This window comes from Pinus tabuliformis, chromosome 9 (genome assembly GCF_031772625.1).
Source record: "Pinus tabuliformis cultivar Carrire ecotype Pingquan chromosome 9, CPIR1, whole genome shotgun sequence".
NCBI classification, from domain to species: domain Eukaryota; kingdom Viridiplantae; phylum Streptophyta; class Pinopsida; order Pinales; family Pinaceae; genus Pinus; species Pinus tabuliformis.
In genome coordinates, this window is record NC_142307.1 from 2,013,081,746 (window position 1) to 2,013,225,924 (window position 144,179).

Sequence of the window (144,179 nt, forward strand, 5' to 3'; positions counted from 1 at the left end):
CTTTAAGTTTATTTCCACAAGTAGATTGGCTTCCTTTGAGTTAGCTTTCATCCATCAGTTAAAAATCTTCTTCTAAGAGCTCATAGAAGTTGGCTTAAGCCCCTAGTGGACTTGTGCTAGCTGACCAAGTGACAGCTGCGGCAAGAGCTAGTACTTGTGCATACAGCACCGTCGCTTCCAAGTTTGTTACGAACTACCAGGTTGATAAAATTAAAGAAGGGAGTTCCAGGAGTTGTAGCATTATTGCTACAATACTGGAGCCCACCACTCTTGTGCCTTGTAACTCCCTTGTCTGACTAAGTGTTATAGATATTTTTGGGCCCTGCAACACCAGGCATAAATATCCATAAACTAAGGGCTCCTAAGTGTTATAGCTCCAAATCTCACTCTTATGGTTTGTGATACTGCACTCATGGCCTAGGGCAACCCCTCCTTCCAGACCTGGTCCTAAAATTTAAAAAACAGTGTTTTATCCCTTATACGCGACATTGCCCTGAGTTAAATGCGTGTACACGCGGGTCTGTGTATACCCAACCCGCGTGTATGTATTAAAACACTTAAAAAAATAAATAATTCCTTATTTTCAGGCGGAGATCGCGAGTTTTACCTGCTGATCACCTATTAGTGCCCGTGGCCCAACTGTTCCCAACCAACTCCTAACTAAAAACCTACTTTGGAGATGGTATAAAAAGACATCAAAGGGAAGGCCTAAGGGAGAGAGAAAAGAGAGCAAGATTATTATGCTGAGATTTTTCCCTTAGACCAGGTCTGAAGTCCTTGGTGCATTCTGCACTTCCCCCACTTTGCATAGGAAACCCTTGTTTCCATGTGTATTGGTGATCACTCATCCTTTATATCACCATTGAGTAAGACTTGGAAGGAGCTCTTATTGGAGGCTTGAGGCTGGAACGAATCCAGGAGGAAGCTTTGCTTGGAGCCTGCTGAAGGTGTTTCAGGTGAAATCTTTCCATTATATGTACTTTACTTGCCTTTATATAAAGAAACACGTCTTGGTTCCCAAAACAATCTTTCTTGGTGCTTATGAGATTCATGTTTTGAATTCTTATGCAAGTAGTTACTTAAAGATTTTTATAACTAACTTTATAGCATGAAGATGGTTTATGTATAAGTATTTGTCCATGTACTGCTGTGTTCTTTGATTTGTTTTTTTTACAGGTCAAAGAAGAAGAAGGGAACTCCAAGAAGGGTTTGGACCCTAAAGGCCTTCTCGAATGTAGGACCTTAGGTACGTACCCTCAACATTAGAATTTGCTTACAGTAAAGATATTGGCTGCGTGTGTGTTTCTTTGAATAAGCAATTTTCAGTCTGGTAGAGTCTTAACCCAAAGGACCCTAGGGGTACTTTCCCCTCAACCAGAATTGGCGACTTCGCTGGGGAACAACACTCTTGTCGTTCCTAGTTTGGGTAGTCTTCAAGCCAATCAAGGCTCAGCCCCTCTGTTTGCTGGCTCTGACTGTCTGATCTGTTCTTGAACTCTAAGCTTTTCCAGTTTTTTGAGTCTGTATTTTTATTTTTCTTGAAAATCTTCAGATATGTTGTTTTTCTGGATTACAGAAGCGTATATACGCAAGTTGAACTAATTGAACCCGCGTATACGCAGGTTTCCTCAGTTACAGTCGCGTGTACACGCATTCTGCACATCACTGCAGGCGCGTATATTATATAATTTTCAAGATTTATAAATTTTCTTTTTGCTGAATGTTTGTCTGGTGGTTTGGGTCAGTTTGAAGCAGTCATTTTCCAGTAATAGTCCTCTGTTTAACAGGGGGCATCTTGTTTTGAACTCTCTCTAGTTATAAGGAGTATTAGTCTTGTTTTCGTTGATTGCAAGTGTCATTGTTCTTTGACACACAAGAGTTCTGGTTAAGAATCTTGACCGCTCTGTTTTGGCAGAGTAGGAAGATTGGATTCAATCTTTGTGTTCATTTTGTTTTGATGACCCTTTTGTTTGCTTAACGAAACCATTTTTGTGACCATTTGCTCCTTCGTTTCGGAAAAGTTGTTTGTTACCATTTTCTTGAAACTTGTTTTTTGATCTTTTGGACTTTCATTGCTGCTTTTGATTGTCAAGAGCGATTTCAAACACATTTATTTTTGTTGGGTTTTCATCATTTGAAAGGTGTCAATTCACAAAAGTGTTTGGTTGCCTATTCATCAATCATTGGTGTCAGTATTTTTGAAAGCACTTTTTGAAAAAAGACTTCTTGGCTTCATTAAAAGAAAATCTTTTGAAAGTTTTGAGTTTCGCTTTCTTAAACTTGCTTTTCATTTGATTTCCTTTTTTGCGAAGTGAAAGTGCTTTGTGTTTATCTTAGAACTTGTTTTTATTGTTTGGACGAAATGATTGGTAACACATCATCTTCTATCTAAGCATTTTAGTGGCAAGACAAATTTGATAAGGCAACATCTTTCCTTCTTTGTTTTTAGAGTAGTCTTTAAATCGTGCATCCACATATAGTTCTTGCATTAGGATAGATTTGCATCTCTTTTTAGGCATATATAGTTTTGTTAGTTTTTGTGAGTGTGGAGTCTGAAAAGAAAAGGAAAATTTGTTTATATTAGAAGTACCTCTGAACCTCATAGAAATTGCTCTTCATCGAAAACAAAAAGTGCGTGTGCATGTAGCTAAGTTTTATTAATTTCTTTTGCGTCCATAAAAACACCACAAGTTTCATCTCCATTACCTTGTGACTTAAAGAACAACCTAATAAAATCAAGCGCTAATTAAAATCCATTAGAACTTTTTGTTTTAGTCAGTTACACCAACAAGTTTAGGATTTTAGGGCCTTGGATTAGGCGAGTGGAGAGTTAAATCTCCAAGGCCACATAAAACGTCAAACATAAGAGTCTGAATAACGAGAGAAAATCCAATAGCGTTAGGAAGACCAGGAAAGCTCCGGATCTGGGAGTTAAGCACGAGGGTCTGTGAAGACAGGGAAGAGAGATACCCCCTCTCCTACTTGTCCGAACTTACCTCACGACTGTTCCGCCTGGCTTCTGCGATGAGTTGGTACCCATAGTTGCCTCTCCTAGGGATCTACACAGGTGGTTGCGGAGGGGAATCCTGTGGCACCTGAGGTTGACGTTGTATCACTCTCGACAGTACTACTGGAGGGCACCCTTGCGAAGCTTGGGGGCTTGCACCGGCGCAGGCTGTTGTTAGGAGGTCAGCGTAACTTCCTTTGATACCTTCGCTGATAGGACTGGGCCCTCATCATCCCAGACTATCTTCGGAAGGCCCCTTGATTCACTTTCTCGTATTTTGGTGTCCGGTCCTAATCACCCGGAGTGAAAATACGTGGAAGTTGTTTGACTGGCTGTATCTTTAGGGACTTTATAGTGTGTGCTCTGTGCTCTTAGTTGGCCTAGCTTTTAATTTTTTGAGTCTTTAGTTAGATCATAACAAAAAATTCAAAGTGGCTGACCGATCTCCAAGACGGTCTCAAAGACTTCGTGGTCTCTCGCCACCAAGTTTAGAGCCTTCTCCTAGAAGGCGCAGAGGGAATACCACCGGCGGGCTTCGTCCTACGCCGGTTGATGCATCGGGGATTGATCCTCCTCTCGGGGACATTAGCGGCCAAGCAAGGCCTGGCACTTCTGAGCAAGAGAGGGACACTCCAGTCCTTTCTTGAGTTCGCTTTCAAGCGGAGAATAACGTAGAGGTAGAAGAATTCTCAGAGTCGTTAGGGGCTCCAAATTCTCCACTACCATCTAGTCATCCAGACGTATTGCAATACGTTGGGACTCCGTCACATAGACCAGCAAGTCCAGGTTACGCTACGCGCTTACCATTCATGACCACCACTGGAAGCATGGCTTCTACGAGTGCTACGACTATGTAAACCCCTACATCGGTGCAAGGGGGAGGAACCATTTCCATCCCCTCCGCTTCCTTGTTTGGATCTTTTGCTAGCACATCTTTAGTGGGGTCTACCTCCATTCCGTCCATGAGTGGAAATGCCCAAACCAATGCCTTTGGTACTGGACTCTTCCCTTTTGGAACCCAAGCACAGGGTATTCCATCGGTTCCGTTTAGTGCCGCTACGTCCATGATGGGCGGATCGGCTTCATTCCAGGGTTTTCCTTTCGGAAGTGGTCATATACCACATTCCAACCCGACGGTAGGATCCATGCCTTTTTCTTCTATAGGACAAAGCATCAATCCTTTCCAAGGTTGGAATAACCCCAGGGTTAGTAGCGTGGGAACTGGGAATTCGTTTATCGGCCAACAAGGGAATAAGTCGTACACCACGGTTAGCATGTTTCAAATTATTCCTCCCCTTGCTTCGGCTTGGAATCCGTATCAGGGGTTATCAACTCCCTACAATCCTTTAGGAGGAAACTTTGCTGGTTATGGAGGTTATACGGCAGGAGTTGGTCAAACTCCGAATTTTGCTGGACCACAAGGCTTGCCTTTTGGTTCAGCCGGTTCTACTGGTCACTTCGAGCAGCCTGGTGCCTTCCAAATCCCAGGACAATCTTTTCAGAACTTTGGGAGTTCTGCCCAGTCTGGGTGGAATCCCCAAGGTCCTCCTAGGCTTCCATTTCTGGCAACGTTAAACTTACCAGATCTCACTAAGTTAACAAATGACCCAATCAGGTATAATCTGGCCTGGCCTCCGGTCCCAACCAAACTCCCTTCGGACATTCCAAAATTCGAAGGGAAGAGTGGTGAGGACCCAGGCGACCACGTAACCACATTCCATCTGTGGTGCTCATCTAACTCCCTTATCGATGACTCGGTTAGGTTGAGACTCTTTCAGCGCACCTTGACTGGAAATGCGGCCAAGTGGTATATAGAGTTGCCAGGGGGCAGCTTCACATCCTTCGCCGACTTAGCCAACATCTTCTTAAATCACTTTCAGTTGCCTGTCCGCTATGATGCCGGAACTGAACTTCTGGCCACCTTTCGTCAGGATAAGGCTACTCACATTTCCGATCACATTCAGGAATGGAGACGGAGAAAGAGGCTCATTAAAGCCGAAATTCCTCCGGAATACCATCTCGAGTGGTTTTTGAAGTCTTTACAACTCGAGATCTCCAAGGATGTCTCCATGTCTGGGGTCTATTCTGAGGAGCAAGCCATTTTTAGGGTCCAACAATTAGAATTGATCTACTCTCAGTTTGGGATCCTACAAAAGTACTTGCCAGATGCTCCTAGATCTAAGGTTGATTTAGCTAAGCCGAAGCCAGGTCCGCACGCGGATGGTATCATCGGGTCAGTAGACACAACTACAGTGAACGTGTTGAATCAATTGCAGTAGTTGTCTTTGCAAACTGCTTCTAACAACCAAGTCACATTGTCTAATCCTCCCGCTTCCCAAACTTCTTCAATTAATGCCCTCCAATCTGATAACCCCAAAGGAAATCAAAGTTCCAATGGGAAAAGAAAGGACGTGGTAAGAATAAGAACTTGGATGGGAAGCCCGATGCAAATAAATCCGGTAACAACGCTGGTGGTGGTAAAGGTGAGTCGAGAAAGAAAGTTAAGTTTCCTTGCAAATTATGCAGTGGAGACCATCTAACTCATCTCTGCCCTAGGATTGAAGATGCTCAGCGCTTGTTAGGACAGCAAGGGACTTCTAGTTCGCAAGCTGTGTTAACTAACCCGTTTCCCCAAGGGCAGCAACTTCTTGCTGGCGCGAGTTCGAATCCTGGGACCACCTCAGGGGGAAACCAGGAAGGGGAAAAAGCATCAAATGTTTTTATGATGGGTTCAAATGTCCATGTGACTACTCAGTCACGTGATTATGGTGAAGCCGAAACATCTAAGGATAAAACTGTTCCCGGAGGTACTGACCTTCATATTGAGCGACCCCCTGTTGAGACTATACCTCGGATACCGAAAGGTTCCGCCAAACGCGCGATGATTAACCCTAACGCTAGGGCCACCCAGAATTACTCCATTGTGGAGGATTTGGCTCAGAGCCCGTGTGCTATGTCCGCTTTGGAGGTTCTCCAGTCATGTCCGGCTCAGAGAAGTGCTTTACTCTCCGCAATTGGAGCAGTTGATCCGGCTAATTCTTTAGTGCTCACTTTTGACATGTTAAATGTCAAAAAGCGACTCCCTCATCATATGGCTTTTCAGATAAAGTCTACATACCAGAAAATCAATATTTTTCGCACCGTTATAGATGAAGGAGCTTCAACATGTGTCATGTCGATGTCATGTTGGAAGGCTATTGGTTCACCTTCGGCTGTTCCTCCACCAACCGTCTTGACTGCATTTGATGGTCATTCTCACAAGCCGCATGGGATTATCCCGGCCTTTCCCATATGTGTTGGAGGGAAGGTCGTTAATATCGAAGTTGAAGTCGTAGATGCTAACCTAGACTATAATCTCCTATTAGGAAGGAACTGGGTATACGAAATGGAAGCTGTCGTATCGACTCTGTTTCGTGTCATTTGCTTTCCTCATGAGGGGAAAATCGTTAAGGTTGATCAATTGGACTATTCTCCAATCGATCCTAAAGCAAGCTCCGACTCTACTGTTCCTTTGGTGGATAACCCTCGCCCGCCGACTGAGAATTTAGGAGTAGGGATGTATTCCTCATTGATGGGTACGTTTGATCTTCCCTTTCCTTTTGCAAAAATCAATGCTATTTCATCATCCAAGGAGTCTCCTCGAGAAGAGTTCTTCCGAACTCATTATTTTTCCGACCCTTGGACCTTGCCTTCACCTACGACCACATTAGTTGAAGGACAAGCAAATGGAATGGCGTTTCCTATATCCGCAGCTGAGCTTAGATATCAGTCTATCGTAGACGCTGCAAACAACCACTCCACTCCTTATTCTGAAGAAGAGTTGGATGGTCATGTGGCCCCAGCCTGGAGCTTAGATTCTATCTCTACCTTGGATTGCTTAGATTCAATTTTACCTTCTGAAGAAGCAATCCTTGAAGTAATGATGGGTATAGATCAACCTTGGGAAGACTTACACCATCGTTCGTACTTTCTTCCTCCTTTGCAGGAAGTGGAATCTAGGCTTTCCGAGCTCTGTACTAGTGATGTTGATATGGTATCAAACCCTTTGGCTCCAACACACATTTGTGCCAAAGGTAATATGTCGGTAATTTCAAAAACGATACCCATCAACATCTCTAGGGACCCTAACATCATTGAGAATATCTTCATTGGAATCGAGTGTTCCCCTGAAGAAATTCAAATCTACACCGACCTCTTTAAGGAATATCGTGACGTATTTGCTTGGTATTATGAAGAAATGCCTGGCATTGATCCTTCTATAGTTCAACATGAGATCAAGACATATGAAAACGCGAAACCTGTTCGTCAAAGACTTCGTCCGGTTAACCCTAGGAAAGCAGCAGCTATCAAAGCTGAAGTCCAGAAGCTGCTAAAGGCAGGTTTTATATACCCTGTTCCTCTTACCGATTGGGTTTCTAATCCAGTCCCCGTAGATAAAAAGCAAGGAACAATCCGAGTATGCATCGATTTTAGGGATCTAAATAAGGCTTGTCCAAAAGACAATTACCCCACGCCATTTATTGATCAAATTATCGACGAGTGTGCGGGTAACGAGATTTTTTCCTTCATGGATGGTTTTTCAGGTTATAATCAAATTTCTATCCGTCCTGAAGATCAGCATAAGACAGCCTTCATATGTCCCTGGGGTACCTTTGCATATCGAAAGATGCCTTTTGGTCTTAAAAATGCTGGAGCCACGTTTCAGCGGGCCATGTCATACGCTTTCCACGACATCAAACATGTCATCGAGGCATACTTAGATGATCTCGCTGCTCGTTCTCGAAAGAGAACAGATCACCCTAGTCATCTTCGATTAGTCTTTGAGCGATGTCGTTTTTATAAAATCCGGTTGAATCCTAACAAGTGCGTTTTCGCGGTTACGTCCGGTCGGCTGTTAGGGTTTATTGTGTCCAATGAAGGGATTCGGGTTGATCCCTTCAAGGTTGAGGCAATAATTCAGTTGCCTCCCCCGTCTTCACTTCGGCAACTTCAAAGTCTTCAAGGGAAGGCTAACTTCTTAAGACGGTTTATAGCAAATTATGCCGAGATCACTAAAGGGTTCATGCGTCTACTGCGGAAAGGAGTTCCATTTATATGGGATGACTTTGCGCAGCGGTCGTTTGATGCTTTGAAAAAAGCATTAGTCTCTGCCCCGCTTTTGAGTCCACCGGATTATGGTAGAGACTTCCTTTTATATCTCACTGTAGCAGAATCAACCATTGGTATGGTTCTAGTTCAGGAGGACGATGCTCTTGCCGAGCACGTCATTTATTATTTGAGCCGAGGCTTAATAGGCCCTGAACTTCGCTATTCTCCGGTTGAGAAGTTGGCCTTGGCAGCTGTTCATGCTGTCCAACGGATCCGTCATTATATTTTGCTACGTAAAACTTTTGTCTTAGCGGCAGTCAATCCATTTCAATTTGTCCTCAGTAGGCGAGTGATTGGGGGCAAATATAATAGATGGATAGTCATTTTGCAAGAATTCGATCTCGAGTTCTTGTCTGCCAAATCTAAGAAATCCATGGTTTTTGCGGAACTTCTCTCGGAGCTACCTTGTGGAGATGATATTGTTTATGAGGAAAGTTTACCCGACGAACATATATTCCTCATCTCTGCACAAGACCCTTGGTATGGAGATATCATTGTTTATCTCCAGACTTCGAAGTGCCCCTCTACTTTCTCCAAGGATGAACGTCGCAAATTACGTCACCTGGCAAAAAAATATGTTATTGTTGGTGACACATTATATCGTCGAGGGGTTGAATCAATCCTCCGGCGTTGTTTAACCTTAGAGGAAGTAGAGTCCGTGCTTAATGATTGCCACAGCGGAGCTTGTGGTGGTCATTTATCAGGGCTTGCTACAGCCCAACGCATCTTACGTGCTGGCTATTTTTGGCCTTCACTTTTTAAGGACTGTGTGGAAGCGGTCAAACGCTGCCACCCATGTCAAATCTTTACTCGGAAGATGCGTGCGCATCCAACTCCTCTTTTTCCCGTTGTCACTGTCGGTCCCTTTACTAAGTGGGGCATTGACTTTACGACTTGTAATCTGCCTTCAGCGGTGAATCACAAGTACATTATCGTGGCTGTAGACTACTTCACGAAGTGGGCTGAGGCCATGCCTACTTATAAGAACGATAGTGACACGGCAGTTTTGTTTCTTTTCAATCAGATCATCTCAAGATTCGGTATCCCAAGGGAGATTGTCACTGACCATGGCAGTCATTTCCAGAATCAACTAATGTCCGAATTGGCTCATAAATTAGGCTTCCACCAGGAGCATTCATCCCCTTATTATCCTCAGGCCAATGGGCAGGTCGAGGCAGTTAACAAAACTCTTAAGACGATACTCCAATGGACAATTGATAAAAATCGGTCCAATTGGCACATTATGTTGTATCCGGCTCTATGGGCATATCGAACCTCCATCAAAATGGCTACTGGTTTTACACCTTTTCAGTTGGTTTATGGGATGGAATCCATCTTCCCGGTCGAATGTGAAATTCCATCTCTTAAGTTGGCTGTTGAACTCCTTCCAGAGACTTCCAGTCTCGAAGAGCGCCTAGTTCACTTGGAACATCTCGATGAGCAGCGTCGAGACGCCGCCACGATGAATGAGGCTCACAAGAAAAGGGTTAAAACGCAGTATGATAAGTCTGTCCATCCTCGAGTCTTTTCTGAAGGTGACCTTGTCTTGGTCTACGACCAAGATAAAGACACCTTGGGGGCAGGAAAATTTAGGCCTATGTGGTACGATCCTTTCATTGTTAAACGAGTTTTAGAAAAAGGGTTGTATGAGTTAATCGACTTTGAAGGGAACAAGCTAGCGGAGCCCCGAAATGGGCTCTACCTAAAGAAGTACTTTGCCTAGTTCAGGCTGGGCAATGACTTCTTTGTACTTTATGTATATATTTATACATATATCGTCGAGCGTTTTCTGATATCAGTGCTTTTTGGTCTGCTGTGGCAGGTGCTGATGGATGATTTGGTCTATTTTAGGTTTGCCGATGGTGCTAGTCGACACACTCGGAATCTTGCTTCCGCAGCTTGGGTACTTTATTATCCAACTGGTCAATTGATGGTATCGAGAGGCGTGTGTATCGGTCCTGCTTCAAACAATATGGCCGAGTATACAGCTGTTATCAATTTATTATCCGAGGCAATCTCTTATGGAATCGACTTGTTGGTAGTATATCTTGATTCTCAATTGATAGTGTCTCAATTAAATAACATTTATCGGGTTAGGGATCCATTATTATATCGCCAATATTTAAGGGTGAGGTTGTTGCAAAGATCATTTATTTACATTAATTATTTGCACATTCCAAGATCTCAAAATTGGTTAGCTGATTCTATCGCTAATCAAGCATTAGACTGGCATATCAATCATTCTTCATCATAAAATCATGCATCAAAAAGTCAAACTATATATATATATATATATATATATATATATATATATATATATATATATATATATATATATATATATATATATATATATATATATATATATATATATATATATATATATATATATATATATATCATAAAGCGCCTCGAGTGTACATATGTGTGTCCAAAAATATACAAAATTGGGACTCAAATGCCCATAATCATGTCAGGCATATCTAACGCCTCGGCTCAGGATGAGCGTCTAAGTATGTCACTATAGCATTGGCCACGTGCCAAAAGACGCGAACCCAGTCACGTGGCATGCCAACCACATGACGCTGCATATCTGGAGGAAGGTCCTCTATCTCGGCCATCGGTACTCGGCAGCTCAGTCTCGCCAAATGTCGTTGGACGTTGTTTAGGGTCCGTTCCGTATCCGCAGCCGCCTCTTCAACTCCTCGGCCACGTCGTCCATGCCGCGGGAATCCATCTTGTCGTACAGGCCCAATGTCTGGAACATGATCATCATATTAGTCATTTGAGTCTCACCAAAAAATATTTTTCAAAATTCATCATTATATTTGAAAAATCCAAAAAATCATAAAATCAATAAAAAATTCTCACCAATCTCGCCCCATGCTGCATCCGGTGGTAACACTAGATCAGGATCTCCTCGGAAATCTAGCCCAGCATAGGGGTAATCATCTATGGCAATGATTTGCTACTCCCACCAGGTAAAGAAGTCATCGTCAAATGCATTCCTTGGGACTTCCCCACCCCCCAGACGTTTCATCAGGTCAGCCCACTGGCCCATGCGTGGATCACATGGGGTACTGATGGCAACTGCTACCCTGGGGCGGAGTGCGGGAACCTTCTCGAAGAAGAAAGTGCACAAGATGGTTCCGAACCCAAAGTTCTTGGTATGTCCCCTCCTGATAGAAGTGAGTTGTTCCTTCATGTTGGCCAAAAGAGGAGTACACCAGTCAAACACAGTAGTGAGACAGTCCACTGCCACGCTCATGGTTACCCGTGATGCCTGATGTAGTGAGGATGATCCGTTCACTCGAGCTATGGTGAACAAGATTATCCTGAGTGACAAACTCGCCACATGTGGGATAGAGATCTGGCTCCCGACCTTCCGATGACCCGGGCAGTAAATCTGTACATAGTCATCTACACTGAGGCTATTCCGTGTCCTGCCCCGGGAATGTACTACCTCTCCCCTTCGGGAAAGGCCCGTGATAAAATATATGTCTTCCACTTCTATCCTGAGTGGCATCTGATCAATTACAAATGCTTCCTCATCGACATCCCAATAATCAATGAGCCTCTCGAGCAGACGCGTGTTCGCTTTCATATTTGGCAATTTGAAGAATTTTAGCAACCCGCATCCCCGTAGGGCATCTAATGCTTCATCATTTCCCATGACTTCATTATCCACGGCTGAATGCTCCCTTTCACGCCATGTGATAGTCATCCTGGAAGAAAAAATCATTTTCATCCGTTAGTTTTGTTTATAAAATTAGTTCGCTGCGCACACGCAGGTTCCTATATACACAGTCGCGTGTAGGGCCGTCGTATATGCGAGTTCAATATGGCCAACCCGCGTGTACGCCGCGAAGGAATTTTTTGCAAAAATCCAACGGTAAAACATCAACTAAAATTCCTAAAAACTATCACAATTAATTGCAAGACAAGTTTAAGGCTTACCTAGAAGTTTTCGGCAATTTTGAACAGTTGAATTGGTCACAGGGAAGTTTGCTCCTTTTGCTCCACAATTTTTGCTCTCCAAGTCAAATGGTGAAAATGGTGAGTCCAAAATGCCTTTTATAAGTTTTGAAAATGAAAAATTTTTTCAAAATTTTATTTTGTTTGGCCTCATGTGACTTTTAACTTGGGAGCTTGGAATGCCGAGTTTGGTTTGTTTTTCAGGACATTTTGGACATTTTTTTCGACAGTTCGAGACGGTTCCATGACCGCTGACCCGTCATGGCAGGTATCGTGTTTTAACTAGCATATAGGTTAGGGACACCATTTTTTTCGTTGCATTATGCATACTAGCCTCCATTTGACCAATACATCTGCCGTAGGGTCCATCTCATCGTGTTATGGTTCGTAAGCCATTTTCACTCGCCGATTCTTTAAATCATGACACGATGGTAGAGCCACCCCTTTACATGGGCATCGTAATTAGCACCTCACTGACATTTGTTGCCCATGCTGCTTCGTTTTGAGTAGGCTTGGGAGTCCTCTGTAGTCCCGCCATGACTTATGCGTTGAAGACTCATTCCTCTTTGCTTCTTCTCTTCGTTCTGGCCTTATACCCTACAGGCTCCTATGTGTGTCGAGTTGTACTTCTGCATTGCATGTTGACCATTTTCACCTTTTGGCCTAGAGCCGGCTTCACTTGGACTCGTGTTTAAGCCAACTTTTGACCATGACGTCTGAAAAATCAACCTTGCATACCTTTGACTTCTGCAGCTTGACATACCCTGATCCGTGGAAGGAACATACCTCTGAGTGTCACTGACCAGTTTTCACCTCCCTGCATTGAGCATAGGAATGTTCCTTTCCCAGGAACTAGATCATCTGTTTCACTGACACTCGTTCTTTCCACTGTACCATAGCATTCTTTTATTCTTTTTCCGGCTTAACAGAAAAAGACAAAAAAATTAAATATTCCAAAAAAGAGCGGGAACAGGGACATTATTTCCATTTATTGTTGGCAGCTAGAGTCAGTCGTGTCGCCCTTGAACAAAGCACTCAAAACAAAGTCTCCTCTGCATGGGTGGGATTTAGTTTGACTTAGGTATGCCATAACCTTGTTATTGAGTCAGTTCTCCCCCGATTGGTTATCTCTTCCAATCATATGGAGGGTTCGTTCGTGCCTCCTGCATGGCGAACTTATACAGAGTCATCATATGCTGCCACATAGTCACATTGAGTCGTGCTTTTGTTCAAGGGAAGTTAGCCTGAGTCGGCCTCTCTGCGGTGTCTCTTGACTCATTTTTCAGTCGGCCATCCCTGGTTGTCAGTATCATGTCTATCATCACATCAGCTATATTGGTCCTTTGCTCGTGCCGGTTTGAGAAGGTCCCCATTGACTTCTTGCTGGCGGGTCTTGTCCTTATCGACGACGACACCTTGCTCTGAGGACAGGCCTAGAGCCGCACCCTGGCCCTATTTTCATTATTGATAGGTCACCTTGTGCTCAGCATCGATCAGTATCATGGGTCTTTGACTGAGTGGTTTCCCTTGTGTTCGACATCAGCATACATTATCACACATTGGGATTCTTGTAGTACCTTGGTTTCCATTTGACCCTATTTGTGGATACCTCACCTCTGTGCCAGCTTTCATTATTGGTTGATTCAGAGGGTTTCTGCCATGCGCTAGCCACATCTTGTGTACGCCGGAAACGTACTTCGGTTGGGTTACTACATCTTTTTCGTCTGATTCCTTCCACATTATTGGCCTACGGGTTACACTCGCGCTAGATTGATGGAGGATGCCTTAATGCCTTCCTTCTAGCAGATCTTTCCCTATCGACTCCGACTCATTGCTCTGGGGCAAAGATCTAGAGTCCATTTGGCAGTACCTTGGGGTTTGCAGTCATTAGTGGCAGATCCTTCGCTATCGACAGTGGGAAACCATCATTGTCTCCTGATCGATAGATTCTTATAGGTGTTCGACTTCAGCTCATCTATTCACACTTGTTAGATTGTACTGGGTACCTTGACGCTCATTATCATTATCGGTGAGTAGTCTCGCGTTTGTTAACGGTATACATCAATGACTGGTAATCAAATGATTTCTCACATGGTTGAGTTCAGATCATTTATTCCCATGGTGTAGAAATGTACCACGGCGGTCGGTGAAGACCTCAGGTTGTATCAGCATTCATTGGTTCACTTGACAGTTGCTCCTGTTGCTGCTAGTTGACACCATTCCACCTTATATTTTACAGTCAGTCATGGCGACATTCTATATGCTGGCACCTGAGTTTGCAGTGTAGTACCATCCTATTCCATCATGTTCAGTTGGTACCTTTTGGGATCAGTCTTTGATATCAGTGATCCGTTGCACCTTTCAGCATCATTGACAGTCTTATATGTGATATTCAGACATGTACTTTCTCATTATGATCAGATGATCCATTATGTATCTTCCAGTCATTTATACTTGTATACTTAGTGGATCCGCTTGTACTTGATATGCGGACATGCTTTACTTTTTCTGAGCATGGGTATGCCCGCCTCAGACAGTGTTTCTTTCTGATCTCCTTTTGGTGGCTTGGCAGGCTAAATTCTGGTGAAGTCCTCCTCAGTTTCTCGACAAGACTTCCTTTCCGTGTAATTACATAATATATTTTGGCCATCATGTTCCCCTTCTGACCTCATATACTAGGGGGCATCTGTTATAACTCCAAATCTCACTCTTATGGTTTGTGATGCTGCACTCATGGCCTAGGGAAACCCCTCCTTCCAGACCTGGTCCTAAAATTTAAAAAACAGTGTTTTATCCCTTATACGCGACATTGCCCTGAGTTAAACGCGTGTACACGCGGGTCTGTGTATACCCAACCCACGTGTATGTATTAAAACACTTAAAAAAATAAATAATTCCTTATTTTTGGGCGAAGATCGCGGGTTTTACCTGCTGATCACCTGTTAGTGCCCGTGGCCCAACTGTTCCCAACCAACTCCTAACTAAAAAACTACTTTGGAGATGGTATAAAAAGACATCAAAGGGAAGGCCTAAGGGAGAGAGAAAAGAGAGCAAGATTATTATGCTGAGATTTTTCCCTTAGACCAGGTCTGAAGTCCTTGGTGCATTCTGCAGTTCCCCCACTTTGCATAGAAAACCCTTGTTTCCATGTGTATTGGTGATCACTCATCCTTTATATCACCATTGAGTAAGACTTGGAAGGAGCTCTTGTTGGAGGCTTGAGGCTGGAATGAATTCGGGAGGAAGCTTTGCTTGGAGCCTGCTGAAGGTGTTTCAGGTGAAATCTTTCCGTTATATGTACTTTACTTGCCTTTATATAAAGAAACACGTCTTGGTTCCCGAAACAATCTTTCTTGGTGCTTATGAGATTCATGTTTTGAATTCTTATGCAAGTAGTTACTTAAAGATTTTTATAACTAACTTTATAGCATGAAGATGGTTTATGTATAAGTATTTGTCCATGTACTACTGTGTTCTTTGATTTGTTTGTTTTACAGGTCAAAGAAGAAGAAGGGAACTCCAAGAAGGGTTTGGACCCTAAAGGCCTTCTCGAACGTAGGACCTTAGGTACGTACCCTCAACATTAGAATTTGCTTACAGTAAAGATATTGGCTGTGTGTGTTTCTTTGAATAAGCAATTTTCAGTCTGGTAGAGTCTTAACCCAAAGGACCCTAGGGGTACTTTCCCCTCAACCACTAAGTCCCTAAAAGTGTTGTTCCAACCCCTAAAGGAACAAGGTCAACTGATTACAGCTTCTCCCAGAAGTTCTCCATGAAAAACTGCTCAGAATGGGTCAAAACAGGATCAGTTCACTTGCTCCATGGCTAGGGTGCGTTGCATTGCAGGAATCCCTTCTATGGGGTGCGCTGAGTGGGAAGAGACAAATGGCAGTGTCATTCTGGAAGGTGGAAAAGCATGGAATCTTCCAGAACTTTCTCCTGTGACACTTGCCTCTCTGAATTCGACCAAGGATGAGTAAGAGATCATCAATCTCCAAGTGGAATCAAGGACTATCAGAGGGAGGACACTAATCAAAACACAAGCTGACTCATCCCCCTTACAAATATCTATATATCGATCCCTCATCCCAGAGATCCAGAGGCTGGAATTCTGCATCTTGTAAGGAATTGTTGTTGGTTTCTTGAGGTAACATCAGTGTATGTTGGGTGATCTAAGCTTTGTATGAGGTGAAAATAGGGATTTTCTTGTCAAGAGGATGATGCTGGGTCAGAACAGCTGGTTGTAACTCTCTCGACTCTATTTTGATTATCAATAAAGGTATTCTTGTTTTCTTCCATACTCTTGTGTAGTTTATCTTTCATGCATTTGTATGGTTAATCTACATCTGACCCTAGATTATTTATGATAATAGATCCATGTTCTTGTATAGTTTTGTGCTGCTGTGATCTCGCAGGTACTCTGTGAAGCTGGGTGTACGAGAAGGCGAGCAGTGACAGACTATCAGAAGAGAGAAAAACAGAACAAGGAGTCAAGCGAAGGACAGAGGTTGGTCTCCTTATTCTTCTTTCATCTATCTATCGTAAAAGAAACAAAAGTAGAATTTACTTTGTTTGTTTCTAAGGCAGCTACCACACCTTAGTGGGATAGAGCAGTTCTATATAGACACTTTTCCCTGTAACAAAATGGCGACTCCGCTGGGGAGCGAATAGATTGTTTGTTCATTTACATCTGTTTACTTTATAAACATACAGACGGAGCCTGAAGCTAAGCCAGCTAGCCTTCGAACTGCATTCGTTTTATGAATGCAAAGTAGATCAACGCTGCTTCAGTCAATCTCCGAGTTTGTTTATGACTTAAACACTTGATCTACAAGCTCTCTAATTGCCCCTTGTGGTGGCCTTAGTAACCTCATTTAGATCTACCCCTGATTGTTGAGTTACTGATTACCATTGTCACGGCCAAAAACCCTGAATTGAACTGCAAATTGTGACCCAGAGCCTGCTCAAAGTCTCGTCTCTGGACCAGCGCACTCTCTGTTCTGAGAAACTGCATTTCAGTGCACTTCCCGAGTGAGGAACCTGCGCTGCAATCCAATTTCCCTATGTTACATGTGCGCTGATCAGACTGAACTTTGTCACTGGATTTTGGTTCCTGTGTTCACTCCTTTCAGTTCTATTCTTGAATTTTGCAGCCTGTGATCAGTACACCTCTGTTTGAAACCATTTTCCTTGTTGTTATTCCGCCTCCAATGTGCAAAGAACTGTCAGTTTTTTAAGTGTATTTTTAGTCATTTTCAATTCTCTTTTTGCAAAAAAGTAACATAATCGAGCTATCGTTATTTGATTTGAAAGTGTCATAACTTTCATTTTCAGCCATAGACAGCAATCCTCCTATTTGGTAGTCGATTATATGATTTACTATTGCATATGATTTGAATTGGTGTAATTTTTAAAGTGTCGAAAAGCAATATTTCATTTCAAAATTGTTGAGTGTCTCTTTTTCCCTCACTTCTTTTTGAAAAGAAAGTTGTTAAATTACAGTCGCTTTAAAAGTAATTCAAATTTGCACATTAAACTTTCTTTTTATCATTTACATATTAAGAAAGTCGAAAAAAATACATGCATGTGCATTTGCATTTAGACAGTTTGATTGGTTTGATTTAGGAAAAGTGCATATAGTGTGTGCACTTTTCTCTTTGTTGAAAGAAATCTGTCTATCTTTCCTTAGTAGCTAGGATTTTCATGGCATAAAGAAGATAAAATGTTTGTTTATCATCTTAGATTGCATTTTAGGAATTATATCTATACATCACGCGGTGAACCCAAAAGGCAAATTTCATAAACAAGATCAACTCTAAAATAAATTGAATGAATCTAACAATGCTTTGGAACCTAACGCAACATCTAGAGGTCTAGATAGAGACGTGTTTTGGCGTCGTAAAATGTGGTAACTATCGCTTTCACTGTTGGTTGGGTGATTCCTCCACTTTGAGACGACAAGTGCCAATACGGACTTGTGCTCCCACGTACCATCAAGTATATTTTGGGAGACCACTATAGGCTTTATCCTTTATCCATAGGAAGCCGTGTCTGCCGCCCTATCGATCACAATGCACTGAACACAGCATTCGGGAAGATTGACTGCCGTACCGTAAAAAGTATTTTGTAGTTTTGCAATTGGTTTGGTAAACCCTCTACCTAGATCTCCAAAGCAGTCCCTTTCGTTCCTTTTCAGACTCTTTAACAGAAAAGGTCCATTTGAGCACTTGTCACTTCAGGCTCATTAAAAATCAAAGGAGACTAGAGTCATCTTTTGTTTTTTCTCGACTCTTTAAAATTGAAAAAACAAGTTGTGTCAAAGCGTCTTAAAATTTATTTAAACGGAATAATCATTACCTTTCCTACGTTGGTCTTGGGTTGAGAAAATGGGGTCCACCAACCAAGGAATTCCCCTTGGAGGGAATCCTAGTCCTTTCTCCTCTTGGGGAGATATTGGTGCACCCCACATGGCCACATTGTCACTTCCAGGATTGACAATAGGCTTGCCGGTATGGCTCTTCTCAACCTCTGTCGTTCAGAACACCGCAATTCCTGAGCAGTCAAGTCAGTAGCTAGACGATCCAAGAGTTACCCCCTAAACCTCCACTTCATCCAATTCTTCCTCTCTTCCTTCCTCTTCGCTTGATGGGGCTGGTAAAGCCAAGAATCAAGTACCTGAGAAGAAGAAAGAAAAGAAGAAGAGAGAGAAGAAGAAGAAGGAGCCAAAAATGACAGGGGGCAACAAATCGTTATCTAGCGAAAATCCACACATTGCACCAATCAGGCCTAAATCGCCATGTGTCATTTGCAAAGGAGACCATTATCACAGAGATTGTCCTTGCATCCCTCGGATCCTAAGGGACTGGTCTCCTCGTTTGTACAATCCGGTGTCGTCAACCTCTGATAATCATGTTGAAAACACACCATCGACTAGTGAAAGTGAAGCTCATGGACAAAAAGAAAAATATAGATTTCCTTGTAAACTGTGTGAAGGTGATCATGCCATCCACTATTGTCCCTTCTTAGACGAGGCTAAAAGAGTTCTGGAAGATCGTCCGGTTTCACTGTTACGACTTCCACCTGGATATAAAAAACTCTTGCTGAGTCCATCACTAGTTGAGAATCTGGCTGACCCGCTCAGATGGTCAGCCGAAGCATCTATCATTGAGGATGAACCATCTAAATCCACACCAAACGAAAGTCAAAAGGTCGAGACGACAGTTGACCCGGTCTTGCCTTCAGAGGTTCCATCTTCAGATGATACAGTCACCGAAGAGAACAAGGATGACATCGTCCAAATTCTTTTCGTGACCACAGACTCTGATGAACACAGGGGAAATCTACCCATTCCTTTACCGTACGAAGGAAGTTCGTCAGAGTTGTACCCGGCCATCTATTCGGTCCCACCTCCAAGCAACCTGGTTGTTTCCTTCGATTGGAATCAACTAGGTAGACCCTGCCTACCGGCTAGTGTACCATTTCAGATCATTGTTCAAATATATAAAATGGTTATGGCTGGTACCATCATAGATGAAGGGGCTTTTGTGAGTATCCTTTCCTCAACTGCTTGGAAAGTGCTTGGTTCACCATCGCTTTTGCCTGAAATGAGAAATCTGACAGGCTTTGACAAAGGAACCAGTCGACCTTTAGGGATCCTTCCCAATGTGCCAATAACATTGAAAAGGAAAACCGTTCAAATGAACGTGATGGTAGTCCAAGGTCCCCTGGATTATAATCTACATCTTGGGCGAGACTATATTTATTGCATGGGAGCGATTGTCTCCTCACTCTTTAGAGTAATGTGTTTTCTGCATGAAGGAAGAGTGGTCAAGCTCGTAGACCAACTTTCATTCCCCAGCTCACACATAGCAAATAGTCGTACACCATTCCTAAATGGTCTTTTCACACAAGGAATGTCTCAACACCCAGTCCGTCAACCCGATGAGCGCGAGTAATTCGGGGGCGTGACTGAAACCCAGGGGGCATGCACCCTGGTCTGCTTCGGCAGGAAAACTTTAGGTACAGGGTAGGTTTTCGCGAGAGATATATGACCTCTGTACTCCCGTCTGTGATTGGAAATGGGGGTTGGACTGGAATAAGATTCTCTTGTCAAAGTTATGTGAGTGAGTGAGCACCACCACTCACCTTTGTCTATTTCGATAGACATCGCCAAAGAAGTGATTTTTTTTGGGTAGCCTGTAAGAGGTAGGCCTCTCTCGGTAAAACAAATGCTTTGGCGCAAAGAAGAAGGGGTAACCTTGAAACTATATTTTATACCTGAGGGCATGCAAACCTCTCGCAAGCAAGTGAAAAGTGACCAGCGTAACGCTAACCTCATACATTCTCTAACTATAACCACTCGAGTCGGGTGAGTGGTCAGACCGACCATTTGTTTCGTGCAGAACCTTTTTATTTCTGAAAGGCTCGGCGGATTAAAGGAGAGATTTCCTACCTTACTTTAGTGGCTAGCTAACTCCATAAACAGTAGTTGGTCACTCCTAGCTTGCATGTAAGAGGCTCAAGGGCAAAGAGTTGAAAAATTGCCATTTTTATATGGGACATTTCTATTATACGACTGGATGTATCGAGCAGTTTTAATGTGGACTTCATGCTCGTTAAAAAATAAATATAAGCAATGAGCACATGTTCCTCCAGAGTTTAAGCTCAATAAAAAATAAACCAATTTCTGGTAAATAACCATCGTGAATGTAAGATTTCAGCCTTTAAAGCCTTGGGCGTGTTTGCACCATCACATCCACTTTTACATTGGCCGATTGTTCACCTCCATTTGATTGTTTACCCATTTTGAGGAGCAGCTGCGAAGAGTGATCATGTTAGCCATCCTTGTTACACTGTTGTGATTGGAAAATTCCAAGCCTTACCTGGAATCAGTTGCTACCCAATTTTATCACTCGTTCCTCAAAAGACGAGTCGTCTTTAATCTCTTTTCAAAATCGACTCATAAAATATGAAAAGATTGCCGAGCTATTGGCCTCTCCAGCTCATTAAAGCGACCGGAAGTGCTATCCCTCCTTTATATTTTAATCTTTTTGGACTTGAGGGATCATTACACAAAAAGATCGAGCGCTTGTTTTGTTCGGCTCGTTAAAAGAATTGAAAATTCATCCCTTCTGTATTGTTTTATACTTTTTCAGACCTAAGGGATTAGGTGACGAAAAAGGAATGTTGGAGTTTTCTTTACGTCCCTTTTTCAGACTCTCTAAAATTGAAAAGGACCGAGTTATCTTTGTCATTAAACTCATTAAAAGCATAATAGCGACAAACTTGTCCGTGGCAGACAAGAACGAGTTTCACTATCGCTAGGCTCAATAAAACATAGCGATGGGTTTGCCCAAAGGGAAAATTATAGAACAAGCATATGTTATCCTCCTCAAGCTTGATAAAAATAAAGAGGTACTGGTCAGCAATGACTGGGGAAAAATTGGGAAGAAAACTTGAAGAAACTTTGTTGGTAGCAATTTGCTCTTGAACATGACACTTTCACTCCGTATCCATGTCGAGTTGGGTTGTTTCATTCACCGGTCACATCACCATGGTCATATCACACCATCCACATTTGGGGTTAATGCTACCAATCCATCATGTCAGTGTCGTCGATATGTTCAAGAGAAGTCATTCAGAGAATTCACCCGGGTTTCACCCACCACAATACATCTATACTCCATTCTTTCATGACTGCCATCCTGAACCTTATATCATTAGGCAGTTTTCACCTCCATTAAAATCATTTGCTCCGTTCCACGTCATTGATGTGGGATTCATTAAGGCCCTCCTATGACGGATCGCTTCTTGTCGACATCAGCTCATTATCCAAGAAGTCGATCTAGGAACACCGCTTCAGTACTTTGAAGCTTGCATGCCTTAATGGCAAGTTTCTCACTTCTGGTGAAAGGTTTACATCAATGGTCTTCGACCGGAAGATTTTTGCGTGGTGTTCGACACCAAGTCCTTTATTCGCACCACGTAGATTGTACTGCCGTAACTTGAGGGTCATCATCATTATCGGTGATTCCTCTCGCGCCTGTTAACAACTTACATCATTGGCTGGTAATCAAGCAATGTCTTTCCATGTTCGACTCCAAAACATTTTTCACATGGATCGACTTGTACTTTGAGTGAAGATCGGACGAGATTGAAGACCCCAGATCTAGTTTCATCCATCCGGGCTGCGATATATATTCAGGAAAATAAAAACATCAAATGTACATCATTACGACACAGATAATCATCCAATCAAATGGATGATGGCTCTATCCGAATCATCAGTCTATACTCAGACAGTTGTCTGTCCTATGTACATAAAAATGAATTTATAAAGTTGAGCATGGGAATGCCCGCCTCAGCTAGATCATGAAAATGTTATGAAGATAATGTATTGTGTTGTATCTTATTACAGGTCTCCTCTCGGCTCGAAAGAACTCCGGATCCTCATTATAATGCATTTCACCCGACATCTAAAAAGAATTAACGACCTCATGCTTTAGGGGGCAACTGTTATAGATATTTTTGGGCCCTGCAACACCAAGCATAAATATCCATAAACTAAGGGCTCCTAAGTCCCTAAAAGTGTTGTTCCAACCCCTAAAGGAACAAGGTCAACTGATTACAGCTTCTCCCAGAAGTTCTCCATGAAAAACTGCTTAGAATGGGTCAAAACAGGATCAGTGCACTTGGTCCATGGCTAGGGTGCGTTGCAGCTCACCTAAGTACACTTGGGGGGTGCGTTGCATTGCAGGAATCCCTTCTATGGGGTGCGCTGAGCGGGAAGAGACAAATGGCAGTGTCATTCTGCAAGGTGGAAAAGCATGGAATCTTCTAGAACTTTCTCCTGTGACACTTGCCTCTCTGAATTCGACCAAGGATGAGTAAGAGATCATCAATCTCCAAGTGGAATCAAGGACTATCAGAGGGAGGACACTAATCAAAACACAAGCTAACTCATCCCCCTTACAGATATCTATATATGGATCCCTCATCCCAGAGATCCAGAGGCTGAAATTTTGCATCTTGTAAGGAATTGTTGTTGGTTTCTTGAGGTAACATCAGTGTATGTTGGGTGATCTAAGATTTGTATGAGGTAAAAAGAGGGCTTTTCTTGTCAAGAGGATGATGCTAGGTCGGAATAGCTGGTCGTAACTCTCTTGACTCTATTTTGATTATCAATAAAGCTATTCTTGTTTTCTTCCATACTCTTATGTAATTTATGTTTCATGCATTTGTATGGTTAATCTACATCTGACCCTAGATTATTTATGATAATAGACCCATGTTCTTGTATAGGTTTGTGTTGTTGTGATCTCGCAGGTACTCCGTGAAGCTGGGCGTACGAGAAGGCGAGCAGTGAAAGACTATCAGAAGAGAGAAGAACCGAACAAGGAGTCAAGCGAAAGACAGAGGTTGGTCTCCTTATTCTTCTTTCATCTATCTATCGTAAAAGAAACAAAAGTAGACTTTACTTTGTTTGTTTCAAAGGCAGCTACCACACCTTAGTGGGATAGAGAAGTTTTATATAGACACTTTTCCCTGTAACACTAAGTGCCTGTACTTCCTACGCTTTGCTCCATATTCCATTACCTGCGCTCTGCTCAATATTCCATTACCTGAACCTTGCTCCATAGAATACGCTGCCCATAAATTCTTTGGTGTCAGTTCCCTGACATTTTCTGTCGAGCCTACCTACACCATTGATTGCTTCTACGTTACTCTGTTGTGTTTGGCTCCCATATGCTCATACGCTGCTATGTCCACCTCGACCCTGCTGTAATAGACTTCCATGTGTCTTGTGTCTCCTTGACTGTTCAAAACTGTGTAGGGGTATTGCCTTTTAACCAGCGCTTGTACTATGGCTATTTTGAAATGCTATCACGTTGTTTTGAAAGCGTATACATTGGCTCTAGAAACGCTTCAATTGCATAATCCTTCTGGCATCGCCTGAGAGATGTTAATAAAGATTTCGAGGCTCTCCTCATTTGACGAACTATTATTCTGTTTTTACCTGTGTAAAGAACCACTGTATTTTTTGATTCCTGCGACCATCATTGTTCCCTTTCCATAATCCTTTTTCCTGGAGACTTGCGTTTGAACGCCATTTTTGTGTGGCTAAATGAGATAAGGCGCATCCAAAGAGTCTGAGCTCCCGATGGAAGAAGCCCTGCCACTACACAATCCTAAGAGACCACGCGCCGCTGCTCCTCACCCGTGGGAAATCATCACGCCTGCGTGTTTCATTGTATGGTAATGTAATATGTAATATTACCATTAGAGCATATAAAACGTTGAAGTGAAATATGTAATATTTTGTAACGGGCGTATATTACATTTAAAGCATTGAAGTGAAATTTAATATGTAATGGGCGTATATTACATTTAAAGAATTGAAGTGATATGTAATATGTAAATGTAATGGGCATATATTACATTTAAAGCATTGAAGTGATATGTAATATGTAAATGTAATGGGCGTATATTACATTTAAAACGTTGAAGTGATATGTAATACATAATATTTGAATGAAATGCTGGATGCTTTTATATCAAACATTGGAGGGATTTGAAGCAAATAAGTTTGGAGAAAATATGTTGCATAAAGTTGTAGCGTGAGGTATTGATGTGCACATTGGTATATGAGGAAGAGATTTGAAATCTTTTGAGAATGCTCTTTTGAGTACAATTTTACTGTATATTCGCAAAAGTATTTTTCTATCAGCAGAAGTATTTTTTTTACAGAATGCATTCGATCATATCCATGGTGGGAATAGTTCTCACTGGCAAGGAGAACTATCCTGAATGGTCCCGAATGATAAAACACACCCTCATTTTCAATGAGTTGTGGAAAAGAGTGTGTGTTGGAGAAGGAGAAAATGACCCAGTACAGCCTACCTCAGACAAAGAGCTCATCATTTGGGAAAACAAGAACAGCAAAGCCTATGCATTAATCGCAGCATCTATAAATGAAGAGGTGAGTCGCCATATTTCGTCATATTCAACTGCCTTTGAAGCCTTACAAAAGCTGAAAGAACTCTATGACTCACATTCTGCACTTGAAGTTGTTCAACTCATGATTAAACTCTTCACTCTTGAACTACAAAATAATAATCCTCTTGCTCTTGCATCTGAAGTAAAGTCTACAATGCATGATATCAATTCCACTAAGGTTGAGCTGGATATCCCTCTTATTGCTTTTCTCAAGGCACTTTATCCTACTTACTCCAATTATCTTGAGTCTTTGCAAGCAAATGGAAATCTCAAAGATATAACCTTTGACTCTCTTGTGAAAAAGTTTGCTGAAAGAGAGAAAGATTTTGGAAAGAAGACAGCCCCTGAATCTTTTGAAGACACTGTGTGCCTTGCTCATAAAGAAAAGCATCATGCTCAAGATTCTACAAGAGGAAGAGGTGGACAAAGAGGAAGAGGAAGATATTTCAGAGGTGGGGGGGCAGACATTCTCAAGGAGAAAAGGCAGATTTGCACTGCATTCGCTGCAAAAGAAATGGGTCACATGATGCCTCTACATGCAAGCTACCATGGGACAAAATTGAGTAGAAAAGAAATCAACAGAAAGGTAAAACTGATGATATAGACAAAGGTAAAGCACCTGAATCCGCTCACTATGTTGAGGCACAATGTAACATTGGAGTAAATGAAGATTGGTTTAATGCTTCACTTGCTTCCTGGAAAAATGATTGGTTGCTTGATTCAGGAGCAACTTGTCACATGACTCATAGAAAAGATTTTTTTGAAGATTTTACTGACAATGTTGATGGAAATTATTAAGGAATTTAGACTTCTGTGATCCATAACATTGTTTAGATAATCTTCGGCAAAATCACATAATCAATCTTTTGTCGACGCGTTTCGAACCAACCAGTGTGGTTCATCGTCAGGACAAGTTGAAGAACCAATCCGGCTAAGCTGAATAAATAGAGAGTGCAGAGACTCCAACGGCTATATTGCCAACTGCTAAATTTGACCTAAGGATCCTAGTCAAACCCCTAACAATACTATAAATAGCTACAACAGGTAAACTTGTTAATTTATATCTAAAATTAGAATCGATTTGATATTTTTAGTATATAATATAATATCATATTAACTATAATGGTCATATGTCTATAATTATTATTATTTAAATATTATGTCATTCTTAAATTTAGTTATATTAGGTAATTTATTCTTTAAGATATACTATTCTACATTATATAATGGTCCAATCTAATAAAATAAGTTTATTAATAAATCTATATTTACTAAAATTCTTAATTCAATATTAAAAAACAAACAAATAAAATCCCTATTGAATTAAGAATTTTAGTAAATATAGATTTATTAATAAACTTATTTTATTAGATTGGACCATTATATAATGTAGAATAGTATATCTTAAAGAATAAATTACCTAATATAACTAAATTTAAGAATGACATAATATTTAAATAATAATAATTATAGACATATGACCATTATAGTTAATATGATATTATATTATATACTAAAAATATCAAATCGATTCTAATTTTAGATATAAATTAACAAGTTTACCTGTTGTAGCTATTTATAGTATTGTTAGGGGTTTGACTAGGATCCTTAGGTCAAATTTAGCAGTTGGCAATATAGCCGTTGGAGTCTCTGCACTCTCTATTTATTCAGCTTAGCCGGATTGGTTCTTCAACTTGTCCTGACGATGAACCACACTGGTTGGTTCGAAACGCGTCGACAAAAGATTGATTATGTGATTTTGCCGAAGATTATCTAAACAATGTTGATGGAGCAGTATACTCTGCAGATCAATCAAAAATCAAGCCATCAGGGCTTGGCACAATCAGGCTTAAACTACCTGGTCTTCCAGACTTTCTTCTGGATCATGTTCTATATCTCCCTTAGCTCAAGAGAAACTTTCTGTCCTTGGTCCACATCCGCCAGCAAGGTCACTCCATTCATATGTTTGATGGCAAGCTTGAGGTAAGAAAAGCATCTGACCACTCACTTGTCATGAGGGGAATAGAAGAAGAAAGGCTTCTCAAACTGCAAGGAACCTCTGCTCATTCACAACATTTCTCATATATTTCTCATCATGAAGAAGGTACACTTCCATCAAGTTTATTATGGAATGCTAGATTTTGACATTTAAACTATGACAGTCTCCGCTTATTGAAGAAAAATGGTGTTGCTAGTTTGCCTACAATTCCTAGGAAACTTAAGCAATGTGATGCTTGCATTCTAAGAAAGCATAGCAAATAGTCTTTTCATGATTCACATTCAAGAGCACATAGGAAGCTTGAACTCATTCATTCAGATTTATGTGGTCCAATGCCTGTTCCTTCTGCAAATGGAGATAAATATATCATGACATTTATTGATGACTACACCAGAATGTGTTGGGTTTATTTATTGAAGAACAAATCTGAAGCTTTTCAAATATTCAAGAATTTTCATAAATGGATTGAAAATGATGCACAATCTCATATTGGGTCTATTCGCACTGATAATGGAAAAGAATACACATCAAATGAATTTGAAAAGTATCTTCGCCAACATGGGATCAAACATCAAGCAACTGTGCCTAATAATCCCCAACAGAATGGTGTAGCTGAAAAAATGAATAGAACAATCTTGAATATGGTATGATCCATGCTTTTTTTTTTTAAATGTAAAGATAATGTTTTGGGCTGATGCTGTTCTATGTGTTGCATATATAAAGAATAGATGTCCATCTAATGCTATAAGAAACAAGACTCCTTATGAATTGTGGTATGGGCATGTTTCTTCGGTAAAACATCTCAGGGTCTTTGGTTCCACTTGTTATGCTTTGATACCAAAGGTACATACAAACAAACTTGGTGCTAGAAGTCATAAATGTATCTTCTTGGGCTATTCAAACACCTCCAAAGCATACCGACTCTATGATGAAGTAAATAAAAAGTTTTTTGTATCTAGAGATGTAATTTTCCTTGAATCATCCAAAACTGACAATGTTGTTGAGCGACAACTTGATCGCTTGGATAAATTCGCAAAAACAAAATCATTTCAAGAATTTGATAATCAGATTCCACATATTGAAGGGGGGATTCCTATACTAGATCAACATGTGGAATCTTCTTCTGAATAACACTCTCCCCTGCATGAAACTCCAACAACAGATGATGCTTTATGTGATGTAATTGAAAGAATTGGGAGACTCAATCTTGATTCAATCCCAACTCAATCAGCATAGCAGCTTGGACCATCTCAGAAAGGTCCCCCAAAGTGGCTGACGAGGAAACTTGAAAGTGTTCATCCTGATGAAATTGGAAAAACAGGAACCAGAAATTCAAACCGACAAAAAGGAGGTGATGTAGATGACTCTAATTCACCTCTTGATATGGATTTTTCTTATGATCGCGAATTGAACTTGTCTACAGATTTTGAACCAACTTCCTTCAAAGAAGCTGCTTCTCATGATGAATGGAAAGAAGCAATGCAAAAGGAATATGATGCCCTTATAAAGAACGACACTTGGAAGCTGGTTGATCCTCCATTTGGAACCAAACCAATTAGCTGCAAGTGGGTCTACAAGAACAAGTATAAAGCTGATGGCTCACTTGACAAGCACAAAGCTAGGCTTGTGGCAAAAGGTTTTGCACAGAAGGAAGGGGTCGATTATGAGGAGACTTTTGCCCCCACAGCAAAATGGGCCACCATCCAGACACTCTTTGCACTAGTAGCTCAGAATGGTTGGAAAGTCCATCAAATGGATGTAAAAACTGCTTTCTTGAATGGAAATCTAAAAGAGAATGTTTTTATCTCCTAGCCTGAAGGACTTGCTGTGAAAGGACATGAACATAAAGTATGCAAACTTGTGAAGTCCTTGTATGGCCTCAAACAAGCACTGTGAGCCTAGTATGAAAAACTAACTGAGCATCTTCTGAAACTCAATTTCAATCATTTTGATCTTGATGATGCAACTTTATTTGTCAAGAAAGTTGGCAAAACAGTTGTATATCCTGTGGTATATGTAGATGATCTTTTAATGACAGGGAAAAATGAAAGCTACATTGCATCCATAAAGAAGGAATTGGGAAAAAGTTTTGAAATGACTGATTTGGGCTATGTTCATTACTATCTTGGCATTGAAGTAACCCAACATCCAAAGTCCATATTTGTTTCTCAAAAGAAATACATTGGAGATTTTTGTTGAACAGGTTTGGCATGACAAAGTGCAATCCTCTTACTACTCCAATAGAACAAATCTTGAAGCTCACATCTATTGAAGGAAAGGAATTTGAGGATGCAACAAAGTATAGATAGCTTTTAGGAAGTCTCAACTACCTAACTACCACCAGACCAAACATTTCATTTGCTGTTGGAATCCTCTCTAGGTTTATGCCAAAGCCTTGTGAGGGACATTGGTCTTCTGCAAAAAGAGTTCTAAAGTACTTGAAGGGAACTCAAGACTTTGGAATCAAGTACACACAGGTGGATGACTTCAGCTTGATCGGATACTCTGATTCAGACTTCGATGGAGACAAAGAAACTGGGGTATCTACTTTAGGATATTATATGAGTCTTGGATCAGGAGCTGTCTCCTGGAGATCACGCAAACAATCAGTTCCATTTTTTTCCACAACAGAAGCAGAATACGTGGCAGCAGCTGAAGCAGCAAAAGAAATTGTGTGGCTTAGGAAAATTCTTGAAGATTTGCAGGTAAAACAAGTACAATCAACTCCACTCATGATTGACAACACCTCTGTAATAAAGTTGGCCAAGAACCAAAAGTTCCATGATCGAACAAAGCACATCAATACTAAATATCATCTGATTCGACATCACGTTGAGGCCAAAACAATCCATCTCCGTCATTGTTCCACAAATGAGCAAATTGCATACATCTTCTTTTTTCTTTGTAAGCTACGGTGGTACTCTCTTTTTCTATTAATTTAGATCAAAACAAAACAGTGCATATTCGGTTGACTTCAACTCGCCCTCTTGGGGAAACCGAGTTTCTTAGCCACCTAAAGTTTTTAATAGTCGACCAAAAATAGAAGTTCTAGATTCTGTTTATCCATGCTAAATAAACTAAACAGTCTTGCATATTTCTATTTCTACTTATATGCATATAGCGATTTTCCTCATCTAATACATTAAGCAAACTATAATTATCTATACTATGCAATTTCATCAAAATTAATACATATCTATCCTCATGCAGCTTCTCCCGTTGGTCGCTGGTTTGTCTCCCTGTTGACACCCTGTTGTCCTTCCCTTATCATTTGATGAATTTCCTCGAGCTTCTTTTCTTGCATCTCCAATGTAATCTAAATAATCCTCAGCTCCCTCCTTAGGTTGGGGACTCCTTGCGCCAGTTCTGCCATCTCTGTTGCAGCTTGTTCCAAGGCTTTAGCCAATAATCTCTTCATCACCCAGTAGATATGCAATGACTGCTTGAATAGGGACATTCTGCCTCTAGTATTGCCTGGGTCATGGAGTAAAAACTCCCAATCTTCCATTTCTGAATCAGACTGAGCCTGAATCGATTCCTCCTCCATGTTCTAAATAATCCTCCTAATTCTTGGGTTAGTATTCTTACTGTAAGCCCTTTCTGCTTGTTGGATTTTCTTGTCTAGCGATCATCTTGTTCTTTTAACAGGTCTCCCTCTCTACCCTGTCTTCCTCCCCTTTCTCCTCTGTTTCTGAGCAGTCCTCTGCCTCTCCTGCTTCCCAATTTCGACATGCTACCCGCGCCTCTGCCTTCCATCTGTCCACCGTGTTGCCTTACCCTTTCCTCCCGCTGTTCTTTCTGTTCTTCACTGATTTGCTGAGTATCCCTACCTCCTACGATTCCACCTTGTTCTCTGCTTCGCCTGCCTTGTTCTTGCAGGTCTTCCTCATCCTCGTAATCATCATATATTTCGTATATCTCTTCCACTGTTTCCTCCTTCACTATCACCTTGCCCTTTTTGTCTCTGTCTTTGCACTCCATGGCTTCCAACTCCTCTACAGCCCTCGCTCTCTTCCTAGTTTCCATGGTGTCCTCATTTAAATCTCGGCACAATTTCCTTTGGTGGTTGGATTTCTCTCTGGTGCGAATCACCACCACCTTTCTTCTCTTCGCGCTCTGGTTAACAAACAAATTTCCTCGTCGTCATTCCTCTCGTTGCTGCCCGTTTATAATCCTTCTTACCTTGATCCGTCTACCTATCGACTTAAAATTCCGCTGCCACCTGTTATTATGCCTGCCGCCTTTCCTATCAATTATCTTTCGATCATCATTTCCATTTCTGGACTCTGACATGCCTTTCTTTCCTCCTCTCTGATCCCTTGATTTAATTATATTGCTATGGGGTGGTTGTTTCTTACCTGTCATCGCACACTTCTGTTGTAATGTACCTTGCCTACCCATTATACCACTCCCCCGCCTTGACTGACAATCATTTAATTTCTGGGATTTCCGATCCATCTTACCTGTCCGTCGCACGGATGATACGACTCTAGTTTGTTGCTTGCTCATGGTCATAATTAATGATACCGGCCAGGTCTTCCCACTCTCTGTTGGGTCGCAACATTATCCACTGATTGCCAATTCTGCTACTTCGATCCTTGCAACCCCAATTCGTGAGGAAATCTGCCGCTCGGTTTCCTTTCCTTTTCACATGGTTAAAGATTTTATAATCAATCCTTTTTAGCAGATCTGCCATTTCTTGAACAATCCCTGCAGTTCTCCAACTAGTGGTGATCTGCTCCCAATTCTTCCCGTTGTTGAGTTTCTTCAAAATTTCTATAGCTATCTGTGAGTCTCCTTCTATTTCCAGATTTCTATATCCATTTCTTATCGCTATTCTCAAACCTTGGTGGATCGCCCATAACTCAGCCTCATTGTTTTTCATCTCCCCTCCCCACTCTGCATAAATCTATCTAGTGGTTTTCTGACTATCTCTTACAAGGTAAGTTCCTCAGAAAGAACACCAAAAGGACATCGCTCACAACCAGATCTCAAATCAATACACCAGTATTTTTGACGTGGTTAAAACCCTCAAAGAGGGAAACAGTCCACGACCTGAGCCAACGCGGCCACTTCAGGCAATTTATTAATCAAAGAATGAAAATTTACACAAGCTTTCTCTCATGCACGGATTATCCGAACAATGACCCTCCATGCGCTTTAAATAGAACTCATGGACCAATCGGGTGTCAAGCCACGGATCAAGTGTCGGTAATACCGAGGAGAGAGTGAACCATCGGATCACTACATATCGTGACCGTCGGATTGTAAGTTACAAAATGTACAACGGTAAAGAAACACACTTTACCTAACTCTATACTAGACCAAGTTGAACTTAACTATTTCCTATGTGTCGGAATATCCTAACATCCCCCCTTAAGAACAACTTGGGATAGGATTGAAGGATTTACAAATATGACACAATAGGAGAAGGAAGGAGGCACTAGAGCCTATCCCCCCTTAGTGACAACTTCCTGAACTCCAAGCATATATCAAAGTTTAGTGAACTTCGCCTCTGTGAGAGCCTTTGTGAAGATGTCTGCAACCTGATCATCTGTTGAACAATATTGCACTTCAAGAACATGGTCATGAATGAGCTTTCTGATGAAGTGCATGTGTAGTTCAATGTGTTTGTTGCACTGATGCTGGACTGGATCTTTGCATAGCTGAATGGCACTTTGATTATCACACCAAAGTGTAGTTAGATGCTGCTGCTCAAAGCCAAACTCTGATAGGATCTGACGAAGCCACAAGGCTTCCTTACTAGCTTCCACGGAACCACGATACTCTGCTTCTGCTGATGAAAGAGAAATGGCAGCCTGTTTCTTACAAGCCCATGTAATAGGTCCTGAACCAATAGTGAAGACATAACCGGCAGTAGACTTCCGATCATCAGGGTCACCAGCCCAATCAGAATCAGTGAAACCAACTAATAGAGGAGCTGCTTTGGCACTATAATGAATCCCAAACTGTACTGTACCTCAAACATAACAAAGTATTCTTTTAGCTGCTTTCCAATGACTTTCACGGGGGTTTTGCATAAAACGAGCAACAAGGCCAACAGCAAAGGAAAGGTCAGGACGAGTATGGGTTAAATACAAGAGTTTTCCTACAAGTTGACGGTATAAGGTAGCATCAACTTTAGGAGAAGTACAAGAGACTGAAAGTTTGACTCCAGACTGAAAGGGAGAAGGGGCTGGCTTACAGTCTTCCATGTGAAAATGACGAAGAATATCACAAGCATACTTGGACTGGAAAAGGGAAATACCCTCCTTGGATTGCAAGACTTGAAGACCGAGAAAATAGTGTAAGTGTCCTAAGTCTGTCATCTCAAATTTGTTTTTAAGGCTGGACTTCACATGGTTTATAAGGTTGGGATCACTACCAGTAAGAATAAGATCATCAACATAAAGAACAAGGATGATAAGAGAGTTGCCCACTTTCTTGGTGTAGACAGTATTGTCAGAATGACACCTAGAAAAGCCAGATTCTAAAAGAAAGCTATCCATTTTGGCATACCAAGCCCGAGGAGCTTGCTTGAGACCATAAAGAGATTTCTTAAGTCGACATACAAGGCTGGAGTCTGTTTGGATGAAGCCAATGGGTTTTTCCATATAGAATTCTTCATGCAAGTCCCCATGCAAGAAGGCAGATTTAACATCCATCTGATGGACTTCCCATTTTAAAGAGGCAGCAAGGGAAAGAACAAGGCGGATAGAGTTCATTTTGGCAACAGGGGAGAAGGTTTCAGTGTAGTCAATGCCTTCAACCTATGAAAAGCCCTTAGCAACAAGACGAGCTTTATGTTTATCAACTTTCCCATCTGGTCCATACTTGGTTCTGTAAACCCATTTACATCTAACAAGTTTGCGTCCCTTTGGTAGAGGAACAAGATCCCATGTATCATTTGCCAATAATGAATGATATTATTCATTCATAGTTGCTTCCCAATGTGGATGGCCTGAAGCTTCTGTAAAAGTGTCAGGATCATAATTTACTGGAGCTTGAGCCAGTAAAGAAGAGGCTCTTTCAAACTGAGAACGTGTGCGTCGCTGATCTATAGGATCACCGGCAAGATCACCTGCTGCATCCCGAGTAGTACGGACCCATATTGGAAGCTAAGGAGCTGAAGGAGGATCCTGAGAAGGTGGGGGAGGATTGTCATCCTCACTTTCATCATCTGAAGAAGAAATGTTTTCAAAGGTAGAAGAGATAGGAAGAGGTGGCACATCCGCCAGACTAGGCTCGCAGGCCGATCTATTTTCATCAAATTTTACATCTCTTCTAATGATAACATTTTTGGACTTAAATGGAATAAGTCTATAGCCTTTTACATCTTCAGAATATCCAACAAAAGTACATTTCTCACTCTTAGGTTCTAAAGCTTTATGCTTTTCATCTGGAATATGGGCCCATGCTTCACTTCCAAAAACACGAAAGTGACTTACATCTGGTTTGATTGAGCTCCATGCTTCTTCTGGAGTGATGTTCTTTAAAGCCTTAGTAGGAGTGCGATTTATTATGTAATTTGCACAGTTAATTGCTTCTGCCCAAAAACTAAGACTGAGTCCTTTAGATTGTAGCATACAATTAGCCATTTCCTTTAAGGTGTGATTCTTCCTTTCAGCTACACCATTTTGTTGTGGAGTGTATGGAACAGTATGTTGCATTTGAATTCCATTCTCGGTGCAAAAGTTGATGAATGTATTTTTAACATATTCTCCACCATTATCAGTTCTTAACTTAAGAATTTGATGTCCAGATTGTTTTTCAACAAAGGCTTTGAAGGCCAAAAATGTGTTAAATACTTCGCTCTTGAGTTTTAAGAAGTATACCCAAGTGCGTCTGGAGAAATCATCAATGAAAGTTAAGAAATACTTGAAGCCAGAGAATGAAGCAACAGGAAGTGGACCACATAAATCACTATGCACAAGCTGTAAAGGGGCTGAGGCGTGCCAAGAGGCATGTTTTTCAAAACTGTCCCGATGATGTTTTCCGAGTACACATCCGAAACAAACACCATCTCTGCAAGATACCATAGGAAGACCTGTCACCATATTTTCTTTACATAGATGCTGAAGGGAGCGATAGTTTAATTGACCAAATCGCTCATGCCAAAGTTTGCTCACTTCATCATTGTGAGCAACAAATACTGAGGGAAGATTTGATGACCCAAAGTTGTGAAACTTATACAACCTTGTGGAATCATCAGCAATACCAGTAGCTAAAATCTATTTGGGATCTTATAGGTCCTTGATTACAACATCATGAGGTGAAAATTCAACGATTTTACCTTCACTTGAATGAGTTATCTGATATACAGATAGAAGGTTGCAGGATAAGGTTGGAACACATAATACATCATTAAACTGACCATTGTCTAGATGAACAGTTCCAGTCCCTACAACATTAAGAGATCTATCATCACCAACATATATATTTTTGGTGTTACAATCATTTAAAGAAGAAAACATGGCTTTGTTTTTGGCCATGTGATAAGAAGCTCCAGAATCAATGAGCCACTCATGAGAATGAGAAGAAGAAGATACATTTAATGCATAACCAGACTGAGATGATTGACAACGACATGTAGAAAGTGCCATTCCTGAAGATGAAGTTGAAGTTGAAGTTGAAGAATGCTCCACATGGATGTTATGTTTCTTCATTGCGGCTTCCAACACTTCCATCTTCTTAAAGCATTTAGATTCTAAGTGGCCATCTCGATTACAAAAGTTACAATGTCTATCAGTCTTCTTCCATTTGTTTTTATTGGTCTTATCATTTTGCTGAAATGATCTTTCATTTTGAGGCTGAGTTTGCTTAGGACCCTTGTTTGGTTTAGGACCATTCCTTTTAGGATATGACTTCTTAGGATTCTTTGAATTTGGTTGCTGCTGGGCAGCTAACGCTTTCTTGGAAGAGTTTCCAAGATTAAGAAGACCAAGGTGTAAGAGTTTTTCTTGTTCTCTTATTAAAGAATCACAAAAAGAGTCAAAGGAAGGGGGCTTGTAGTCTTTTCCTTGAGAAATGAAAGCTTCTCTTGTAGAATGGAAGGTGGAAACAAATACAGAGTAGGCTGGTGCCAACTTAGTAAGGATGCAATAAATAAGGTTACTATCTTCTTTCTTAACCTTAACACCTTCCAAGAGATATCTAAGGGTCTTAACTTAGACAAGAAATCTTCAATGCAAGAAAAATTGTTAGGGTCCAATGTAAGCAACTCATTTTAAAGTTGATGGGCTCTAATTTCATTTTTAATCCCAAAAACTTTAGTGATTTGTTCCATTGCTTCATGAGGAGTATCAAGTTCTGCAATATGGAATCTAAGATCTGGAGAAATAGACATCCCTATCAAACCACGTGCTTGATATTGTCTATTTTCCCATTTAGCAGCCTTGTCTTCATCTTTTGGTTTCGTTTCTTGACCTGTGGTTATTCGTTTGAGACCTTTACTTCTAAGTAAATCCTCCATGTAGGACAACCATTGGAAGTAGTTAATGCTGTCAAGAATGACTTGGTATTGACTTTCCATTTTAAAAAAAAAAACTGAAGCTAGATATGTTGAAACTAAGTGTTCCAATGGATAGATCTTGAAAAATTAGGCTGGTTTAAAAAAAACGGCTCTAAAAAAGGCTTTCGGATGAAGAAGTTATGGCTTTTTGAAAAAAATTTGTTGAAGTTGCCAGCAAAGTGCGCGAATGTGCGGGAATGAAAAATCCACCCAAAAAATGGAGATTTGAGAGAGAGAGAGAGAGAGAGAGAGAGAGAGAGAGGGGGGGGCGGCTTGGGTTGCGTGCTTGCCTTGAGAAAGCTCTTTTTTCCTACAAAACAAAAACACAAAACCTCTTTTTTCCTACAAAACAAAAACACAAAACCCAACACGAATATGCAAAGAAAAACGAACCTTACGGCTCGAAGTTAGCTTTAGCCGGAAACTAAATATTTTTCTCAATGTTTCTGATTTTCCAAGATCACACTAAGGCGCAGGGAAAAGAGCATACGCATGAGAAAAAAAACTTCCTTTCTATTTCTGATTTGCCCAGATCGCACAGAGTCGCAGGGAAAAGAGCATACGCAGAAATGAAAGGTATAGATCCCGTAAAAAAAAGCTAAATAAACAGAAACCGAAATAACCAGAGAGAAAATAACAGTAAACTGCAGATAAACACTGTATACCTCCAGATCTTAAAAATGACGCAGCTAGGGCTACCGGAAACCTTTTCGCGTGAAACGAAAGGGGTTCCTCACTAGAACAGATGCTCCTAACACAACAGAGCAGTCCTCTCGGCCCGAAAGCAGTCAGAAATAGTAGATCTAGGAAACCACAGTTGCATGCAGTTCTACCGGCTTCAGATTTGGATCACCAACGGACGCGGCCCTCAAATAGCTCTGATACCAAGTAGGAATTTACAGGGTAAGTTCCTCAGAAAGAACACCAAAAGGACACCGCTCACAACCATATCTCAAATCAATACACCAGTATTTTTGACGTGGTTAAAACCCTCAAAGAGGGAAACAGTCCACGGCCTGAGCCAACGCGGCCACTTCAGGCAATTTATTAATCAAAGAATGAAAATTTACATAAGCTTTCTCTCATGCACGGATTAACCGAACAATGACCCTCCATGCGCTTTAAATAGAACTCATGGACCAATCGGGTGTCAAGCCACGGATCAAGTGTCGGTAATACCGAGGAGAGAGTGAACCGTCGGATCACTACATATCGTTACCATCAGATTGTAAGTTACAAAATGTACAACGGTAAAGAAACACACTTTACCTAACTCTATACTAGACCAAGTTGAACTTAACTATTTCCTATGTGTCAGAATATCCTAACAGAAGATACCTCCGAATCCTGCATTGCCTAGGTTCCCCTTCGATGCCCCGTCAAAATTCAACTTCATAAAATTGTCTCTGGGATATGTAAATTTGTCGGAGCTTTGAGCTCTAGTGCTATTCCTTTTTATTTTTTTGCTATGCACCATTTCATAATTCAAATTTAACATTTTTATAATTTGCTCCTCATTCTGATCCACTTTCCAATCGTCCGCATCCCATTTTTCCACCAGAATTGTTTCTCTAGTTAAGCTCACTACTCTTTTCCATGTTGTTTCAGGATCCTTAGATTTGTCTTGGAATATTCTGCGGTTCCTTTCTTTCCATACCATCCAAATCACGAAACCTGTAATGAGAGCCCAGGCTCTTCGAACTGCTTTGCATTGGAATTTTTCCTTATGTCATTGAAAAATCATTTCACTTATGTCTCTAGGGTACCTCTTAGATTTTCGTAATAGTCTTCTCGTTTCGATCCATAACTTCCTGGTATATACACATTTGATTAAAAGGTGATCTTCTGTTTCAACTTCGGTATTACACAGGTAACATCTTGAAGGCCCGCTGAACCCTTTCTTTTGGATTTTGTCCCAAGTTATAATCTTACCCTTAGCTACTAGACATGTAAATAAGGTAATTTCCGGCCACCAATTACTACCCTAGATGATCTTCTAGTCTTGGTTTTCATCAGTTGTCGCCTGTTGGTCTGCCAAATAGTATGCCTCCTTAACAGAGAGGGATCCTTTCATTGAATTCCCCCATCTGATAATATCCCTTCCCGTTCTAGCTTTTATTTTCCTAGATTCCACCTCTTCCATGAATGCTTCTTATTGATCTTGGTCTATCTCAATATCCCATTCCTTTGGCCTTATCCATTTCTGCCAAATTCCATCCAATTCATCTTCCTTCCAGTAATCTTTAACATATTTTCGATTGTCCCCCATTTTTCCCTGCATATTTTGGATTTTATGAATTCTACTCATTTTCTCTCTTTGTTGCCATTTCTCATCCCAGAATTTGGCTTCTCCTCCTCCTCGTATTTCCCAGAAGGCATTCCTTTCTACTATATCTCGGTTTTGTCGAGCTAGGTCCCAGATTGCCGAGCCTTTCGGAGTTTCCTTCAGCCGGTAAATATCCTCCGTTATGTTTGGCATATTGTACTTGTGTCTCCATATTGCTTTCCACAGATCATTACCCCCTCTCAGCCATCACCACCAAAGTTTTGCTCCAAGCACCTTGTTGAGTTTTTCAGGATCGCGCAGACCCAATCCTCCTTCCTCCTTCCTTTTCATAAGGTGCTTCCATGATACTAAAGCTCATTTCTTCTGCTGATTCGCTCCTCCCCAAATGAATTTCCTCAGAATTTCTCTGATCTTGGTGCAGACTCCTTGTGGTGCAGCCATAATCGATAGTGGATATATGGGGATTGCTTGAAGCACTGATTTCACCAATACAACCCTTCCAACAATGTTTAAAGTTCTGAAAGCCCAGTTAGCCATTCTATTTTTTAATTTTTCTAAAACTCCTTGCCAATTTTTCTGTCTTTTGGAATTAAAATCCAGTAAGTTTCCCAAATATTTAGTTGGGAGCTCTCCTTGTTTGAATCCCAGCATCCCTGTCAAGTGGATTTTGATTGACTCAATGGTATTAAATATAAATGTGCATGACTTTTCCTTATTGATTTCCAACCCAGATGCTTCCGCAAATAAATCCAGAATCTTCTTCAGATTTCTCACTTCTTTTAAGGTTGGTTCTCCAAATAACATGATATCATCTACGAATTGCTAATGGGTTATATGCAATTCATTACCCCATAGTCTTAACCCTTTGATTTTATTTGCTGCTCGTTCTTGTTTAATATATCTTCCCAGGCCCTCTGCTGCCAATATAAATAAGAACGGAGATATAGGATCCCCTTGTCTTATTCCTCTGGATGCATTGAAGGTTTTCGAGGGGGTTCCATTAACTAATATTGAAAAGTTTGGAGTTGTTATGAGACTGTGAATCCACTTTATCCACCTACTACCGAAACCGAAACTTTCCAAGAATTTTTCCAAGTATTGCCAGTTAATTCTATCATAAGCTTTCGATAAGTCTAATTTAATCATCATTCCTTTCTGCTTCTTCATCTTTAACGAATGAATTACTTCTTGTGTAACCACTAAACCATCTAGAATTTATCTGCCCTCTACAAACCCAGTTTGTTCAGGGGATATTAAACTATCTAGCAGGGGTTTTAGTCTTTTAGCGATCAAGGTTGCAATTATTTTGTAAATAACATTACATAGGGCAATAGGTCTAAATCCCTTAGCATCCTCTGAATTTTCATTCTTTGGAATCAAAGTGAAGAAAGTAGAATTGATGGCTGGCCATACCTTTTGATTCATTCGGGATTCTTCTATCAGGTCCAAAATCTCTTTCCCCAAAAAATGCCATCCCGCTTGATAGAATTCAATCGTAAAGCCATCCGGTCCCGGTGCTGTACCCTTCTTCATGTTCATCACCACTTCCTCCACCTCTTCAAGATTAGCTGCTCTCATCAGGGCTCTATTTTGGTCATCTGTTACTATCCGGGGAATGGCCTTGCATACTTCCTTTATAGCTTCAGATCTATCCACCTAGGGTTCAGTCAGGATTTCTTTGTGGTATTCCATCAGCACTTTTTCAATTCCTTCCTGTTCAACAATTCTTTCTCCATTCTCATTTTTGATAGATAGTATCATGTTTCTTTGCCTGTGCTTTATCATTGCTTGGTGAAAAAATTTAGCATTCCTTTCCCCTTCCCTCAGCCATTTTATTCTAGATTTCTGTCTCCATAAAACTTCTTCCTGCTTTCTCCTCTCCTCCAATTTTCCTAGTATTATCCCTTCTTCTTTACTACTTTCCTCTGTCCTTCCTTCGATTATTATCCTTTGTTGCAATGTTTCCATTTCTCCTTCTAACTTCTGTTTTTCCTCCATGATGTTACCGAATTCTTCCTTGTTCCATTTCTTTATCCTCCCTTTTAACTCTTTGAGTTTTAGTTGGAAGGTATGCATTTTCCCTTTTCCCTGAACTATGCTTTGCAGCCACCATTCTTCCATTTTTTTGATAAATTTCGGGTCTCTTAGCCAGAAGGCTTCAAATCTGAAGGGCTTCTTACCAAGGTTATTTTTAATATCCACTTCCAGTCTAATTGGCCAATGATCTGAACCAAGAGATGGCATGATCTTTGCTTCTATGAATACATCCCTATTCATAATTGTTTCTGATACTAAGAAACGATCTAGTCTGGAAGCTATTTGATTCCTTCCCCCTCTCCTATTATTCCATGTATAAACTCCATTGATGGTTGGTATATCTACAAGTCTCAGACCACATATCATGTCATTGAACATTTCCATATACTAGTCTGGTTTTCTTATTCCTCCCTTTTTCTCCTCTAATGACCGGATTAAATTAAAATCTCTTCCTACAATCCATGCTGTCTCCAGATATAATCTTTGAACTGCTTGCATATTTTTAATGAAATTTTCTCTTTCTCCCGTTATGTGAGGACCATAAACCCCTGAGATAATAACCCTTTCCTTCTTCCCCGCTATTCTTCCTATACTTGTAAGAATTCTGGTCATACTGGTCCAGTTTTCAAAAATTATTTCGTTTGGATTCCACAAGATTGCAATGCCTCCCGCTGATCCGATTGCATCTTGTCCCATGACTTCGTATTGCAATTTACTATTTTTAATTATTCCTTCCATCTGTTGCATGGTAATCTTTGTCTCTTGTAAGATCATAATACTTGGTCTGTCTTTTTTAAGTTTCTCTTTCATATATCTATACTTTCCCTTACTATTCAGTCCCCTAATATTCCAACTGATAATGATCATTTTAAACTTTTGGAGGGATGGAAGAATACCTCTGACAGAGGTATCACTTTACCTGAATTTATCAATATTTCGCCAACGGTTTGGATAGTTTCACTCATCGTTTTCCTACCTCTTTTTCTGCTGCTTTTGCCAATACCGCCAATTCCCATCTGACTACTTTCCTGTTCTCCTGTTATAGTTACCTGTTTGTCCATATTCTCCCCTTTTTTTTCTTTGTATTTTTGAAATGCTTCTTTATAGAATTGTTTCTGGCTATCTGGTATGAATCTTTCATCCAAGTTTTTCCATTCCTGGATTAGTTGTCTCATGATTCTTTCTTCCTCTGCCTCATTGTCCTTCTGACTTACCATCTCCATTTGGGCTTGGTTAGTCAGTATTTCTATCTTTTCAGCAGCTTCTTCTTCATTCATTTCTCTTACTTCTGTGTCTTTCTCTTTTGTTTCCTTGACTATTTCCATTGGTTCATTCTCTAGTCCTTCTTCTTCTTCCAATTTGCCATAACACTCTTCACTATTTTCCTGAAGAATTTTGAATTTGTTCTGGCTTTCGATGTTCAGAGGTTTTACTTGTGTCTGTGTTTTTAATCCTTCTTTTCCCGCTTTCTTCTTTCTGATAACCTGTTGAAAACCCTTGTCTGTTTCCTCAGTTTTCTCTGCTTCCCTTTGTTGTTCTTCTTTTTTCCTTGCATATCCTTCCTCCTTGTTTAGCGGGCATTGCCTGTATAGGTGACCATACTCATGACACCTTCTGCGTCTGAATGGGATATGCTCATAGTCTATTGGTTGTTGCCATATTTCATCATGATATTCTAACTCTATGTATTCCGGCAGAGGTTCGGCTATATTCATGTATACACATAATCTTGCATATGATGTATACTTACCTCTTTTCGTTGCTTCCTCTACCTTGACAAAATCACCAATCGTGTTTCCTATCCCCCCCAGAATCTCAGGATCCCAAAATTCCACTGGTAATCCAAACAGTCTAACCCAGATTGGGGCTGCCAGCATTTTTTCATTTTCAGGGTTATATCTTTCTTCCCAATACTTCATGAACAGTCCCGCATTATTCATAAAATATGGCCCTTCCTCAAAAACCCTCTCTTTATCCTCCAAGTTTGCAAATATGACTGTAAAGAACCCTTTTGCTCCTAGTTTCAACTCAATGTGCCCTTTTGGTCTCCATATTTGATAAATCCACCTGTATAATTCTTTTTTAGTTGGCCAATACCCTACAAACTTGCAAATCATTGCATGATCTTTCATGTAGCAGCTGTATTCCTCTAGCTTATTGTTGGGTATTACGTACCTAGGTTTTTTCTGAGCCCTTGGTAAGCATTTTCCTCCTGTCTTCATTTGCCACAAATTTCCCATCACTGGTGCTTCTTTATTATTCTCCCTGGAGTTACTCTGGGTTCTGCTACCACTTGCCTCTCCTGCAAAAATATTTTTATAGGAGGGGATCTCTCCCCTCCCTTGCCGGCTTTCCATTGTTGACCTCAGCACAGTCTGTTTTGGTAGCTTCCACTCCTATGTAGAGGTTTCTGCTATCTCCTTCGCTCAGACTCTGGATTCTCCTGCTCGTTTCCCCTTCCGCGCGATTCTTCCTAACCCTCTCCGCGTTTTTCTCTTGCAAACCCTAGCCCGCAGTCCGCATTCGATTCCCCTGCTCCCTCATTTCCGCCCTTCTATTAAGATCAAGCAAATTGCAGACATCTTCACCAAAGCGCTTGGAAGGGAAAAGCTTGAGCGATTCAGAATGATGCTTGGACTCACCAACATCCCTTCAGATTAAGGGGGGGAATGTTAACACCTAATCTTCATGATTGGGTGAATTTATGTAAATAATTAAATTAGGAATGTGAGCAGTCATCGGGAGATGAATTGAAAAATCACTCCCTATTATATATAACAAAGACCTACCCAATGGAATAGAACGAATCATTTTTCTGCCTAATGGAGTTACTGCCTGGCCTGACAGAGAATAACTCGTAGGGCTTGTTCGAAGTAGGTAGAGGAGTGTACAACCCCATCTTTTTAATGGTTGGTTTAACAATGGCACAATCAGTGCATGATCGGATATACCAATGGACATTTTTCTGAAGCATTGGATAGTAGAAATATTGTTGAAGTACTACTATTTTATTCTCCACATCAAATTCCCCTACCACCTGACTGTAATGTACCTCCCAGTTCAGCTTGGCACACTCACTCGTTAACCTATATTTAACAAGTACCTCCCTTCACAGGAGAGGAACTTATTGTTGATCTAAAGATGATATGAGGTTGTCATTGATGTCAACCCAAGCAGCACTAGGGGCTACCCTGATCTTAAAAGGGAATTTTTACTTGACAACTTACTCTATTTTGAGTCAACGATATTCTAGATAGATTCTACTCATCGAGATGTTTCTGTTGATATATGACATGCCAAGTAATTCTTCATAGTTTGAGAGATATTCATGTTTGGAGTTAGTAACCCCAGTTAGTGGGCTAAAACCCTATGGGGTTGTGGCATGGCACTCATAATTGGTTTTGGTCGTTGAATATTCATTAATTAATATTTTTTTAAGCTCCTAAAATCCCTCCAACATTCTCTATAGAAGCCCCTCTCAACTCTATAAAACAAAATCTCATATATCCTCCAAAAGTAGCGTTCATGGAATTTTTTCAATAACTTCATTTCTGCGATGTCTTAGATTCTAAAATAAAAACCCATTTGATTCACAATTCTCATGAACATCGTGACCGAACTACATATCTTAGATTGCTATATTTTCAGAGATATGATCTGTGGAATTTAGGATTTTTGTAGGCTGCCGAATTTCATCTCAAAGAAGTGACCTTGGGAAAATTGTCATAACTCTCTCTCTAAGAAGGGGATTGGAATTCTGTAAAAAGTGGCAAACAGCACATGGACTATAGTTTTATGTGTATCAATTCCTTTTCCAAAGGAGGAAACAGTGACATGTGGCATGTCGTACAAGTTTGCTCTACTAAACTAGTTCATAATTAGGTCATTGTGAGAGATTGGGCATAACTTTGTCTTGAAGAGTCCAAATTGGGTGAGACCTGTGGCATTGGAAAGAAGACTTAGAGGGATTCTACAGGACCGTAGATCACATTTTGGGGATCTGAAATCGTAGAGATACATCGGATTAAATATTGTGCTCCTAGAAGGAAAGAAAAACTAGATCAAGTGTTGTCAAGGGGTGCAAAGGACCAGACTTTCTAGGGCAGAAAAGAGCAAGGTGCAGCAAAATGATGCAGCAGAGGTAAGCTACAAATAAGTATCTTCTTTATATGCATGTTCACCTCTTAATTGCATTAGTTTCTTTGTGTTATAATTTGTTGTTTTTGTTTAGCACTGACATAAGTTCTACAGGATGAGCTAAGTTTTGCTATTATCATGTCATGGATATTTCTTTGAAGAAATTTTGCAGGTATTATATATTCATCAAGAGAAGACTCAATGCATAATCTAATGTTCTGAAGAGTGAGAAAAGATATCATGACGAGAGCAGCAATCAAGGTGTAGAATAACAGCAAGAAGTTCACCATATGAAGTCTTCAAGTGGGAAGCACTACATATAGTCATTGTAAAAGTATCATTGTACAAAGTCATTGTAAAAGTTGTACAAGTGTCTATTTGCCAAGAGTTGAAGATGTAGTGTTGGGAGGTCTAGGATCATCACTAGGTGGTTGTGTCATCATTGGGTTATGGTCTAGTGTGTCTTCTTCTTCTACATCATTCTATATCATTGTAAAGTGGACCATTTTCCCTGGTATGGGAGTCCATTCTTCTTTTATTCTTCTATAGGGTGGTAGGGTGTCGCTAGGGTGAGTTGTATCTCATTGGGTGTTGGGGCATCCGTTCAGTTGAGTACTGAAGAATCTCGGGCATTGGAGTGTCCATCCAGTGGGAGTTGGAAAAGAATGATTTTCTAGAATTCTAGCAAGTTGTTTCTTTCATTTCAGTTGGGGCTGAAGATTAAAGAATTTATTAGAAAAGCGTTCGGTGGTTTTTGACGTGGAGGGGGTTTTGCACCTAAAATCTTTGTGCCTCCTGGGTTACTTTATTTACAGTTATTACTGCATAAACGTTAAATAATAATTGAAGATTAACTAATGCTCTGAAAATATTTAAAAGTGCTAATTGCTAAGGAAAACTGATTCACCCCCCCCCCCCCCCCCCAAGTGTTTTCCAACAATTGGTATCAGAGCTTGGTTCCTTCAGTAACAACTTAACCGCTGGAAGTCAATTTTCAGAGCATAGAGATGGGAAAGTCAAAGAAGCGGGTTACAAGGATTTCAAAGGAAGGTACATGTACAACAAAATCTCAAGAAAGTGAGTATTATGTACCAACCCCTGATTTTGATGCAAATAATTACTGGATATGGGAATCCAGGATGGAAGTATCTTTGCAAGCACATGGAGTATGGGAATCAATTGTTTCTGGAGACACATCTACTGACGAAGCTAAATGGTACAATTCAAAGGCCATGAATGTAATTTTGAATGTTTTGCCAAATTCTGTGAAAAGAAAAGTTGGTGAATGTTCAACAACTAAATCTCTTTGGGAAAAGCTTCATAACATCTATTCAACAAAGAAATTAGGTCAAGATGTTATTGAAAAATTGGATCCTTCTAAGTATGATGGAGAAGGGTTGACCATAGAATAATTTTCTAAGGAGGCAATCAAGCTTATAAAAGAGCTCAAGGCCGAGAAGATCCATTCCAATACTCTTGAAGAAAAAGTTCAAGGCATCAAAATTGAAGTTGAAGAACACAAATGTATTGAAGAGTCACTTCAAAAGAAGTTGGAAGAAATTGATAATATAGCAACATGAGACCTCAAGAGAGAAGTCCAACATAAGCAACAAGAACTCGACACAGCGTTTGCATAGATTAGCAGGATCACACAAAAGATGCAGGAAGCATAAATTGAAAGGAAGGAATATGATCAAAGATACATATCTGTCGTTGACCAAAAGCAAAAGGAATTAGAAACATCTTCAATAGAAATAACCAAGCTCAGGATTGAAAATGAGAAGCAGAAGGAACAAATACATTTTCTCAACAGAGAAGTAGAGAAGACCACTCTTCTCAAGCTACAGGTTGAGGAGGCAGAAAAAAGAAGGAATATCTTGAAAACATGGTTTCAAAAAGATCTTGCTCAAAAGCAAGAGGAACTTGATGCAACTCGTGATGAGATCAACAAACTCAAGGGATCACAAAAAGAATACTTACAAAATAAGACAAATGAAGAAGAGAAAATGAAGGCAATTAAAGATGGTAAAGCTCCAGTTGATGAAGGTACAAGCTCCATAGCTTTGCAAGATGATTCTAAGAAGGAATTTGATCAAAGTGAAAAACCAAAGAAGAATGTTGCAACTCCAAAGAACAAGACCAAAGCAATCAAGAACAAATGACCACAAGAAACTACAACACTGCTTCCAAAGAAGAATGAAAAATCTTCCAGGTATGTTTGTTTATTTAATGGTTATTGCTTTTTATGTGCTAACTATGGACATATGGCTAGGGATTGTGAAGTTTTTGACAGGTACAATCATTATCTGCAAAACCCTAGAAGCAAGTTTGCAGGATCATGATACAGGTTCCACGATGATTTTGTTAGAAGAGAATATGTGCTAGATGGGCCAAATATTGAATGTTTCAAATGCCATAACTATGGCCATAGCACTCATGGTTGCAGATATCAGATGGAATTACCTATGGACAATATTGAATGCTTCAAGTGTCATAACTGTGGGCACATGGCTTGAGATTGCAGGAATAAGAAGGTCTAGAAAAGGAAACAGGTACAGGAAGATAAAGCAGATAACAAGGTTTCAGTAGTTATGCTTTCAGGATTTGTAAAAGCAAAAGGTCATGAGGAATTAGCAGTTGCTTCATATAATGACTCAAGTCAAGATGTCCTGTTAGGTGACTCACTATTTTTAACAATCTAGCTTGTTGACTCCTTAATGTTTGTACAAGAGGAGTCTATGCAGCAGTATATGGTGCAAGTCTACGATTGACAGGAAGGTAGTTTGAACAAGATGGTAGTTTCATTAAAGGTTCAGGGGGAGCAAACAGTTGAAGGATTATAGGATATGCACAAGTGGAAGGAATTTATTTCGGCGAAACATTTGCACCAGTTGTCAGAATGGAAGCCATCCAGATGTTTCTCGCCTATGCATATTCAAGAAAAATAAAAGTCTATCAAATGGATGTTAAGTTAGCATTTCTAAATGGATAATTAGAAGAAGAAGTTTACATTGAACAACCTGAAGGTTTTCTACTATCAGAAAAAGAAGACTATGTTTGCAGGTTAAAGAAGGCTTTGTATGGTCTCAAGCAGGCTCCCAGAGCATGGTATGCTCGTCTTGACGGATACCTACGTCAACAAGGGTTCAAGAAATGTACTTCTGATAGCAGTCTTTACGTACAAATAGATAAGGATAATTTAACAATCATTGAGGTATATGTGGATGATATAATCTTTGGTAGCAATGATGGTCGACTAAGTAAGAAATTTTCTACAAAGATGCAAAGTGAGTTCCAGATGTCTTTACTTGGTGAGTTGACATACTTCTTAGGGATTTAAATATCTCAGCAAGAGAAAGGAATATTTATATGTCAAGCCAAGTACATCAAGGAAATGCTCAAGAAATTCAAAATGGAAGATTTCAAACCCATCCTTACTGCGATGGTAACATGTTGCAAATTGAGCATAGATGACTCATCTAAGGATGTGGATTAGAGGTTGTATAGATCTATGATTGGTAGTCTTCTATATGTAACATCATCTCGACTAGATGTTATGCAAGTAGTTGGACAAGTAGCAAGATTCCAAGTAGCAACTAAAGAATCACATATTATTGCCATCAAAAGAATTATTCGATATCTAAAGGGCACAATAGAATATGGCTTGTGGTATCTCAAGGGCAACAACCTCATTATTCAAGCCTCTATAGATGCAGATTGGGCAGGAAGCATTGATGATCATAAGAGTACTAGCGGAGTAGCATTCTATCTAGGTGGTTTTCTCGTATCATGGTTGAGCAAAAAGTAAACCTCAATCTCGTTATCTACAGTGGAAGAAGAATACATTGCAGTGGAAGCTTGTTGTACTCAAGTCCTTTGGATGAAGCAAAATTTTCAAGATCTTCAAGTACAATTCAGTGAGCCTATTCCATCTTCTGTGATAACACTAGTGCCATCAGCGTCTCCAAGAATCCTGTCATGCATTCAAAAACAAAACACATTCCAATAAAATATCATTTAGTTATAGAAAAAGTCGTTGAAAAGAATATCAAACTTGAATATGTTGGTACAAAAGAACAAATCGCTGATATCCTCACTAAACCTTTACCTCGTGAAGCATTTTAATATCTTCGCCATAAGCTTGGGATTCTCCCAAGTTCTCAATAGATTTTCCTTATTCAGAAAATAAAGGGGGAGTGGAAGTGTGCACAAGTCTGTAGGATGGTTGTGTGTCAGGGGGAGTTACCCTTTTCCATTGATGTCAAAGGGGGAGAGAAGGCAGAAGGAAGAGGTGCCCTAATTGTAGGGGGATTACTTGTGTTGCCATCAATGCCAAAGGAGGAGATTGTTGATCTAAAGATGACCTAAGATTGTCATTGATGTCAAACCAAGAAGCACCAAGGGCTACCCTGATATTTCAAGGGAACTTATACTTAAAAAATTACTCTATTTTGAGTCAAGGATCTTTTAGATAGATTCTACTCGTCAAGATGTTTCTGTCGATATATGGCATGCCAAGTAATTCTTCACGGTTTCAGAGATATTCAGGTTTGAAGTTAGTAACCCCAGTTAGTGGGCTAAAACCCTATGGGGTTGTGGCATGGCACTCATAATTGGTTTTGGTCATTGAATAGTCATTAATTAATAGTTTTTTAAGCTCTTAAAATTCCTCCAACATTCTCTATAGCAGCCCCTCTCAACACTATAAAAGAAATCTCATATATCTTCCAAACATAGTGATCGTGGAATGTTCGCTATAACTTCATTTCTGCGATGTCTTTGATTCTAAAATGAAAACCCATTGGATTCGCAATCCTGATGAACGTCATGACCAAATTTCAGATCTTGGTTCGCTATTTTCAGAGATATGATCTATGGAAGTTAGCATTTTTGCAGGCCGTTGAATTTCATCTTAAAGAAGTGACCTTGGGAAAATCGTCATAACTATCTCTCTGAGAAAAGGATTTGAATTCGGTAAAAAGTGGTGGATAGTGGATGGTAGTTTTCTGTGTATCAATTTAAGATCTGAAGGAGTAAACAATGATACGTGTCACATCATACAAGTTCGCTCTACTGAACTAGTCCATAATTAGGGCATTGTGAGATATTGGGCATAAATTTGCCTTGAAGAGTCCAAATCGGGTCAGAACTATGGCATTGGAAAAAAGACTCAGAGGGATTCTACAAGACCAAAGATCACATGTTGGGGATCTGAAATCACAGAGATACATCATATTAAATATCATGCTCCTAGAAGGAAAGAAAAACTAGATCAAGTGTTGTCAAGGGGTGCAAAGGACCAGACTTTCTAGGGCAGCAAAGAGCAAGGTGCAAAAAAATGATGCAGCAAAGGTAAGCTACATGTAAGTATCTTCTGTATATGCATGTTCATCTCTTAATTGCATTAGTTTCTTTGTATTATAATTTGTTGTTTATGTTTAGCACTAACATATGTTCTGCAGGATGAGGTAAGTTTTGCTTTTATCATGCCATGGGTATTTCTTTGAAGACTTTTTGCAGGTATTATATATTCATCAAGAGAAGAATCAATGCATAGTCTAATGTTCTAAAGAGTGAGAAAGGGTAGCATGACAAGAGCAGCAATCAAGGTGCAAAACAGAAGCAAGAAGTTCACCATATGAAGTCTTCAAGTGGGAAGCACTACGTACAATCATTGTAAAAGTATCATTGTATAGAGTCGTTGTAAAAGCATCATTGTAAAAGTTGTACAAGTGTCTATATGCCAAGAGTTGAAGAGGCAGTGTTGGGAGGTCTAGGATCATCATTAGGTGGTTTTGTCATAGTTGGGGTTATGGTCTAGTGTGTCTTCTTCTTCTACATCATTCTATATCATTGTAAAGTGGACCATTTTCCCTGGTACGAGAGTCCATTCTTCTTTTATTCTTCTATAGGGTGGTAGGGTGGTGTTAGGCTGGTGCATGAAGTCACCAATAGGTTCAAGCCTGTGAAAACTTCAGGGTGGTAGGGTGGTGCTAGGGTGAGTTGTAGCTCATTGGATGTTGGGGCATCTGTTTAGTTGACTACTGAAGAATCTCAGGCATTGGAGAGTCCATCCAGTGGGAGCTAGAAAAGAATGTGTTTCTAGAATTCTAGGAAGTTATTGCTTTCATTTCAGTTGGGGATGAAGATTAAAATATTTATTAGAAAATCGTTCGGTGGTTTTTGACCCGAAGGGGTGTTATAGATATTTTTGGGCCCTACAACCCCAAGCAACAAATATCCATAAATCAAGGGATCCTAAGTCCCTAAAAGTGTTGTTCCAACCCCTAAAGGAACAAGGTCAAATAATTACAGCTCCTCCCAGAAAGTCCTCCATGAAAAACCACTCAAAATGGGTCAATTCAAGATAAGAGCACTTGCTCCATGGTCCAACTGCGTTTAAGAGCAGGTGAATACACTATGGGCCTGCGTTTAAGAGCAGGTAGCCCTTCTACAGGGTGCGCTGAGCGGGAAAGTGACAAATGGCAGTGTCAGTTTGCAAGGTGGAAAGGCATGGAATCTTCCATAACTCTCTCCTGTGACACTTGTTTCTCAGAATTCGACCTTGGATGAGTCAGAGATGCTCAATCTCCAAGTGGAAGAAAGGACTATCAGTGGGAGGACACTAATCAAAAACAAAGAAGCTGACTCATTACCTTGTCAAAAGGCTATAAATGGATCCCTTACCAAGAGATCCAGAGGTTGGAATTTGGGCTTATTGCAAGGAATTGCTGATAGTTTCTTGAGGAGATCTTAGAGCTTGTTGGGTGATTGCTTTTGTATGAGGTTCTAAGGGAACTTTTTCTTGTCAAGAGGATGATGCTGGGTCGGAACAGCTGGTTGTAACTCTCTTGACTTATTTATCAATAAAAGTTATTCTTGCTTCCTTCCATTTATTTGTGTAATACATGTTTATGCATTTGAATGGCTAATCTATACTGACCCTAGATTACTTATATGGTAGATCTTTGTTCTTGCATAGTATCTGGTTGCTTTGATCTCGCAGGTATTCCTAGAAGCTGGGCATATAAGCGGGCAAGAACCGAACAGCTACAAGAAGGAGGAAGAATCAAGCAAGGAGTTCAAGCGAAAGACAAAGGTTGGCCCCTTCTTTCTTCTTCTATCTACTTCATATAAAAGGAAATCAAGATAGACTTTTATTGTTGTTGTTTCTAAGGCACTACCATACCTTAGTGGGATAGAGTAGATCTGAGTGGACACTAATCCCTGTAACAAAATGGCGACTCCACTGGGGACAATATAGTTTGTTTGTCTATTTGTAATTGTTTATCTTATAAACACATAGACGGAGTCTGAAGATCAGCCAGCTAGCCTTCGAACTGCATTCGTTTTACGAATGCAAAGTAGATCAAAGCTACTTCAGTCGATCTCCGGGTTGTTTATGATTTGAACATTCAATCTACAAACTCTCTATTTTGTTCTTTATGGTAGCCTTAGAACCCTCATATAAGATCTACCCTTAATTATCAAGCTTACTGATCTTTTACACGGCCTAAAATACTGAACTAAACTGAAAATAGTGACCCGGAGCCAGTTCAAAGTCTCGTCTCTGAACCAGCGCAGCTTCTGAACTGGGCACCTGCTCTTAAGCGCACTTCCCGTGAGGTGTACCTGCTCTTAAGCGTAGATTCCCTGTGTTACAGGTGCGTTGGACAGTTTGAGCCTTTGCCACTGAATTTTGGCCTCCAGATTCATTTCTTTCAGTTTTATTCTCTGTTTTTGCAGCCTAAGATCAGTGACCCTCTGTTCAGAAACCCTTTTCCTTACTGAAATTCCAACCCCAAATGTGCAAAGAACTGTTAATGTTTTAGGTGTATTTTTATCATTTTCAGTCTCTCTTTCGCAAAAAGTAGTATAATCGAGCTGTCGTCTTGTGTTTGAAAAGTGTCGTAACTGTCGTTTTCAGCCATAGGCAGCAAAACACCCTTTGAAAGTGTCGATTATCTGATTTACTTTTGCTTTTGATTCGAATTGGTGTAGTTTTAAAAGTGTCGAAAAGCTTTTTCTCCTTTCAAAAATCGTTGAGTGTCTTTCTACCCTCACTTGTCTTTGAAAAGGAAATTATTGAATTGCTATCACTTTTAAAATAATTCGAATTTTCACATTTAGCTTTCTTTTTCATATACTAAGAAAGTCGAAAAACAAATACATGCATTGTGCATTTGCATTTTAGACAGTCTGCTTGGCTTGATTTAGGAAAAGTGCATTTAAAGTGTGCTCTATGCTCTTTGATGAAAGGAATTTGATTCTCTTTCCCTAGTAGCTAGGATTTTCATGACTTGAAAAGAAGATAAAAGTTTGTTTATCATCTTTAGATTGCATTTTAGGAATTACATCCATCATCACGCGGTGAACCTCAAAAGGCAAACTTCATAAACAAGATCAACTTTAAAATAAACTGAATGAATCTAACAATGCTTTGGAACCTAACGCAACATCTAGAGGTCTAGGATAGAGACGTGTTCCGGCGTCGTTAAACGTGGTAACTGTCGTCCTCACTGTTGGTTGGGTGATTCCTCCACTTTGAGTCGATAAGTGCCAATACGGACTTGAGCTCCCACGTACCGTCGAGTATATTTTGGGAGACCACTATAGGATTAATCCTTTATCCATAGGAAGCCGTGTCTGCCGCCTTATCGATCACAATGCACCGAACACAGCATTCAAGAAGATTGACTACCGTACCGTAAAACGTATTCTGCAGTTTTGTGATTGGTCTGGTACACCCTCTACCTAGATCTCCAGAGCAGTTCCTTTCGTTCCTTTTCAGACTCTATAACAGAAAAGGTCCATCTGAGCATTTGTCACTTCGGGCTCATTAAAACATCGAAGGAGACTAGAGTCATCTTTTGTTTTTTCTCGACTCTTTAAAACTGAAAAAACAAGTTGTGTCAAAGCGTCTAAAATTTATTTAAATTGGAAACATACTTCCCCCTTTTATTTTTTAGTTGATCGAGTAATCCGCAATCATGGAAGAAAGTCAATTGAAACCCCGTCGTTCACGGAGGCTGGCGAGTTAACCGTCTTTGTCCCCAGAATCAAAACTACTGCGGACAAAACGAACTCGTTTAACTGGTTCCAAATCTCCTGGTAAAGTTAGAACTAGTGTTCCAACCACCTCAGAGATTCCGGTTACTCCAAACATTTCTGGTATCCCTGCCTCTACAGAAGAAGTTCTACAGTCACCGAGGGACAATATCACTGATCCTAGTTTGAGGGTAAACACTTGTGCTACTGAACCAGTTTCATCTGTAACCGATTCAACAAGTGTTGTTCCCCGGACATCTGTCGATGTAGATCCCATACCTTCTTCGGCACCAGAAATTTTTTACGGACCTGACGGTCTACCTCTTCCACCTGGTTTGATTGCTATAGAAGAGATAGTAGAGGATCTTCCATCTAGTACTCCATCGCAATTTGGAGTCGGGATCACTCTGTATCCATCTTCGTCAGAAATTAGCCTACCACTATCGGAAGCTCTTGTAGAATCGCTAGGTAATATTTTGGATAGACTTGAAATGTCTGAACAACCGTCGACATCTAAGACTGTATCATCCGATACAGCGACGCTTCCTGCTGTCACCCCAACGATGTTCGCTGGCGTACCATCTGTTCCCACTAGCTCTCAGTCGCTAGAGGAAGCTCTGCAAGGTGCTCTTTCGATAGTATGGTTTGTTCCTGTTTGTTCATCCGGTATAGCATCCGGAAACTCTTATGTTGGATCTCAACAGATTGATCTTTCAAGAGGTCAATTTGGGCAGTCCGCTCCTCAAGGACAGATTATTCCTTTGAGTACCGGACTACCACCGTATGGGGGGCAATATGTTTTTTCATTAACTCCTACAGGAGGACCACCATACGGGAGTTCACAACAAAATATAGGTTACGCTGGAATTACATCCAACGGTTGGGTACCGACACTACCTCAGCAACCAAGTGTTGTATATTCGATGCAACAATGTTTACCTATGTCAAATATTCCAACCACACCAGCTATTGTAACAGTATCGCAGGTACAAACACTACCTGTTGTATGTCAACCTCAGGTATCTTAGGTTGTGATGCAACAACCGTTCAACCTTGTGACTCAACCACAATCGCCAACTGGTGGAATGACACAGGCCCAAACAGGTACAATTACCCCTCACCTTGGTCAAACGGTTAGTATCGGGCAACAGCACATGGCGTCACAACCATGGCTGGTGCAATACCAACAACCGCAATTCCAACAAGTGTACCAAGGATCTGAGCAACATATTTTTGCAAACAGTGGGCAACTGTATATTCAAAACGGTCAAAACCAACCATTTTATGGTGGTTATGCTCATCAACCCTATCAGAGTTATCAACATCAAATGCATTATGTTGTTATGCAAAGACCGACTGCTCAGGCAATTCCATCCTATCCTGGGTATGCTTCGCCTAACCTAAATCAATAGTTACCATTCGTGGCAACTTTAGAGTTACCATATCTAAACCGGTTGACAAACGATTTGATCGCTTACGCCCCTTAGTGGCCCGCGATTCCGCATAAACTTCCATCGGATATTCCTAAATTTAATGGAAATCCAGGTGAAGATCCGTCGAATCATGTGATGACATTCCATCTATGGTGTTCATCGAACACCCTGAATGATGATTCGATTAGGCTTCGCCTTTTTCAGAGGACTCTAACTGGTCCAGCGGCAAAATGGTATATTGAATTGCCCAGAGCTTCTTTTGACAACTTCAGTACCCTAGCGACGACCTTCTTAACCCATTTTCAGTTACCTATCAGGTATGAAACAGGAACATAATTACTTACCAATTTCAAGCAAACGACAGCTACTCACATATCTAATCATATTCATGAGTGGCGACGTCGTCGCAGGATGGTAAAAACATACGTTCCTGATCAGCTTTTAGCTGAATGGTTTATTAAGTCTTTGTTACCTTCTATAACAGAAGATGTTGCAAAAGGGGGAGTTGTCACAGAAGAGCAAGTTATTGCTCGTGCACAATATCTAGACTTGATTTATACTCAGTCTGGCACGCTCTACGATAAAATACCTGACGCGCCTAGACCAGAATTTTCTGTTCCTCCGCCACCTAAATCGAACAATGACTCTCATGCCGGCGACGGTGTGATTGGCACCACAGACATGAAATCGACAAAGGCCCAATCAAAGAAGGCCCGTAAGAATTCAAGTCAAAATGCAGATGAACTTCTTGCCTCGGAAGTAAATGCCGTCTCATCAGACAAAGGCAAAGAAACCAAGCAGCCAGGGGGCAAGAAGAACAACAAAGGGAAGAACAAAAAACAGGGATCGTCATCCCCTGGAAAATCTTCCAAAAACCAACCTGGAAAAGGGAAACAAAAAATTCCATGCTTCATATGCGAGGAGGATCATTTGACGTGAGATTGTCCGCACAAAGCTGAAGTTAATAAATTCTTTAAGGGATCGAAAACTTCTAGAGTGCTAACTGATCCGTTTCCCAAGCCAGGAACGAATCTGGTTGCTAATGAAAATGCTTCCCCGTCCCAAGTACTAATGTTGTCGATTTCAAAACATCAAAACAATGCTTTGATATCCACAAGGAACAAAGACTATGGAAATCCACAGATGTCGAACAACAAGGATAAAGATCAACCTAGTAGTTCGACAACAACTTCAACAGAAGTTGCGCCACCCATAATTCCGGAACTGACAATAAAACCGCCTAAGGGAGTAGTACACAAATCAACATTTAATCCTCGTGCGAGAGCTACACAGCATTATAATGTAGTGGAAGATTTGGCCCAATCGCAATCTGCTATGTCGACTCTTGAAGTACTTCAAAATTGCCCATCCCAAAGGCAGGCCTTATTATCAGCCATCGGTGGGGTTGACCCAAAGGATTCCAATCTGGTATCTTTCAATCACGAAGGATACGATCCGCAGTTACCAGCTCAACTAGCTTTCCTTATTCAAGTGAAAGCCCTCAACAAAACGGTTCATCGAACAATAATTAATGAGGGAGCATCAACATGTATTATGTCGATGAGTTGCTGGAAAACTTTGGGATCTCCAACCTTGTCAAGATCATCGACAACACTAAAAGAATTTGATGGACGAACATATACCCCGTACGGTATTCTAAGTAACTTGCAAGTCGAACTAGGAGGAAAAACAGTAGAAATAGATGTTGAAGTTATCGACGGAAACCTCGATTACAACATCCTACTAGGGAGGCCGTGGATATACGCCATGGCCGCAGTTGTGTCGACCTATTTTAGGAAGATTGCATTTCCTTATCAAGGAAGTGTTACAATCATCGATCAACAAACTTTCCTTCCAAATGGTTCTCAAGTTACGGGAAGCATTCCGATGATCCATGGGAGTAGTCACTCGCTCCAAAATATCGGAGTAGGCCTACTAAAAGACCATGTGTTGATGGGTACTTTCGCACTCCCGCCTCCAATCAATTTGGCAGAAGTCGCGTCCATAGGAGCCTGCAATATGATTTCTTCTATCCCAAAGTCTTCAGAAAATGATAACAACATGGATCATACGATGGTTTTGCCTCCAAGCCCAATAGAAATATTATAGCAATCAATGTTTCTAGCTTGGAAGGCCAACCCAAATCAGCGCTCATCGAGCGTTTGGATAGATAGGTCTGGAGAATATGGTACCTCTTTAGATCCTTGGTCGAAAGTGTACTACATTGACGAAGGAATCCTTCAATCGATGGAGATTGAAGGGGGGCCATGGAAAGATTTCCACCATCATTCCCTTCTTCCAGAAGAAACTCTGAACGACCTACAAAATCCATCAGTTTTTTATTTTATATCGAATACTGTAAACATGGTGGATTCCGAGCGAAACTTATCCAACATTGAGGAAACAACAGCCATAAATATCTCGACCAAAACAAATGTGGTGGAGAATATTCATGTTGGCAAAGGTTGTTCATTTCAGAGCTGGAAATATACAATGCTCTTTTTCGCGAATTCAGAGATGTCTTTGCCTGGTCATATGATGAAACGCCAGGCATTGACTCAAGTATAGTTTAACATGAGATAAAGATGTATCCGGATGTTAAACCAGTACGACAACGGCCTCGGCAGGTGCACCCTAAGAAAGCCGCTGCCATTAAGTCTGAAGTTGAGAAACTCCTTCACGCTGGTTTCATCTATCCGGTTCCCCTCACCGATTGGGTTTCGAACATTGTTCCTGTTATGAAAAAACAAGGAACAATAAGAGTGTGCGTCGATTACAGGGATGTAAACCAAGCTTGTCCAAAGGACAACTACCCTACACCCTTCATCGACCAGATAATTGATGAATGCACCGGTTGTGAAATCTTTTCATTTATGGATGGATTCTCCGGGTATAATCAGATAAACATCCACCCACAGGACCAGTCAAAGACTACGTTCATTTGTCCGTGGGGCACATTCGCGTATCGAAAATTACCCTTTGGTTTAAAGAACGTGGGAGCAACTTTTCAAAGGGCAATGAATTACGCCTTCCACGACATCAAAAATATCGTTCAACCATATCTCGATGACCTTCCGACTCATTCGCGAAAGTGGACTCAACACCCGCATCATTTAAGAGCAATATTTCTACGCTGTCGACACTACAAAATACGACTCAATCCACACAAATGTGTGTTCTGCGTCAGTTCTAGTCGTTTACTCGGCTTTGTAGTCTCGAAGGATGGGATTCGTCTCAACCCATGTAAGGTTCAGGCAATTATAAATTTGCCTCCACCTAAAAACGTGCTTCAGATATAGAAACTACAAGGGAAAGCAAACTTTCTAAGGAGGTTCATACCAAATTACGCTGAACTTGCTAAAGGTTATACACGTCTTTTGAAAAAGGAGGTGCCCTTCGAATGGGATCAGGATGCGCAAGCTTCCTTTGATGCTTTGAAAGAAGCGCTGATCAAAGCATCATTAATGTACGCACCAGACTATCAAAAAGACTTTAACCTGTATCTAGTTGCAGCAGATACAACCATAGCCATGGTTTTAGTTCAAGAAGACGAAGGAATCGAACATCCTATATATTATTTGAGTAAAAACTTAAATGATACAGAAAGTAAATATTCTTATGTTGAAAAGCTTGCATTGGCAGCAGTTCAAGCGATACAGAGGTTTCGACATTACGTCCTCTTTCGAAAAACTACCATTTTGTCAGATTGCAACCCCATGACTTACATATTGTCGCGACAGTTACTGGGGGGCAAGTATTCAAAATGGATAGCGATTCTACAAGAGTTTGATCTGGAATTTGTAAAATCCAAATCAAAGAAAGCCCTCGTTTTCGCAGAATTATTATGCGATCTCCCATCGTCGTCCAACGATAATACATCAGAAGATAAAATCGTGGATGAATCTTTGTTTCTGATATCTTCAAGCAATCCCTGGTACGGAGATATAATAATCTATCTCCAAACCCAGAAATATAGGCCTAACACCTCGAAATCTGAACAAAAACGTATCCGATACCAATCCAAAGACTACATGATCGTCGGTGAAACACTTTACCGACGTGGTATCGATACAGTTCTAAGGAGGTGCCTCACTCATGAGGAAGCCGAAAAAGTCCTGAATGATTGCCATTCAGGCGCATGTGGTGGACATCAATCAGGTTACGCAACAGCACAGAAAATTTTACGATCAGGATACTTCTGGCCAACAATGTTTAAAGATTGCATAACAGCGGTCAAAAGTTGCCATAACTGTCAAATTTTCGATAGCAAAACCAGAAAACCACCCACATCTCTGCAGTCGATAGTTGTTGTGGGGCCGTTCTCCAAATGGGGCATCGATTTCATGACATGTAACCCCACCTCGACCGGGGGGCATGGGTATATAATAGTTGCAGTTGACTATTTTACCAAATGGGCCGAGGCGATGCCTACATTAAACAACACTGGTGAAACAGCTGCCCTTTTCTTTTTCAATCATGTAGTCGCCCGATTCGGCGTACCACAAGCCATAGTTACAGATCATGGATCGCATTTCCGCAATCACATGATGATTGAATTAGCTGCCAAATTAGGGTTGTCACACGACAGCTCTTCTCCATATTATCCGCAAGCCAACGGACAAGTTGAAGCAATCAACAAAGTCCTGAAATGCATGTTGCAAAGGATGATTGGAACTCACAAAAGGAGTTGGCACTTAATCCTGTATTCGGCCTTGTGGGCATACCGAACTTCGGTAAGAAACGCAACCGGGTTCACACCTTTCCAGCTGGTGTACGGCCTAGAAGCAGTTCTACCGATTCAATGTGAAATCTCGTCCCTCAAACTCGCAATCGATCTCCTCCTCGGAAATTCAGAGGAAGAGGATCATTTCTTGGAATTAATCCAATTGGATGAAACCCATTTTGACGCCGCATTAGTCAACGAAGCTCATAAGAAACAAGTCAAAGAACAGTTCGACAAAAATGTCAAACCCCGTGTCTTCTCAAAAGGAGACTTGGTCTTGCTATATGATCAAGCGTCCGATAAATTGGGAACAGGAAAGTTCGAATCTTTATGGATGGGCCCATATATTGTTAAACATGTGTTAGCAAAAGGCGCCTACGAGTTGATGGATTATGAAGGGATTCCACTGGCACAACCCCGCAACGGGTTGTACCTTAAGCGTTACTACGCATGATAGTAACCCGTCAGCTTTTGTTCTATTTTTGTTTTCGCTAAAAGTTTTGGTTTTGGTCAAGTAATCCACTTTTACGTTTGTCACAGATGTCAAATCCATTGGAATCATGGGTTGGATACGCCGACGGAGCAAGTCGTAGTTCGCAGAACCTATCGTCTGCAGCATGGGCCATTTTTGATCCAAGCGGCGAGTTGGTGAGTTTCAGAGGGGTATGCATTGGTCGATCAACAAATAACATCGCTGAATATAGCGCGTTGATGGAACTTCTCTCTGATGCCATCGCACATGGCATACGCCGACTAACTGTCAGGCTAGACTCACAACTCGTCATACTACAGCTCACTGGTATATACTCTGTTCGGAACCCAGCTATCTATCGCATGTTCCTAAGAGTTAAGATTTTGGAAAGGCATTTTGATTTTATTCAATATCAGCATATTTCCAGAAACTTAAATACATTAACAGACTCGTTGGCAAATTATGTATTAGACAGACATCTACAACATTTGTAAAAGAAGCATCTCATCACAATTTGCATATGGAATAATAACACTTAACCAAAATAAAACTTCGAAAATCAAAAATATATACATCTGTTTGTGGTTCATACATAATGTTCTGTAACCAAGACAAAATTGGTCAAATGACCCAAAATCCAAAATGCTAGGGGGCACCCTAGTCTAATGATGCTCATGATAACAAGTCACTGCCTGCGCAATCATGCGCAGAAGCCTAGTCCATCGACGAGGCATGCCCGTAGTATGTCGCTGCAGCATCAAAGGGAGTTCATCAGTCCTCACATCTGGGATACCAAGGGTGAGGCCCTCGATTTGATCCTGCAAAGCTGAAAGAGTCTCGGCCACGTTAAGGTCGCGGAGAATAGCTCTCCCACCGACCTCTCCCCCTGGGGCGGTAGCTGAAGCTCTCGGACGTTCTGCTGGCCGAACAGGACCAATATCTACAAAAGCACATGAGTTTTGGATAAGTCTTGATAGAATAAAGCACAAGAACATTATGAAAGCAACACATAAACAGGAAATGGTCAGAGAAGATTACCAATAGCACCCCACTGCTCACCAGCCGGCAATACTAAATCTGGGTCACCCCAGAAATCCATACCCGCATATGGATACTCAGAGAAGAACATCTCCTGACGATCAAACCACCCAAAGAAGGTATCAGAGAAAGATATCTGGGATTGGCCAGCATGCCTAGACATGTGATCAACCCATCTCTGCATCCATGGTTCGGTCGGCGGAGGTAAACTGAGAGCAATGTACTGCGGCTGCATCAAGGGTACCCTCTCCAAGGCAAAAGCGACCAAAATAGAACCGTATCCAAAGTTCTTCAACCGTCCGTTTTTTACCTTGGTCAGCTGTTCTTTAATCATGGAAAATACTGCATCACACCAGTTGAATACTTTCGGCTCAAGGCACTCCAGGGCATACTGCATATAGGAACGGTTGGCCGCATGAACTGACGCACTACCAGCCATCCTACCAATGGTGAACAAGATGGTCCTCAGAGACCTGTTAGTGACATCTCGGATAATGATCTTGCCGTCTTTACCCGGCTGAGATCCCTCTCTACAATACTGGCGAACATAATCTCTCACGGAATCACCCCCACGGGATGAACCTGATAAAGAGATGGGGGCACCTCGCCTCGACAAGCCAGTCAAAAAATAGATGTCCTCCACGGTTAGGGGGATAGATTTGCCCCTAATCTGGAATACCTGGCTGGTAGGATCCCAAGCGTCAAGCCAATACTGCAACAGGTTGATCTGCTGTCTCATACTAGAGATACGGAAGAACTTCAGTAGGCCACAGTTCCGCAATGCATTCACGGTGACCGGATCATGTAAAGCAATCAGATCTTCTTCTTCATGCTCACGTTCTCACCATGTGATAGTCATCTTGCTCCAATCAATCTCTGAAAACCAACAAGAGAGGAGTTAGATTTCATTTTGGAGAGAAACAGGCAAAAATTTCTCATAGAAAACTGTGCAAAAAGTTTCCCTTGTGCGCCCAGCGCACCTAGACAGTGTTCTAGGTGCGTTTAAGAGCAACTGGGTAGTATAGTGGCTAGCTTCCAGCGCACCTTTCGACTCAGGAAGGGTGCGTTGGAGCCAAAAACGCTTTTTCAAAACCCTGGGGCTCAGAAAAGCAGGGAAACAAGCACAAAATGGAAAATAAGAAGGATGAAATGAAAGAGCTAGGGAATGGCTCTTACCTGGTCCAGACGGCACCGAAAATCGTCCACAGGATCTCCCGGAATCAGCTGATGAAAATCGAGAGGGAAAGCACCTCCAAAGCTCCAACAGTCCAAAGTTCAAATGAAAATGGTAAAATGAAAGGTAAAAGAACACTTTTAAATTGCTTGTGCGTATTTCGAGTAAAATATTAGTGTACTAGTTCATTTTCAAATGTATTTTCATGTCTAACTAATCTGATGAAGCAGTTAAGCATGCAGTATGATCCTTTGACAGAACGAAGCTACTTTATGGCAAAATCAAGAATGACCATTGTATCGAGCAGTTTTAACGTGGACTTCATGCTCGTTAAAAAATAAACATAAGCATTGTGAGCAAATGTTCCCCCAGAGTTCAAGCTCATCCAGAAAAAATGAACCAACCTCCGGTAAATGACCATCGTGAATATAAAATTTCAGCCTTTTAAAGCCTTGGACGTGTTTTGCACCACCACCTCCACTTTTGCATTGGCCGATCATTCACCTCCATTTGATTGTTTACCCATTTTGAGGAACAACTGCGAAGAGTGATCATTTATAGCCATCCTTGTAACACTGCCGTGATTGGAAAATTCCAAGCCTTACCTGGAATCAGCTGCTACCCATTTCATCACTCGTTCCTCAAAAGACGAGTCTTCTTTAAGCTCTTTTCAACTGACTCGATAAATATGAAAAGATTGCCGAGCTATTAGCCTCTCCAGCTCGTTAAAAGGACCGGAAGTGCTATCTCTCCTTTAGATTTTAATCTTTTTGGATTTGAGAGATTATTACACAAAAAGATCGAGCGCTTGTTTTGTTCGGCTCGTTAAAAAGATCGAAAATCCATCCCTTCTGTATTGTTTTATACTTTTTCGGACTTAAGGGATTAGATGACGAAAAAGGAATATTGGAGTTTCCTTTACGTACCTTTTCAGACTCTCTAAAAATGAAAAGGACCGAGTTGTCTTTGTCGTTAAACTCGTTAAAAAATAATAGCGACAAACTTGTCTGTGGCAGGCGAGAACGAGTTTCACTATCGCTAAGCTCGGTAAAACAAAGCGATGGTTTTGCCCGAAGGGCGAATTATAGAACAAGCATATGTTATCCTCCTCAAGCTTGACAAAAATAAAGAGGTACTGGTCAGCAATGACTGGGGAAAAATTGGGAAGAAAACTTGAAGAAACTTTGTTGGTAGCAAGTCGCTCTTGAACATGACACTTTCGCTCCGCATCCATGTCGGGTTGGGTTGTTTCATTCACCGGTCACATCACCATGGTCACCTCACGCCATCCACATCTGGGGTTAATGCTACCAATCCATCATGTCAGTGTCGCCGATATGTTCAAGAGAAGTCATTCAGAGAATTCACCCTGGTCCACCCACCACAATACATTTATACTCCATCCATTCATGACCGCCATCCTGAACCTTATATCGTCAGTCAGTTTTCACCTTCATAAAAATCATTTGCTCCTTTCCGTGTCATTGATGTGGGATTCATTAAGGCCCTCCTATGACGGATCACTTCTTGTCGACATCAGCTCATTATCCAAGAAGTCGATCTAGGAATACCCCCTTCAGTACTTTGAAGCTTGCATGCCTTAATGGCAAGTTTCTCACTTCCGGCGAAAGGTTTACATCATTGGCCTTCGACCGAAAGATTTTGCGTGGTGTTCGACACCAAGTCATTTATTCACACCACGTAGATTGTACTGCAGTACCTTGAGGGTCATCATCATTATCGGTGATTCCTCTCGTGCCTGTTAACAACTTACATTATTGGCTGGTAATCAGGCGATGTCTTTCCATGTTCGACTCCAGAACACTTTTCACATGGATCGACTTGTACTTTGAGTGAAGATCGGAAGAGATTGAAGACCCCGGATCTAGTTTCAGCCATCCGGGCTGCGATATATTCAGGAAAATAAAAACATCAAATGTACAGCATTACGGCACAGATAATCATCCAATCAAAAGGATGATGGCTCTACCAGAATCATCAGTCTATTTTCAGACAGTTATCTGTCCTATGTACATGAGTATGAATTTATAACGCTGAGCATGGGAATGCCCGCCTCAGCTAGATCATGAAAATGTTATGAAGATAATGTATTGTGTTGTATCTTATTACAGGTCTCCTCTTGGCTCGAAAAGAACTCTGGATCCTCATTATAAAGCATTTCACCCGACATTTTTAAGAAGAAGAAAGAAAAGAAAAAATATCGACCTCATGCTTTAGGGGGCAACTGTTATAGATATTTTTGGGCCCTACAACCCCAAGCAACAAATATCCATAAATCAAGGGATCCTAAGTCCCTAAAAGTGTTGTTTCAACCCCTAAAGGAACAAGGTTAAAAGATTACAGCTCCTCCCAGAAAGTCCTCCATGAAAAACCACTCAAAATGGGTCAATTCAAGATAAGAGCACTTGCTCCATGGTCCAACTACGTTTAAGAGCAGGTGAATACACTATGGGCCTGCGTTTAAGAGTAGGTAGCCCTTCTACAGGGTGCGCTGAGCGGGAAAGTGACAAATGGCAGTGTCAATTTGCAAGGTGGAAAGGCATGGAATCTTCCATAACTCTCTCCTGTGACACTTGTTTCTCAGAATTCGACCTTGGATGAGTCAGAGATGCTCAATCTCCAAGTGGAAGAAAGGACTATCAATGGGAGGACACTAATCAAAAACAAAGAAGCTAACTCATTACCTTGTCAAAATACTATAAATGGATCCCTTACCAAGAGATCCAGAGGTTGGAATTTGGGCTTATTGCAAGGAATTGCTGATAGTTTCTTGAGGAGATCTTAGAGCTTGTTGGGTGATTGCTTTTGTATGAGGTTCTAAGGGAACTTTTTCTTTTCAAGAGGATGATGCTGGGTCAGAACAGCTGGTTGTAACTCTCTTGACTTATTTATCAATAAAAGCTATTCTCGCTTCCTTCCATTTATTTGTGTAATACATGTTTATGCATTTGAATGGCTAATCTATACTGACCCTAGATTACTTATATGGTAGATATTTGTTCTTGCATAGTATCTGATTGCTTTGATCTCGCAGGTATTCCTAGAAGCTGGGCATATAAGCAGGCAAGAACCGAACAGCTACAAGAAGGAGGAAGAATCAAGCAAGGAGCTCAAGCGAAAGACAAAGGTTGGCCCCTTCTTTCTTCTTCTATCTACTTCATATAAAAGGAAATCAAGATAAACTTCTATTGCTTTTGTTTCTAAGGCCCTACCATACCTTAGTGGGATAGAGTAGATCCGTGTGGACACTAATCCCTGTAACAAGGGGGTTTTCCACCTAAAATATTTGTGGCTCTTGGGTTCTTCTATTTACTGTTATTACTGCATAAATGTTAATAATAATTGAAGATTAACTAATGCTCTGAAAATATTTAAAAGTGTTAATTACTAAGGAATACTGATTCATCCCCCCCCCCCCCCCAAGTATTTTCCAACACTTATGGAGAATGTAAATGAAATATCTCCATTTCTCAACCATAGCGTTCCTATGCAATCTAATTTTCCAGTGCATAGCATGGTCTTCTTGAAGAAGAAAACGATGCCATACACCCTTCTCCAATTCACCTTTCTTAAACCATTTCTTTCCCGTGGCTGGTAGCTCTGTGGCCTGAGAAATGGTTTGCTCCATTACTTGAAACTATAAAGAGACAACCATGGTCGTCCTTCCATCAAAGGTCCATGAAAACTCTAGAGCTACAGCAAAATCGTAACCATTGAATTTGAGCAGGAAAAGAAGAAACCATGTTTCTTGCAGTAAGGGAAGACTGCCCTCATAATCAACCATCCCCTCCAATTCCTTTACAGACCACGACTCAATGTAGACTGGTGCCATATCATTTGAAGGTTGCATTACCCACATTGTCCTGCAAAATCCTATAAAGAAGACCCTTTTGGACATAAAATCTGGAAACATTGAGGGTGTGCTAACAATATTTGCATTTGTAAAATTTAAATTGCATGCACCGGTGCCTTAATTTGCATACCTCAACGTCCTATCCACTTATACTGGTGATTAGAATGAATTCCATGCTATGAATGTATAAATTTTGATTAGAAACGCCGAATATTTGGTATTATTTCGAGGTAAGTAGAGTAATGATGATTAATGGAGGTGACGGGTTTAAATTTTCAAGAAGGAAATGCATGGTTTACACATGATAACAACCAAATCATTAAAGAGGTAATAAGGTTCAGTTAATCAATCGGTTAAGGAAGGAATCTTTCACACACGTCCCTGATCCCTATCATTATTTTAATTGGAGGATGGAAGTACTTTAAAATAAGGTTAACTAGACCATAATATCCTTGCACTTAAAATATTTATTCTTATTGGCAATGATAAATAATGTCAATCAAATAAAAAATTTAACAATCATGGCTTTTCAAAAATAGCCATCATGCTTCTAAATAGCAATTCAAATCCATTAAAACTCATGATTGAAATGGAATTCCTATACTGTAACAGGTTTCCTGCACCCAAACCCAGCTTTCATGCACTGAAACATATTCTTGCACCAAAAGTTGTGGTTCTTGTACTACATGAGGGATTCTCACAAAATCAAATTTCATTAGCTATACATAGGCTAAATTCATCAATAAATTGCAAAATTTAAAGGAGTTTATTCTATCGCCAGTTTCCAGGTGTCATTATGCTTCCTCGATCTGATCAAGTGAGGTCTTCAAAGATTCATCAAATCTTGCAAAAAAATTATGAGGGAAAGAAAGAAGCGGGATGGGATAAATTTTCAGAAAGGGAAGGAAATTATTGAGGGAACTTAGAATGAGATAAACCACCAAAGGGATATAGCAAAAGGGAGGTTGTGGGGGGGGTGGGTGAGGGGGGGTGGAATTTTTAGGAATAAGAGGGAAAATATAAGTCGAGATAGGAAACTTTGTGAAGAATAGGAAGGAAACTTTAACCAGGACAAAAGAGGAAATAGAGGGAAAATTACAAAAAGGTAACAAGAAGAAAGGCAAAGATTTTGTCTCAATTCTCATATGTTTCCGCCACATGATGTTGTACCATGAATAAATTAACTGCATCGGGAGTTTTATGTTACTTGTGTGAAATCTTCCGTGTCAATTGCCTTGAACTTAGATAAGGGCTCAGCTCTACCAGTCATTCTGATGTCACCAGAAAACATTTACAGAGACTTGCTTCTTCTCAATGACAATCATCATTTATAATAATCAAGTAACATCCTTTTTTATTAAATAAGCTAATCCACCTGCCAACATGCTAGTTTTCAAGCGGATCCTTCCATAACCATGTCAGCAAGCTGATTTTCACAGTCATAGGTAAAATAAATTTCAGTTTGTTAATTTTCTGCATTTTTTCTTCTTTTTTTTTCAATTTTTTTTTTTTTTTTAATTTTTTTTTTTTTTTATTATTGGAAAAGAGAAATCAAATTCATGGTAGGTTGGCATCACCACCTACCATTCTTAATTCTAGTTGCTCCTACACTTGCTGTATAAAGTTTTCCTTGGTGGTGGGTTGAAAATATACTTTAAGTCTATGCCCATTCACAAGGAAAATTGATTCCTGTCCATATTAATTTCTACTACTCCATTTTCAAAAACCTTCACCACTTCATATGGTCCCATCCAGCATGTACAAAAGTTTCCTTTAAAATGTTTAAATTTAGAATCATAAAGGAGTACCCAATCACCTGGTTGGAACTACTTCTTTTTTATCAGCTTGTCATGCCATTTCCTTCATTGTTGTTGCATTAATGTATTATGTTGAATAACATCTCTTCTGATTTCATCATGTTCGTTCAGCTGTAAGAGATGTTGTCATTGTGCTTCTGAGAGATCCAATCCTAATTAGACAACAGTTTTGAAAGTTTTGATATGGAATTCAATCGGAAATAGGACCTTCTTTCTGTACACCATCTCATAAGGTGTGTGACCCATGTTGTTCCTCCAGGTAGTTCTATAAGCCCATAAGGCCTTAGGTAACATGTTCACCCAATCTTTCTTATGAAGATTCATTATTTTGGTAAGAATGGATTTGATCACCTTGTTAGTGGATTCTACCTGGCTGTTTGACTACAGGTGGTATGGTCATTGGTGTTGATTTCATGTGTTGAATTTTATATTGATCCATAATACCTTTCACCAGATTAGAAACAAACTGAGGCCCATTTTTAGAAACAATTTCTCTAGGAACACCAAATCTAGTAAAAATTTCACTAAATAAAAATTCAACAACAACATTTTCAGTGGCAAAAGAAACAACTTTAGCTTCTACCCATTTTGTTACAAAGTCTATGCAAACCAAGATATGTCTTTTTTTTAAGGATGTTGGAGCTATAGGTCCTACAAAATTGATAGCCCATTTTTCAAAGGGTTCAATCATAACTTGAGGACACAAAGGAATTTCATTGGCTTGACCAGGTTGGCCCATTCGCTGACAACTATCACAACACTTGACATATTATTTAGCATCCCTGAACAAGGAAGGCCAAAAGTAGCCAGCATGGAGGATTTTATATGTTGTCCTTCTATCAACAAAATGGCCCCCACAAGGTTCATCATGGGCAGATTTTAAGATATCAAACACTTCTTCCTCTCTTACACATCTACGAATAATGAGGTCAGGTCCAGTGTAAAAGAGGTCTCCCTGAATCCAGGAATATGAGGCACTTTTCTGAATAATGTTCTATCTCTCTCGAGTGGATAGATGAGGCAGTGTTTTTCCTGTAACTAAATAATTAGCTATATTAGCAAACCAAGGAGAGTTTGTTGACACAGCAAAAATATGCTCATCAAGAAAAGAATCATCTACAAGAATTATTTCACCAGGATTGTTTAATCTAGAAAGATAATCAGCTACAACATTAGATTTTCCTAGTCTATCAATAATGGTAACATTAAATTCCTACAGTAAAAGTAACCACCTAGTCACTCTACCACTAGTCAAAGGTTTATTCATTAAGTATTTTATGGCAGAATGGTCTGTATGTACAAGCACTTCATAACCTATAATGTAGTGTCTGAATTTATTAATAGAAAATATCACAACTAAAAACTCTTTCTCAGTCATAGTATAATTCAATTCGGCAGGTGACAAGTTTTTACTAATGAAGTAGATAGCGTAGGATTGTTGATTTTCTTCTTGTCCTAAAGCTGCGCCAATAGCAGTATCTGAGGCATCTGAGGAAATATGAAATGGAAGAGACCAATTAGGTCCCCTCAAGACTGGTGCCTATACTAGTTTTTCCTTCAGCTCCTCAAAAGCTTGTTGGTAGGCTTTAGTCCAAGAGAAATCGCTATCCTTAGCTAAGAGTCGAAAAAGAGGGGTAGCTATCCTAGAAAAATTTTCAATGAATCTCCGGTAATACCCCGCATGTCCAAGGAATCCTCTCACTTCCCTTTGTGTTTTGGGTGCAGAAAGACGTAAGATAACTTCTATTTTTGTTGGGTCTACTTGAATACCTTTGTCAGAGACAAGATGACCAAGAACTACCCCCACTTTACACATCAACTTACATTTCTTATCACTCAAAGCGATGCAAGCTTCTTGGCAATGAAAAAGTACTTTTTCTAAAAAATTTAGGGCTTCTTTGAAAGAATCACCAAATACTGAAAAATCATCCATGTAAACCTCCACACACTCAAGGTTGAAAAAAATGGCCAATACTTCCCTTTGAAAGGTAGATGGTGCATTACAAAGTCCAAAAGGAAGCACTCAATAGGCAAATGTTCCCAATGGACAGGTAAAAGTGGTGTTGTCCTAATCTTCAGGTGCAATTTGTATTTGGTTATAACCGCTAAAGCCATCTAAAAATGAAAAGTAATTTTTACTGGTAAGGGTATCAAGCACCTGATCGATAAAGGGAAGGGGAAAATAATCCTTGAGAGTGGCTTTGTTTAATTCTCTATAGTCAATGAAAATACGTCATCTCCCATCTTTCTTCAGGACTATCACCAGTGGAGAGACCCACTTACTATCAAATATAGGATATATAAATTAGCATCTAAGAGTTTTTGTAATTCTTCCTTAACAATATCTCTTAGTGCGGGATTCATACACCTTTGGGGCTATCAAATAGGTTGGGCTCCTTCCTGAATGTAAATATGATGAGTGCAAGTTTCAGGAGGGATACCTTTCATGTCCTCATAGCTCCATGCAAAGGAGCCAAGATGGTCTCATAACAAGCTCACAAGCTTCTCTTGTTGGGATTGGTCCAATTCTGAACTAATATGTAAAGATTTGCCTAGAATAATCTCAACAAGAGTGGTCTCGACTTGAGAATGCCAATAGATGTAGCTAAACTCTGTAGTGGAAGGGGTTAGGAAAGATAGTTTTCCTGAAAACTCAGGCTAAAGATATCAGACAATGAGTCAAAATTTGACATAGTGTCCAAGTTGTTCAAGAAATCTCCAATCTCACCCTCCTCAATTGACTCGGTATATTAGTTGATCAAAGAAACAGATCGAGTATCCTCATCACTACATTCAAAGTCTAGCTATAAGGTATCTCGAACCTCTTGAATGGATGTAGCAGGTGGATACAAGGTGACCCTTTTCCTAACATCTCCATGAGAAATATATATATCACCAGAGTGACATCCTATATATGCATTTGTTGTGGCAAGCCATGGTCGTCCCAAAAACAAGGGATGCACTCCAATAGGATTTTTTGGGTGAAGCATAATTAAATGAACGGGGTATTCCCAAGAATCAATTGAAACAACCACATCATCTAATACACCATCTAGCTTGATTTTGGATCGTTCAACAAGTTCAAGCACAGTAGGGGTAGGATGGATGTGGTCTAATCGAAGTTGTTCCATGGTTTGTCTAGTCATAACATTGGTAGTTGCTCCTAAGTCCATTATTACATCAGAGACAAGGACATCACCTATTTGGATAGAAACAACTGGGTTTCCAGGGTCGGTATATTTTTCCATTTGAGCACTCCCTGTCATTAACTCAGCTGCTCTCCCAACAAACTGGATAGTATGAGGCTCTACTCTTTTCCTCCCTGGTTTCTTGAGACAAAGATCCTTAATGATTTTAGTACAGATGGGGATCTCTTTAATGGCATAAAGAAAAGGAACATTTATACAAATATTCCTAAGTTCGGTCACTAGGTTAGACTTAGGCATGAGGTCATCTTTCCCCATAACCAACCTCTCTAGAAAGGGAGGTTGGTTTGAAGAATATGGTAAGGACTCTGAATGTGTGGGAATGGGTCAAATGGTGACATCTCCTTTCAAATGATTAGGAGCTTCCTCCTCACTTTTCTCCTCGATGATCACCATGGGTTGTTTTTTATTTTGATTTTCTAGATTTACTACCCTTCCCAATCTTAGTCGAAGTTCATTAACCCCAACCAGCATAGTCTGATAAATAGGGACAGGAAGTGGTTCGAGAGAATCGATCATTTGCACCACTTTATTATTTGAATTTCGTACCAGTTGTGCAGGCAATTAAGGTGGTTGAAAGGGTGGTGGTAATGGTAATGATGGAATTTCCTTTGTTTGTTGAGACAAAGCTAATGGCATTATAGAATGGGCCAGGGGATAAGGTTCATAAGTAGTGGATATGATTGTTTTGGTGTATATTAGTGATAGTGTGGTGATCCTCTCCACCATTCTTCTTCCAATCAAACCACTCTCAACACAACATGAAAGTGGACTATGGTTTAAGATGATCTTTTGGGTTACAATAGTCTCTTTCCCTCTACATGTTGGTTATGAAACTCCTGAACTATTGTCTCTAGAGTCCAGGTAAACAATACCAGTGTGGTGGGTTTGTGTTTGCTTGGAATTTTTTCCCTTATTAGGCTTTAGACCCCTACCTCTTATAGTCATACATTTTAAAATAAATCAACCAAAAATAACAATTGAAAAAACTTGTTGAAAAACTCAATCAAATGATAAAGTCAAAAGAAAATACACAAATTAATTCAAATAAAATTCCTTCAAACAATAGAAGCACTCTACGTGAAAAAATTCAAGCAGACTTACCCCTATTGCAGAAAAATAAAAAAGCTCTACTAGATTTCTTCCAATCGCCTCCCTGACAACAACGCCAAAATGTTGGGTGTCGTAGTTACAGTTTAGTATACTCCTTCAACACTTAATTTTTCAACCTGAGGCTACGTAAGCTTAGAAGAGAAACATAGGAAATTCCAAATACCTCTGGTTTAACTTCTGTAAATCCTACTTCTAACCTTCTAACTAAATTTTTCAGAATCAACAGGAAATGAAATTGCAGAGAAAACGTTCAACAAAACAACACCAAGCCACTCTAGGTACTGGATTCAATTCAAGAAAAATACTTTGAAAAGAAACCTTGATAGAAAAATTAAAGCATTCCTTTCAATCAATCTGAAAAGAATATTGGAAAATAAAATATGTTCATGTAATCAAAACTCCAATGCTTTAAAAAGAACAGAAGGAATGATCTTCTAATATACTTATAAATTTGTGTCCTTTACTAAAGATATCTCATTCTTGTACTAGAGAAACTACATCCCTGTACTGAAATGAGTCTTGTTCTTGCATTGGGATACTCTGTTCTGGTACAGGAATTCTTTGTTCCTGTGATGGAATGTTCTGTTCTTGTACCAGAATGGTTTATTCCTGTACTAATAACTCATTGTTCTTGTACCATAACTTCATTGTTCCTGCACTAGAACGCACTAGGACAATCTTGTTCAAAATACCCTTCACTCAAATATAAATGTGTTATAGCTAGAAATAAATGAAAGCAGAGAGGAAAAACTCAAGCTTGAACTTTAATGAAAAGACTCCAAATCCAAAATGCTCAATGAAAATGACTGTAAAGGAATGGAAAGGAAATATTGTAATAGCAGAAAAGGAAACACACTTGTGTTGTAAATAAGAGTACCTATCCAAAAGTTAGGACTTAACCCTTTTTAGATCTCGGTCATAAAAATAGAAAAAAATTGTTTTGAAAAATAAATTTCATAAAAATCATTAATCTCAAAAAGAAACAACATAAACAATCCCTGTAATCAATAATGTTCAAGTTACGTTCATATACGAAATAATTACAGTGTAATCTTTACTTACATAGTTGTTATTATATCCCCAGAGTTTGTATTTATGTAAAATCACACATATGCTCGAATGAAAATGATTTAAACTTCAAACTCATAACCTTAACTAATCTCTTGGAAAGAACTCAAAAAAAATTTCTCAAAAAAAAGGACAAACGATAATTTAAAGAATGTAAAGAAATACTTAAAACTAGAAATGGAAATTAAATCAACAACATGGAGAATCCTCAGATCTGAGATCACACGCAAAACATTCACAAGGGTTTCAAAAAATCTGCAAGCTCAATCATGGAAAGAAAATCACTATATTCACACTGAAATAACCAGATCTAAATAACCTACGAAAGATAGGCTGAACAAGCTGGGTTGGCTGGGCCCTAGCTATCCAGATCGTTTCCCTCTATGAAAACTCCAAAATCAACTACACAAAGGGAATATTAAAGATAATGAGAAGAACCAAAATATGAAATTGGCATTAGCTCTATATTTATTCAAAGTGTTCTACAAATATACATTGTAAAACTGTGGATCCATCCCAGAGAGATAGGTCAATACAAGATTACAAAATTACAACAAGTGTATTAGAAATTCTTCACAGTATCGCTAACTAAGCCTATCATAGAATCCCTATTTTATACATAAAACTCAGCTCTCAGTTGTGATGAAAAATTAACAGGAAAACACATTTGAACAATAGTCGGCCTCCATATTTAGTCCATCCATAATGCTCCAAGCTTGTCTTTAGCTCATCCATAACGCTCCAAACCTAATGCAAAAAATGGAACAAACCCTCAACTAGAGATGCACACCATTCCTTAAGAATTGTAATGTTGTTGGATTCAATCTAAAATGAATGGCCGGTTGTCCACCTTATACAATAATGATGAGCAATACAAGAACTATGAATCATGCACCAACCAAACTTTGACTTTGATTAATGACATTTACTCACCATGCCTTAAGGAAATACAAAAAGCTAAGTTACAAAGGAAAGCCTATTCAACCTTTTTAATAACAATTAAGCCCTTATAGTCCATATCCAATAAAATCACAGAAACAGACCAAGAACCATGTGTAAAGGTTTTGATTTAGTTGTGAAACAGAGGTTTATGTAGCATAATTAGGGCAAGGATAAGGTTAAAAAGGGAAAATTGCAACGGCCAACATTATGACCACCAAAGTTATTGTTCCCAAAAGAGTTAATAACTTTTGTTAGCACCACAATTGGGGGCCAACTGAGGTAGTCTATGACATGATTGGTGCTACCCTTCTTGTACTTGATGTTCAAATGGATTTGTTGCAGGTATGTGGACCATTCTAATGGCGGTCATTCTATAACTTCCCTTGTGTCTACATAAATTGTAGAGGCATGTGATCAATGTGGATGATCATCTCCTTCCCTAGAATATAATCCTTCCATTGTCAGCATGCATGCACGATGGAGTTCATCTCTTTATCATAGGTGGGGTATCTTTGGACAATATAAAAGAATGTTTCATTGTTGTCAAGCTAGGTAGTAACTCCATTAGGCATAAATAATTGACTGTCTTATTCCATCAGGTAGGTCCTCATTATATACATGAGGGAGAGACTGTTCAGTTCGTCTCCCGATGACTGTTCATATTTCCTATTTATCTATTTACAATAATTCACCCAATCACAGGGATTAGGTGTCAACATTCCCCCCTTAATCTGAAGGAATGTTGGTGAGTCCAAGCATCATTCTGAAGCATTCAAGCTTTTCCCTTCCAAGCGCTTTGGTGAAGATGTCTGCAATTTTCTCATTTGTGGAACAATGACGGAGATGGATTGTTTTGGCCTCAACATGATGTCGAATCAGATGATATTTAGTATTGATGTGCTTCGTTCGATCATGAAACTTTGGGTTCTTGGCCAACTTTATTGTAGAGGTATTGTCAATCATGAGTGGAGTTGATTGTACTTGTTTTACTTGCAAATCTTCAAAAAATTTCTGAGCCACACAATTTCTTTTGTTGCTTCAGCTGTTGCCACGTATTCTGCTTCTGTTGTGGAATCTGTTGGAACTGATTGTTTGCGTGATCTCTAGGAGACAGCTCCTGATCTAAGACTCATAGAATATCCTGAAAAAGATACCCTAGTTTCTTTGTCTCCATCGAAGTCTGAATAAGAGTATCCAATCAAGCTGAAGTCGTCCACCTATGTATAATTGATTCCAAAGTCTCGAGTTCCCTTCAAGTACCTTAGAACTTTTTTTGCAGCAGACCAATGTCCCTCACAAGGCTTTTGCATAAACCTGGCGAGGATTCCAACAGCAAATGAAATGTCTGGTCTGGTAGTAGTTAGGTAGTTGTGACTTCCTACAAGTTGTCTATACTTTGTTGCATCCTCAAATTCTTTTCCTTCAATAGATGTGAGCTTTAAGTTTTGTTCCATTGGAGTAGTAAGAGGATTGCACTATGTCATGCCAAACCTGTTCAACAGATCTCCAATGTATTTCTTTTGAGAAAGAAATATGGACTTTGGATGTTGGGTTACTTCAATGCCAAGATAGTAATGAACATAGCCCAAATCAGTCATTTCAAAACTTTTCCCCAATTCCTTCTTTATGGATGCAATGTAGCTTTCATTATTCCCTGTCATCAAAAGATCATCTACATATACCACAGGATATACAACTGTTTTGCCAACTTTCTTGACAAATAAAGTTGCATCATCAAGATCAAAATGTTTGAAATTGAGTTTCAGAAGATGCTCAGTTAATTTTCATACCAGGCTCGCGGTGCTTGTTTAAGGCCATACAAGGACTTCACAAGTTTTCATACTTTATGTTCATGTACTTTCACAGCAAATTAGGGGTGAGTTTAGGGGCAAATGTTCGCCCTTTGGCGAAATTAAGGGGTTTTAAATTTTTAGTGGGCGAATATTTTGTATCATAGTACATTTTTACAAATCACCTCAAATAGCCCACCTTTTATTAAGGGAGAGGGTAAAAAAGGTAAATTTAGCCCTTGAAATTAGGATTTACAACCTTCCATTCGCCCATTTTCAAGAATAGGTTTTATTTAAGTGAATCCATTCGCCCATTTTCAAGAATAGGTTTTATTTAAGTGAATCTTATGGGCCAAAGGCCCAAATACCATATTTGTAAAAGAGGTATGGTAAATTAATAAAAATATAAATAAATGAGAGGTATGGTAAATAAATAAAGCATTTTTTATATTTACTCCATAAGTCACCTTATATACATGCAAGGGTGTAAACAAATAAAAATATAAGTAAAGTGGAGGTATGGTAAATAAATAAAACATCTTTTTATACTTACTCAAAATTTATGGTAAATAAATAAAAATATAAATAAACTAGAGGCATGGTAAATAAATAAAACCTCTTTTTATATTTAGTCCATAACCCTCATTCTATTTATGAAGGCTCAAGAAAGAGGTTTTATTTAAGTGAATCCTATGGGCCAAATACCATATTTGTAAAAGAGGTATGGTAAATTAATAAAAATATAAATAAGCGAGAGGTATGGTAAACAAATAAAACATTTTTTTATATTTACTCCATAAGTCAGCTTGTATTTATGAATGTTATGGTAAATTAATTAAAATATAAATAAACGAGAGGTATGGTAAACAAATAAAACATTTTTTTATATTTACTCCATAAGTCACCTTATATTTATACTATGGGACAAATACCATGGACTAGATTGTTATTAATACCATGCAAAAAAGCATTATTAACCCTAATATTAGTATTAATAAAAAAATGGCACATGGTATTGACCCATGGTATTCACCAAAATGGCACATGGTATTGACCCATGGTATTCACTTGGAATGTAGCCTATTTAAATGGGGGAATTAAACCAACATAGATCCATCTTTACTCTGGATCTACTAACCCCGAGAGGTATCAAATATCGTGATATGCAAACTAGCATAGAGTGAAAAAATATTTGATCCGATCAAGAGTAAAAATGGATGTTGTAATTTAATGTATGTTAAACATTTTAGCTTGGTTAAAATAAAAATAAAATAAAAATCAACTATTAATTTTATTAATTTTTATAAATTACTAATAGTATTTTTTAAGCTCCAGGTTTATGATAACCCATGGTATTGACCCATGGTATTCATGTGAGCATACACTATTTAAAGGGGAAATTCTATCTTAGATCCATCTTAATTCTGGGTCTACCAAGTGCTCAAAGGGATAAATAGATTTCATCCCCCTAAGAGTGGTAGATGTGGAGTTAAGATGGATATAGGTTGGTTTTTATGATAATGAAGATATTAAATAGACTTAGGAAATTATATTGTAAAAACATCTTAAGGGAATGGTTAAAGCATAGACATTGGACAAGTATATTTGTATACTTCTATTTTAAACTGAAACAAATCCAGGGCTAAAAGGAATGGATTGATTGCACTAGTCATCCTTCTATAACTTTCCAACATATGCTGGAGCAAATAGATTGTAATTTGGGTAATTTTTCTAATTGCAAACAGGAACATACTTGTGTATTGGCAGGGTGGTTACGAGGTCCCTAGAAGTGGAGTAAACAGATTGTAATTTGGGTAATTTTTCTAATTGCAAACAGGAACATACTTGTGTATTGGCAGGGTGGTTACGAGGTCCCTAGAAGTGATGAATTTGAATTTTTCTTGGTTTTATATATAGTATTAGGCTTTTTCTCATGCTTTCTGTGAATGGCACGGGTGAATTTTATTCTACACCCACTAGGTTATCGATATGTAATTTCGGTAATTTTGATTTCAAAAGATATTTTAAATAAATGCAATGATTTCATTTGTGTATTCAATAAACACAAGATTTTATAATTGAGTAAAATATTCGCCATGCCTGGTGAGAGATTCGCCAAAAAATTATATATACATATCATATTATTGATAAAATCGCCTTCCATTTTTCCTATATACCATGGAGATTCGCCCATTTATTATATATGTAAATTTAGGGGGGGTTCTTAAAATTTTCCCTGCAACAAATCCTTCAGGTTGGGACATAAAAACATTCTCTTTTAGATCTCCATTCAAGAAAGCAGTTTTTACATCCATTTGATGGACTTTCCAACCGTTATGAGCTGCTAGTGCAAAGAGTGTCCGGATGGTAGCCCATTTTGCTGTGGGGGAAAAAGTCTCCTCATAATCGACCCCTTCCTTCTATGCAAAACCTTTTGCCACAAGCCTAGCTTTGTGCTTGTCAAGTGAGCCATCAGCTTTATACTTGTTCTTATAGACCCACTTGCAGCCAATTAGTTTGGTTCCTAATGGAGGATCAACCAGCTTCCAAGTGTCGTTCTTTATGAGGGCATCATACTCCTTTTGCATCGCTTCTTTCCATTCATCATGAGAAGCAACTTCTTTGAATGAAGTTAGTTCAAAATCTGTAGACAAGTTCAATTTACAATCATAAGAAACATCCATATCAACAGGTGAATTAGAGTCATCTACATCACCTCCATTTTGCCAGTTTGAATTTCTGGTTCCTGTCTTTCCAACTTCATCAAGATGAACACTTTCAAGTGTCTTTGTCAGCCACTTTAGGGGACCTTTCTAAGATGGTCCAAGCTGCTCCGTTGATTGAGTTGGGACTGAATCAAGATTGAGTCTCCCAATTCTATCAGTTACATCACTTAAAGCATCATCGGTTGTTGGAGTTTCATGCGGGGGAGAGTGTTATTCAGAAGAAGATTCCACATGTTGATCTAGTATAGGAATCCCCCCTTCAAGATGTGGAATCTGATTATAAAATTCTTGAAATGATTTTTCTTTTGTGAATCTATCCAAGCGATCAAGTTGCCGCTCAACAACATTGTCAGTTTTGGATGATTCAAGAAAAATTATATCTCTAGATACAACAAAAACTTCTTATTTACTTCATCATAGAGGCGGTATGCTTTGGAGGTGTTTGAGTACCCCAGGAAGATGCACTTATGACTTCTAGCACCAAGTTTGTTTCTATGTACCTTTGGTATCAAGGCATAATAGGTGGAACCAAAGACCCTAAGATGCTTTACCGAAGGAACATGTCCATACCAAATTTCATAAGGAGTCTTGTTTCTTATAGCATTAGATGGACATCTATTCTTTATATATGCAGCACATAGAACAACATCAGCCCAAAACATTATCGTTACATTTTTGAAGAAAAGAATGGATCGTACCATATTTAAGATTGTTCTATTCATTCTTTCAGCTACACCATTCTGTTGGGGATTATAAGGCACAGTTGTTTGATGTTTGATCCCATGTTGGCGAAGATAGTTTTCAAATTCATTTGATGTGTATTCTTTTCCATTATCACTGCAAATAGACCCAATATGAGATTGTGCATCATTTTCAATCCTTATGAAAATTATTGAATGTTTGAAAAGCATCAGATTTGTTCTTCAATAAATAAACCCAACACATTCTGGTGTAGTCATTAATAAATGTAATGATATATTTATTTCCATTTGCAGAAGGAACAGGCATTGGACCACATAAATCTGAATGAATGAGTTCAAGCTTTCTATGTGCTCTTGAATGTGAATCATGAAAAGACTGTTTGCTATGCTTTCCTAGAATGCAAGCATCACATTGCTTAAGTTTCCTAGGAATTGTAAGCAAACAAGCAACACCATTTTTCTTCAACAAGCGGAGGTTGTCATAGTTCAAATGTCCAAATCTAGCATGCCATAATAAACTTGATGGAATTGTACCTTCTTCATGATGAGAATTGTATGAGAAATGTTGTGCATGAGCAGAGGTTCCTTGTAGTTTGAGAAGCCTTTCTTCTTCTATTCCCCTCATGACAAGTGAGTGGTCAGATGCTTTTCTTACCTCAAGCTTGCCATCAAACATATGAATGGAGTGACCTTGCTGGCGGATGTGGACCAAGGACAACAAATTTCTCTTGAGCTGTGGGAGATATAGAACATGATCCAGAAGAAAGTTTGGAAGACCAGGCAGTTTAAGCTTGATTGTGCCAAGCCCTGATGGCTTGATTTTTGATTGATCTACAAAGTATACTGCTCCATCAACATTGTCAGTGAAATCTTCAAAAAAATCTTTTCTATGAGCCATGTGACAGGTTGCTCCTAAATCAAGCAACCAATCATTTTTCCAAGAAGCAAGTGAAGCATTAAACAAATCTTCATTTACTGCAATGTTACATTGTGCCTCAACATAGTGAGCAGATTCAGGTGCTTTATCTTTGTCTGTATCATCAGTTTTACCTTTCTTTTGATTTATTTTCTGCTCAATTTTGTCCCATGGTAGCTTACATGTAGAGGCATCATGTGATCCGTTTCTTTTGCAGCGAATGCAGTGCAAATCTACCTTTTCTCCTTAAGAATTTCTGCCCCTCCTGCCTCTGAAATATCTTCCTCTTCCTCTTCCTCTTCCTCTTCCACTTCGTCCACCTCTTCCTCTTGTAGAATATTGAGCAGGATGCCTTTCATTATGAGCAAGGCACACAGTCTCTTTAGAAGATTCAGGGGTTGTCTTCTTTCCAAAAGATTTCTCTCTTTCAGCAAACTTTTTCACAAGAGAGTCAAAGGTTATATCTTTGAGATTTCCATTTGCTTGCAATGACTCAAAATAATTGGAGTAAGTAGGATAAAGTGCCTTGAGAAAAGAAATAAGAGGAATATCCAATTCAATCTTAGTGGATTTGATATCATGCATTATAGATTTTACTTCAGATGCAAGAGCAAGAGGATCATTATTTTGCAATTCAAGAGTGAAGAGTTTAATCATGAGTTGGATAACTTCAAGTGCAGAATGTAAGTCATAGAGTTCTTTCAGCTTTTGTAAGGCTTCAAAGGTAGTTGAATATGACGAAATATGGCAAATCGCCTCTTCATTTACAGATGTTGCGATTAAAGCATAAGCTTTGCTATTCTTTTTTTCCCAAATGATGAGCTCTTTGTATGAGGTAGGTCGTATTGGGTCATTGTCTCCATCTCCGACACACACTCCTTTCCACAACTCATTGAAAATGAGGGTGTGTTTTATCATCCGGGACCATTCAGGATAGTTCTCCTTGCCAGTGAGAACTATTCCCACCATGGATATGATTGAATGCATTCTGTAAAAAAAATAGTTTTGCTGATAGAAAAATACTTCTGCCAATATACAGTAAAAAATGTACTCAAAAGGGCATTCTCAAAGGGCATTATCGTCCACTAAAACTTCTAACACAAGGTTTTCATGTACCCATTGAATCACGGCCATCACAACTTCAATACACAGAGAAAAAATGACCTTCAAAACGTACACGGCTACCAATAAAAAAATCAATGCATACGCAGCATACAAGTCCAATTCTTCATACCATACGGCCTCCTTTTAAAAGGGCTCAATGCATCATGGACGTTCTGCCTCCACCAAACATTCAGTAACATTTTATTATATAACATAACCACGCATATCCGGTATTATAACCACGCATATCAGGTCCATTAACAATAACATAACCACACATATCAGGTATTATAACCACGCATATCAGGTCCATTAACAATAACATAACCACGCATATCAGGTATTATAACCATGCATATCAGGTCCATTAACAATAACATAACCACGCATATCCACACATAGCCATGCTGTGTTAATATTCGTTGCTCCACTCTGATTTATTTGACCTCAAATCACACCATTTCCCCAAAACTATATGCGTATTAACAGATCTATATGTGTTTTCATTGAAAAACTATCACTGTAACAACGTTCAACTATATGCGTATAACTGAAAAACTATAACTGTATTAATAATCCAGCGTTCATTAATCACATATTCAGCGTTGGCATCTCCACGATACCTCGCTTCTCCACTAGACTCCAAACGAGACCACGCTCACCGCAGCTCCTCCATGTGACAGCGTTCAATATTGCAAGTAAAGGAAATGAAAACCCAAGCGGTGTCAATGGAAAGCCAAACCCAAGCGATGTGATTGAAATGCAAGGTATGCAAGTAATGTTAGAAAATGAGAGCGCAATGAGAGAGCGCAGGTATGGCAGACAATGAGAGTGCAGGTATAGAGAGCGCAAGTGATGTCAGGTAGAGAAACGTTTCATTGTTCAAGTGAATGTTAGGCACAGGTCTGTATAAAAGGAATATGGCAGACAGGGTGCAACTAATTGTAAGGAGGAGCAATGCAGGTATATGAGAGCAGAAAAGGGAGTTACAAGGTATAAGAGCTAAAAAGGAGTTGGCTCTTATACCATGTCAGGCCAGGAAGTAACTCCATTAGGTAGAAATAATTGAATGTCTTATTCCATCAGGTAGGTCCTCATTATATACATGAGGGAGAGACTGTTCACTTTGTCTCCCGATGACTGTTCATATTTCCTATTTATCTATTTACAATAATTCACCCAATCACAAGGATTAGGTGTCAACAATTGTAATAGGCCACTGAATGTCCTTACTGAGTGAGAACTACACTAATAGAGAAATAAAAGGCGTCAATCTCAATCTCAAATGGTTGTTACAAGTTTAGTATGTTGAGGATTGGTGCAGAGTAAAGGTGGTGTTTCAAATCATTGAATGCCTTATGTTGTGACACATGCCAAAAAAATTATTTTGCTCCTCCCTTGATCACTTGACTTAAGGGCTAAGCAAATAAGAGAACCTTGTAATGAATATTCATTACAAGTTACTAAGGCCTAAGAAGCTACAAAGCTCTATTAGAGCCATCGGGGCTAGGAAATCCCTAATGAATTTAATATTGGGTAGATCCATATACACATTTTTCTCATCAATAATGTAGCCTAGGTATTGGACCTTGTTCATGCCGAAGGAGAATTTTTAAAGTTAGCGCATAACTTGTATTGTTTCATAGTGTGATGGACCTACTAAATATGATACAAAACCCAACTTTTGTTGAAGATGAGGATATCATTTAAATATACAACCACAAAATAATTAGCGAATGATTGCAAGATATGATCCATCAACCTCATGAAAGTTATTGAGGAATTCGTCAAACTATAGAGCATGACCAACCATTAAAAATGACCATCCTTGGACATCAAGGCAAACTTCCATACATCATTTGTTCTACTAGGACTTGGTGGTAGCTAGACTTCAATCAATCTTACTAAATTACTTGGCCCGCCTATGTTGGTTAAGAAGGTCATCTGATGTAGGAGCATGAGGCTTGAAGACAAAAGACTTCAATTTTATTCTAAAAATACAAAAAATGTTTACAAGAAAAGGAGTGGGATCCTTTAGCTATCACTTTACAAAGCTTTCTAGATAGGATTTGAGCTAGAATTCAAGGATTTGGATTATCTTGTAATTAATTCAAGTAGTTATGATTAGTTGAGATTCATGAGGAGAATATCATGCATATTAGATAGGATTAGGCAGTTTCAATCCATTGATTTAGGATCTGGTTGTTGTATGAACAGGTATTTATGTAAGTTTTGAATTAATGTAAAGGGATTTGGCTATGGAGGATTAGACTGTAAAATTTGAAGTCTCTCTATATTTCTATGTATTCTGTGTATGAATGGTCAATCCCAGAGGCTTGAAGTTCCTTCGAAATATCTCTGAGTGTTGTTGATTTCTAGTTTGGCTTTTAGAATTAGAATTTTGTATAATCTTGTGTTATCACATTTAAATATTCATACACTGTGCATTTAAATAATTTGAATGTATTTCAAAACCACAAGATTTAGTTAGTGATATCCTGAATATAACTTAGAGACAAATTAAACTTGGCAGAAGCGCTAAAACCTTGGCAGAATGAGGAAAACTTGATAAATTCGCAAGAAACCCAGGAAATGGTTTGAACCGTTCAGTCGACAGATCCAATAGATCTAACAGTTATCACGTGCTAGCAAGCACATGCATTAGACATAATAGAAAGGCGGTCTTCGTAGAAGAAAGTTGTTTCTCGCGCGGTCTCAAGGTGGTAAGCTATATTTTGAAAATTCACGTGATTAGCCTTAACAACCGACAAGCACGGGAAAACTGCTTTTCTCGCGTGCTCTCAGCTCGTTATACATCACACATTAATCCACGTGAGATTACATGTCAACCATTGAATCAAGCAATATTGATCAATGGTGGATATCGTCCAGCTATTTTGCGAGCGGGGAAAGCAATAACCGTCAGATTAAGTGTTGAGATCGACAACAAAGAATTAATGCGATAAAGCTTTATGGAGTGACAGATGCGACAAGGTTATAAACCAAAGTTTTAATTATTTTTGATTCCATGGGAAAAGTGAAGGTTTGCCTTATTTCGGGTAAATTCAATAGTTCTGCTATTTTAGCAGAATATCTAAAATTAGAGGTTGATGATTGATATTCCAAAGGAAACCCGAGAAGAATTCTCGCCTAAGCTAGAAGAGATTGTTTCTGGTTTTGAACGATTATCCTTAACACCTGCAACCATCCCACCATTAGTGGTATTAGAGCAGTTTATTGACAATGATCAGGATCTCAAAGATCAGAGAAAGAAATCCAACATGGCTTTCAGAGTTGGAGAAAGACATGTTGGTGGTCGAAGAAGAGGAAGACCAGTTGCAAATGCTGAAGTGTTGGAAGCTATGGAACAGATGCAAGCTAGACTAGAAGCAGTGGAAATGGGAAATCAAGGAGATGTAGGTGATGGAGATGTCAGTGAGCCTAAAGTTGAAGTTGCAGAAGCAGACGAACCTACAGAAATTAATCCTAAAATGAGATTATTTAAATCAGTGTTAGGATCCACATCTAAACCCAGACTTGAGGGTACATTTTACATAGGAGGTTTAAACCTTGAGGAATTGATAGATTGGATTAATGAAATGGAAAAATTATTTGATTATGAAGAAATGGAAGAAGGAAAGAGAGTGAAATTTGTTGTCACAAAATTGAAAGGACATGCAACACTTTGGCGGGATGGAGTGCAGGAAAAAAGAAAAATATTTGGTAAGCAACCAATTAAAAATTGGAACGGGATGGTGGAAAAGTTGATAGGTAAGTTTTTTCCAAGTGATTATCAACTGTCATTATATAGACAGATGTAGAACCCTAGACAAAGGTCTTTGACAGTGAAAGAATACACAGAGGAATTTTACAAAGTAAGCATAAGAGCTAGACAAATTCAAGATACAGATGAGAAGGTTGCAAGATATATAAATGGTCTCAGAAGGGAGATCCAAGATGAGATAAGTTTTTTGTTTCCTAAAACAGTGGAAGAGGCTTATCAAATGGTATTGAAGGCTGAAGAAAAACTCACAAGGAATCAATCTGCTAGAAGTAGAGGTATTTTCTAAGGAAGAGGAAGTCAAGGTGGTAAAGGAAGATCTATAGCACCTAGAGATGGAGCTAGCAACAGCTCGAGTTAGCATACACCCACAGAAGGTGATGAAAGTGGTAGAAGGAGTTTTTTCAGAGGAAGAGGAGGTAGAGGCAGAGGAAGAGAAATCAGATGTTATAGATGCAATAAGCTGGGACACAGAGCCTATGAGTGCCTAGAAAACACAGGAACAAATCAGAGAAATGTAATTGTTGCTAAGACTGAAGAAGAAGCAGAAAAGGTGACAGAAGAAGAAAATGTACCAGAGAAATGAGAATCTTTGGTAGAAAACAAAGTTTTGTTAAAGCAAACAAAGGAAGTTGTTGAACCAGCACAGAGAAAGATTTTTTTCAGGACTGTGTGCAAGGTTCAAGGAAAATGTTGTCAAATGATAATTGATAGTGGTAGTACTGATAATTTGGTCTCTATAGAAGTGGTGGAGAAGTTGAAATTAAAGGCAAAGAAACATCCAACACCTTACGAGGTGTCATGGCTTCAAAGAGGACATCAGTTGTTAGTGAATGAATAGTGTGAAGTGGAGTTGCAGTTGGGTAGATACAAAGAAAAACTTTTGTGTGATGTGATGCCTATGGATGTGTGTCACATATTGCTGGGAAGACCTTGGCAGTATGACAGAGGAGCTATGCATGATGGGAAAAAGAACACACATAAATTTGGTAATATGGTGTTAATCATACATTTTTGTGTATGGAGGAAGAGGATGCATCAAGGAAATATGATCCAAAGACTCTATTGCTGAGTGGAAAAGAATACTTGCAGCAGATTGAAGAGGATGAGGTAAATTTTGCATTGATTTGCAAACCCAACGCAATAATTACTTCCACTAAGATTTCTGATTTGCCAATTGAAATTCAAGAGATGCTAGAGAATTATTGTGATATCATTGTAGATGCTTTGCCTAATGAGTTACCACCCATTAGAAAGATTAGTCATCATATAGATTTGATTTCAAGGGAAAATCTACCAAATAAAGCAGCTTACAAGATGACTCCCACAGAAAATGAAGAAATGAGAAAACGGGTTTAGGAACTGTTAGATAAAGGACTAATTAGAGAGAGATTTAGTCCTTGTGCAGTGCCAACAGTGTTGAGTCCAAAGAAAGATGGAGGCTAGAGAATGTGCATTGATTCAAGAGAAATCAACAAAATAAAAATGAAGTACAGATTTCCTTTACCTAGAATTGAAGATTTGATGGATTGTTTAAGTGGAGCAATATATTTTACAAAGTTGGATTTAAAAAGTGGTTATCAACAAATAAGGATTAGAGACGGTGATGAATGGAAAACTTCTTTTAAAACAAATGAAGGATTGTATGAATGGATGTTAATGCCCTTTCAGTTATCAAATACTCCTAGTACATTTATGAGGCTTATGAATGAAGTGTTGAAAGAATTTATTGGTAAATTTGTATTAGTATATCTGGATGATATATTAGTTTACAACAGATCTAAAGAGGAACATATGCGACATCTAAGTTATGTCTTACAGAAGCTGCAACAAGAAAAGTTATTGCTAAATTTAAAGAAATGTTCATTCATGAAGGAAGAGTTGGTATATTTGGGCTTTGTTGTTTCTGCTGATGGATTAAAGATGGATCCAAAGAAGATAAAGGAAATCATAGAGTGGCCTCCACCAAAAAGTGTTTTTGAGGTAAGAAGTTTTCATGGTCTTGCTAGTTTTTATAGAAAATTTATAAGGAATTTTAGTAAGATCAATGCTTCTATCATGGACACTATAAAGAAGGATAAACAACCATTTAAATGGATTTTTGAAGTAGAAAATAACTTTCAGCTGTTGAAAAGGAAGATCATTGACAAACCTATTTTGATTTTGCCTAATTTTAATAAACGTTTTCAAGTGAAATGTGATGCTAGTGGAGAAGCTATTGGTGGTGTTTTAAGTCAGGAGGATAGACCTGTAGCTTATTTCAGTAAGAAACCGAATGAGTCAAAGAAGAAATATTCTTCTTATGATAAGGAATTTTATGCAGTTGTACAGTCATTGGAAAAGTGGAGACATTACTTGATGTCTAAAGAGTTTATACTTTAGTCAAACAATCATGCATTACAATACATTATGCAATAACCAAATCTTAGTCAGAAACATGCAAAATGAGTAGAATATCTTCAAATTTTTAATTTTGTATTGAAGCATATAACTGGCCAATCAAACAAGGTAGCAGATGCCTTAAGCAGAAAAAATATTTTTGTTCAAGAAACTCAAATTCAAGTGTTGGGTTTTGATTTTCTTAAGGAATTATATGAGAAAGATTTATATTTTAAAGAGGCATTTGAAGCTTGTAAAAATCATGTTTTGTTAGACAAAAGTAAGTGGCTGGATTTTTTCTTGCAACAAGGATTGTTGTTTAAAAGAAATCAACTGTGCATACCAATTTGCTCTATGAGAGAAAATTTAATCAAGGAGAAACATAGTGGTGGACTTGGAGGACATTTTGGTGCAGACAAGACTTATGAGCAGGTGAACTGATTTTATTTCTGGCCAAATATGAGATCTGAAGTGGAGAAGTATGTGAACAATTGTAAATTCTATCAGTATGCAAGGGGGACCCAAAACACAGGTTTGTATGTTCCATTACCTATTCCAGATAGACCTTAGGATATGGTAAGTATGGACTTTGTTTTGGGTTTACCAAAAACTCAAAGAGGTAATAATTCAATTTATGTTGTGGTTAACAGATTTTCTAAAATGGCTCATTTTATTCCATGTTACAAAACCAGTGATGCTACTCACATTACTAATATGTTTTTAAAGGAGATTGTAAGGTTGCATGGGTTACCTAAGAGCATTGTTTCAGACAGGGACACTAGATTTGTTGGTCATTTCTAGAGGACCTTGTGGAATAAGCTTGGTACTAAACTGAGTTTCAGTTCAGCTTATCATCCTCGGATAGATGGACAAACTGAAGTTGTAAACAGAAGCTTGGGTAATCTTCTGAGAAGTCTTGCAGGTGAACATCGAAAACAGTGGGATCAAATTTTGGCACAGGCTTAATATGCTTATAATGATTCTCCTAACAGGAGTACATGGCAGATTCCATTCCATATAGTTTATGGAATGCACCCAAGAGGAGTGTCTAAATTAAGAGACTTGGGAAAAGATGAAATGAGAAGTGCTAAAGGAGAAGATTTTTCTTCAAAGATTCAAGCAATACATGAACAGGTAAAACAACAGTGACAAGATAGCAACATAAAATACAAGAGCAGAGCAAACTTGAAGAAGAGAGAAGTTAATTTTGAGGTTGGAGATTTGGTTTTGGCACACCTGAGGAAGGAATGATTTCCAAAAAGGAAGTACAACAACTTAAAAGTTAATAAAATTGGACCTTGCAGAGTCTTGAGGAAATTTTCTGCAAATGCATATGAAATTGAATTACCCCCTGATATTGGAATATCTCCAATTTTCAATGTTGCTGATTTTTATAGGTATGAAAGTGTTGCAGATGATACAGCAGAAGATAAGGAATAACAAGAGGTTGATTGGGTAAAATAGTTACCAACAACAAAGGAATTGCAGCCAGAAAGGATTTTAGACAAAAGGTTGATTAAGAAGACAAGGGGACAGGAGTATTTTCAGTATTTGGTTAAGTGGAAGGATCAACCAATTGCTAATGCTACCTAGATGACAGATACCATGCTACAGAAGTTAGGCATTTCTGTAGAAGATCTCATGGAAAGGAACCCATGAAGAATTTTGTCCTCAGGAGTTTGATGCAGGAGCATGAGGCTTGAAGACAAAAGGCTTTGATTTTATTCCAAAAATACAAAAAAAAAATTACAAGCAAAGGAGTGGGATCCTTTAGCTGTCACTTTACAAAAGATTTCTAGATAGGATTTGAGATATAATTCAGGGATTTGGATTATCTTGTAATTAATTCAAGTAGTTAGGCTTAGATGAGATTCTCAAGGAGAATATCATGCAAATTAGATAGGATTAGGCAGTTTCGATCCATTGATTTAGGATCTGGTTGTTGTATGAACAGGTATTTATGTAAGTTTTGAATTAATGTAAAGTGATTTGGCTGTGGAGGATTAGACTATAAAATTTGAAGTCTCTCTATAGTTCTATGTATTCTGCATATGAATGGTCAATCCCGAAGGTTTGAAGTTCTTTCGAAATATCTCTGAGTGTTGTTGATTTCCAGTTTGGCCTTTAGAATTAGAATTTCATATAATATTGTGTTATCGCATTTAAAGCTTCATACACTGTGCATTTAAATAATTTGAATGTATTTCAAAACCATAGGGTTTAGTTAGCGGTATCCTAAATATAACTTAGAGACAGATTAAACTTGGCAGAAGTGCTAGAACCTTGGCGGAATGAGGAAAACCTAATAAATTCACAAGAAACCCAGGAAAAGGTTTAAACCATTTGATCGACAGATCCAATAGATCTAACAGTTATTTCGTGCTAGCAAGCGCATGCATTAGACAGAATAGAAAGGCACTCTTCGTAGGAGAAAGCTTTTTCTCGCGCGGTCTCAAGGTGGTAAGCTGTATTTTGAAGATTCACACGATTAGCCTTAACATCTGACACGTAGCACAAGAAAACTGCTTTTCTCGATTGCTCTCGGCTCATTATACATCACTCATTAATCCATGCGAGATTACACATCAACCGTTGGATCAAGCAATATTGATCAACGGTGGAGATCGCTCGGCTAGTTTCAGAGCGGGGAAAGCGATAACCATTGGATTAAGTGTTGAGATCGACGGTGGAGAATTAACGCGATAGAGGTTTGTGGAATGACGGATGCGACAAGGTTATAAACCAAAGTTATAATTATTTTTGATTCCGTGGCAAAAGTGAAGGTTTACCTTATTTCGGGTAAATTCAACAATTTTGTTGTTTTAGCAGAATATCTAAAATTAGAGGTTGACGACTGATATTCCAACTGAAACTTGAGAAGAAGTCCCACCCAAAATAGAAGAGATCGTTTTTGGTTTTGAACGATTATCCTTAACACCTGCAACCAGCCCACCATCATCAATCCAGGAATTAGGTACAAGTTCCTGACTATGATTTTGTTTAGGACACGGTAACCAATGCATAGTCGCTAGGTCCTCTCTTTCTTTTGCACGAGTATAATTGGGATTCCATAGGGTGATGAACTTAGCCATATGTTCCATTTCTAGAATAGTTCTTGGACTTGGCGCTTAATTTCCTCATTTTTCATAAGAGAGTGATGATATATTGTCCTGTTAGGTAGAGGTGCACTAGGGGTTAGAACAATTGAATGCTTGACCTAATAGTGCAGAGGTACCCTAGTGGGTGAATAGAAGATGTCATTGTATTCTTTCATGGACGTGTCCACTTGATTCTGCTACATGGAGGGGCCCTATGTGGAGGCCATGGATGTGTCCACAATCTTATCTTTACTTTTAGAGAGAATCAGGAAAAAGAAATTCCTAGTCTTGGAGATGACCTTATTTCATTTCATAGTAGATACCAATGAAATGACAGTAGGCGGAGCTATATTTTGTGTCCTATATACTTGTTTTCCCAAGGTAGTAATAACACTATGTGGTGTTTTTGGTAGATGTAATCACTTGACAACCTATGTTGAGATGATATTATTTTTACTTCTACTATCGACAATAAAATGAAGTGGAGCACACTTCACCCACATCTATGACTAAAATATGCACTTACATTCCTCCGAACCTTTGGGCTCACTTTGATGGAATTTTTTTGTGGAAACAGTGGAACTGGATTCTGCATCAATGGTCTACTTCTTTCTCTCTAGGGTTTATTTAGAGTTGGAATCTACATTTGACTATTAGGGTTTCATCTCAACCACCAGTGACTTCATTGCGCAATATTCATCGGTGTTATGAGAGGGGCTCTTTTGGAACTTGCACCAATTTCTCATGTCTTTCTTCATCTTCCCATTACCATTCTTTGTTTGTGGATTATACAAGTTTCCTAGGATTTCCCACCTTGGATTTATATATTTTTTAATGATTTGGGGATGCCCTTTCTCTACTTCTGCTATCAGGGATTCACAGGATCTAAAGTCTCACTTCTTTTGTTTAAAATATTTCTCAATTTAATAACATATTGGTATGTTGCACCAAGTGAGGATATGTCTAGAATCTCCATTTCTGTATGGATGTATCTGTGCAAATCAACACAATACTTAAGCACCATATGTCATTTAGAGTCTTTTATACCCAGCTTAGTGTGCAAAATATCAAATATATTTGTGAACTCTGGCACTGTTTGATCCCTCTTCTATCGTAGTATGGTCTTTCTCATGTGTTGGTCTTCACAGCTTCCAACATGCTAATATTTTTCCTTAATAGCGTCCCTAAAAGATCCCCAAGGGGGTGAAAATATAAATAGTTTGGATTCCTATGTAGCCTTTTCCTCATGGTAACCCTCCCACCAATCCTTGACATGGTGGGGGGGACCTTAAGGAGTGAAAAGGTAATATTTTATCTATCAGAAAAAATTTGACTAAAAATACCCTTTTATCAAGTTTAGTCATTTTTCTCGAGAATTCAGATCTATCCAACATTCAAATATAGGAATAACAAAATTAGTGTGTACCTTGAATGGGGCAGCCCCTCTAGCATGAACACTTGATGAATATGCATCTACAATTGGCATTCATTGAAATATTTGGAAAAAATTATTCGTCATTTCATTCATTTGTCATGCAAGGGCTTCCTAAAGCAATAATTTAATAGGAGCTCATGCTCCCTTGTTTTTATTTTCTTCCACTAAGGGAGGTCGTTGGGTTCGGTGACGACAATCTTGCAAGGGCTCAACATATTTGAGTCCCAAATCCTTGTACCTCAACCTCATTCGGGACATTCATAGAAAAATATATAAAGAGCATACCAATTTGATACCATTGATCCATATTTATGAAGGGAAAGAAATGAAATATAGATTTATAACCAAAACATAGAGATACAATGAAACTTGACTTCTATTAATAAAGGGAAGGTTCTAAAATTGTGAAAATGCATAATGAAAGAAACTAGCTTGAATGGTGGTAGTTTATCTTTGAGAAGAGATGTGATGGCTACACACCTTTTCCAGAGTCAGTTATAATGAGGCCATAAGGCCCATTTTAACATCTGAAGCAATGAGGAAACCCTAACCATCCATAAACCTAACCGTAGGAGATTAAATACCAAAAGGCTTGTGGGCCCCACTAGGTTCAGTTAGTACATCAACTTCACAAGGTCATAATTTATTCATATAATATATGTTTGGTGCACTCGGTAACCCATTGGAAATATATAATGAAGAGTTACACATTTCAACTAACACAATCTTCTCCTATGGCTATGGCATCAGTCCCTACCATGTTAGAATAACATCATTTAGTGCCTGAAGATGACTGCGAAGGTTTAGGACCCAAAAAACCGTAGAAAAATTGTCAAGATGGAGAACTATGCTTTGAGCCACTGGAGTAGTTGGAGGGCCACTGATATCCACTTGCATCATTCCTCCTCCCATAGGAAGAAATTTTCCCCATTTCATTGAGTTACCTCATCATATGGGTAAACTTCTGTTGAATTTGTCTCCTAGTGAGCCACTTTCCTTGGTGAAGAAGTTGCCTAACTTTCACAACCTAGTAGAGTTGGATGTGTTGTTGGTGGGTATCCTTTTTTTTGGTATCCATGATATGATCTGTTGAATCCTATTTAATGTAGTAAGGATTGATATCTATGGGGGCTAATTTCTTGGTTGCCTCTGAGGTGTCCAACAGTGGTGGATAATATGGTCAAAGTAGCTCCACATTGAACACTAGGTGCAAGCCAAGAAATGTGGGAATGCTTGATTCAAAAGAATTATCACCCACCAACTTTATGATTTTGTACGACCCATATCGGAGTGGTGTGAGCTTCTTATTAGGTCCCATGAGGCACTCTTTCTATAAATGTAACCACACCTTATCACCAACTTAAAAATTTTGTGGAACCTTGTGTTGGTCATGTCACTGCTTGCACTTGGAATTGAATTTCTAAGAGATATCATGGACCTCTTGTTGGAGGTGTTGGATCTTCTCAACAAATTTGGTTGCCCCTTTTTCTTTGATATGAGCATGGAAGGACTTTCTTGTGAAATTTGCTTCATTTTTTTTGTCAAAAAACAAGCTTTATATTATCATAGCAGAAAAGTGAGAAAAATATATCACCACAACACCACCAAAATACATCACCACTTCAAAAATATACAATGTCATAAGCTTAAGAGCTAGCACGAACCTTGCTCTGAATAATAAAGAGCCTGAGAAGAAGCCAAGACAGTTGGTGTCATTGGTTATTGCCAGCACAAAGGGAGCAAAAATACATTTTGTAGGAATACACTTTAAGGAGGAGGGTTGGGTGGAAAGATAGGAGGAGCAGAAAAGAACATGGCCCGCTCATGTATGTGATATTCAATGTTTTCCACCCAAGTCTCCAAGGCATGGACATGGTTGTTTGTGCACCAGAGCTGCCGCCGAAGACATTCTATGGAGTTCAAGATCTCAGTTTGCATATGCTGGAGGTCATTGGTATAATCCACCAATTCATTCCTGTCATCATATCTTTGTTCCCTCATTGTTTCCATCCTGCGTTGGATATTGTCCAGCTTAGTCGTGATGGACTCCAATGTGGTTGGAGCTTCGACATGGCCGGGGGAGCGGCCTGGGGTAATGGAAATGTCTGCATCAAAATGACACCTCTCAGTCTAATCTGAGTCCAAAATGGGCTCTCCATAGTGCTGGCGCTCATCAATTTGTGGGTTGGAACCCCATCTTCGGGCATGTCCTTACTATCGAGGCATACGGCCAACACCACCACCACCACCATTAGCACTGCTACAGGGAGGGTGTTGTCTACCCTGTGAAACCCACCTCACAATTCTAAATTGAACAGACCAAAATGAAATTCCACTTACAATTCCAGAGCCGGAGAGCCCTACGTGCCGACAAACAGCACTGTATATGTAACCTGCCAAGGAATAGGGAGGCATGTCATTGGCCTCGGGGTCTGTTGTGAATGAGTCGCTCCAGAGAAAGCACCAAAATTCATTCTTCCCAGTATATTGACCGCGAACTAGAGATAGAGCCAAACTGAGAGGATCTTAGTGGCTTCTCCCCACCCAGACTCTCCAGCTCTGAAGCAATAGAAACTTTCACGCCAGACGGATAATTCTTCCCCCGAATCCCATGGCCAAGCTTTCTGCAGGTGCCAATTCTCCTCCCAGCCAAATTTTACATTCTCACCTTGCACTTCCTCCCCAAGCCACAACTTAAGATAAGACACAAACAAACCACAATTCTTCCTCTCCCGACACTCTCTCCTTATCACCCAACGCTTGCTAATGGCCACCCTCCTAGCTCTGCGCTGCATTAAGTAATGCTCATGGGGAGAAAATTTTGGGTCCCAATGACACTTCAATTCCTTCGTGTGGCACATGGAGGCCCCTCTAGCTCCATGATCCAATGCGCCTCTAGCTGGCCCTCACCATTATCACCCCCATCGGGGAGCTTGTGAAATTTCCTTGAAATTGCAACAACTGAAACTTATTCTCCTAATTGATTAGTAGTAATTTATTTGTTATATGATAAAGGCAATCATAGAGTGGCCTTCTGCTGATGGATTAAAGATGGATCCAAAGAAGATAAAGGCAATCATAGAGTGGCCTCCACCAAAAAGTGTTTTTGAGGTAAGAAGTTTTCATGGTCTTGCTAGTTTTTATAGAAAATTTATAAGGAATTTTAGTAAGATCAATGCTTCTATCATGGACACTATAAAGAAGGATAAACAACCATTTAAATGGATTTTTGAAGTAGAAAATAACTTTCAACTGTTGAAAAGGAAGATCATTGATAAACCTATTTTGATTTTCCCTAAATTTAATAAACGTTTTCAAGTGAAATGTGATTCTAGTGGAGAAGCTATTGGTGGTGTTTTAAGTCAGGAGGATAGACCTGTAGCTTATTTCAGTAAAAAACCGAATGAGTCAAAGAAGAAATATTCTTCTTATGATAAGGAATTTTATGCAGTTGTACAGTCATTGGAAAAGTGGAGACATTACTTGATGTCTAAAGAGTTTATACTTTAGTCAAACAATCATGCATTACAGTACATTATGCAATAACCAAATCTTAGTCAGAAACATGAAAAATGAGTAGAATATCTTCAAAGTTTTAATTTTGTATTGAAGCATATAACTGGCCAATCAAACAAGGTAGCAGATGCCTTAAGCAGAAAAAATATTTTTGTTCAAGAAACTCAAATTCAAGTGTTGGGTTTTGATTTTCTTAAGGAATTATATGAGAAAGATTTATATTTTAAAGAGGCATTTGAAGCTTTTAAAAATCATGTTTTGTTAGACAAAAGTAAGTGGCTGGATTTTTTCTTGCAACAAGGATTGTTGTTTAAAAGAAATCAACTGTGCATACCAATTTGCTCTATGAGAGAAAATTTAATCAAGGAGAAACATAGTGGTGGACTTGGAGGACATTTTGGTGCAAACAAGACTTATGAGCAGGTGAACTGATTTTATTTCTGGCCAAATATGAGATCTGAAGTGGAGAAGTATGTGAACAATTGTAAATTCTATCAGTATGCAAGGGGGACCCAAAACACAGGTTTGTATGTTCCATTACCTATTCCAGACAGACCTTAGGATATGGTAAGTATGGACTTTGTTTTGGGTTTACCAAAAACTCAAAGAGGTAATGATTCAATTTATGTTGTGGTTAACAGATTTTCTAAAATGGCTCATTTTATTCCATGTTACAAAACCAGTGATGCTACTCACATTACTAATATGTTTTTAAAGGAGATTGTAAGGTTGCATGGGTTACCTAAGAGCATTGTTTCAGACAGGGACACCAGATTTGTTGGTCATTTCTAGAGGACCTTGTGGAATAAGCTTGGTACTAAACTGAGTTTCAGTTCAGCTTATCATCCTCGGATAGATGGACAAACTGAAGTTGTAAACAGAAGCTTGGGTAATCTTCTGAGAAGTCTTGCAGGTGAACATCGAAAACAGTGGGATCAAATTTTGGCATAGGCTTAATATGCTTATAATGATTCTCCTAACAGGAGTACATGGCAGATTCCATTCCATATAATTTATGGAATGCACCCAAGAGGAGTGTCTAAATTAAGAGACTTGGGAAAAGATGAAATGAGAAGTGCTAAAGGAGAAGATTTTTCTTCAAAGATTCAAGCAATACATGAACAGGTAAAACAACAGTGACAAGATAGCAACATAAAATACAAGAGCAGAGCAAACTTGAAGAAGAGAGAAGTTAATTTTGAGGTTGGAGATTTGGTTTTGGCACACCTGAGGAAGGAATGATTTCCAAAAAGGAAGTACAACAACTTAAAAGTTAATAAAATTGGACCTTGCAGAGTCTTGAGGAAATTTTCTGCAAATGCATATGAAATTGAATTACCCCCTGATATTGGAATATCTCCAATTTTCAATGTTGCTGATTTTTATAGGTATGAAAGTGTTGCAGATGATACAGCAGAAGATAAGGAAGAACAAAAGGTTGATTGGGTAAAATAGTTACCAACAGCAAATGAATTGCAGCCAGAAAGGATTTTAGACAAAAGGTTGATTAAGAAGACAAGGGTACAGGAGTATTTTCAGTATTTGGTTAAGTGGAAGGATCAACCAATTGCTAATGCTACCTAGATGACAGATACCATGCTACAGAAGTTAGGCATTTCTGTAGAAGATCTCATGGAAAGGAACCCATGAAGAATTTTGTCCTCAGGAGTTTGATGCAGGAGCATGAGGCTTGAAGACAAAAGGCTTTGATTTTATTCCAAAAATACAAAAAAAAAAAATTACAAGCAAAGGAGTGGGATCCTTTAGTTGTCACTTTACAAAAGATTTCTAGATAGGATTTGAGATATAATTCAGGGATTTGGATTATCTTGTAATTAATTCAAGTAGTTAGGCTTAGATGAGATTCTCAAGGAGAATATCATGCAAATTAGATAGGATTAGGCAGTTTCAATCCATTGATTTAGGATCTAGTTGTTGTATGAATAGGTATTTATGTAAGTTTTGAATTAATGTAAAGGGATTTGGCTGTGGAGGATTAGACTATAAAATTTGAAGTCTCTCTATAGTTCTATGTATTCTGCATATGAATGGTCATTCCCGAAGGTTTGAAGTTCTTTCGAAATATCTCTGAGTGTTGTTGATTTCCAGTTTGGCCTTTAGAATTAGAATTTCATATAATCTTGTGTTATCGCATTTAAAGCTTCATACACTGTGCATTTAAATAATTTGAATGTATTTCAAAAACATAGGGTTTAGTTAGCGGTATCCTAAATATAACTTAGACACAGATTAAACTTGGCAGAAGTGCTAGAACCTTGGCGGAATGAGGAAAACCTAATAAATTCACAAGAAACCCAGGAAAAGGTTTGAACCATTTGATCGACAGATCCAATAGATCTAATAGTTATTGCGTGCTAGCAAGCGCATGCATTAGACAGAATAGAAAGGCACTCTTCGTAGGAGAAATTTTTTTCTCGCGCGGTCTCAAGTTGGTAAGCTGTATTTTGAAGATTCACGCGATTAGCCTTGACAGCCGACACGTAGCACAAGAAAACTGCTTTTCTCGATAGCTCTCAGCTCATTATACATCACGCATTAATCCATGCGAGATTACACATCAACCGTTGGATCAAGCAATATTGATCAACGGTGGAGATCGCTCGACTAGTTTCAGAGCGGGGAAAGCGATAACCATTGGATTAAGTGTTGAGATCGACGGCGAAGAATTAACGCGATAGAGGTTTGTGGAATGACGGATGCGACAAGGTTATAAACCAAAGTTATAATTATTTTTGATTCCGTGGCAAAAGTAAAGGTTTACCTTACTTCGGGTAAATTCAACAATTTTGTTGTTTTAGTAGAATATCTAAAATTAGAGGTTGACGACTGATATTCCAAAGGAAACCTGAGAAGAAGCCCCACCTAAAATAGAAGAGATCGTTTTTGGTTTTGAACGATTATCCTTAACACCTGCAACCAGCCCACCATCATCAATCCAGTAATTAGGTACAAGTTCCTGACTATGATTTTGTTTAGGACTCGATAACCAATGCATAGTCGCTAGGTCCTCTCTTTCTTTTGCACGAGTATAATTGGGATTCCACAGGGTGATGAACTTAGCCATATTTTCCATTTCTAGAATAGTTCTTGGACTTGGCACTTATTTTCCTCATTTTTCATAAGAGAGTGATGATATATTGTCCTGTTAGGTAGAGGTGCACTAGGGGTTAGAACAATTGAATGCTTGACCTAATAGTGCAGAGGTACCTAGTGGGTGAATAGAAGATGTCATTGTATTCTTTCATGGACGTGTCCACTTGCTTCTGCTACATGGAGGGGCCCTATGTGGAGGCCATGGATGTGTCCACAATCTTATCTTTACTTTTAGAGAGAATCAGGAAAAAAAAATTCCTAGTCTTGGAGATGACCTTATTTCATTTCATAGTAGATACCAATGAAATGACAATAGGCGGAGCTATATTTTGTGTCCTATAAACTTGTTTTCCCAAGGTAGTAATAACACTATGTGGTGTTTTTGGTAGATGTAATCACTTGACAACCTATGTTGAGATGATATTATTTTTACTTCTACTATCGACAATAAAATGAAGTGGAGCACACTTCACCCACATCTATGACTAAAATATGCACTTACATTCCTCCGAACCTTTGGGCTCACTTTGATGGAATTTTTTTGTGGAAACAGTGGAACTAGATTCTGCATCAATGGTCTACTTCTTTCTCTCTAGGGTTTATTTAGAGTTGGAATCTACATTTGACTATTAGGGTTTCATCTCAACCACCAGTGACTTCATTGCGCAATATTCATCGGTGTTATGAGAGGGGCTCTTTTGGAACTTGCACCAATTTCTCATGTCTTTCTTCATCTTCCCATTACCATTCTTTGTTTGTGGATTATACAAGTTTCCTAAGATTTCCCACCTTGGATTTATATATTTTTTAATGATTTGGGGATGCCCTTTCTCTACTTCTGCTATCAGGGATTCACAGGATCTAAAGTCTCACTTCTTTTGTTTAAAATATTTCTCAATTTAATAACATATTGGTATGTTGCACCAAGTGAGGATATGTCTAGAATCTCCATTTCTGTATGGATGTATCTGTGCAAATCAACACAATACTTAAGCACCATATGTCATTTAGAGTCTTTTATACCCAGCTTAGTGTGCAAAATATCAAATATATTTGTGAACTCTGGCACTGTTTGATCCCTCTTCTATCGTAGTATGGTCTTTCTCATGTGTTGGTCTTCACAGCTTCCAACATGCTAATATTTTTCCTTAATAGCGTCCCTAAAAGATCCCCAAGGGGTGAAAATATAAATAGTTTGGACTCCTATGTAGCCTTTTCCTCATGGTAATCCTCCCACCAATCCTTGACATGGTGGGGGGTGGGTGGGGGGGGGGACCTTAAGGAGTGAAAAGGTAATATTTTATCTATCAGAAAAAATTTGACTAAAAATACCCTTTTATCAAGTTTAGTCATTTTTCTTGAGAATTCAGATCTATCCAACATTCAAATATAGGAATAACAAAATTAGTGTGTACCTTGAATGGGGCAGCCCCTCTAGCATGAACACTTGATGAATATGCATCTACAATTGGCATTCATCGAAATATTTGGAAAAAATTATTCGTCATTTCATTCCTTTGTCATGCAAGGGCTTCCTAAAGCAATAATTTAATAGGAGCTCATGCTCCCTTGTTTTTATTTTCTTCCACTATGGGAGGTCATTGGGTTCGGTGACGACAATCTTGCAAGGGCTCAACATATTTGAGTCCCAAATCCTTGTACCTCAACCTCATTGGGGACATTCATAGAAAAATAGATAAAGAGCATACCAATTTGATACCATTGATACATATTTATGAAGGGAAAGAAATGAAATATAGATTTATAACCAAAACATAGAGATACAGTGAAACTTGACTTCTATTAATAAAGGGAAATTTCTAAAATTGTGAAAATGCATAATGAAAGAAACTAGCTTGAATGGTGGTAGTTTATCTTTGAGAAGAGATGTGATGGCTACACACCTTTTCCAGAGTCAGTTATAATGAGGCCATAAGGCCCATTTTAACATCTGAAGCAATGAGGAAACCCTAACCATCCATAAACCTAACCGTAGGAGATTAAATACCAAAAGGCTTGTGGGCCCCACTAGGGTCAGTTAGTACATCAACTTCACAAGGTCATAATTTATTCATATAATATATGTTTGGTGCACTCGGTAACCCATTGGAAATATATAATAAAGAGTTACACATTTCAACTAACACAATCTTCTCCTATGGCTATGGCATCAGTCCCTACCATGTTAGAATAACATCATTTAGTGCCTTAAGATGACTGCGAAGGTTTAGGACCCAAAAAACTGTAGAAAAATTGTCAAGATGGAGAACTATGCTTTGAGCCACTGGAGTAGTTGGAGGGCCACTGATATCCACTTGCATCATTCCTCCTCCCATAGGAAGAAATTTTCCCCATTTCATTGAGTTACCTCATCATATGGGTAAACTTCTGTTGAATTTGTCTCCTAGTGAGCCACTTTCCTTGGTGAAGAAGTTGCCTAACTTTCACAACCTAGTAGAGTTGGATGTGTTGTTGGTGGGTATCCTTTTTTTTGGTATCCATGATATGATCTATTGAATCCTATTTAATGTAGTAAGGATTGATATCTATGGGGGCTAATTTCTTGGTTGCCTCTGAGGTGTCCAACAGTGGTGGATAATATGGTCAAAGTAGCTCCACATTGAACACTAGGTGCAAGCCAAGAAATGTGGGAATGCTTGATTCAAAAGAATTATCACCCACCAACTTTATGATTTTGTACGACCCATATCGGAGTGGTGTGAGCTTCTTATTAGGTCCCATGAGGCACTCTTTCTATAAATGTAACCACACCTTATCACCAACTTAAAAATTTTGTGGAACCTTGTATTGATCATGTCACTGCTTGCACTTGGAATTGAATTTCTAAGAGATATCATGGACCTCTTGTTGGAGGTGTTGGATCTTCTCAACAAATTTGGTTGCCCCTTTTTCTTTGATATGAGCATGGAAGGACTTTCTTGTGAAATTTGCTTCATTTTTTTTGTCAAAAAACAATCTTTATATTATCATAGCAGAAAAGTGAGCAAAATATATCACCACAACACCACCAAAATACATCACCACTTCAAAAAGACACAATGTCATAAGCTTAAGAGCTAGCACGAACCTTGCTCTAAATAATAAAGAGCCTGAGAAGAAGCCAAGACAGTTGGTGTCATTGGTTATTGCCAGCACAAAGGGAGCAAAAATACATTTTGTAGGAATACACTTTAAGGAGGAGGGTTGGGTGGAAAGACAGGAGGAGCAGAAAAGAACATGGCCCGCTCATGTATGTGATATTCAATGTTTTCCACCCAAGTCTCCAAGGCGTGGACACGGCTGTTTGTGCACCAGAGCTGCCGCCGAAGACATTCTATGGAGTTCAAGATCTCAGTCTGCATATGCTGGAGGTCATTGGTATAATCCAGCAATTCATTCTTGTCATGATATCTTTGTTCCCTCATTATTTCCATCCTGAGTTGGATATTGTCTAGCTCGGCCGTGATGGACTCCAATGTGGTTGGAGCTTCGACATGGCCGGGGGAGCGGCCTGGGGTAATGGAAATGTTTGCATCAAAATGACACCTCTCAGTCTAATATGAGTCCAAAATGGGCTCTCCATAGTGCTGGCGCTCATCAATTTGTGGGTTGGAACCCCATCTTCGGGCATGTCCTTACTATCGAGGCATACGGCCAACACCACCACCACCACCATTAGCACTGCTACAGGGAGGGTGTTGTCTACCCTGTGAAACCCACCTCACAATTCTAAATTGCACAGACCAAAATGAAATTCCACTTACAATTCCAGAGCCAGATAGCCCTACGTGCCGACAACCAGCACTGTATCTGTAACCTGCCAAGGAATAGGGAGGCCTGTCATTGGCCTCGAGGTCTGTTGTGAATGAGTCGCTCCAGAGAAAGCACCAAAATTCATTCTTCCCAGTAGATTGACCGCGAACTAGAGATAGAGCCAAACTGAGAGGATCTTAGTGGCTTCTCCCCACCCAGACTCTCCAGCTCTAAAGCAATAGAAACTTTCACGCCAGACAGATAATTCTTCCCCTGGATCCCATGGCCAAGCTTTCTGCAGGTGCCAATTCTCCTCCCAGCCAAATTTTACATTCTCACCTTGCACTTCCTCCCCAAGCCACAACCTAAGATAGGACACAAACAAACCACAATTCTTCCTCTCCCGACACTCTCTCCTTATCACCCAACGCTTGCTAATGGCCACCCTCCTAGCTCTGCGCTGCATTAATTAATGCTCATGGGGAGCAAATTTTGGGTCCCAATGACCCTTCAATTCCTTCGTGTGGCACATGGAGGCCCCTCTAGCTCCATGATCCAATGCGCCTCTAGCTGGCCCTCACCATTATCACCCCCATCGGGGAGCTTGTGAAATTTCCTTGAAATTGCAACAACTGAAACTTATTCTCCTAATTGATTAGTAGTAATTTATTTGTTATATGAAAAATTAAAAATAAATCAAATTGAAATTCTTTACAGAATAAATATGTCGTAGAACTAAATAAGGAACTGACAAATAAATGCACACACAATAAAAAATGACACCAATATTTTTGGACTAATTTCCCGGAAAACCCTGAAGGGAAAATTAGTGCAGCGGATAAGAGTTTATTTTATTATTATGCAATAAATTTTAAGAGTGTAATGATGTTTATACCCAACTAACGGACCTCTAAAAATATTTGGAAAAAATAAAATGGAAAATACTTCTCCCTTCTAAAATCAATCTAGCCTCAATTGGTTGTTTGAACCCCACACTAGCAAAATAACTCTACCTGGAATTCGCATTATTGGCCTGGATAATTGGTACTTCCTACAAACTGGCTCCAAGTGAGTCATCCAACCTCCCTCTTCCCCTGGAAAAAATTCTCTCTTCCTTCCAAATGATCTCCCAGCCTCTAGAAACTGAAATGAACCATCGCTGGCAACTTGCTCTAGTGTTTCTCGTTGCTCGCACTAGGTTCTGCGACCCTCTCTGTAGATAATTCAGCCTCCTTTATCCTGCCAATTATGGTATGGAGAAACATTGGAAAATTCTCTAGAATCATCCTCCTAAATTTTCTTCTACTCCCTCTTTGATGCTCTCCCTCTAGCTTGAACCGATGTAGTATACCTAGGGGGGATAGTATGGGGTACAGAGGGAGGTATCCAAGGGAATAATGTAATAATGGGATGGGCCATAGTTAATAAATAAATTGGTTAACTCACACCTTGTAAGGGACCACAAGTAGTTAGCAATAATGTGATAATCCCATGGTATTAGATGTATGGCATTGAGAGAATCATGGTAATGACCCATGGTATTGTATGTATGAATCCTATATAGAGGCTAGAGAGTCCCCATTGGGAGATGTCAAGGATTATTGTATGAACAAGCATATGGCTTCTAGAGCGTTCTCATTCCTTGAGGAGTGATTGTATGGTGTTGCCCTACCTTAAGGGTTTTGATCAATAAAGAAGCATTTCTTTCTATTTCTATCTTATTATTTCTGGGTATGTTTGTATTCTCATATATTTTTGGGTCATATCTATTACAAATTCACCCTCACTTTCTCCTAATTGGGTAGCTTGATTTTCCAAGAAAACTAATGCTCAATGTGTCCTCTCTCCATCCCTTCATTCTATCATTGAGACTTCAACGACCAAGATTAAATCATCATCAACGATTAAGATCAATTAGACTTTGTCAATAAAAGTCTCTAGAGAAATCTTGAATATCATTAATTAATTAACTTTAATTAACCAACTTACCTAAGTTAGGAAATAATTTAATTATTGGATAATCAATTTAATTAATGTGTTTCATAGCCATATCTCACAAAACCATTTCTGGGTATTGGAGATCATGTGTTCCTTAGCCTCTCAACACCATTTGAGACTAGAACTATTGTATGATTCTACCATGCTACCCAAAAACTAACACTTCCTCTTAGTTATGAAGGTGTTCTCAACTATACCCATTTGTTCTCTAAAATAAATGAACTTATATCTCCCTTGAGTTTTCGTGGGTATATCTGATCCTTGATGTTTTGTGTGAAGATGATATAGCTAGACTTCTCCATGTTGCTGACATATATTACACCTCCTTTATTAACATCTCTCACTAATATGACTCCCTAACACTGGAAATCATTATGAAGAAGCCTCTCTGGAAAACTATGTGCATCAACACTATGCATACTCTGATCTACCTCACACTGTTGTTGCAACTATTGCAATAGTGAGTTTGAAAACTCCTTTGTGGAGCCTCACTCACTTTGGAACTACTCTTGTAACCTACAACTGGGAAATTAGCATTGCCTCCATTAACCATATGAATTTCCTACAAATTTTATTGGAAACTCGACCTTTACATACCTACTGTGTCCCTTCTACTAGCTCTGCAATTTTCCCTTAAGCCTTTGACTACAACTAGCCCTGCACTATTTTCCGAGAAAATGACTGCGACCAATTGTCTCTACACCTCTCTAGTATCTGACTGCAACTAGATATGCACTTTCACTTAAGATACCACTACTCCTGCTAAACATTGATCCTCTTGCTACTGAATATTTTGGGCCCCTATAGGAAAGGTAAGAATCCATGAGGAAACACCTATCAAATGTTGTACTTCCTAGGACCCTACCCGATCCCGCAACTCTGAAGCGTTACACTATGTTTTCATTGCTACAAATTCCTCCAAAATTTTTTCCTACACCCAAATTTTAGAGCCTACTTTGACCTTGCATAATGTCTTCGCAAGAATTAAGAGTTATTGCATGTGTTTTCTCTAAGTGTCTTTGTCTCATTTGCAAGAAAACCAAAGTGTTGTCTTTTAGCATGTTAAGTGTCATACATCGTACAAAATCTATTTTTGGTGGTTTTAAGTGGTCATATTTGTGTAAATGAGTTGGTCTTACCATGTAAACATATGTCACACTCATTTCCAAAGTTTCAAGCATTGTCTCACAAGTGTTAGCACAATCGTTGGAAAGTGTATCTTTGGTGTCGCACTTGGCATAATTCGTCTCAAAGTTGTCGCACTAAGGGAAGTGTGTTGTTCATGTGTTTTCGATGATATATCTTGTTTCATGAAGTGTTCTAAGTGTGTGATCACAATCAAGTCTTGTCACTATTCACATTAGCTTCAAGATTCACACATTCAGTCAAATTTGAAAATTTTCCGAACCAGGAAACCTAGCCTCATCCAACCCTCTTGAACTACAGATTGCATAGTATTAGCCCTCAAGCATCAACCTTACCTCTTGGCATTATGCAATGTGTAGTTCGTGCCTCCCATAAATGTGCACTATGTAGTCTCAATGCTCAAGCTCGTCCCCTGAGCTCCAAAAATGCACAATCCTACCCTCCAACTAGGTATGAACTACGCATATGGAGTCTCAGTCCTCAAGACCATCCCTTGAGCTTCTAAACTACGTGATTGTGAAATCACCTGGCCTCCCTATCCTTCCATCATTATGCAGTGGGCACATTCAGTCATCAAGCCCTCAGGCTGGCTCCTTGAACTCCCCAACTACATAATATTCAAGCCCAGTCCAGCCCGAACTATGCATTACACAGTCTCAAGGCTCAAACCTAACCCTTGACTATCTAATATGTGTAATTGTGTAGTCACTAAGCCTTTCCCTTAGCCTACCACATGGTTCTAGCTCAGTCAGTGGATCATCATGCAACATCTTAGACTATTATCAAAAAAATTTCATATTGTCATGAGTGAATTGCAGATGCAGGTACCATATCATGCTATGACAAAATGATGAAGAAGGAGATGGAGAAGGATATCATGCTAGAATACACCTATGCAGCTAAATATATAAGTGGATCAACTAAGAGAAAGAAAAGGGACATCATTTTGAGACCACAACTCAAGACCTGATAACACTAAAGACTCCTCATCTCTAATCCACATGGAGGTCGAAGAGAGATCATTCTCAGAAGACACAACACAAGAAGGAACAAAGGATGGATTGACATTGCCATGTCATGATGCAGTCCATGTCATCAGTGTCATGTCATGTTATTTCATGAGTCATTATATGCCACATCAGTTTGTGGATTATGTAAATTCTTATTCGAAAATGTATTATAAAGTGGAAGTCCAAAGGACATGACATATAGAATATGAAGAGTCATGTAAAAGTCAAAAAGTCATAGGGAAGTCAAACAATCATGAAGGTAGTCAAAGAGTCACAAGGGATGTGAGAGATCACCCCATTGGTTATATATACACCCTCATTGTAGAAGCAAAAAACTTTTCACCTTGGCTTCTCCCATAAGGCATGAGAGAGACAATCTAGTTCTTTAGGAGAGCAAGTAGTGGCTCCAACGCTCCATTATTGGAACTAGTGGTGTTCGATGTATACATGTGTTTTGGAAATTTTACTTAATATATGAAGCCTAATGACCACCACGTTCTTCATGCATGGATTATGAATATTTGTAAGACTATTTTGTGAATGTTTATAATTCATGTTTTTTTTCACCTGTAATAAAGTAGTTGAACTCTTTCGGTTATTTTAGTGCTTATCATATTGAAAATGTGTTGTAATGATTGCCATGACCATCGTATCTTTTTGGAATATTCCATTGGATGTCAGAAAAAGATTTCCTATTTACGTGTGTCTCTAATAGGGTGGTATTGTTACCTCTCTCTTAGAGGATCACTTTCTTTTCCCTTCGTAGTAGAAGAACCCTGAAACACGTACAACCAAACACTCCCCAAGAACAACTACTTGCTTTTCGAAGGCACATATGTGATCCTCTCTCTTGCTAATAGCTAAATATAAATAAAACATTTAAGAAAATGGAAACCAGGCCATATTTTAGTTGAGGCTCCTATTCCAAACAGTGTGAGGTATAATTGGGACCACATATCAGGGAGACCCCTTTGAATGTTGGCAGGTCCAGCACTGTCAACATTTCTGGTGCTAAAAGGAGGTCAGCCAAATTTTTATGGTTGATAACTCCACCCACCCTCATCATAATTATTTCGGTCAAGGAAGAAATATTCCAAGCACCTCCCATGCTCATATTCCTAAAGTTGGCATATCTTCTTAGCCCGGTCCTAAAGAAACTTGTGAAATCTTCTATGAGCACATCTGGGCCATCCGAACTATAACTCATAAGTTCGCAAAGGTTATTGTATTGATCACTACAGTACATAATCTTCCTTATTTTCCAAATAAGAGCGCAACCACTCCTACTAGGATAGTGATCTCGACAATCAAGATCTGGTTCTCACCACCCTTAAAGAGTTAGAAGAGACTACAAAAAGCGTGGAGAAATCAGAGCAACCTCCATCTTTTAATGTGGGTGATAGAGACAATGTTGTACTCTCAAACAACACTTTCCATGGGTTAGATGGTCACAAAGAAGAGGAGGAAGATCCCTCATATTGTGAGGAAGAGGAGGATCATAGAGGTGAATACACGATGGAACAATATCTGGATTGGATGTCTTAGGGCCCACTTTATCTACCAAGTATTTTACAGAACATGTCGAGACACCTGAAAAATATGCTAACAAAATATGACCCTGAAAAAGAAATCAAAGCAGAAGACCATCTGGACAACTTCTACCTACACATGCAGATGTTCTAGGTACATTATGATGATGTCACATGTAGACTTTTTCCTTGTACCTTAGACAGTAGAGTAGTTGTATGGTACAACAATCTTCCACCAAACTCAATCCAAAATTGGAAGGGGTTTAAAAAATTATTTCTCGAAAAAATTTTTGATGACAAAACCCCAACCATGTTATTAAAAGAGCTGGGAAATATGAAGATGGATCAGAAAGAAAAAGTTAAATATTTTAATCATATGTTCAATCACATATTGAACAAATTTCCTATGAACATGAAACCTCGTGAATCCATCACAGTTGATTACTACACTTCTGCCTTACTGTCAAGCATCGCACTGTTCATCAAGAGAACTGCTAAAGAAACTTTGGCTGAAAATTATGAAGAAGCCATTGTGGTTGAAAAGGAATTGTGTGAAATTAGATACATTGTTGATGAGAAAACATCAAAAGACTCCAAAGACATGGATACAAGGTCTTAGGCCTCTTCAAATAAGGCCAAGGATAAAGAAGCCACTGATCTTGAAAGTTTGACTTAAACCATCATGTCTTTATCCAATGAGATGGAAGAGTTAAAAGAGAGGTCAAGGGAGACCACCATTAGTAGAAAGCCCCCAAAATTAAACCTCTTGAGAAGGGTTTCCAACCCAGCAACAACAAAAATCAGCCATCCAAGTCTGAACAAAGCTCGAACGTCAAGTTGAATTTCAAAAGCATGGGCATGGACCAATATTATTATTTTCATCAAGTGTATCATTCAGGAAAAAAATGCCCACGATAGAATCAAATCATGAACGCTCTAGTTGCACATATCATTGACACAGTACTTTTATATGAGCAGATTGATCCAACGAAATAAAATGAAGAAACTATTGCAGGTGAAGAAACTTTGAGTGTTGGAAACACAGTGAATATTTTCAGTTGTGTATTTGCAGCTGAAAATAAATTTTCCAAAGAATCGCCACTGAGTGAGGCCCCAGATCAAAAGAAAGATAGTCGATATAAGTTTAGAAGTGAAGGGCCAGTTTCCGAACAAGAGTTTACTCTGTTTGAAAACTCAACTCAAAACATTCAGACTAAGTCCTATTTCACTTATAAATACCCCATGCCTCTACATTTTACCACTTTTTTGCTTTCGTCCTATCACCTAAAGCCTTTTTCACTCTGTGTATTTTCCCCTGTCATCTGTCTTTCAATTAAAGTAGTTTCCAAATCCCTCACTCGCAGAAAGATGGCTCCCAAGGCTAAAACACAGAAAGTTGTCGAAGAAGGAAATCCACATATAGCATTTCTTGATTTAGATCACCTTCCCCTTGTAGACTCCCTATTCAAAGTCACTAACTGTGAATGCGAATTCGATTTCCACGAATTGCATTTATGGTTAAAACGGAAATATTTTGATAAAGAGGACCCCATTCGTTTCTGGGAGACACTTTTTCCATTGTAATTTTTTCCCAAAACTCATCACTTCCCTGATTTGATCACTTGGTGTCAAGCCAGGTGTGACCCTATGCAAAGAACAGTGATGACTCGAATGGAAAAATCCTTATCATAATTACTGCTCATAGCATAAACCAAATGTTAATGATACCTCCATCTGACTCCCTCATCCTTTTCTCACCAACAACTCTCATGTACCTTTACAATAAACTCACCTTCCCACAGAGAGCCCTTATCTCTGAACTTTTTCTACTAGAATATGTTGAATTGCCCAAGAAGAATCCACCTTATCCATATTCTATGTTCCCTAAAGCCACTAGACATATTATCTCCCTGCTATCATACATCCTAGGCTATGAAAATTATCAATCTGTTGATGAATCCATCCTTGGATTCTTTTCTATTTTCAACAAAGAATATCAACCTTTTTTCATGTATAATTATAGCCAATTTCTGTCTGATAATATACATGAAAAATTTATGAATTTTACCACTCAAGGAGTTTTCAAATATAGCTTAGTCATAATCCATTTGAATTTTTTTTTAGCAATTAGATTCATTGCCCATTCAGCTTAACAGACAAGACGAGCAGGGAGTGAATCAATCAATGATTCACTGGACAGATTTAGTGAAAGCAGCATCATCAAAGTTTACTTTCTCTCAATTTATAGATTCTTTTGTACATCCAGTTCTTCAATTACTCAATAGCCAGGCAGAGCCCATAATTGGAGAAGAGATTAAGAAGACATTGCACTTATCAGAGCAGACCAAGACTGGTGACTGGTACCTCTACTAGAACTACAATAAGATTAAGATATGTGGCAGTGATTTGGCTCCATACAAACTGCCTAAGTATGTTCCAATGAGGATATTCTCACTGGAATACATCAGGCAGATGATGAATACGGATGAAGTCCATTTTGTCTTAAGCAAGAAAAAGTCACAGTTCAAACTCAAAGGCAAGGTAGGGAGATTCATCTGTAATATTAGGTCTGCAGGTATAGAGGAAGACAAATTATTGAAGAGTATGAATCTCCAGCCAAGCTCCACCTAGTATTATGATCCTTTTGGGAGCATTTCAACCTTAAGAGTTCAGTTGAAGGCAATACCTTACAACCATAACCCCAGGCCAGAATTGGAGAATTTTATGAACCAGGAGCAGTGGCTTGAAGGAACTCTCATAGAAGTAGATGAATAGGTTATATCCACTCCATAGGTAAAGACTCCAATCACTCAGAGTACTCAACATAAAAGAGCTAGAGAGGAAACCCAGTTAGCCACAAAATCAGTCAAAGAATACTATATACTGCAAAAGAAATTGAACACCGGATTATCATTGTCATCAGGGAGAAAACCACCAAAAATCATTGATCTTGGAGATTTAGAAGTTGTTTCATCAGCAGGGACCACTGATCCCAAACCTCCTTCTACTTCTCCAACTCCTTCAACTAAACCAATGGAGATTATTTAGTCAATTGAGACTAGCTCAACCAAAAATACTAATATCTTCCCAACATTTTTGGAAATCAAGAAAAAGAATGAAAGTCTTAAATCAAAAGTATACATTCAGTTTTGGAAACAAACATCCACTTCTCAGAACAAACTTCTCTCTGCCTTTGACAGTGAAAGAGGAAGGATGCAAATGAAATTTTGCAAGCTCAAATTTCGTTTCCCAAATCTACAGGAGATTACAAGAAGAACATATTTTCATTTTATGTAAAGTAGATACATCCTATTGACCAAATGGATTTGCATGGTTAATCAAGGGAAATGTTATTTTCAACAATGACTACAACTCCCATGTCTCTTTCAAAGCTCAGAATTGCCTTGTCAAATGTGTAGTCATAGCTTAAGATTGAAAAATTGTCATCTTTAGCTAAAGATAACAAATTAAAGTCTTTAGAAGATATCATTATCAAAATTGGATATGATCCCTAAGACTGTAAAGAAATTGAAGAAATACTCCAGAATAAGAATATAGAGATAACAACTTTGAAGAAATAGTTGAAACTACCTTCCACTGAGGATCCCTAAACCAAATAGATGGCTGAAACTGAATAGCACAGGGAGGAGATGTTGAAGCTCATTATTAAGAAAAACATACAGATCAAGAAAATGGAAGAGAAAATAGAACAACTGCTCAAGGAAAAAGAGGCAACACAACTTGTTGTGACCTCAGTAACAACAATTCCCATAACAGGTACAGATTTAAGCTCATATCCTACTGACATTGCTTCATCTTCAGCAATAGTTGAAGCAACAAGATTATCATAGGAGTTACAGGTACAAAAACAACAAAATGAAAAGCTACTCCAAAATTTCCAAGCCCTGGAGTCACAGAAGGTAAAGAATGACACCTTGTATGTAGAGGAAATGCAGAAATCACACAGGTTAGAACAAAGGGTCAAACAATTAGAGAGTAAGACTCTAATAGCAGACACTTTGGCCCAGGCCAAAGAAGACATCTGGCTAGATATCAACCACTCCATAACAAAAGTATGGCGATTCATACAAATAATTTTTGAGCAACAAGAATTGATTGCTTGATGCAGGACATAGATAGGTAATCAGAAGGCAGCATGGGGCACAAAACCCAAAGAAGCAGTAGGGATGATCAAGGTACTAAACTCTAAGACTAGGCAATAGTTAGAAGAGATAAATATTCTAGATAGGAAAACTACTATTTTGGAGATTAAGAAAGTCATAAGGAAGAAGAATATATTAACTCAGTTGAAAACAAAGTGTGAAGCTTTGAACACTAGAGTCAGAAGGTTTCATTCTAAATTCAGTATGTTGCATAAGAAAGGTTTACCAGAGTTAGTGTCATCAAATGATCAACTAGTAAAATTAGAGGATTACTGTGAAATATTATATACTATTGCAGTAGACAACAGTCAATTTGCAGGGATAAAAAGACAGATTACTGGCAAAGAGTTTTTGGAAGCTTTGAGCCCTGACCTCACAATTAAATATGAAGTTGGACATCTTTTTCTCACTAAGCCCAATTTTGAAAGATATACCGAAGTTGATGAGATATTTAGAAGGATGGTAAATCTGGAGATACCGAGTGAGAAGAGGTGGGATCAATTGTGTGAAACAATTGATTAAATTTCCATTCCAACAAGAAGACAACACAACAGAATTTGAAGGAACAATCATCAACAACTTCCTACAAAATAGGGACACATCATTCAACAGTTTTCTTTTCCTATTTTCTTTCAGCCTATTTTGTAATCAGTTTAGGATATTTTGTTTACTATCTAAACTAGTATAAATAACTCTCTTCTACGAGTTATTAAGGGTGGTACCTTTCCATAAGCAATTTTGTAAAGCATTGATGTACAAGCTTTTTCTAGATCACTGATAATAAAGCAAAGGATTCTGAATTTGGTATCATACAGTTTCGTTTTCTTCTGTAAGTTTTTCATGTGTTTCATTCATTCTATTAATTCTGCATATGCTTAAGTTTTACAGAGATATCAGGTGAGAATAAATGTGTTACAGTTATTCTTAAAATTCCTTCTGAAGTTATTATTATAAAGAGATTGAGATATTGGACTGTTTGTCTAAAAGGCTCCCTCTAAATCATAAAATTGTCAGTATCTTATGTAATTTTAAGCATATTTTGTTTAACTTCTGAACATTGGTCAAAGGTTTTCCCACTTATGATGATTTATATTTCTATCTGAAGTTTAAAGTAATCATATCTTCTTACTATTCTTCTATGCATTTTATCAACTTAAATCACTGTGTGAAGTTAAATAGCAGCCCTTTGGTTATTTATTAGTACTATCTAAAAGGGTTAAATACATCATTCTTATAATTTGTTTTATGTATTGGTCCTCCATAAAAACCAAAACCAAAACCCCAAAACAAATATCTTAGATGCTCTGGCATGATCAATTGACCATTATCATCTCAAAGGTACAACATCAATCTGGTGCCGTTACCGGGGACTCAAATTTGATTAGTTTTCCTGGGACAACAATATAAATCCTATTCCTTTAAAGGTGACTAAAGGTCTAGATAGGTCAAAATTCTTCACCTGGTGACTCCACTATGCCAAATTGGTACCTTTTAAGCACACTAGGAGCCATTCTAAATCTAACACAGTTATTCCTCTGCCACATCCAGAAAAACTTGTGAGAAAAGCCAATTCAAAAAGAAGACTTCAACCATATTCTTCTTCTTCAACCCTACAATATGAAGATATATTATCATCAGATCCCTTTAGGAACATTCCATCCAATCCATATTGGACACAATTACCACCTAGGGTTTCTGAACTTTTAGATAGGGGAGTTTATTTTAAATCAGCTTTCCTTATTCACTCACTTGAAACATTTCAAGAACCCCCACTACCATTAGGATCACCTAAATATGAGGTTGAATTGGGTGTTCATTTACCTAAATACAAACCCATAGAATTCATATCCCTCGCTACTTATTCATTCCCTTCTACTTCTAAACAAACTGAAGAAATCTTCTCTGTATACTCAAACCCACTCTTTGAAACAAAAGAGGGTATTCAGTCATAGGTTTAGAAGCTAGTTATTAGGACTCCCTTAAAATCATTTAGAATATCTCCTCCTTCATCTCCCCCTTCTTCACCTCCACACAAATATACACCTTCTCTATCACTATCTTCCTCTTTTTCTTCTTCATCATCTACACAAACACCTCATACACCATATTCTACTATGGAATTTCAACCCATTGTACAGGCTAGATATGCAGCTTTAGTTTTGCCTCAAAACCTCGATGCATTCCCTCCTAGATATTTAAAACACCTTCCTAGGTATAATGGAGAAATTGATTCCTCGGCTGAGGACCATCTTCAAGCATTTCTAGATTTTGCAGATAATATGAACATAGAACAAGAAAATGTTTATATGAATTTGTTTGTCCAATATCTTGAGGGAAATGTTAGAACCTGGTTTAGGCAGTTACCTACAAATTCCATTAGGTCTTGGGAGGAGTTAATGAATATATTCAAAAACCAATGGGGTGTGAAGAAAGATGCTCTTTACTTTTTGACTGAGTTTGAAGAACTGAAACGAAACTTTGGTGAACCTGTAGCTGATTTTATTAAAAGGTTCAACAAAATTTACTATAAGATTCCCCCTGATTGCAAACCCCTTGTAGCAGCAACCAAATCTACGTTTTCAAAATCCTTCGAAGATGATTTTGTTTTAATGTTAAGAGAAATAACTTCTAGGACTCTTGAAGACATGCAAACTAATGCTATAGAGGTGGAAGCAAATAGGGCTTCCTTAGCCACCTTAAAAGCCAAGAGGAAAAGGCCCAAAGAATTCTTAAATCTAGTCAAGAGGCCTCTACTTCTTCAAAGACTAAAACTGAAGATTCCAAAATTGATGAGATCACTTCACTTCTTAGAAATCTATCCAATAAAATTTCCAAGATTGAAACTCAACCCAGAACAGTTCAACAGACGGCCACTCCACCTCAAAATTAGAATCAAGGTCAATACGAAAGAACTCCACAAATACAAATTCTTCAAAGACCTAGTAATTATTAGCAGGTTCCAACTCCTTTGTTGATAGATGATCAACAACCTCATGATAATACCATGACTATCATTGAAGTCATTAACAACATGGATACCTCTTCTGGTCACACCACTATCCTTCCTCTTTCACATAATAAACAAGTTCAAGAAGATCAAGAATCCTTACATGTTTCCAAATACCATGCCTTCTCTGAATTCCTAATTACAGAGCTCAACAAAAGATATGATCTTAGACCTAGAACTGGCCCTGGATATTGAGAGATAGCAATATGATTTGAAAATACTAATTCACCCCCCCTCTCAGTATTATTTCCAACAAGGAACCTCCAATAATTGAACCTCATACCAAAGCTGTTGAAAATCATACAACTACTATTCGACCATTAAATCAGTCAACTAATACAACTCAAATTGATAAAACTGTCTTAACTACATTTAATGTTGAAAAGGAGTTAGAAAGAGTTAAGATCCCTACACCACTTTCAGAACTTTCAAAAAACCATGGATATAAAAATCAAGTTTCCAAATGGATACAAAACACCTCTGTTGATGCTGAAAGCGATGTCATTAGCCTTCAGGATGAAAAACCAGTAGTTATCTTTGGTCCTAGCTCAAGTATGATAGATTAAATAGTACCCCCTTTCTATGTCACACTAAAGGCAAATGATTCCAAGTTATATAACTATATTCTAGCTTCTAGAGCATCACGTAATGTCATGCCAAAAACCATCATGGATCATTTAAATCTTGACATAACTAGATCCTATCATGATTTATACACCTTTGACTCCAAGAGGGTAACGTGTCTAGGATTGATTAATGATTTAGTAGTCACTCTTGCCCAAATCCCAGTAAAAAGCATAGTGTTAGATATAGTTGTCATTGATATCCCTCCCAAATTTGGAATGCTCCTTTCAAGGTATTGTTGTAACAAATTAGGGGCAACTATTCAGATGGACATGTCTTATGCCACTATTCCAGTTTATGGGGGAGAACAACTTAGGTTGTATAGAGAATTTAGATTTGTGCACACTGTATGTAAAACAGATCAACCAAAGAACCACCCCATCTATGCTATTGATCAATATTTTGGCTGCTTTCAACTCTCTTCAAATAAAATACATGAATCTCAAGTAAATATTGAAGATGTAGTTGAAAACCCTATATCAAATCAAACTGATGTGTGGAAGCTATTATTTGATGGTTCTTATACAAAAGATGGAGCAGGGGCTGGGGTAGTACTAATCTCACCAGAAAAGGAAAACATTACACAATCATGTAAACTTGATTTTGAAGTTACCAACAATGTAGCAGAATATGAGGCTTTCCTTCTAGGACTACAGTTAGCCAAGAGTTTAAAGGTACACAATCTGAGTGTTTTCACTAACTCCGAACTCATTGTAAGACAAGTTAGAAATCTTTGCCAAACAAAGCATCCTAGGCTTAGGTCTTATCGAAATGAGGTTGGGATTCCATTTGTTATGAAACCAGCTCAAGAAAAGATAGAAAAGATAGATCAACGCCTTAGAATTCAGCCTCTTCGAGGGGGCAACCTCCTTTACATTACATAAATGAACAATTCTTGGATGATACAAATGAAAAGACCTCCTTTCTATATATAGGAGTCTAAGGGGTCATAACATAATCAGAGCCGACATAACAATAATAATGTAAGGGCACAATAATAACAATAGTGGGCTTCTATGGGGCACAATAGTAACAATATGGGCACTACATGGGTACATCAATATAATAAGTGGGTTATACTAATAACAATAAGGGGTTACACTAGTAGTATAGGGGCCTAACATGCCCCTCTCCTTCAAAAAGCGTTGTCCTCAATGCTTGAGTAGTTCTTGATGCTTCTGTATAAAATTCTTGTCCTCCCATGTGGAATATTCAACGGGTAAGTTCTTCCACTTGATGAGATACTCTGAAATTGATCGATTTCGTAGCTGTCGGGTTCTTGTTTCTGTGACTGCTCCAGGTTCCAATATGGTTTTTCCTTCCTCTTTAATTTCTGGAAATATTGTTTGAATTGGGATCTTTTGCAACTTTTGAATAAGTGACCATACTTCTTCGTCCTTCTTCCATTCATCCCTTACTTCGTTTATCCAATCTGGTTGGATAATATAAATAGCACAAAACAATGCTTCCACATCCTCATCCTTGAAGAGTCTTCCCATTCGGTAAGGTTGCCATTTTTTTAGTACCTGTTGTTTCGTTTGATTTTGCACCGAAGTGGTGTTATCCTTTAAAGGTTGGAGAACTTGTTGTTGATGCTCGATGTGATCTTTCACTGCTTGAACCTTTTTCTTCTTGATATGTCCTTCTATCTCTAGAGTTTGAGGAGTGGTAATTTCTTCCAATCCTTTACAAGATATGGTCGGATTTATTTCTTGATGCTTGATGTGATCTTTCACTTCTTGAACATTTTTCTTCTTTATATGCCCTTCTATCTTGATAGTTTGAGGAGTGGTAATTTCGAACAATGAATTACAAGATATGGTTGGATTCATTTCTTCTTTCTCGATGTGATCTTTCACTTCTTGCACCTTTTTCTTCTTGATATGTCCTTCTATCTTGAGAGTTTGAGGAGTGGTAATTCTTGCCAATACTTTACAAGATATGGTCTGATTCATTTCTTCTTTCTCTGGGGTGGGGTCCTGGCGTATATCTTCTTCTTTTGTTGTTTCTTGATCCTTTTCTTCCTCCTCTTCATATTCTATGTAAAATAATTTCTTCTCAGCACACTTATGACCTTTAGTGCATTTGCTATCACAATTGTAACAAAGCCCTTTTTCTCTTTTTTCTTCCAATTGTTGTGGTGTAACCCTTGTAGGTTGTGGAAGGCTAGGAGAAACAACACTTCCATCTTTATAGTTGTGAGGGGTACACTTCCTGGTTTCCATAATTTTATTTCCCACTATGTCACAAAGCCCTTTTACTCTTTCCAATTGTTGTGGTGTTGCTCTAAAGAAGGTGTTGCTCTTTGTATCCTCATAATGTGCTAACATTTCCTCCGTGAAAAGTGACCATGTAACAAGTTGTTTACGAGAACAAAGCCCTTTGTACCATAAAAATTGATCTGGTTCTAAATATGAAAATGCAATGCATACCTTTTGTAACAGTTGCACACCGTGTATATGAAAATATTGCTCCATCTGAAGTATCCAATTTACCGGATCCTTGCCATCAAACTTCCTCATCTTGCTTTTTGTTGATTAGGAGCTCTACCTTGAAACGACTGTAACTCTGTACTTTCAGATCTTTAAGTTCTGAAATTGTGATCTGTAGTAGCCCTTTGTGTCCTCTTTCCAATGCCACCAGTCTGACCCAAATTGGATTCTCCAAAAAGGAGTTATGCACAATCTCCCGCAGTGACCTGATTATAGACTAGTTCAGTAGAGCGAACTTGTATAAAGTACCACGTGTCACTGTTTCAACCTTTGACTCTAAAAAATATATAAAATAAAACTACAGTCCGTCCTCTTTCTGTACCTTCTTACGAAATTTCAATCCGATGCTCAGAAAGAAATTTATGACAATTTTCCCCAGGTCACCTGTTTTGATTGTAATTCAGGAGTCTTCAAAAAGACCAACTTCCTCAGATCATATCTCCGAAAATGTCGCGCAAAAAGCTCTGAAATTCAAACCCAAGGTTCAGCGCGATTTCTTCTCAAATGGGTTTTTTTTTGCGACTTCTAAAACGTCACAGAAAAAAAAGTTATAGCGAAAATTCCACGATGACCTGTTTGGAGCAGCGAAACCCTAGAATCCAAAGCTCTGATACCAAATGTTATGAAACCAGCTCAAGAAAAGATAGAAAAGATAGATCAACGCCTTAGAATTCAGCCTCTTCGAGGGGCAACCTCCTTTACATTACATAAATGAACAATTCTTGGATGATACAAATGAAAAGACCTCCTTTCTATATATAGGAGTCTAAGGGGTCATAACATAATCAGAGCCGACATAACAATAATAATGTAAGGGCACAATAATAACAATAGTGGGCTTCTATGGGGCACAATAGTAACAATATGGGCACTACATGGGTACATCAATATAATAAGTGGGTTATACTAATAACAATAAGGGGTTACACTAGTAGTATAGGGGCCTAACACCATTGAAAATTTCTTTGATGCCTTCAATATAACTTATGTCCCTAAAAATGAAAATATACATGCAGATTCTTTGGCTGTCTCTACAACCTCATTTAAGATTCATGATCAAACACAAGTGTTATACCAAATCCAGGTCAGATACAAGCCATCCACACCAGATAACCAAAAGCATTGGCAGGTATTTGAGGACAATGAATAACTAAAATCTTTCCTTCAACTTGTAGGTGAATTTTCTCTTCTGAAAATTGATGAAGACAATCTTGACATGATTAATCCTCAAATTAATGATGATCCAGAACTAAACTCCAAGATTGGATATCATGACATCATACAATTATCAAACAAATTCATTCCAAAAGGATTAATTCCTTTAGAGAAATTATTTGATTATAATGATGTCCCTCGAAACCCTCCATCCATCTCTCCTGAAGATGACATTGAAGAAATCAACATTGGAACTCAAGAACAAGTACAAAATATAAAAATATTTGCATCTTTAACCCCAGAAATTAAAAATGAATATCTTAAGTTACTTAAAAAATACAAATATGTTTTTGCTTGGTCTTATGTTGATCTTAAAACCTATGACACATCCCTCATTGAACATAAGATCCCATTAAAAACTGAAGCTAAACCCTACCAGAAAAAACTCAGAAGAATTAACCTAGTTCTTCTACCAACTATTGAGAAAGAGCTTAAGAAAATGTTAGATGCACGGATTATTCTTCCACTAAGATATTCTAATTATATTTCCAACCTAGTACTTGTCAGGAAAAATAATGGTGAAATTAGACTCTATGTTGATTTTAGAAACTTAAATAAAGCATCATTAAAAGATAATTATCCCTTACCTAAAATGGATCAGTTACTTCAACAAGTTTCTGGAGCTAACAGACTTTCTATGTTAGATGGTTTTTTTGGTTATAATTAGATTATGGTCGACAAGGAGGATAGGGAAAAGACTGCCTTCACAACACCTTGGGGTACTTTCATGTATGCAAGGATGCCTTTTGGTTTGACAAATGCAAGAGCTACATTCCAAAGAGCTATGGATATAGCTTTTGTAGGCCAGGTAAATAAATTTCTTGTTATTTATCTTGATGATCTTACAGTCTTTTCTAATTCTGATAAAAAACATTTAAAACACTTGATGAAAGTTTTTGAAAGATGTAGGAAATTGGGGATCGTTGAATCCAAAGAAGTCTCTATTTGGTATCACAGAAGGGAAATTGCTCAGTCATATATTTTCTAAAAATGGAGTAGTCATTGATCCAAACAGAGTATCAACCATTCAGACATTATCATTACCAAGAAATAAGAAGGAAGTTCAATATTTTCTTGGTAAAATCAAATCTTTAGGAAGATTCATACCCAATTATGTTGAAATTGTCAAAGATATAACTGATATGCTTAAGAAGGTTCATGAAGTTAAATGGATTGTCTCATCCAGACCTGCATTTGATCAAATCAAGAAAGTTATTTTTGAATCTCTAACCTTGGCCGATCCTGATTATACCAAACCATTCAGTATTTTTTCCTTTGCCTCTGAAAGAACCCTTGCTGTTGTTTTACTACAAAACAATGAAGATTCCCATGACCAACCTATAGCCTTTTTCAGCAAAATCATGCGATATGTTGAGCTCAAATATGACATAATTGAGAATCGGGCTTATGCCCTGGTCAAATCTTTGAAATCTTTTAGGATGTATATTCTAATTCAACCATCATATCCTATGTCCCCAACAGTGTTGTTAAAACTGTTCTCACTCAACCAGATACTGATGGGAGGAGAGGTAGATGGATCAATCAAATTTTGGAGTATGATCTAACTATAAAAACCATAAATCTAGTAAAGGGTCAAGGATTAGCTAAGATTCTAGCTAAGTCCAACTGCAAAGTACTAGGCATCAACTCTGTTTTGGAAATACTAGGGAGAATCCACAAGAACCTTCCCAAAATTTAAATGAGAAGAATCCAAAAGAACCTTCTATCTATGTAGAAGGGGAGAATCCTCAAGAACCTTCCCAACATTTGAATGAGGATAATCCACAAGAATCTTCCCAGCATCCTAAAGAAAAGAATCCACAAGAACATTTACCTTCATATCAGACCATTTGTGTACATATTGATGAGAAATTTATTTTATCAAATTGGTATCAAGATATTGTAAATTTCTTGATTCATTTTGAATGTCCTGCATCACTTTCCAAAAGTCAATGTAAAACTCTCAAGTTGAAAGTAGTCAAATACTGTATCATAAACGCAAATCTGTAATGGAAAGACCCACTCAATAACATAATCAGAGGCTGAAGGGATCATTGATCAATTTCATGCAGGATTTTTTGGAGGACATTATGCTTGGAGAGAAACAGCATATAAGATATTAAGGGTGGGATTTTATTGGCCAACATTGTTCTTAAAAGTAGGAGCAAAGGTCAGAAGTTGTGTCCCTTGTCAGATGTTTGCTGGTAAGCAAAAACTTCCATCTCTTCCACTAATCCCAACACTGGTCTCAGCACATTTTCTCCAATGGAGATTAGACTTTATTGGAGAGATTCATCCTACATCAAGCAATCAACATAGACAGATCCTCACTACAACAGAGTATTTTACTAAATGGGTGGAAGCAATTCCAGTAAGAAATGTTACTAATGCAGTAGAGATCAAATTCATTGAAGAAAACATTTTATCCAGGTTTGGTTGCCCAAGCCAGATTGTTACTGACAATGCAACAACATTTTCTAGTATTAAAATGATTGAGTTTTGCCAGAAATATCAGATTTTGTTACACCATTCAACTCCATATTATCCTCAAGGTAATGGTCTTATAGAATCATCTAATAAAAGTATGGTAAAGGTTATCAGAAAAACTTTAACAGATCATAAAAAGAGTTGGGACACTCACCTAATTTATGCAAGTCTGGGCCAATAGGATTACTCCAGAGAGATCTACTGAAAAATATCCTTTTCAGTTAGTTTATGGGAAAGATGCAATTTTTCGTACCAACTTGGCCTTCCCTGTTTTAAAGTTTCTGTAGGAAATTAACTGATGAACCTGATGATTTTTCAAGGAGGATAAATCAAATCATTGAACTAAATGAGAACAAAGATGAGGTCCAATAAAAATGTTGGAAATAATACTTGGGGGGGGTGAATCAGTATTATCTAATTCTTTTCAATATACCTTCTAGATTTATACTTTAATTTATTCTTCAGATATTGATCATTAACTTGTATGTCAGTTCCATATAATAATGAACAAGAACAAGAAAAACCAACAATCACATCAAAGAACACCAGATATAAGGTGGAAACCCAATGTGGGTGAAAACCACCTGCTGCAATATGTCTCTATCTTCTTTCAATTAGAAACTTCTTTTTACAATGATTTTGTACTGGTGCAGTCCTTTACCAGTACGCAGGCTGCAACCTGCAGAGAGCTACAACCCTCTCTCATTTTCCAGCTTCTCCTGGAAGGGAGCTACAACCCCCTTAGCTCTTGTACTAGCCAAGATACTAGTACGTAGGTGTTGGCCTACTCCTTTTCTTTCAAGGACCACGTTTCATTAATTTTCAAACTGGATCCATCAAATAATCTTCAAGTACATGTGAATCAACCAATCTTCTTTTACAATCAACCAATGAATAATTTCTCAGAATGCAGTAACCAGAACAACTATACCAGGAATATAAACCCAGAACTCTGCAGCAATAGATAAAAGGCAGCCAACAAATATTTTAAGAAAGGTCCACAACTTCACCAATAGAGACCTGCGTATATCCACAGTTCTTCTTTGTCTGGCCTGCGCAGCTCCGCACTTGGTCTGTCTGTGCGCTGCGTACCTCCGCACCTGCTCCTTCTGCTGCGTTGCGTACCTCCGCACTGTGCCTTCTACTGCGCTGCGTACCTCCACACCTGCTCCTTCTGCTGCGCTGCGTACCTCCGCACTGTGCCTTCTACTGCGCTGCGTACCTCCGCACCTGCACTGTGGATTGCCTGCGGACCTCTGACTAGAGCCAGATTATCAGTCCTCCAATGTACCACAGACTGTCAGATCCACAGATCTGATCATGCGCCAAAGAGATCACGACTTATCAATAGATCCACCTTTACGATTTATAGATTCCACCTTGATATAGATCTTGCTTTTCAAACCGATCACCCAAAATTTCAGATCTTAAGATATTCAAATTTCACAAGTGACTAGCCAAATGATCTCCTTTCCTTTTTATAGGCAAGCCCTTACTAAAACCATGAAGCAAAACCATAGAGAACCAATACAAGGGACCCAAAAACCTGGGGCTCAATAATTTAGAATCAATACCACGGACCAAAACCATAGGATCAAGCACGTCGGACAAGATACCATGAATTAATCATAAAAATTCCCATGTGCATGCGCTTCTTTGCATTGGAGTGAGTGAATTTTAGGTCTGCACATTTTGAACGGAGTACCTGCGGATATGTCCGCACCTTTTGTTCGGGGTACCTACATGTCCGCAGTTTTTATTAGGCTCACCTGCGGGTATCTCATTTTCTATGATTTTGAGAGCTTGAGAAGAGATTTATCACTTGAGGGAGTTTCCATCAAGTACAACATCTGTGCCATAGAGCCAAACCTGAATCATAATGCCAACAATCTCCCCCTTTGGACTTGATGGCAATCCCGAGATCCTTAAAGTCATTCTCCCCCTTTGACATCAAGGGCAAAGGGTTATGCTCCCCCTGAGATCATGCTGAAGTCTTTGCTCTGCTGAGCTGATCATGCTCCCCTTGACTATAGACCAGATCTGCAAAAAGAAAATTTCTTCAAGAAGAAACATAATCCACCATAGAGACATATTAGCAGCAATATTCAGATCAGCATCCATGTTCTCCTTCTGAACTTTCTCCTCCAAGATCTTCTACCATAATGCCAACAATGCATTATTAGAAGAATATATGCTCCCCCTGAACCTGTGCCATGCGATCTTCGACCAATTCATAAACCAGCGAATGTACGTGTATACCCCATCAACAATCTCTAAACATATAAGATTCAACAACAAGATGATACATCAACTACCCCAGCTTTTGCCTGAGGTATTCAAAGGTCTCCCTGGGTAGTGGTTTGGTGAGTATATCAGCAACTTGTTCCTTAGAAGGAACATACTCCAACTTGATCTTTTTTTCAAGCACTTGTTCCCGAAGAAAATGATATTTGATTGGTATGTGCTTGGTCTTTGAATGCATGACTGGATTCTTTGAAATACTGATTGCGCTTGTATTATCACAGAAGATAGAGATAGGTGGAGTACAATTGATTTGCATATCTTGCAGTGTTTGCATCATCCAAAGAAGTTGTGTGCAACAAGATGCGGCAGCCACATACTCTGCTTCAACTGTAGATAAAGCGATTGAACTCTGTTTCTTACTGAACCAAGATACTAATCTGGAACCCATGAAGAATGCACCTCCACTAGTGCTTTTTCTGTCATCCACACTTCCAGCCCAATCTGCATCTGTATAAGCATGGAGTGTGAGATCCGTATCTCTAGGATACCATAAGCCATAGTTTTGAGTTCCTTGAAGGTATTTGAAAATTCTCTTAACTGCCTGAAGATGAGTTTCCTTTGGATTTGCCTGAAATCTTCCAACTATTCCCACTGCATGCATTATGTCTGGTCGAATACCTGTCAAATAAAGTAGACTTCCAATCATGGATCTATAGGTTGGTTGATGTACTATTGCTAACTCATGATTTGCACTGAGGCTGCATCCTGTCACCATAGGGGTACATACTGGTTTCTGTTAAACACACATGGACAGCACAAGAATGGGAAAGATAAATCATGTGAGTACAATTTTTATTAACAATAGATATACATTTATAGTACACATATGTGACTCTTGGGATTCAGATCCCAAGGTCTCTTGGACTGCTTTGTCCATTCAACTTCCACGCTAACCCATTAGGATTAGGTGTCCAACATTCCCCCCCTTAATCCGAAGGGTTATGTATGAGTCCAAGAAGAGAGCTGTAATACAAAATGTGCAAAAGATGCATGGCAGCACTAGGCTGAATGTGCTCTATGAAATGTTGGTAAAAAAAGGGCGGTGGTTTAAGGATGACCACCAACAGTGGAACGCTTAGTGCAGTTCTCGGAACTCTTCCAATACTGGCAAGAAACTGAAGTTTTCTGCTAGAGGAAGTGTTCTCAATCTGTGATGGTTTAAGGATGACCAACAACTCTGGAATGCTTAATGCAATTCCTGAACTCTTCCAAAACTGGCAAGAAGCTGGTGTCTTCTGCTAGAGGAAGTGTTCTCAATCTGTGATGGTTTAAGAATGACCAACAACTCTGTAATTCCTGGAACTCTTCCAAAACTGGCAAGAAGCTGGAGTCTTCTGCTAGAGGAAGTGTCCCAGATTGCCAACTGAAGGCATGTCTCTGGCATCTTTGTGGCTCAGGCTCGCTTGATGTGACTTTGAAGCTTGTAGATGACCATCATTTTCCCCCCTGTCAGATACAAGGTGAGAAGATGGAAAAAACTCAACTGCAAGACTGTTCAATACTCTGGAACAAGTTCTGACATGTGTTTGGAATATCTTCTTGGCTGTTGATGCCCATTGCCAAGAAGCGATCCATCCAAGATGAATCTTTGTTCTTGCAGGACGTTTGTTTCTGAAGCATCTGTGTGAAGAATGGCTGGTTTTATGACAGTGCTTACATGGATGAAGATCAAAACAGTGATCTTTCAGATGGCCAACTCGGTCACAGTGTTGGCATTTCACGATCTGTTGTTGTTGTTGTTGTTGTTGTTGCTATGGAAGAGGGGCAGAGTCTGAAACAACTGAAACTGAACTGTCATAAGGAGCAGGTGAACTGTCATAAATGAATCTAGCACTCTGAAACTGAATGGGCTTGGCATAGTCTGGAATATGAAAGGACAAGTCCTTGTCATATCCAAGACCAGTTTTGTGCTTGTTGTGGACAAGCTGTTCCCAAGGTCTGATGATGGGCTTGGGAAGTGCAGACTGAGTTTCTGCATCTGCATGTAAATCTGTTGTTGTATTAGGCACAGAATTTGCAACATTAGTGTCTTGCTGTTTATGGGAGTTTGTTTCAATTTTCTGAACAGAAACAGGTTCAGAATGATGACTCCACTGCTGTAATTCTTCTTGCTGTAGCTTTGTTTCCAGCTGCAAAAACTCAATATTTTCTTGTACATTTTTCAAACAGATTTGAATGTTTGCGACAATGGCTTTATCAATCATAATTGTATTGTCCGTTGTAGAATGTATTAGAGTGTTTAGCAATTCTAATACAACACCCATTCTATCCTTTTCACTATAATATTACTGCAAAAAATTGATTGGTGTACCAATATGTACAACAGAAATGAAGAACATGGGCTTATTTCAAAGGGAATGACCACTGGTATCTTCAACAAAGTTAGTGATAGCAACCCTTTCACTCTTCAGCTCATAAAATTACTGCATAACCATGTCACTCCAACAATGGACACGATCTGAAATAACGGTGGAGTGAGGCAACACATACAGCAAAACTCAGCTTCCTTCACAATTGAATACTCAGCAGTGATATGTGACAGATTTCGACCCACAAATCAGCCCACGAACTCTACAAAATACATACAAGGAAATTCTTGAGGCTGGACAAGACTCGTGCTAGTGATGGGTGGCTTGATAATTGCAAGGTCTTGACCCTCTATTCGCAGTCTATGATACCAACAATTTGTGGAGGCACTTGGTCCCTCTCAACATTAAAAATCAGCCTCTACAGATCCATACCCAGCCACACATACCCGATGTATATGCTCAGAAAACTGGAGAAATTCTGTCCCTTTTCAACACTATAAACTTGGCCAGGACAGTGGAGATTGCAGCACTCTTTGACAGTATGTTCCCAGCATATGGGCAGATCCAACACACAGAATTTGGCCCTCTATTTCTTTGGGTAAATCCAGCCACGAAATACTGTAGAATTCGGCCTCCATGCTTGGCACACTAAATTCTGGAAATGCACAAATAATTCAGCCTCAAAATTGATAAATTTGCTTGGCTTCGATCTGCTTTTTTGGTGCAAAAAATTATGAATAAAGCTGGAGATGTTTGGCCGAATGAAGGCTACTATAAAATATAATTCGGCCTCTGTCTTTCTGTCTTTATGAATGAAGTCGGCCCTCCTGCATTGGGTATAATCACCAGACAGAACTCTGGAAATATGGCTATGTGAGTGCCCTGGAAAAACTTCGACCTCTTGCAATGAAGAATCTTGCCTTCCTGCAATATCAATTCTGCCCCCACAATACTGAGATTCCTAAGATGGAGACTGCGCGAGACGTTGCTTTCTATTGCTGTCCATGCTCGCACATACACCTTCAATCCATATTCCAGAATATAAGCACAACTTTGGAAGTGTATCACCAGTTCTCAGCAACAATGAAGAAATCTCCAAGCGTTTGAGCAACCGTTGGTGGAAGGCGATTTTCCGATGTAACAAATAGTGGTCTTTCCTTTTATTCAAGTCACATTAAGAACCTTGATAATATACATCGAGAGGACTTTGACAAGACACATCTTCAGCAGGAGATAGCTTGCCTTAAGAAGCAACTTACAGAGAAAGAAGCTATTCTTCAATACACAAGACATGAAATGCATAAAGTTCTCCAGTACAAGATGAAAGCATCGCAACAAAACCTACAACTTGCTCAAATACCATTCGATTGAAGCATACCACGCTCAAAATGGACGGCTTAAACAGAGACAACACTCGTATATGATGGCCAACGCTGAAAGACTCAAAAACTATAAAAAGGATATATGAATTTATTTTCACTGTGGGTAAACTTCCCTAAACACCGCAGTTTCAATGCATATTCAGCAATTTCGATGAATGGCAAGCCAGCTCTGTGAGAAGGTCGGGATCGATACAAGGTCAATGATTTGCACTTGAAATAGATTACGGGATCAAACGACTAATTTCTTCTGTAGTAAAATAACAAAATCCCCTTCAAAAGAACGAAAGAGTAAAAAGCCCAACAAAATTACGAGACAGATCAAGCTTTTCTATAAAAGATATATATAGTTCACCGGATCGCCTCAAATGTTCAACAAACTGCCTCCGCTTACAGGATAAAAACTCTTACTTCCTTCCACTTTTTGACCTTGAAACGCTGTTAACGCTGTCAACGCTGTCTATACATATCTCGTTGATATATATATATATATATAGTTCTGTAATTGCCCAAGCAACGAGCTTCTTTCATTTGAATCAACAGTCCTCAAGCGATCGCCAACACGCCATTCAAAAAGAAGTATTCAGATAACCAAGGCTTCGGCTCTTTTGGATAGCATATAGACCGAAGTTACGCAAAGTTGCATGGCTTCAACATTTGATTGAACGCAGGGCTACACATTCCAGCTCCACTTAACCGAGGTTCTTTTACCAACGGACTCATCATGATACAAGGCTGTAAGATCACACATAGAAGATTCCAAGTCTCTGCAGACAAACGTTATGGCAGAAAGCGCACAAAGCTTATCTTGGACAGCGCTAGTCAGGCAGACAAAACGCAGACAATGGCAAATAACACTTCAGCGTTACAAATTCAGGAATGCGCAGATGCGTTGGAATATGGAGCAGATAATTCAGAGGAATAATGACTGAGCAGACTCAGGATGACAGGACAGAAAATGGCAGAGCGCAGAGCGCAGGAGGTGCAGAGCGCAGGAGGTGCAGAGAATCACGCAGAGGACAGAGCGCTGGCAGAGGTAGAGGACAGAGCGCTGGGAGGTGCAGAACGTTTCGATTCTAGAACTGATAGAATGTTTTGATTACAACAGCCACTGAATGGTCTCCAGCAGCGTAACGCACCATTACACTCATGAACCGCACCATATACCATTCAAATGATTTAAAAACAAGGCAATATCAAGCATCAACCATTCAAATGTTATTATTCAAACGCATTCCAACGAACATATATACCAGCATATAATCAGTCTTCAAAATATATTTGCCATCACCATCTTACATATACAACTAGTGTATAATCGATGCGTAGGTTTACACAGGCCACAAAAAACAAGTGGCTCACAAAGGATTGAGCAGATTATGAACGTACTGGCTCTGATACCATGTTAAACACACATGGACAGCACAAGAATGGGAAAGATAAATCATGTGAGTACAATTTTTATTAACAATAGATATACATTTATAGTACACATATGTGACTCTTGGGATTCAGATCCCAAGGTCTCTTGGACTGCTTTGTCCATTCAACTTCCACGCTAACCCATTAGGATTAGGTGTCCAACAGTTTCGAATCCTCCATCCCATATTTCTTCAAGATCTGCTTGAGATACTTGGTTTGTGATAGAAAAATACCATTTTTGTTTTGTTGAACTTGCAAACCAAGGAAATATGTGAGCTCACCAAGCATGGACATTTCAAACTCCTTTTGCATCACCAAGGCAAAATTTTGACTCATGTCTTCTTCATTTCTACCAAAGATGATATCATCTACATACACAACAAGTATTAGCAACTTTTCATTATCAATCTTTACATATAGATTACTGTCAGTTGATCCTTTTATAAAGCCTTGTTGATGAAGATATTTATCCAAACGATAATACCATGCCCTAGGAGCCTGTTTAAGACCATAGAGAGCCTTTTTGAGCCTGCATACAAGATTTGGATCATTCCCAAGGATGAAACCATCTGGTTGCTCAATGTACACTTCTTCTTCTAAGTCTCCATTTAGAAAAGCTGATTTCACATCCATTTGAAATACTTTGAATTTTTGAAAGCTAGAGAGAGCAAGGAACATTTTGATGGCCTCGAGTCTTGCAACAAGAGCAAAAGTTTCTTCAAAGTCTATTCCTTCTTGTTGAGTATACCCTTTACATACAAGTCTGGCCTTGTTTCTAATCACTTCTCCATTTTCATTCAACTTATTTTTAAAGATCCATTTTGTCCCTATGACATTCTTATCTTTTGGTCTAGGAACCAACTCCCAAGTGTTGTTCTTTTCGATTTGTCAAGTTCTTCATCCATTGCCTTGACCCAACATTCTTCTTTGCATGCTTCTTTTACATTTTGCCGCTCAGTGGAGGAGAGCAAAGCCAAATAGCTTGAGGCTTCTGCAATTATTCTTCTTGTTTGTATGTCTGCCTCTTTCTGCCCCAAAATTTGATATTTTGGATGATTCTTTTAAACATACCTGGATGGAGTCTTTTCTTCTATCCTTGTCTGCTCCTCTGGTGCCTCTTAAGGTTCTTCTTCATCATCAATCTAATTTGGAGGGTAGTCTTCATCCTCTTCGATATTTTCATAATTTAATTGCCTAGGAATATATCCTTTTTCATCAACCACTACATCAATGCTATCAAAAATTCTTCCAAGTCTTTTATTGTAACATTTATATGCCTTGTTGTGGGGAGAATACCCAAGGAGAATGCCTTCATCTGCTCTAGGTTCAAGTTTGCCAAGTTGTTCATCATTATTCTTAATATAGCATTTGCTTCCAAAAGTTTTGAAATGCTTTACCGAAGGAGTCTCACCATACCAGAGCTCATGAGGAGTTTGAGTGCTGTTCACTTGGACATTTGTTTTGTTGAGAATAACAACCGCAGCAAATGCAGCTTCACCCCAGAAGGTTGCAGGAGTTCCAGACTCATCAAGCATAGCAGCCATTTGTTGAACCGTTTTGTTCATCCTTTCCACCACTCCATTTTGCTGAGGAGTCCTAGCTGTAGAGAATTCCCTCCTTATTCCATGTTCTTCACAAAAATCGAAAAATTCATTTGAGGTAAACTCCCCACCTCTGTCAGACCTGAGGCACTTAATTTTGTGATCCAATTTGTTTTTAGCCAAGGCTTTGAAAGCTTTGAATTTTTCGAATGCTTCGTCTTTGTACTTCATAAATCCTAACCAAACCATCCTGGAGAAGTCATCAATGAATAATATAAAATATTCTTCTCCTCGAGGTGATCTTGTCCTAAATGGACCACATACATCTGTATGGACTAGCTCAAGAGGCTTGCTAGCTAATCCTTCCTTCTCAGGGAAGTTAGTTCTGGTTTGCTTACCAAACTGACATGATTTGCATATTGTGTTGTCTGGAATTTTTATATCTGGAAGACCACGAATTGCCTGGTATTTGCATGCTTTCCTTATTTGTGAAAAGCTTAGATGTCCCAACCTCTGGTGCCATAACCAGTGTTCATCATCCTTGCTCAAATAGAATTGTTGTTGTCCTTCTTCAAATATGTATAAGTTATTTGGAGTTCTCCTGCCTTTGATCATTGTTTTTCCTGTATCAAGATCACGAACACTACATCCATTTGATCGAAATATTACCTCGGTTCCTTGATTGCACATTTGACTGACACTTAGAAGATTATGCTTCAAGCCATCAACATACAGAACATTTCCAGCTTTGACCTTTTCCTTTAATTTAGCAGTGCCTCTTCCTTTTATGACTGCAGGGCTATCATTTCCAAAAGAGACTTTCTTTGCCTTCTCTAAAACACTATATGATTCAAGTTTTTCTTTATCACCTGTCATGTGTTTAGAACATCCACTGTCGATGTACCATTGATTTTCTTGTCCTTCTGCATAAAAAGCTATCCCACATATTTCTGCTTGTGGTACCTTTATTCTCCATGTTCTGGTGCTTGAGGCTTGTTCCTTTGTCTATCAAAACTTGCTCCTGCATTCAGAATCTTCATGACCGAAGTTATTACAAATAGAACATTCAATTTCATTTTCAAGGGCCGAAAATTGTCATAGGTCCTTTTCGTAAATCCAATCATTTGTTTTTGAGCTTCTCTAGTCATGATTGTCTTATAAGCAACACATTGAGCTGCTTTGTGGCCAATGTTATGACAAGAGAAACATTGGCCATTGAAGGAACCTCTACGATTACCAAATCTACGAGTCATATGATTGTAGTTTCTGTTGTCATCCATTTTTGAGGTAAATTGAGAAGATCTTACCTGTGGCTGATCGTAGCTTTTGTTCACCCTTAAGGTGGATTGCCCCTGATTTACCTGGTAGTATTTGTTTGTTCTTGATGAAATTTGTCCTTGTTTTACCCAGTTATCTCCATTTGGCTTTTGCTCATACCTCCTTGCTGCATCAAGATAACTCTTTGAGGTGGATGCTTGAGATGATTCTCCATTGTACCCCAGACCTGTCTTGATTAGTGGAGAGCATTGTAAATTGATGATCTAATCCAGAGTTTCAGATCCTTTAACAAATTTTAGATTAAGAGCCTTTGTTTTCTCAATTTCTTTTCTAAGCCCAACAATTTCACATTCTAACTTTTCAAGAGATTGTTCCTTTTCATCAAGTTGGAATTGCAAAGTATCAATGATCATATTCTTTTCTTCTATACATATTTTGAGTCTAGAAACCTCTTCATGAAAACTATCTATATCTATAGCATCCATGTAATCATCATCTTCAAAAGCCATTAAAAGTTTATAGTTATTGCCTTGTTCATCTTCATCACTATTTGAAAGACCATCACTATCTTCATGAGTGTAGTAGCTTTTCTTAGTTGCATTCTGTCTCTTGTTCCATCTAACAGGTTCCTTCCCTTTATCCTTATGAGGACATTTGGCAGGATAGTGACCGACTCTCCCACAAGCTAAGCATTTGAAGGGTAACTTACCTCTGAATCTTCCAGTGCCCCGTTGAAGATTCTTGACAAAATTTGATTCTTCTTCCTCTTCTGATGCATGTCCTAACTCATAGTAGTCTCCTTTGCCTGAAGCCTTGAAAATTGCTTCTCTCCTGTCTAATGGTCCTCCTTTCCTCATTTCATACGCAGTTAGAATCCCGTGTAGCTGTGACATGGTAAGGTTTCAAAGATTCTCCTTTTCTTCTATTGCAGAAACTTTTGATTCAAACCTAGGGGACAAAGATCTTAGAACTTTTTCAACCACAACAGCCTCTTTTATTTCTTCACCCAAGTTTTTCATACAATTAACAATCTCATCTACATGAAGAAAATAGTTGGCCACACTTTCATCGTTATGCATTTTGAGATTTTCATACTAAATTCTGAGGGTTTGAAGTTTTGCTCGTTTTACCTATTCATCTCCTTCATAGCTCAGAATGATCTTGTCCCATATTTCTTTTGCGGATTTATACTACATAACCTTGACAAATTCTGATTGAGATAGACATCATAATAGAGTATTGACCACCTTTGCATTTGTTTCATATTTCTTCTTCTCAGTCGAATCTGTAGGAGTTGCTGAAGGAAAATTATACCCTGTATCGATGATATCCCAGGCTTCTGTACCAAGAGACTGAAGATAGGCAGTAACTCTTACCTTCCAATATACGAAGTTTGTCCCATAAAAAATTGGTGGCCTGATTGATGCTTCCCTCTCATAGTTGCTCATGATGAACGATCTTCCTTCAAGCAATTAAGCTTCTTCTGAAGGACCTGCTCTGATACCAATTGTTGGAAATAATACTGAGAGGGGGGGTGAATCAGTATTATCTAATTCTTTTCAATATACCTTCCAGATTTATACTTTAATTTATTCTTCAGATATTGATCATTAACTTGTATGTCAGTTCCATATAATAATGAACAAGAACAAGAAAAACTGACAATCACATCAAAGAACACCAGATATAAGGTGGAAACCCAATGTGGGTGAAAACCACCTGCTGCAATATGTCTCTATCTTCTTTCAATTAGAACTTCTTTTACAATGATTTGTACTGGTGCAGTCGTTTACCAGTACATAGGCTGCAACCTACAGAGAGCTACAACCCTCTCTCGTTTTCCAGCTTCTCCTGGAAGGGAGCTACAACCCCCTTAGCTCTTGTACTAGCCAAGATACTAGTACGTAGGTGCTGGCCTACTCCTTTTCTTTCAAGGACCACGTTTCATTAATTTTCAAACTGGATCCATCAAATAATCTTCAAGTACATGTGAATCAACCAATTTTCTTTTACAATCAACCAATGAATAATTTCTCAATTTGCAGTAATCAGAATAGCTATACCAAGAATGTAAATCCAAAACTCTGCAGCAATAGATAAAAGTCAGCCAACAAATATTTTAAGAAAGGTCTGCAACTTCACCAATAGAGATCTACGTATATCCGCAATTCTTCTTTGTCTGGCCTATGCAACTCCACACTTGGTATGTCCGTGCGTTGCGTACCTCCGCACCTGCTCCTTCTGCAGTGCTGCGTACTTCCGCATTGTGCCTTCTACTGTGTTGCGTACCTCCGCACCTGCTCCTTATGCTACGTTGCGTACCTCCGCACTGTGCCTTCTACTACGCTGCGTACCTCTACACCTGCACTGTGGATCGCCTGCGGACCTCTGACTAGAGACAAATTATCAGTCCTCTAATGTACCACAGATTTGATCATGCGCCAAAGAGATCACGACTTATCAATAGATCCACCTTTACGATTTACAGATTCCACCTTGATATAGATCTTTCTTTTCAAACCGATCACCCAAAATTTCAAATCTTAAGATATTCAAATTTCACAAGTGACTAGCCAAATGATCTCCTTTCCTTTTTATAGGCAAGCCCTTACTAAAACCATGAAGCAAAACCATAGAGAACCAATACAAGGGACCCAAAAACCTGGGGCTCAATAATTTAGAATCAATACCATGGACCAAAACCATAGGATCAAGCACGTCGGACAAGATACCATGAATTAATCATAAAAATTCCCATGTGCACGCGCTTCTTTGCATTGGAGTGAGTGAATTTGAGGTCCGCACCTTTTGAACGGAGTACCTGCGGGTATGTCCGCACCTTTTGTTCGGGGCACCTGCGTGTCCGCAGTTTTTCTTAGGCTCACCTGCGGGTATCTCATTTTCTATGATTTTGAGAGCTTGAGCAGAGATTTATCACTTGAGGGAGTTGCCATCAAGTACAACATCTGTGCCATAGAGCCAAACCTGAATCATAATGCCAAAAACAAATTGAAGAAAAAAATCAGAATAAAATGAAGAGATTGTTTGATAGAAGAGCCAGGGAAAGGGACTTCAAGGAGGGAGATTTGGTTCTAAGATGGGATTCCAGAAGAGAAGACAAAGGAAAACATGGAAAGTTTGACAACCTATGGTTTGGGCCTCTAGCTATTGCTGAAGTAAAAGGGAACAACACTTTTGAGTTACAAAATCTAGAGGGACAATATTCCACATTTCGTGTTAATGGAAGATTTGTGAAGCGTTATATTCAGTATTGAGAAGTTGAAGTAGATTTTACTACCATCATTGTAAAATGTCTGGTTTTATTTTACTTTTAAGCTGTCAGTATGATTTTTATAGCAAAGACTCCATAGCTTGACGAGAAGGCACATGGATCTCCAAGTTCTCTGCATTCTACAGGAGAAAGCAGTCCCCAGTTGGAGCCAATGTTGTAGCTTTTTTATTTTTGATAAGTTAGCCATTAGTTGAAAAAATCAAAATGCCATAGAAAAAATGATAAGTTAGGATATGGACCAAAAAACAAAATTGAAAATAAAAAATGTTAGGATTTACTATTATTTCAAGTGCATATCATAAAAATGATAGGGTAGTTTCTCTAAAAAAGGAAGGCAAATAAAAAATGTTAGATAAGCAATAAAATAAAATATTTTCTTTAGAAAAATTAATTAAGGCTGCTAGTTCAAACACGCCTTTAAAATTGTTGTTTAGTTTGAAAATAATGTTTAAATCCTTAATCAAGGTTTAAATTATTATAATAAACATGATCGCTTTGAAAATAGTCAATAAATATGATGTTGTCGTAAATGGTTGAAATGACAAAAAGTCAAATCAAGTGTCAAATAACCGTCAGGCACCTTTCAATGGATAGGATTCACTCTGCTCGAATCAACAACGGAGGAAGCTTTTCGGCCCCCCTTCGGATGTTTCTCGTTAATGCGGTGCGGGGGGGTCTGCAAAGTAGTTTTAATGGCTGCCATTCTTTTCTACGTGGCATTCCCATAGTGTTTCCAGCCCCCAAAGCTCAAAACCAAAAACCACCGCAACCCCCCCCCAAATCCTGCCAGCGGTTTTCCTCCATCCAACCATTGACCTTGTTCCCGTGCCATGTCATAGATCCATTATATCTCATCCATTCACAACCCTCCATGTCACTAGTCCGTTATATCGAACCAAAGCCATTACCACCCTCAATTAACCATTTAATCTCCCATTAGACATTAATTCTTGATCCTCTGCAAATTAATTTCCTACAGCTAGATTTAAACGAAAAATTAAGCCCTATTTCATACATAAATACCCCATGTCTCTCCATTTTACCACTTTTCTTCTTCCATCCTATCACCTATAGCCTTTTTCACTTTGTGTATTTTCCCCTGTCATCCATCTTTCAATTAAAGCAGTTTCCAAATCCCTCACCCACAAAAAGATGGCTCACAAGGCTAAAACACAAAAACTTGTCGAAGAAGGAAATCCATCTACAACATTGCTTGATTTAGATCACCTTCCCCTTGAAGACTCCCTGTTCAAAGTCACTGACTATGAATGCAAATTCGATTTCCATGAATTGCATTTATGGTTAAAACATAAATATACTACTAAAGAGGACCCCATTCTTTCTGGGAGACACTTTTTCCATTGTACTCTTTTTCCCAAAACTCATCACTTCCTTGATTTGATCACTTGGTGTCAATCCAGGTATGACCCTATACAAAGAATAGTGATGACTCAGGATGGAAAAATCCTGATCATCATTACTACTCAGAGCATAAACCAAATGTTAATGATACCTCCATCTGACTCCCTTAACTTTTTCTCACCCGCAGCCCTCATGGACCTTTACAATAAACTCATCTTCCCACAGAGAGCCCTTATATTTGAACTTTTTCTACTACAAGATGTTGAATTACCCAAGAGGAATCCACCTTATCCATCTTCTATATTCCCTAAAGCCATTAGACATATTATCTCCCTGCTATCATACCTCCTAGGCTATGAACATGATCAATATGTTGATGAATCCATCCTTGGATTCTTTTCTATTTTCAACAAAGAATATCAACCTATTTTCATGTATAATTATAACCAATTTATAGCTTATAATATACATGAAAATTTTATGATTTTTACCACTCTAGGAGTTTTTAGATATAGCTCATTCATAATCCATTTGATTTTGTTTCAGTAAGGATATTCATTGCCCATTAAGCTTAACAGACAAGATGAGCAGGGAGTGAATCAATTAGTGATTCACTAGACAGAGTTAGTGAAAGAAGCATCATCAAAGTTTACTTTCTCTCAGTTTATAGATTCTTTTGTACATCCAATTCTTCAATTACTCAATAGCCAGGCAGAGCCCAAAATTGGAGAAGAGATTAAGAAGACATTGCACTTATCAGAGAAGACCAAGACTGGTGACTGGTACCTCTACCAGAACTACACTGAGATTAGGATATATGGCAGTGAGTTGGCTCCATACAAACTGCCTAAGTATGTGCCAATGAGGATATTCTCACTGGAATACATCAGGCAGATGATAAATATGGATGAAGTCCATTTTGTCTCAAGCAAGAAAAAGTCATAGTTCAAACTCAAAGCCAAGGTAGGGACATTCATTTGTAATACTAGGTCTGTAGGTACAGAGGAAGACAAATTATTGAAGAGTATGAATCTCCAGCCAAGCTTCACCTGGTCTTATGATCCTTTTGGGATCATTTTAGCCCTAAGAGTTCAGTTGAAGGAAACACCTTACAACCATACTCCCAGGCCAGAATTGGAGAAGTTTATGAACCAAGAGCAGTGGTCTGAAGGAACTCTCACAGAAGAAAATGAACAGGTTATATCCACTCCACAGGTAAAGACTCCAATCACTCAGAGTACTCAACATAAAAGAGCCAGAGAGGAAACTTAGTCAGCCAAAGAATCTGTTAAAGAAGACTTTATACTACAAAATAAGTTGAACACCGGATTATCACTGTCATCAGGGAGCAAGCCAGCAGAAATCATTGATCTTGGATATTTAGAAGATGTTTCATCAGTAGGGACCACTGATTCCAAACCCCCTTCTACTTCTTCAACGCCTTCTTCAACTGAACCAATGGAGATTATTCAGTCAACTGAGACCAGCTCAGCAGAAGATACCAATATCTTCTCAACATTTTGGGAAATCAAACAAAAGAATGAAAGTCTTAAATCACAAGTATATAGTCAGTTTTAGAAACAGACATCCACTTCTCAGCACAAACTTCTCTATGCCTTTGACAATGAAAGAGGAAGGATGCAAATGGCATTTTTGCAAGCTCAAATTCCATTTCCCAAATCCACAACAGATTACAAGAAGACCATATTTTCGTTTGATGTAAACCAGATACATCCTATTGACCAAATGGATTTGCATAGGCAATCAGGGGAAATGTTATTTTCAACAATGACTACAACTGCCATGTCTCTTTCAAAGCTCAAAATTGCCTTGTCAAATGTGCAGTCACAACTTAAGATTGAAAAACTGTCATCTTTAGCTAAAGATAACAAATTAAAGTCATTAGAAGATATCATTATCAAAATTGGATATGATCCCCAAGACTGTAAAGCAATTGAAGAAATACTCCATAAGAAGAATATAGAGATAACAGCTTTGAAGAAACAGTTGAAATTTCCTTCAACTGAGGATCTCCAAACCAAAGAGATGGCAGAAAATGAATAGCACAGGGAGGAGATGTTGAAGCTCATTATTGAGCAAAACATACAGATCAAGAAAATGGAAGAGTAAATAGAACAACTTCTCAAGGAAAAAGAGGTAGCACAACTTGTTGTGACCTCAGTAACAACAATTCCCATAACAGGTATAGATTTAAGCTCATCTCCTACTGACATTGCTTCATCTTCAACAATAGTTGAAGCAACAAGATTATCACATGAGTTACATGTACAAAAACAGCAAAATGAAAAGCTACTCCAGAAGTTCCAAACCTTGGTGTCACAGAAGGTAAACAATGATACCTTGTATGTAAAGGAAATGCAAAAATCACATAGGTTAGAACAAAGGGTCAAACAATTAGAGAGTAAGACTCTAATGGTAGACACTTTGGCCCAAGCCAAAGAAGACATCTGGTTAGATATCATCCACTCCATAACAGAAGTATGGCCATCCATACAAATCATTTTTGAGCAGCAAGAATTGATTGCTAGATGCAGGACAGAGATAGATAATCAGAAGGCAACATTGGGCACAAAACCCAAAGAAGTAGCAAGGATGATCAAGGTACTAAACTCTAAGACTAGGAAACAGTTAGAAGAGATAAATATTCCAGATAAGACAGCTACTATTTTGGAGATTAAGAAAGTCCTAATGAAGAAAAATCTATTAACTCAGCTGAAAACAAAGTGTGAAGCTTTGAACACTGCAGTCAGAAGGTTTCATTCTAAATTCAGTATGTTGCATAAGAAAGGTTTACCAGAGTTAGTTTCATCAAATGATCAGGTAGTAAAATTAGAGGATTACTATGAAAGATTATATACTATTGCAGCAGACAACAGTCAATTTTCAGGGATAAAGGGATAGATTACTGGCAAAGAGTTTTTGGAAGCTTTGAGCCCTGACCTCACAACTAAATATGAAGTTGGAAATTTTTTTCTCACTAAGCCCAATTTTGAAAGATATACCAAAGTTGATGAGATATTTAGAAGGATGGTAAATCTGGAGATACCGAGTGAGAAGAGGTGGGATCAATTGTGTGAAACAATTGACTAACTTTCCATTCCAGCAAGAAGACAACACAGTAGAATTGTAGGAACAGTCATCAACAACTTCTTACAAAATAGGGACACATCATTTAGCAATTTTATTTTCCTATTTTCTTTAAGCCTATTTTGTAATCAGTTTAGGATATTTTGTTTACTATATAAACTAGTATAAATAACTCTCTTCTACGAGTTATTAAGGGTGGTACCTTTCCATAAGCAATTTTTTAAAGCATTGATGTACAAGCTTTTTCTAGATCACTGATAATAAAGCAAAGGATTTTGAATTTGGTATCATACAGTTTCGTTTTCTTCTGTAAGTTTTTCATGTGTTTCATTCATTTTGTTAATTCTACATGTGCTTAATTTTTACAGAGATATCAGGTGAGAATAAATGTGTTACAATTATTCTTAAATCTCCTTCTGAAGTTATTATTATAAAGAGATTGAGATATTGGACTGTTTGTCTGAAAGGCTCCCTCTAAATCATAAAATTGTCAGTATCTTATGTAATTTTAAGCATATTTTGTTTAACTTCTAAACATTGGTCAAAGGTTTTCCCACTTATGATGATTTATATTTCTATCTGAAGTTTAAAGTAATCATATCTTCTTACTATTCTTCTGCACATTTTATCAACTTAAATCATTGTGTGAAGTTAAATAGCAACCCTTTGGTTATTTATTAGTACTATCTAAAAGGGTTAAATACATCATTCTTATAATTTGTTTTATGTATTGGTCCTCCACAAAAATCAAAACCAAAACCCCAAAACAAATATCTTAGATGCTCTGGCATGATCAATTGACCATGATCATCTCAAAGGTACAACACCACCAGACACATAGTTGGAACTCCTTCCTCATCCAACTGGTGGAAATGACCTTTGTATAATAGATAGTAGTAGTACTAGTGTAAGGCATAGTTCTTGTACATATGATGTTTAAACTTTCTATTTTGATGGTTCCAAGACATAGGAGGGCTCTAGAGATGGTTGTGTTTTAATATAACTACAACAGAGAAAACACCTCTAGCCACTTGGAATTCGAGTGCGTTAATAATACTGCGGAATATGAAGCGCTCATCTTGGGCTTATAGAAACCCATTGACCTCAAGGTTGGGGTTTTGAAAGAAATACGTGACTGTGAGATTGTCGTATGGAAGGTACACAACACTATACATTGTGTGTCACCTAGTTTGAAACTTTATCAACAAGAGGTATGGCATCTGATTTCTCAATTCCAAGATTTTAATATTATATATATTCCTAGAATATGTAATGCATCTGCTTATGCATTAGAAAATGTTGTTGTTAGGTTGTCACCACTTAGGGATGGTTTTTCTATTGAAATTATTTATAAACCACTTGTCCCTGATAATATCACTAATTTACGCATTTTTAAAGATGACCAACATACACTTCATTTCATGGAAAACATTGATGTATTCAAAGATGCATATATTGACAAAGACGAGCATGATAAAGCACTACAACATGCAGCTCGAGCAAGCAAGGAAAATCCCATACCGAAGGGTGTAGTATCATTAGAAAATTTGTATGGCTTACAAAATTTCTTTAGAGGACCAGTCAATATTAAAACCCATAGTACAACACTTATCACATGAGAAGATCAATCTTGGAACAAAGAAAAATCTAAATTTCATTAATCTTGGTACTTGCTGCACATCTAAAGAGCGACAAGCCTTTATTCTATTATTCAAGTAGTACCAAAATGTTTTAACGTGGACATATGATGAGCTCAAAACTCACAAAACGGGAATAATCTAGCATGTTATCCCACTAAAGGAAGGGGTCAATCCTTCTCATCAAAAATTGTGAAAGGTGCATCTAACACTTGAGCCCTTGATTTAGAAGGAGTTGAGGAAGTTTTTGGATTCTCAAATCATCTACAAAATGTGACAATCAACATGGGTTTCTAATATGATCCCAATGAGGAAGAAGTCTAGGGAAATACACCTATGTGTGGATTTCTAAAATCTCAACCATGCCTTGGACAAAGACAATTACCCCATGTCATCAATGGAGCACATATTACAGACAGTTCAGGGTCAGACATGTTTTCTTTACTTGATGTATTTTCAGGTTATAATGAAGTCTTGGTCTTAGATCCTGACAGACTCAAAACTAAATTTCAAATGAAGTGGGACACATTCTCATTCAGAAGCATGCCTTTTGGGTTGATCAATGTTGGTGAAACATTTCAGTGTGCGATGGACATCACATTTCGTGACCTGATCAGTCAAAGCATAGTGGTGTATCTTGATAATGTCACAATGTTTTCAAAGAAGAGATCTAACCACCTGCACCACTTGAGACAAATCTTTGAATGATGTCAGAAATATGGGATATCTCTTAATCCCAATAAGAGTATTTTTGTAGTGTCTAAGGGAAACCTATTGGGCCATATCATAGCAAATATTGGGATTAAAGTGGATCCTAAAAGGGTCAAGGCTATTACGTAGATTACCTTCCCAGTGAAAAAGAAAGCCATGCAGTCCTTCCTATGTAAGATAAACTTTCTCTGCAAGTTCATATTTGATTACGTGAAAATTGTGAAACCTATGTAGGAGATGGTAAATAAGGATGCAATTTTCAAGTGGGAAAAAAAATGGAAAATAATTTATTCTCTCGTATTAAGCAACAATTGCAAAAGCACCAACCTTGTACAACCCAAATTTAAACAAGGATTTTATGCTCTACACCTTCGCTTTTGATACTTCTCTTGCCACCATGCTTACACAGAAAGATCATCATAACAATAAGTGGTTGATATCTTTTATGAGTGTTAGCCTACAAGGACCTGAACTCAACTATCCCACCATTGATAAATAGGTGTATGCATTCTATAAGGCAATAAAGTACTTCCAACCCTATCTTTTGAAGAATCATTGCATTATCTTTGTTCCACAGCCAACTGTAAATGTTAGGAAAAATACTAGGGGGGTGAATTAGTATGTTACACACTTCAATTTCCAATTTCTTATTCTGATTTGTGTATGCTACTGAAACTAGCATATGTACGTGACTCCTGTTAAATAAGCTAGCATATATCCAGATAACTTATCTCATCATTAATTTCATCATGCGTTCAACATTAATCAGTGCATCATTACTTCATTATTCATCAATTAATCAGTAATTATGAGTAGTTAAGATGCAAATAGAACATCAACAAACAAA

At 38.8% G+C, this 144,179-nt stretch overlaps 1 protein-coding gene across 1 annotated transcript; it reads right to left on the minus strand.

Moving 5' to 3' along the window:
* Positions 1–31,614: 31,614 nt before the first annotated feature.
* Positions 31,615–32,010, minus strand: LOC149157139 (uncharacterized). Its single transcript, XM_089444999.1, has one exon. It carries the CDS (start codon positions 32,008–32,010, stop codon positions 31,615–31,617), a length of 396 nt encoding a protein of 131 aa, XP_089301125.1.
* Between the last annotated feature and the right edge of the window lie 112,169 nt (positions 32,011–144,179).

What these genes read in the sequence shown, in the direction of transcription:
- LOC149157139 (XM_089444999.1), bottom strand. Translation starts at nt 32,010, where the DNA reads ATGAAAAACAATGAGGCTGAGTTATGGGCGATCCACCAAGGTTTGAGA.